Source organism: Molothrus ater, chromosome 11 (assembly GCF_012460135.2).
Source record: "Molothrus ater isolate BHLD 08-10-18 breed brown headed cowbird chromosome 11, BPBGC_Mater_1.1, whole genome shotgun sequence".
In the NCBI taxonomy this organism is placed as follows: Eukaryota; Metazoa; Chordata; class Aves; order Passeriformes; family Icteridae; genus Molothrus; species Molothrus ater.
Window position 1 is genome coordinate 18151694 of NC_050488.2, and position 144179 is coordinate 18295872.

At 43.2% G+C, this 144179-nt stretch overlaps 2 protein-coding genes and 1 long non-coding RNA gene across 3 annotated transcripts; 1 reads left to right on the plus strand and 2 right to left on the minus strand.

Moving 5' to 3' along the window:
- Positions 1-7499: 7499 nt before the first annotated feature.
- LOC118691578 (uncharacterized) lies at positions 7500-15945 on the plus strand. The gene is made up of 5 exons (XR_004981033.1): positions 7500-7764; positions 12501-12596; positions 13195-13316; positions 15467-15523; positions 15659-15945. It is a non-coding gene; the product is annotated as an uncharacterized LOC118691578 (long non-coding RNA).
- Positions 15946-16200: 255 nt separating this feature from the next.
- LOC118691577 (contactin-3-like) lies at positions 16201-119819 on the minus strand. Its single transcript, XM_036390843.2, has 21 exons — positions 119717-119819; positions 95443-95579; positions 71706-71801; positions 57981-58184; positions 56092-56194; positions 54952-55136; positions 46731-46867; positions 44660-44789; positions 43069-43219; positions 34444-34571; positions 32428-32603; positions 30627-30744; positions 28995-29153; positions 28221-28370; positions 27295-27365; positions 25779-26013; positions 25113-25228; positions 24277-24463; positions 20345-20457; positions 18615-18783; positions 16201-18087 (listed from the first exon to the last, which is right to left on the minus strand). Exons 2-21 carry the CDS (start codon positions 95498-95500, stop codon positions 17984-17986), a joined length of 2790 nt encoding a protein of 929 aa, XP_036246736.1. The 5' UTR covers positions 95501-95579; positions 119717-119819; the 3' UTR covers positions 16201-17983.
- On the minus strand, positions 41309-42076 carry LOC129046788 (elastin-like). Its single transcript, XM_054515992.1, has 2 exons — positions 41908-42076; positions 41309-41844 (listed from the first exon to the last, which is right to left on the minus strand). The coding sequence occupies exons 1-2, from the start codon at positions 42062-42064 to the stop codon at positions 41318-41320; spliced, it is 684 nt and encodes a 227-aa protein (XP_054371967.1). The 5' UTR covers positions 42065-42076; the 3' UTR covers positions 41309-41317.
- Positions 119820-144179: the final 24360 nt, after the last annotated feature.

Sequence of the window (144179 nt, forward strand, 5' to 3'; positions counted from 1 at the left end):
TCCCAGCACAGAACTAAAATTACAAAACCCCCAATCCTTATCTTTAAAGCATACCAGGGATCCTGTTCACACAGAATAAAGGATGGGGTGCCCTGTGCAGGGCTCCTGGTCCTGCCCAGCAGTGCCCTGCTCCAAGAGGGGAAGTTCCTCATCCCCCTTGTCCCTCTGGCACCAGCAGCGCCCAGGGCTGGGGAGCAGCTGCAAACACAGGGCTCCATTTTCTGCCAGGACACCTAATGAGGTGAGAGCCAGAGATCCGTGCAGGGCTGAGGAGCAGCCTTTGATGAATTAGTGATTTAGCCTGGCTCATCACACTTGTGTGCCCTCCTGGACTGTGGGAATGCACCTTCCCAGCCCCAGCCCCTGCCTTTCATCCCTGAGAGCTGAGCTTTGTTCTGGGAGGGTTCCCAGTGAAATCAATTAGGTTTTGTGCAGATCAAGGTGCACCTCAACACGGTTTCAGGTACCTGGGCCTGGCCCTGGGCCACCACAGCATCTGCTCTGGCTGTGCTGGAGCATCCCAGTCACTGCCTTGCCATGAGACATCAAAGAGGCTCCAGTGCTTGGAGCTGCCAGCTGTCAGGCCTATGATACACATCCTAAAGCACTTAAAGGGTTGTTATCACTGCAAAAATATTAACAAATCATTGGTTATTTAAAGGGAATCATTTAGGGCTCATCTGGCTAATGAGGAAGAAAAACCAGAGCTGAGCACTTGCTCTGAGTTGTAGGGAGATGTCTGAGATCAGCTGTGGTGGGAAACTATCAGGGAGCACACCTCGTTAGCTCCCTTGTGGAAAGTTCCTTATCTGCCTCTTATTAGGCTTTCATTAATTAAAGCTCCAGCATTCAGTATTTTTTGTTAGCTGTTCTCTCAGCATGAAATTCAGCTAATTCTTCTACTATTGGAAACAAAGCTCCCAGGATGAAGTTTATTCTTGCAGTGTTCTTGAAGTTATTTATTTCATAGTGCTGTCATGCATGGATGAATTTATATGATGCTCTGATGACCTTTAGAAATTCTTCTGATTAAATGCTGTTCTACTTCATTATGACATTTCTGTACTTGTAGTACCCGATTTGATGTGTACAGCTTAATAACACAACTAGACATGAATGCTAATAACTTTACAATTCATTGCATTGCTATTTTTTAATGTAGATGAATTTTAAAACAAGTTTCTCTTGCTGCGGGCTTACATGAATCATATAAATTAGAAGGTAACAAAAGAACATATTAGCATTTGTTAGCCTGGATGCACAAATTTTGTAGTAACCATTTTAATATGTACTACAACTTTTCCAGCCTCGAGTTTAATATGTACTACAACTTTTCACCCTCGATTTTTCAACCAACATCATAATTGAATTGGTTTCCTTCTTGCCTAAGGATAATGATTTTACACTGATGGAATCATTATTAGATTCTAAGGATTATACTGATGATGCCTGTTTTACATAGAGCTAAAAAAAAAAAATTAAAATTATTCAACCGTAAAACACTTTTCTACACAAAGGCTACTGTAAGTTGGAGATAAATGAATTAATTATTGTGTTTAGAGTTGTGGGTAATATCCAGCATCCATAACTGGAGCCAACTCCTTGCTGCAGCTCCGTGCAGGGGGTGTGGAGGATTTTTGAAAGCCTCATCCCAGGGCTTGCCCTTGAAGTGCTGCAGGTGGGAAGGGGCTGTGGTGGAGCTGCTGCTGGGCAAGCATGTGTTCATCCAGGCAGGAGAGGGCTCCTGCAGACCTGCAGGGCAGGCAGGAAACTCCTCATCCACAGCAACAGCCTCCAGCAGCAGCAGGAGAAGCAGAGGAGAAGTGGGAGAGGGGGAAGGAGGAGGCTTTGCTGAGGGTTTTGTTGGGAGGGAGCTGGGTGTTGGTTCTGGTGGGCTTTGGGTGAGCTCCACCTCACCTTGCTGAGGGGTAAAAGGGCTTGAATTGGTCCAGAGTGGGTGAGACCCAACTCACCTGCATCCATCATTTCTCCCTCAACATCCAAGCACTGCTTCTGGGATGGAGGGAGGGGAAAGCAAGCCAGGTTAAGCATAAATGATGAATTTCTGCTATCCTGAAACCCATCAACATTTCATGGGTAATTACACTTCAGGCTGCAGAAATAGCTGTTGAATTAATTGATTTTGCAGTTACATCCTGATGTGCTGAGTGGGTGTTGGTCTGCGTGGACGTGTCAAAATAACATCTTCAAAAGTCTCTGGGGTGAAAGACATTTACCTCTGTCTGTTGAGTAATCAGCAATTAGAATACCATATAAATATCTGAACAAGAGGAAGAAAAGCCTTTAAATGCATGAAATATTTTTTTGCAATTTTTACCTGTCAAATATAAAAGTGCCTGGAACTGAAATTCAGCAAGTAGTCCTTTTCCTCTGGCTTTTTAAAGCTGGAGGTTAATCTCAATTAAAAAATATTTTAAAATCATGGTTTTTTAAGCATCTATTTAAAATAATCATAAATCACAGGTGAGAGAGCAGCCAGCATGACTCGAAGGGACTGAGCTTCTGCATGGTTTTAAAAAGCCTTTGTGCTTCATGACTGCTGCTGGATGTCACTGCTGAGGTCAGGGAACGTGATTGCTTCCCCTCACTTCAGCTTCAGTCAGTTTTATTCACTCCAAAAACAAGAGCAAGGAGCTGCACCAGCTGTAAACTTGCACTTACTCCACTAATTGTGTACAGAGTGATCAATATAGAAATCAAATGCTATGTCTGTGCTGCATTAAAGCATTATCAAGCTCCTGTACTCCTCAGCTCCTGTGACGGGGCTCCAGGAGCAGCACAGAGCTCCTGTTGTGCCTGGTTCAATAGTTTCCCTAAGCTGAGATGTAAACTTGTCTCTAAAAGAAAAAACAAGCTGACCTACAGGTAATAGAACTGCATTGAATTCATCTTGAGCACATGTTAAATTTTCTTGACACCATTACCCTTTTCCTTAGGAAACTTCAGAGTGGTTTTGATTAATAATGAAAATAAGGAAAAACAACCTGTAAAAGCAAACCAGGAGAACTCAGTGGCCCAACTACTTTCAACCTTTTGCTCTTTGTATTCTCAGCAAAAGAAACAAAATCTCATCAAGCTTTCTTTTCAGCACTGCACAGGGCTTTAGACTATTTCCTATGCTCAGCTCTTTGGAACAACAAAACAAAATAATTAAGGTGTTTCCAGCAATGTTAAATCAAGTCGATAACAGGAGACAAGATCTCCAGATCTCAACCCAGGCTCTGCAAAGCACTTATTGAACAACCTGGGCTAAATTGTTTAACCTACTTGCTGCTGCTCCCCTGTCTTTAAAGCGAAGCCACACGAAACTTTCCCTGCCCTGGCATCCATCACTTGGGGCTGTTGGTTTTTGTGTTGGGGGATTTTGGAAACCCAGGGCCAGAAACATCACTAGAAAATCCCAGGGCTATTTCCAGCTGATTGAGGTTTTGATAGGGACCAAGGCACAGGTGGGACACCCCTGAGCCTCGGCTGGGTGTGGATCCACTCCTTTTAACTCGAGGTGTGAATCCCCTCCTGCCTGGCTGCTGGCAGCAGGGCAGCTCAGAGGGCACTGCCCCACAGCTCTGATGTCTGCTGCTTCACCAGCTTCATCAGCAGCATCAACTTTGGGGTTTTCTTGCCCCCCCAGAGCTTGAATTAATCTAAAAATTGGCCAGATTTCTGCAGATCTCTAGGGGAAGAGTAAAATCTGTTGTTGCAGTAAAGGCTCCTTATAGACATGGGGCTATGTTTCGTAAGGGCTCAGTTTGGGAGCATCTGTCATTGCTCTGTCACAGAAGGTGAAGAGTGGAGCTGCAGAGAAGCTTCCACTTGAGTTTGGGGGATTGGGCATGATCAGGGACTTGCTGAAAACTTGCTGTAATTAAAGGGCTGCTGTCAGAGGCCAAGAAGGCAGAAAAATGTTCCCTCTTCAGCTGTTGTGCCCTCTGGTGAGTTCATCCTGACTTCTTCCAACCTTTGATGGAGAATTAAATTTGGAGTGGAAAAGGGGATGCCTTGTGTTAAGAATGCTGTGGTGACTTGTGAGGGTGTCCAGGGTGCACAGGCATGGAGGAAAGGAGCTGGGTCCCTGCTCTCCCACCCAATCCCCCAGGTTATCCCAAAGGCTCTGCAGGGAGTGTGCTGTACCCCAGGGTCTGACTGACACAGACCACTAAAGAAATCCTGGCCCCCAGGCTTGGAGAAGCCCTTTCCCTTGGCACAGGTGGCCCCAGTGGGGTCTGTGTGAGGAATGCCCAAAGGCAGGAGCTGTTCCTGAGGCCTTTGGGCACAGCAGCTCCTGGGCTGTGTCTGGGGGTCAGGGCTGGCGTTGGGATGTGTGGGACTGCCAGGATCCTGCAGCTCTTGCAGAGTCCCTCTGAGGAGCTGGGGGCAATGGCCACAGTTCAGCAGTTTCTGCATCCTGGAGCTGCCTGCTGGGGCACAGAGAGCCATCAGCACCAAAACAGCCCAAAGTGGGCAGAGCTGGCACTGACTGCCCTCACGGAGTGACCACAGGACAGAGAGCTCCTGTCCCTCTCAGACCGTGCCTTGAATAATTTGGGTGCATTCTGCTGGGCTTGCGGCCTCCCTCTTTGCAGAGAATAAGATTCTGCATTTTTAGGAGAAAAGATTCGTTCTTCTGTGGTTTCCTTTCCAAACATTTCCTTTGGTGCAAGTGTGAATGTTACCAAGTGTGGCCTAGAGTGTGGGAGCTCATGTTAGGCAGAGCTGGTGCCTTTAATGTACAATGCACATAGCTGGGATGGATGCATTAATCATATTCCTATTGCCTTTGTTATGGTAATGGCAGAAACAGGCTCTTGGGGTTTTTTTTAATTAAAAAAAAAGGAAAATGGGTTAAAGTTTTTTTTTAAGATGCGTTATATTTCAGCAGCTAATGAAGAGGAAATAATGATGACTGTGCACTGTAATGTGTATTAGAGCACTAATTAGACTCTAGCAGAACTGCTTACAGATATCTTTTAAACACCTGCCTGGTAATTCTCAGCCCCACGTGCTCCTCCATTCACCAGAGCAGGCGTGGTGGGAGGACTGAGGCAACGCTGAATCACGAGGCAGAGCACACATCAGCCCCCAGCTCTGTCTTTTGTTTGCCCTGCTCCCTATACCTGTAAGAAAAGGAACAGGTGGGTGCTCACTGAAGGGCCTTTTGTGTGGGCTGGGATCTCCATTGCCCATGGCAGGGACTGGGAAAGGAGTCAGATACATTTTCTGACTTCCTTGTGACCTCCCAAAGGCTGTGTGGTGTCAGGACAGGAATTCCCGGTTCAGACTCTGCTCCTGCATGTCTGGTACTCCAGAATGTTCTGTATTGTGCCTCCAGCGTTCACTTTTCATTGATTTAGTTAGTGTGTGTTTTTGAGACCATTAGAAGCTCTAAATCTGGAAATAAGTTGCCCTTCATCTTTACAGCTGTTTTGAGTTGTCTTTTACTGCCATAAGAAGCCACAAATATTTTCACTCTGTTATCTTATTTGCTTTTACATTCCTGTCAATTATGTAAATAACTGAATTCTGAACATGAATTACAAATGTGCCCAAAATCAAACAGACATTAGAGTTCCCAACTCAACCATACCTGTGATTCAGCTTTTTTCTCCCAACTCTTCCCAAAGGAAACCTTTCCTGACTCCACGCTCAGGTGTTGGAGGATGTGGAGCTGTTGGTGCCTGAGATCTGAGCACAGCCCAAATGAGCGTGCTACAGGTGAGCAACTCTCATTCAAAGCCTTTACATTTTTTTTTTTTATCTTTGCAATGAAAATTTTCAGCAGATGCGCTAAATCCTGAGACAGTCACATGTTTAAATGGAGTATGACCACATTTTTCATGAGATAATGCATTTAAATGTAACCAGCAATATTTTCACTCATAGGTATGTCAGATATTTTTTCCTGTATTTTGAAATTTTTGGTAACTACCTGCAATTTCATAAACCTCCATTTCAGGTGGTCATTGAGAGCTACAACTGATCTCATCCCCTCTGAGGGATCAGCTCTACCTTGCAGAGGTGCTGCAGTAAAATTTGGGTAACTTAATGCAACCCCCACAGACAGGACAGAGCTGAAGAGGAGAAGAGTTCTGGGGAATTCAGCTGTCCTTGGTAGGATTGGAGTCCCAGAAGAGGAAAAGATAAAAGGACCAGGTAAGAAGTAAATGCAAGTAGCATCAGATGCCACAGGCAGGTGTGGATTTATTGAAGGCAGAGAGAGAAAAAGAGAATCTCCTTCCCTCTTCCTCCCTCTTCAGCAGAGCCTGTCCAGGCTGTGTGGCAGATGGACACATTTATTCCTGCTGCAGTGGCACTCTGGGAGGCAGACACCTGGAATTTCTGAAGGTGCTTTGGGGCTGGTGGCAGAGAAAATCCCCGAGATTTCACAGTGCCCAATATCGATTGTCCTGAAGGGATGCCCCAGGGACTGCAGACTGCCCTTGGGTGAGTGGTTTACAGGCAAAAAGTAACAAAAAAATTACTCCAGCAATAAGACAAGGGATTTATTTGCATACAGCAAGTAGCTAAAAATGCCAGAACAAAGCCCCAGCAGTTTTTGTCGTGCTCCTCACTGGGATAAGCGACGCTCTCAGCACCAGCAGCGCTTGTGGAGGCAGCAGAGCCAAGCACAACTGCATTCAAGCAGGGGAGCTGGGAGGCCAGGAGCCGAGTCTGGCAGAGCCCCAGGGGCTGCTGTGCCTTGCTGAGCAGCCTGGTGGCCCAGTGACCCAGCTGCCTGTCCCCAGTGCCCGGGCGGCTCTTGGGAGCCAGAGCCGAGCTCGCCCGCTGGGCAGGGACCTCCAGGGCTCTGAGAAAGGCAAAGTCACCTTCCAGTGATGCTGCTGGGGCTGGGGCTTCCCTTCAGCTCTGTGGGAGGGGAAGGTGAGGGGGCTTTAAAGGGCCTTTTAAATGCCACCGTGTGCAGCTGTGCTGGGAGATCTGAGGGGGTTTTGCCTCCGCTCTCACTGCCTGGGTGGATGTGAGACAAGTCTGTGCCCACCTCTCCCTCCCTTGTGGCTTCAAAAGGTGTGTCCCCTCTCCAGAGGAGATGGAACCGTGTGCCACTTCCCCAGCATGAGATAAATGGCCAGTCCAGAAGTGCTGAACTAAAAACCCTCTGGAGGGTGTGCACTGCGTTCTGGGGTCAGATCAGTCCCTGCAGGGGCCCTTCCCTACCAGCTCCCCAGTGCATTTCAGGTGAATCCAAGGATCTTGGCTTGTATTGCTGTTTAATTGCTCACCTATTCTAAGACATGAGCCATATCAGTCTAATCACAAACCCAAACAAAGCAGCAGCCACTCCAGTCCTTTATCTATTGGCAGGCAACAGCAAGCCCTCATCTCTTATCCATTCTGCATACACACAATTTCTCTGCAGCTTTCATCAGCACCAGGAATTCAACAGCTGAGACCAACATTTATCTCAGTAAATCCAGCATGTGTGTCTGCCCCTGCCCTGACTATTCAAACACGCTGCACATCAGAGCTGCTCGTTTGGAAGGCGATGACAAGGATCATCATTTTATTCTTTATCTCCCGCTCCTGGATGCCAAAGCAAGGCAGGAAACAGCATCCTGGGGAGCTCGGGGGTGTGGATGACAACCCTGCCATGCCTGGCTGTTCATCAGAGAGTCACAGGAGGATGAGGAGCAGCGGGAGGCAGAGCAGAGCATCTCCTGTGCCCGCAGACATGGTGCCAGCCCTGCCAGCCCCTCCAGAAGCCAAAGGGCAGAATTGCCATGTCAGGTAGGAAAGCTTCAGCCTGGTGAAAAATCAGCTTAATTTCTGAAGATGAGACAGGTTTGAATTGAGTTTGAATGTCTCATACTTCCCCCAGGGCTGTGTTTTTGGGAAAGAGGCTCCGTTCGGCTGCTTTCCACTCACGCGGCATTTACGTGCCTAAAAGGATTCAGCTGTCAGAGCCTGACAAGCGCTGAAAAGCTCTTGTTAAGGTCACTGGTATCAGAGAAATGTCTCTCCTACAACATCCCAGTGAAGCAGGGCCACTGGCACTGGGAGACAGGGGCTGGTGTGGAGGCCCAGTGCTGCAGACAGGACCGTGCCCTGCTGTCCCGGCACGGCGCCTACCCTGCACCCCTGCTCCAGCTAAGTGCAAAAAAACCCCAGCTCTAAACATCCCTGACCTTTAAATTCAGGCTGCAGCGAACAGATCTGCTGCTAACCAGGAGCCCAGGCTCGCTTTCATGTGCCTGAGCGTTCAGGGAATAGATGTAGCTTAACATGCAAATGCTGGGCTTCCTGCAGCACGCCGCCGCTGCTTTTCAAGCTCTCTCGTTTCGTGCTGTTGCCTCCATCCCTGCTGTGTCTGTGAAAAGAGCCTCTCTGAGGAGAAGTTTCCCACAGACACAAAACCTGACTGATGCTGTAAAAAGAACCCAACAACCAGTGACTTACAGTTTAATTTCTAAACGCAGTGTCCATCTGCAGCCTGGCAATCGGCAGCATCTCTGCTGCTGGCGTGTGGAGAAACCAGCCCCTTGCTCCCTCAGGTTTCTGGATGTGTGTTTTATGTATTTGTCCTCATGTTTAAGTGAAGAAGTCCTGAATTTGTGAGCCAGGAGTCCTGTCCTGCCGTAGGTGTGCAGGGGAAGGTTTTCCCTCTGGAGCAGTGACGCTCCAGTGCCCTTTGATCATCTGAGCATCTCTGTGTCTGAGTTCCCGTGCTCACAAAATTCAGTGTTCCACACAGAGTGGGAAATAGATATCTCTTGTCCCAGGTAACGAGCCATAAGAGAGGGAAAATGGCCTCAAGTTGTGCCAGGGGAGGTTTAGATTGGATATTAGGAAGAATTTCTTCCCTGAAAGGGTTGTTAAGCCCTGGAACAGGCTGCCCAGGGCAGTGGTGGGGTCACCAACCCTGGAGGGATTTAACAGAGGTGTACATGTGGTGCCTGGGGACGTGGTTTAGTGGTGACCTTGGCAGTGCTGGGTTAATGGTTGGACTTGATGATCTTAAAAGTCTTTTCTACCCTAAATGATTCTGTGGTTCTCTGTTCAAATGCTTTTTTTCCTTATCACCACTGAAAAACGCCCTTCAAGCCCATGTACAGCAGCTGCTGGGCAGGTGGGACTCACCAACAAATAATGTTTTCTTGGCACTTCAAATACCTTCCTTCAACCTTTCTTGAATCCTTACAGCAACACATGAGGCATTATTGACAGATGAAATAGACAAAATGTTCAATATTTCTCTAATTCTTTTTTTATTCTCTTCTAATTTCAATTTTTTTTCCCCATTCTATGCCACTACCATATAATCCAACATTTTAAGCATATGGTCCCTCATAGTGTTTGCTTAAATTTATAAGCTTGTCTGGTTATTTTGGCCACAGGAGACACCATGAATTCCATCAGCAATTGCCCTCCTTGGGAGCTCGTCCCAGCCCTGTGCTGCCCCCCCAGTAAGGGCAGTGAGTCAGGAGCAGCTTTGGGAATGCAGGACTCACATGGCTGCACCTCAGCTGGGCTGGGAATGGAGAAAAGAGCACGTGGAATATTGGAAATTAATTGAAACTTCATAGAACTGGGGTAAAAAAACCTGAGGTTTAAACCTGGTTTTCAGCAATTCAGTCTTGAAGTTGTGGCTGTATGTAAGGGAGCCCTTTAGCAGATGATCCAGGTCTGGAGATCAAACCATGGTCTCTGAAATCTGGGCTTTCATCCCAAATATGCAGCTGGGTGTTCAGGCTCCCCAGGCGTGAGGGAGGGTTCTGATCCATGAGGCTTCAAGAATTCAAGAGATATTTGGTTGAAACCCCTTGAGGAGGGGCCTGACCCTGTCCCACACTCTGTAGCACCAACTCCAGCTAAGCAGGGAAGTGGCCCCGAGCTGCAGAATCTCCTCTTGAATTCCAAGAGCAGGAGTGACTTGCTCAAGGACAAGGAGGGGCTGGGGGCAATGCCTGGCTCCCAGGGGGCTTTTCTCAGGCTGTCCATGCCCACATGGCAGCACTCTGACCCCTCAGTCACCGTTTCCATCTGAACAACCACCATGGACCACTCCTGAGCTCTGGCAGCACCCGCCCAGCACAGATGGGCTCTGCCTCTGGCAGCTCCAAGGCATCCCAGAGCTCTCATCACCTGAGGAAAGCCTTCCCCAAATGGCTCTCATTTAGAGCATGGCCTTTCTCCTTTCTTCCCAGAGGACAGCTAATTAAGTGCAGAAGGGACAGCTCTGCTCCTCCCAGGGCAGGCACAAGTGGGTGTTTGATATCAAAACATTTATGGTTTGGTTTGGTTCCAGCACATCAGAGAGGAAAGATGATGAACTCAGTAGAAGAAATATCAATAAATGTTTTGAACTCCCCATTTTGTCTGAGTTTACCAGAGCTGGCTAGAAAAGAGGTGAATTCTTGAGAAATATCTCGTGAAAAAAAAGGTCTCTAATTTTTTTTACTGCAGTGGCCAGCCCCAGTTCAATCTGTGTTATCTCTCATGAGTTCTATTAATAGTCTGCTGCCCAAATTGGTGGTTGCAGCTGAGGAGCTCAGAGGAGGTTGAAACAAAGCTCTTGTCTTGCTTCCCAAGCTCTGCCTGCTCCAATCCAATTGTTTCTGGCTGCCATTTCCCAATCAGTTGTCTGTGGTGGGAAACTTTATTCTCTTTTCCTCTTGTGCATCAAAATGGCTCCAAGAGATTCTTCTCCTCCAGGCAGGAAACCCTGGAAATCCTGGATCTTTTCAATTAGCTGCATCACAAACTGATTTCCAGCCTTGTCTCTCTTCTCTTACATGAGCTGTAAAATCCCCTTTCTCCTCCCCAGCTGAATTTAAAATGGCCAATTTTTAACCTGCTTTTTACAAGCATGTCTGCATGGTAGAAATGAGGAGTTCTGGCTTAGCTTGTGTTGTGTAAATATTTTTGTGCTTCCCAAACAAAGTTTTTCTTTCCCTTTGATCTGGTTTTCTTGTAGCCAGTTTAACCTCCAGAAAGAGTCAGGAGATTCACAGAGATTGCCACTGGCATTAGTCCTGAGAAAAACTGGAGAGAGAAAAGAGAACTCCAAATTTCTGCTGTAACCAGCTCGTTTAGAAGTGGATGCTCACCAGAGGAAAACCTTGTCTTTCAGTGTCCTTTTTAAGCAAATTTTTGCTTAAAATAGCTGGGACCAACATAAAAATAGCATTTGCTTAGTGTGATACAAGATGAAATGGTGCTTTTCCAGGGAGGTGGCTGTGCCCCAGCCTTGTGCTGTGGGCAAGATCTCAGAATTACTGGAGTTATTTCATTACTGCAGTTATTTTTATCCTTCCATACTTTTTGTGCCTAAAGTTTTCACTGATTGCTTTGGGCTGTGCTGCCAGGGGGGTGGAGCATGCCCAAAGAAACTTTTATGGCAACTTCCAACTCCTACAAGAAGGGGCTGATTCCAGTTTCACTGATTTCACAGCGTTATTTATTATTAGAGTTATTTCACAGAGTTATGATACAGAGTTATATTTCCTAATTATAAATCTAGCACCAAAGCACCAGTACTAGAGGGAGGAAAGAGAGCACGTGTAGTCTGTAGATAAAAACGTTTAATTCCACTTAAAATTGTTATTATACAGAAGATGTAACAGTAAAGATTTTGGCAGTATTTTGGGTAGAAGGACAGCAGAAGGTCTGGCTGAACTCCTGGTTCTGTGCCAGTGGCCAGGACTAACAGAATAGTTATGTGGAGAAAATGTATATAAATAAATAAATAAATAGAATTATATATATACATAATATAATATATATATAATATCTATTATATATATTATGTTTTATATACTGTATCTAATATAGTATATAATATATAATAATACATATAAAAATAAATAAATATATAAATAAATATAAATTATAAAATATAGAAATAAAAATAAAATTATGAAATATAAATATATATACATATATATTTATATATTTATATATATATTTATATATTTTTATATATTTATAAATGTATATATTCTATAAATATTTTTATATTTTTATATTTTTATATTTTTATATATTTTATATATTTTATATATTTATATATGAAATATGTATATAAATATATATTAAATATATATATTTAATATAAATATATAAATATATATTTATATATATTTAAAAAAAAATATATATAGGATTTATATAGAGCTTGCATATATGTTTTCCTGGATGTTTATCAGGCCTGCTGCTAGTACCTCCTTGAAGAAAAAGTGCATTTATTATAAAACCAACCAGCTGAAGATGTTATTGTGGTCATGGATGTGAAGGCAAGAGGAACCACAGCCCTGGGAGTGTCTGCCTGGAGCCTCCTGGTGCCACTGTGGAATCAGCTTGGCAGAGTTGCTGTGCCTCAGCCCTGCCCTGGTTCAGCAGGGCTGATTGATCAGCCCAGGGCTACAGAAATTGGGGTGAGGGATTCATTAGCCTGGGATCAGGCCCTCAGCACTGCTTGCTTGAAAATTGGTAATTAATGGTGCTTTATTTTTCACGTTTCCAAGGCAACAGAAACCCCCAGGACATTGTTTTCCAGACCATGAACTGATGCTTTTGGCTGCTCCAGAAGCTCCCCAATCTCATCTGAAGCTGCTGAAAAGGTACCAAAGCCATATTTTTTATCATGATAGTCTATTTACATCCTATACCCAAAAAGTAATGATGATCAGATGCTGCTGCTGAAATGATCTGCTCTCACTGCAGAACTCATTCAATCAGCAGAGAGCTCTGCTATTCAAATAGATAATTAGTGTTGTGACAAGGGTGACTGTAAATGCCTCAGTTTGGTGGCAATGTTAGGAAGTGTGACAAAAATTAAATTATTTGTCTGCCTTAAGCATGGCCCTCCTTGGATTGCTAATGAGGGAAATTCTTGTTGAACACATGTCCTGTTCAGACTCCTTTACAGGTGCTGGGAAAGTGATTTATTCTTTGTATCATCAGGGAGGGCTTTCCCCTGTTTTCTCTGACTCTTTTTGGTGCTTTTACCTGATGTGAGAGACCATTGCTTGTGTTCCAGCACAAAAGAGAGATCCTCCAGGGACAGCAATCCCAAGGGACACCTTTCCTGCCCATCCAGACCCCATCTTGGGAAGGAGCTGTTTTGAGTTTAAATTGTCAGGAGCTGAGTGAATGAACATCCTGAAGTTGCATCCTTTCACAGGCTCCAATGAAGGCTTTTGATTGTTCCTTTTTCAGCCCCTGCCAGTGCCTTGATGTTCTCCCCCCACAAGGGAATTAATGGCTGGGAAGGAATGGAGAGCACAGCACAAAGAGCAGGCATGGTCCAGGCCTCACAGGACTAATTATGCTCTTAAAGGGTAAGAAAATAATCCTGGGTACATTGGGAAGAAAGTGTCTCAGAAATGCTGCATGGGGTTACAGGCTTGTCTCCTGTATTTGTGCATTTGGTAAAAAAAAAATAAAAGAGCCTCATAGACACTTCCTGACCTCAAAAAGATCAGTGAGGAGTTCCAGAAAAGAAATTTAATTTCAAGTTGAGTTTATCACGTTTTCTTGACCCTTAAGGATGGAAAAAAACAAAGGAAGGATGCACATGAAGGTCCTGTGAAATTCTAATACTAAAACACTCTCTTGCACAAAGTGTGAAGTCTGAAAACAGAGTTCAGACCCAGAGCAGGCAAAGAGCAGGGTATGAATTCCAACGAGGGCACTGCAGACACTGCAGCCTGGCAGCTCAGGCTCTGCAAGAGCAGCCAGAGGAAAGCTGGGAGTGTTTCATATTGAAACACAAGCCAGAGGAAAGGGGAGTCTCTATTGAAACACCAAACTCCTGGGGGCAGCTCTGTGGTGCAGCTGAGAGCCAGGACAGGACTGGCACCCACAGCCACTGGCACGAAGGGAAAAACAGGGACTTGGATCCCAAGTTGGTGCAGGGTTATTTGAGAGGCACAGTGGGCTGTATTTCTGGCAAATACTCATGCACAGACACCCTGGAGCCCTCTGACAGTCCCCTGGCTCTGGCAGCACCTGCCAGCAGGAGAAAGTGGCAGAGCTGGCACAGGACTGACCTGGAGGGGATGCCCAGGGGTGGCAATGGGGTGTCCCACCTTCAGCCACCTCTGGAAACACTTCCAAGCCAAAGGTAAGACTCTAATACCTGCAACAGAGCTTGCTGAGCCTGCTGAGAAGGAGTTCACAGAATTCCCAGAATGACCAGGCTGGAATAGACCTTCAAGATCATCGAGTCCAACCCAGCCCCAACAGCTCCCTGAAAGGTGCCTGTGCTCAGCTGGGGCTGGGCTCTGTCTGCAGCAGCACTGACACACCCAGAGCACACAGCCTCAAGCTGTGCCAAGGGAAATACAGGTTGGATAGCAGAAAAAAGGTTTTTTACAGAAAGGGTGATGAAGTTCTGGAATGGCTGCCCAGGGAGGTGGTGCAGTCCCCATCCCTGGGTGTGTTTAACAAAGCCTGGATGTGGCACTGGGTGCCAGGGTTGAGTTGGGATATTGGGGCTGGGTTGGACTCCATGATCTGGAAGGTCTCTCCCAACCCTGTAATTCTGTGAATTCTGTGAGTTCAGCCTGGAAAATGAGACATTCTGTCCTCTTCCCTGGGCTGCTCCCTGCTCCTCAGAGCCCCAGGCTGTGAGCTGTGGGATTGTCAGGAAATCCCTTTTCCCAGAGGACAGGGCTGCTCCCAGAGCTGCTGAAGGTGCTGCCCATCCATCCCTGGCAGCTCCCAGGTTCCAAGTGCCTCTCTCCATCCATCAGCCCTGATAAAGCAGCAGGAGCTGCGCTCAGGTCTGTCTGTGCTGAACACATCCCTTTTTATTGATTTGCAGTTCACAGCATTAGCATAAAACAATCGAGGTGGTTGTTTCCCCTAAGAGAGCCAGGGCCTGTTTACAAACTCATTTTATTTTCACAATATTCCATTGTTATTTATTTCAGACAGAGCTGTCAGATGAATGCACTCCCTCATGCTGGACAGCTTGCTTTATTGCCTGTTATTAAGACATAACAGATATAACCTGACAGGCACTGCCCACATCTGCCTGCCACCACTAAAAGGCAAATTAAGTAGAAAATAGAGATCTCCAATATTTCTTTGGCCTGAAGTGATATTAGGTTTTAACTCATTTTGTATTCATAGAGGATCCTGCATGTTTGTAACATACCCCACAGTAAACTGTTCAAAGGAAAGGTTGGGTTTTAAAGAAATTCTTACTCCAAGTACCTCTGAGAAATTCAGGCTTTAGAACACAGCTCTGATGTTGGATGGGGAATTGAAAAGAATGCAATTTTAAGAACTATGACTGAAGCCTACCATTGTAGCTTATGAGATTTCAAATATTAGATGTGACAAAGTGCTGGTTATTTGGGGAAGCCCAAGTCCAGTGGAATGGCAGAACCGCTTTCCCCACCACCTGCAGTTCTCATTGTGTAAGTAATTCTAGTCACATTTTTCATTACTAATTTTCTTCCTTTTATTTTTCTCCCCCCAGGACTGAATTGCTAATTTGGGATGGTCACAGGAGCTGCTCTGAAAATGCCTGCAAGAGGTAGGATTATCCCTTACTGCCTCTCCACCTTCTCCTCCTGCACTTTCCCAATGCCAGCTTGTTTTTCATCAACCCACTGGAGAACCAAGACACTTCTATTAATGCAAATAACCCTGAGCTGCATTAACATGATAGGAGGAAGAAAGAGAGATCAGCTTAAAGGAAGATTAATCTGGACACTGGGGGAGGCAGAGCAAGGCAGGAGTGTCCACCTACAACCATCTGACAGGAAAAACCTGATTTACACACAAGAGTGGAATAATTTTTCTTCAGTAAGTACATAATTGTGATTTGTTGGGACCATTATTAACCCTTATTGCAGCATCTGGATCAGCTCCCCAGTATGCAGGTAGAACCCACACTTTAAAAGCTTAAAATAAATAGTTGTGCTGTGCCCAAGGAAAAGGTTTCAGGACCTGCCATTTAATGCTAAACAGTGATACACTGAATAAATCATTATAAAAAAACTAACTCTTCAGTGTAATTACAGTGGGGCTTTTTTCCACTTTAGGGAAGAGGAAACAGCCTGATTGGATAGATGGAGGTGGATTTCTGCCCATCCTGATGCAAAGCTAAGCAGAGGAGGAGCTCAGAAGCTTGAGCACAACCATTTTTAGATGTATTAAACCCCCAACATGTGCAAATATGTAACAGGAACAAGCAATAACACTTTGAGATATTCTATTATCCCTCAATGTAATAAATATTTTATTAGAGCCATAGAAAAGAATGCATACAGATAACCATAGGATACACACACAACTGGAAGTTCAAGGATAAATTTCAACCTTTTCAATATGAAACAAGGTACTGGGTACATATCTCATGGAGATATAGAACTAGAAATCAAGTAATAATACAATGTAAGTGCATGAAAAATGGGCAGTACAGGAACCTGGACTAGAATTTTGTGAAATAAGAGAAAGAGTCACCCTTTGTTGCATGAAATAGAACTATTTACTCACTAGGAACACCTGGATTTCCATGTCCCACCCACCCCCCTGTTTGCAAGTGTCTGAAAACAACACTGGTCAGCCACATGGAAAAGCAACTAATTTTAAACTCATTTATAGCTCTCTATGTACAGTATTTACAGCTCCTGCTTTCCTCAGCAGCACTTTGTCTCATCTGGAGCTCACCTGCCAGCTGAATGCATATCAAGGTATCTTTTTCCAAAGTGCTACCATAATTTTATTAATCCTGGTTCTCCCTTTGTACTTCTGTGTGTTGTAATAGCATTGTGAAATTTAAAAAAACCCAGTCTTTAAGAGGAGATGCTTTATGGCGTGTGAACAGGGATGCTGTGGCCTCTCTAAAAAGGTTGATTTGACTGAAGCCACAACTCTAGAAGTCAAATGGACCAGGCTGAATGTATCTTTAATTTACTGCCATGAAAGAAAGCACAGATTTCTCTTCAACAGCAAGTCTGAAGTGTTGTTGTATCATTTTTTTTTTTATATCCTACTATTGCCATGACCTTCCCAGACTCATGTGACAGCAGTGGGGTGCAGCTGAGGGCCAGAGCAGGTGGAAGAGTTCAGAACTGTAAGTCTGGACTCAGGGTGCTTGCAGCGCAGTGTGGCACAGAAATGGGCAGAATTTGGGGCTGCAGGTGTGGGAGCACCAGGTCACAAGGGAGGGAAGGAGGGAGGGGGTGGCTGTCCCTGCTCCCAAGGCCATGGTGGTGCCCTGCCCCTCGCCAGGGCTGAACACGGGCAGCAGGGCCAGCACAGCACCCTCAAGCTGGGAGAGGCTGGCTGTGAACACAGAACCTGGTTAGGGAAGGCAAGGCGGGGAGATGAGGACGTGAATTTCAGAATTTACTGAGAAGCAGCACAAAAACATCTCAAATCACAGCTGGGAGAGCGTTGCTCAGGAGCAGCAGGGGATGCCCTGCCTTTGCCCTGCTCCAGGTGGGATTTCTTTGAAGGAGCTTTCTTTTGGGATTTCTTTCCATTTAGAGCAGCTCCCACACAAAGGGCAGCAGGGAAATGATCCAAACTCCAGGGTGATGGCACTGCCTTGGGAGCAGCCATGTGGTGGTTGCTTTAAACTCCAGCTGGTAACAGCCACAGCTCTGGTTTCATCCTTTCCATGTCAAATGTCATTTTAGCAATGCAGAACAGACCCAGAACAATTCAGGGCTGCTGCAAAAATGTTGTTTCTCACTCTCCCTCATCGCCCTGACCTCACAGTGCCATCCCTCCCCCTCTCTCTTACACTGGATCTGAAGTATGTAACATGTAAACTCCTTTGGTTCAAGTATTAAGGCATTTTAGATTCCTTTTTAAAGGATTTGCTAAACTTTACATGGTATTTTTACTTCAACTTACAGTGAAATATAAAGAATTTAAAAACACATCAGGATAGGAGAAAAAACATGCATTAACCACTGCAGGTTTTTTTAAAAAAAGCACTTTAGTAACCAATTTTTTTTTTTCCCCAGCAAATGCAAATATATCAGCACAACACAGAATTAAGGGTCAAGGAAAATACTGTTGCTAAGAAGCTGGAGACACTGAAGATACTCAAGACTGATGGTCCAGAACCTCTTGCATCCATACCTGTGAACAAAGGAAAAAATGAATTCAGGATTAAATGAAAGCAGAAGTATCTGCTGTGCCCCACACTATTACTCTTCCTGGATGCTAAGCAAAAATTACTGTAATTTTTTCTTACAAGCACTAAAGATCTGCAATAATACAATAAATATTTAAAAATTACAGAGGTGCTGTTATCATGAATGGTTTTGGTGCTCTGGTTTAGCTGACAAGGCAGTGTTTGGTCAAAGGTTGGACTCAATGATCTTGGAGATCTTTTCCAGCCTTAATCATTCTGTGAGTCTGCTTTCATGGTAATAGTTTTTTATAAAAATAAAAAAGGAGAAGAAGTAAAAAAGGTACCATTTTTAATACCAATTTACCAGTTCAGCAGAACGGAGTTTGCCATGCATAAGGGCATGAAGATTTTAATTGCTTTCCTTTTATCACCTTATTACCACACAACGTCTAAACATTAATTTTAGCTTTCCCCCCCCCATCACCAAAGGAAGCACAGAGAAGCTGGGACAAAGGAAAGTGTTTGAACCTACTGGCCAGCCTGGGGATGAGGATCTGCTGGCTGCTGCTGCCGTCTCCACCCTCGGTGGTGGCTCTGACCTCGATGAGATAATCGTCCTGCAGCTGCAGCCACAGCTCGGCCGTGGTGCCCGCCGTGGTCAGCACCTCCACGCCGCCCTGGCTGCTGGTCCTGTACAGCACCTGCAACACAGCACGGCCTCAGCACGGCCCTGCCCTCCTCTGCCTCCAACCAGCAGGCTGTCAGCTTTGGCAAGTGATGGGCTGAAGGAAAAGAGCTGATTTTTGGTTAATGTTCCAGGGCGGAATTGTATTTAAGGGAAGAAGGGGATATCAATTGATGTTCTCTTTTGAATGTTGACTCAGAATGTTCAAAAACATTTTTTGGAGTGTTTTTATTCAAAAAAAGAATTAATTTTTTAATTAATTTTCAAGCATTTTTTCACCTTTTATTCCAGGTATAATTTCAAATGGCACAGCAGATGCTAATACATCCGTATTGTATTATTATAAAATAAACATACCTGTACATATAATGTCACAGACAAGTTCTATGAAAAATCCTTTCCTTAGGATTTTTCCTTCTGAGAAGCCGAGAGGCCTCAGGAACAAAATGTAAGCAATGGTTATCTGCTGCTGTGGAATGCAACAGCTGCATCTGGGATTGGGCTCATGTGGTTGTTTCTAATTAATGGCCAATCACAGCCCAGCTGGCTCAGACTCTCTGTCCAAGCCACAAAACTTTGTTATCATTCTTTCTTTTTCTATTCTTAGCTGGCCTTCTGATGAAATCCTTTCTTGAATTCTTTTAGTATAGTTTTAATATAATATATATCATAAAATAATGAATCAGCCTTCTGAAACACAGAGTCAGATCCTTGTCTCTTCCCTCATCCTCAGACCCCTGTGGACACAGTCACACATATAAAATGTATATGTACATAACATGTATAAAAAGAATACATATTATGTATTATTTTTATTACAAGCATATGAAATAATAGGACACTGGAACAAACTTTAAACATGTACTTCTTGCCAATACAACTCAGTGGGTCATCAGATCTTCAGCCTAAACCTTTTGTTCAGGATTATATCCTGTGGGATCCAGCTGTACAGAGCTTAGCAGGAGCATCCTCAGCTGTTCTTTTACACACACTTTACATGACATTTTTCAACACTTCTACATTTGTGTGCTGATCAGATTTAGAGCAGGTGCAACTGGGTAATTTCTGTCAGGGAAATGAGCATGGCCCACAGCAGGTAAGAGGAGAAATGTTTAAAAATATCAGTTTAATATATGTGATAATATATAATAAATATAATAAATACACCTGGCCAGCAATGGAAGCTACATCCATCAGGCTAAATGTTTTTGGTTTCTTTCAAAGTTTTATCCATTTAGGTAAGTGTTACACATTTAAAGGAAGAGTTATGGATGTGGTAAGTATTTAAATGTTCTCAGATCCAGGTGTGGGTGGGATCCCAGGAGCTGAGCAGTGCCAGGATGGGGAGGAAAAGGGATTGGAGGACATTATTGGTGAGACACTGTTAGAATAAAAATATTTAAAATATATATTAAAAAAATTAATATTTTAATATTTTAAATAATTTAAAATATTTAAAATCCCTAGGAAGGAGACCCCAGTGACCTGGTTTAGGGGTGGGATTGTGCATGCTCTGAGCATGCAGACAGACAATGAAATACCAGCCCTGGGCTGCCCCCAGCTCTGTCCCCACTGACCTTGTAGCCCGTGACCTCGGACTCGTTGTCCATGGCTCTGACCTCCTCCCAGCTCAGCACCACCCTGGAGTCTGTGACATTCCACACCACGTTTCCTGGGGGCTGGCTGGGTGCTTCAAACACACAACAAAAACAAGACTTTAATTCAATTGGCACTGGGGATTGATTCTCCTGCTCAGGTAATTGGCTGTCGTTGCATTTGGGATGCAAAACCAGCTCCAGTGCAGGCTCCCCTCTCGGCAGGTTATGGTTCAGAGGCGAAACTCGAAAAACAGAAGGAAGGAAAAAGCCAGAATGGCACATAAATGCTGTTTCTGAAGTTGAAGTATCTGTTGCTGGTCATTCATCCAATACAGCCAGACAGGAGCATGTGCCTTAGGACATGGGTGATTAATTACAACAAACTCTAATGATGCTAACTGACAATTTCTAGGTTTAGTACAGTACCAAGAATAAGAAAATTCTTCACAATAGATTTTCAGACAAATTGAGTCTCAGTGAATATTCAAATTTACCCAATATGTTGATTTACTTTAAGATGTTTGTTATGGAAAGCATTTGCAGGTTTTCTTTGTCTGTTGGCTCTTCCAATTCGAGTTGTGGTTCTGAACTGAGCCTGTGCCAAAAGTGGGGCTTTGGCCACAGAAATCTGCTGGGATTTCTGGTTCATTAGCAACCCAAGCCTGTTATTTGCAAAGCAGCTGCATGCTCTGGGCTCTGCCCCTTTCATGTACCTTGGAGCTGCCAAGCTTTCAGGGAAGTACAAACCTCCTCAAGTACCTCAGGTTGCTTCCCCAGAAAATAGGTCCTGCAGTGACACAAATCAATGATTAAAATCTTTTCTAAATGCGTTAAGGAAAACAATTTACTGTTGCTGTCACCTAGTGGAGGCAACTGCTGCTTAGGTGGGCTGAGCTGTGCTTTGAGACTGGAGGTTCCAGCTTTAAGCACTGAGAGTGGTTTTGAACACTTGTATCCATGTCCTTACAGGGCTTTTCCTCTTTTTCCCCCCCTCCTCTTTTCAATTCTCTCACACAGGAAGTTCCCTGCCTTCTTTCCATAAGCAGTCAGATCAAAACCCACCTGATAATACTCAAAAAACAGAAAAAAAACAAACCCTGAGACTTAAAAAAGAATTATTCCAAAGTCAACCAACCACCCCCAGCTATTTTCTTTTACTATTTGTCTTGTTCTGTGTACTGAGGAAGGTTTAACCTGATGTTCTAATAATAACCACTCCTTGTAAATGTAAGAGGAGATTGTTTCACTCCTGAGAATGAACTGTTACAGCATGTATGAATCGTTTTCACACTGAGATATTACAGCTGAATTTCAAAGGAAATGACTCATCCTTGAAATCCACAACAAAATATTAAGATGACACGTGGAGAAAAAAAAATGAAGAGTAATTATCTGTAAAAACTGTAAGCCTCTGTCTGAGGGATTCAGCTCCTTTTGCTGCAGACACCAAAATCTCCAGCAATCACCAGAGTTCAGAGCTTCACTTGTGGCAGGTCCTGCCCCATCAATCACTCAGGACCTGTCCAAGGAGCTGCAGGGATTTCTGAAAGCTGCTCTCAGGCAGAATTTCTCACAATTAAGAGCTGATGGACAGAACACTGGGTTTTATTTGAAGACTTTCGAAATATGAAATAAGCGTCAGAACTTAGGCAAGACTTGCCTAAGTCTTCCCCACCCACCTGGCAGTTTACATAGCAGTATTTAAACCTCCACTTGTTATTCTGGGCTGTAAATATGCATATTTCAAATTTTAGAGCAAAGGTATTTTAATTGTCAAAGGCTCACTTTCAATTTGGAAATACACTGCCAACAGAACTGAACTATTTGCATTCCTTGGTATGGCAACAGTTTCTGAGATTTACCTGGCAGGTCCTGTGGGGGAATGCAAATCCCTCACAGTGAAAACCACACCAATCACGAATATTCCAATTAAATTACAAACCAGGATTGATTAAAAATTACACATTTAATGAAAAATCAGTTTTTACTGCAATAGCACGGAGAATTATTTCTCTCAGCAATTCAACTAATTTATCAAAATCTGCAGACTGACATTACATGGCTTTGCTCTCCTTATTCACCAGAAAGATCCATGGATATAATGCAATTAATTTTCCTTTTTAATTATTCCAAACAGCAGCATTTTGCCAAAGGGCCTGATCCAGATGCTGCTCACACCAGTCCTCAGTCACACACCCCAAAAGCAGGGGGCACATTAAAAAAGGACTGAAAATCCCTGCTGACCAGCCTGGCACCACCTCTAGTGAGCAGCCACAAAGATGAATAATTAGAAAAAAATTCCTTTTCCTATGTCCTGTCCAGGCTGCAGGCAGTGAGTCACTTCAGATCAGCCAGTTCATGGTAATTGTGCATATAATATATTTAAACTCTGGCAAATCTGAGTTGGTTTAGTCCTCGGTGACAGACTGACACTCATTTCTGCATAGAATAATTTCTGATAAACTAGCTTATTTCATAATATTAATGCTACAACTCTGTCTGCTCGGGGGATGTTAATGATTATTGCAGGGAATTTGACCCTTCAGACAGATTTAATTGTCTGTTCTTGTGCCTCTGACAGAAACACTTCAAGACTGATGACCCTGATTCTGAGCTGTATTACAACAGAGGAGCACACTAAAAATATTTCCACTTGTAGAAAAATTAGCGCAGCCTTTGACAATCTGTTCTCCAGCTTAATTTTGCCTTTGCAGCAGCAGAGTGGCCTCTTGTGCAATTTGTTCAAGGGGAAACAGTGGACATGAAGGATTGCTTTGCATGAACTCTAGGAGGTTCATTGCATTTCAAAACCCATGCCCTAGAGAACTTATAAATATGTTATAGAACACTGAAAAATTCAACAAGTCTCTTTTTTTTTTTCCTTCTTCTAAATAACAGAGATTTTTCTTTTCAATTTCTTCTAGTCATTAGCAGTGTAACAGTGGTTCAGTGCAGAAATTACAGATCTTCCCTGGGCTCCCTTGGCACGGTTGGGTTTCACCCACCCTGCTCAAGAAGGGGTGGAAGCTCTGGGCTTGATTCACACGACTACACAGAAATTCAGGCCACTCATACTGTGATTCCCAGGAATTCCACTGCTTTCCTCTCCCCTCCAATGTCACCGTCATATTTTCTGAAAAACCCTTTTTGCCCAGGCTTCTTCTCCTGGGAAGCTGAGAAGCCTCAGAGAGAAATGAAAACAATAATTATCTGGTTTGCTTCTCCTGTGTTTTGATGCTTTGGAATGTGGCCTGGACATTGTTACCAACTGGTCATTGTTTGATTGGTTCCATGTGAATTGTTTTTACTTAATGATCCATTCCCAGTCCAGCTGTGGCTCTGGAGAGGAGTCACGAGCTTTCATTATCATTCTTGTTAAGCCTTCTGTCTGTGTCCTTCCTCTATTCTTTAGTATAATTTCAGTATAGAATTCTTTAATATACTATACTATACTATACTATAATAAATATACTATAATATAATATTTTATATAATATAATGGATAATACCATATTATATAATAAATAAAAATAGTATTTTATATACAACTATAGAAAATTATAAAATATAAATATATTAATATACACTACAAGTATATTATTTAATATATTATAAATATATTAATTACTAAAATTATGCTATTTTGTAAAATATATGTAATATATAAAATATGATATGATATAATATAATGTAATATAATATAATATAATATAATATAATATAATATAATATAATATAATATAATATAATATAATATAATATAATATAATATAATATAATAATAAATTAGCCTTCTAAGAACATGGGAGTCAGATTCAACCATTCCTCCTTCGTCCTGGGGACCCTGCACACTCAACCCTCATGTGCTTCCCCACCATTTGTGCTGTGCCCCTGCCAGCTGAGGTACTCACGTGGCTTTTTGGTGGTGGCATTGACGGTGGCGCTGAAGGGCCCTGCCCCAGCGCTGTTGTAGGCACGCACAGCTGTGTAATAATCCAGGTTGCTCCTCAACCCAGTAATTTTTATTGATGTTTCATTCCCTGCTGCTTTTACTCTGCTGGAAGATTCTTCTTTCTGGCCTTTATTCCAGTACCTGACCTAGGAGATAAAAACCAAAACCGTTTAAATCTTGCATGGAATGGGCTGTTCACCCACAGTGTTGTACTTGACTCTTTTAAGTGCTTTTTTTTTCCTCCTTTTTCTGCTGAAAAAGGTAGAAATACATTAAAGTTTCAGAAATATGTTTACTGTGCAAAAAAGAAAAAAATGCTCTTATCCATCTGCTTCTCACGCTTGCTGCTCTTTTCAGTGTGACTGCAGGAAAAAGACAATTGAAATATTAGATCTTGCTTGAACTACAGAATGACAAGAGGAAAACCACTACTTCATTAAGAAGGAAACAAGTTAAGCTCAGAAAAATGTACCTTATAAAGAAGTTTCTTTGAAAATAAATGTAATTCTGAAAAAATGTTAGCTTGGAGTTATGTCAGACATGTGACCATCAGCACAAGCAGCAAAACACAACTTCATTCTGTTTTTTAACAACGGGTTTTTATAACAAAGACAGAAAAATTATCCTTCTTCTGGCTGTAGGTGGGGCAGGAAGAGCAAGGTTTGGGGTGACTCTGTGTGGTTGTGCTGCAGCCCGCATGACCCTTCTGGCCCATGGCCCTTCACAAAGACGAGTGGATTTTATTTAATAAACAGGGTGAATTCATTGGAATATTTTTTATTCCCACAGACTCACCTCATAGCCCAGCAGCCTTCCATTGCTCATCTTCCAGGGAATGGCTGTCCAGGACACCTGGATGGCTGAGGAGGACAGGCTGGTGGCAGACACTCCTGAGGGGGCTGTGCTGGGCTCTGGGTTGGGAAATCAACACGGGAGAGGTGATTGGGAATAAACCTGGGAATAAATAAATAAATCCTCATCCTAACCCATCTCACTGCCCCGAGCTGCTGCTGGAACTGATGCCTTAAATTTTAGCTTTTATATTTTGTGTGTGTGACTCTGAACTCCACACAGAGTGTCAGCAGCTCTCTCACAGCTCAGTCCCACAGAACAATCCCTTTCCAGCCCAGAACCAAGGACACCGCTTCAGCTTCAGCCCAAAAAGTGCCAACAACAGGGAATGGAGGGGAGCAAACTGGGAGGGTGGGACTGCATCACCTGGAGCTGGAACTGGACACTGAACCCCAACATGGAAATGGACCAGAACTGATTAAAGTGTGGGAACTCGTGACCCTCATCCATCTTGGGTGTAGCCATGGCTGGGCTCTTGTACTGCTCCAAGGGTGTCCTGGGAAGGCCTTTAATGAATCCCTGCTTTATTCCTGTGACTCTGCCCATTCTCTGCTCCGGGAGCCTCTCAGCCAGAGCTGGTGGAAGGGTTTGGGCAGGCCAGGGCTGTACCTTCCTCAGCTGAGAACACCGTGGCCACGGCGCTGAAGGGCCCCTCTCCTTTGTTGTTGTAGACGCCGACCTTGACCTCGTAGGGTGAGAAGGGCAGGATGCTCTCGTTCCTGAAGACGTATCTGGGGGTGTCAGGGGACGTCACCACGGTCTGGATCCACGTCGAGGTGCCCGAGGGGCGGAAAGCCACCACGTACCCAAATCCTTCCCCGTTCTGCAGCTCCTCAGGGACGGGCTGGGACAGAACAACAGCTGTGAGCCACTGGGGAGCCTGGGCAGGAGAAACCCAGGGACAGAACAACACCTGTGAGCCACTGGGGAGCCTGGGCAGGAGGAAACTCAGGGACAGAACAACGGCTGTGAGCCACTGGGGAGCCTGGGCAGGAGAAACCCAGGGACAGAACAACGGCTGTGAGGCACTGGGGAGCCTGGGCAGGAGAAACCCAGGGACAGAACAACACCTGTGAGCCACTGGGGAGCCTGGGCAGGAGAAACCCAGGGACAGAACAACGGCTGTGAGGCACTGGGGAGGATGAGCAGGAGAAACCCAGGGACAGAACAACGGCTGTGAGGCACTGGGGAGCCTGGGCAGGAGAAACCCAGGGACAGAACAACGGCTGTGAGCCACTGGGGAGCCTGGGCAGGAGAAACCCAGGGACAGAACAACGGCTGTGAGCCACTGGGGAGCCTGGGCAGGAGGAAACTCAGGACACCCCAGGGACAGAACAACGGCTGTGAGCCACTGGGGAGGATGAGAAGGAAGGAAGTCAGGACATGATGCAGGTGCTGGCACTGCCCTCAGCATCAAACCCTCAGCCAATTAGGTCTGGGACAGAACAGCAAAATGTGTTCCCTATACCCTCTTTTAAGGTTTGCATTTCAAGAAGAGAACACTTTCAGGTATAATCTCTGGTTTTCACTCAGTATTCTGCTTCAAGATGCTCTTCAGTAAATAGAGCTTTTCTTTCATCAATCCACAGTTCATAAAAAATGAATCATTGCTTGGTCAGCTGTTAGAGAATCCAATACCACCTTCATACAGTGGCTGAAACCTTCTTCTAATGTCATTATGATCAGATAACCACACAGAGTAGTCAGTGCTAGGAACAGAATATTAACAGTTCTTTAAATCATTAAAGAAGGGATACACAGTATAAATGCAAATTGGTTAGCATGTGCATCCAGATTTAATGGTGGGAAAGCAAGAACTGCAAATCTGCACTGCAAAGCTCAATTCTTTGGCTCAGCCCTCTCACCCTGCCCTCCTGCCTCCTTTTTAGCATCAACATTTGTCTGAGAACAGAAGCAATCCCAGCCAAGCTAAATTCCCTGGGGATTTCCATCCAGCCCAGGGACACCTGAGAGTCAAAGGACAAAGGGCAGTGTGCAGGGCTCACGTCACACAGAGCACCTGCACGTCCCAGAGGAGAAGCTGTGCAGCCAGGGAAATTCAGAGAGAGCAGAAAGAAAAGAAAGGAAGAAGTTCTGTGGAGAGAACCTCTCCCCACCAACTTACATCCCACGTTATGACCAGCTCAGACCTGCTGCCTCCTCCCCCGCTGACCTCAGAGGGGGGAATTTCAGGAACTGTGGGAAGGAAATGCAGAGATGTCAGCACAGAGTAGAGGCAGGAGAACACAGCACATCACCCTCAAGCCCTGAGTTTAACCCACATTCATGCTCCTCCTGCAACCAGGGGGAATGGTTTTGGGGGAGGGAGTACTGGAGACCCCCAGCCCTGACCCACGCTGATCCTTCTTCCCTGGGCCAGGCTGGGCTTCCTCTGAGCACCTGGAGAACCTCAGCAGCTCACAGATTATTTAATTATTTATTAACCACTGCTGCTGTGCCTAGGAACTTCCAAAAACTGGAGACAAGCTTCATTTTTCCAGAGTTAACTCTTCCTGGGTTGGAAGAGATCCCCAAAGATCATCTTGTTCCAGGACACCTTCCACTGGACCATGTTGCTCAGAATTCCGCATCCTTGAACACTTCCAGGGATGTTATGCAGATAAATTAGGAAACAGCCTCATTCCAAGTGAATTTGGGTTGTAATTGATGGGTTCTTCTGAGCCACATGCTTGTTACATGGAATGGTTTCACTGATCAAACAGCAGGAATAAAAAATCCCTGTCAAAATTAACCTCTTTCCATCCATTAATACCTTCAGACTCTGCAGCACTGCCTGAACTGGCAGATTTTGCCACAGTAAATGCAGTTTAAATGGATTTAGATATTATGCTTCTGTGATGTTCAGTAATGCAACACAAACTGTCCTACAGCAAAATGGAAAAATATGAACAAACTTGTTTCAGGCTTTTGTATCCAATGGCAATTCCAAGCTTGTTTGCAAAGAGCCAAGAAGATAAAGATATGAACACTCCATTCCTCTGTTAACATTCAAGATTCTTGAATTAAAAACAAATAGAAGGACCCACTAACCTGCCTCTTCAGTTCTTACTTTTTCTGAGGGCAAACTAGGCTCTCCACCTCCTATTTTGTTAGTGGCAACTACACGAAATTCATATTCAACCCAAGGATTTAAATCCACTACTGTGCTGGTGAAGGTTCTCCCGTCGATCACGTCCGGAACTGGGGGAGAGAAAAGGAAAAGGGAGCTGAGGAACAGGAGAATGGCTCATGGGAAAAGGAAAATGGCTCAGGGGAAAAGGGAGCTGAGGAACAGGAGAATGGCTCACGGGAAAAGGAAAATGGCTCAGGGGAAAAGGGAGCTGAGGAACAGGAGAATGGCTGAAAGGAAAAGGGAGCTGAGGAACAGGAGAATGGCTGAAAGGAAAAGGAAAATGGCTCAGGGGAAAAGGGAGCTGAGGAACAGGAGAATGGCTGAAGGGAAAAGGGAGCTCAGGAACAGGAGAATGACTCGGGGGAAAATGGAGCTCAAGAAAATAGCCCAAGGGGAAAAGGGAGCTGAGGAAAAGGAGAATGGCTCAGGGGCCAGAGCCATCCCCACAGAGGCTGGTCTGGGAGCTGGGCTCACCTGTGCTGGCTGAGCTGGGCTCACCTGTGCTGGGCTCACCTGTGCTGGCTGAGCTGGGCTCACCTGTGCTGGGCTCACCTGTGCTGGGCTCACCTGTGTGGCTGAGCTGAGCTCACCTGTGCTAGCTGAGCTGGGCTCACCTGTGCTGGCTGAGCTGGGCTCACCTGTGCTGGGCTCACCTGTGCTGGCTGAGCTGGGCTCACCTGTGCTGGGCTCACCTGTGGTGGCTCTCTGCCAGCCCACGGAGAAGGGGGTCCTGGCCTGGATGGTGTAGGTGGTCACGGGGCTGTGGTTGTCTGTGCCCTCCTGCCACGAGATCTGGGCTGTGGTGTCCGTGATCTCATCCACCCTCACGTGCTCAGGGGGCCCAGGAGAGCCTGGAGTGGGGTGGAAAACCAGGCTCAGTTTGGTGAAGCCCTGGGAATCACTTCCCTTTTTCCTTTCTTCCTCAGGGAGGAGGGAAACAATTCAGACTGGAATCAGAACACTCATAATTGTGGTTTTACATTCACTAAACTCTGATAATTTCAACCTGAAATACTCTCAAGGGCAGAACTAATGCCTGGGTTTTGGCTTTTTTACCCAGAATCTTTGTTCAGCACATCCCTCTATCTTTCCAATGTCTTTTCCTTTAGTCCTAAATGTCCTCTTTAATGTACAGACAAATCTCTGTAGTCTGGAAATTTTCTACCTACAACTTCTTTACTGTTGTAGGCACTGGAACAATTTTTCAGCACATGTGACCAGCACCCCAAGCAGCAATTCAGTCAGACAAACTTCCTGCTGCCTTCTGGAAAATCCTTATTCTGGGCATTTCCTGCCCAAAAACGCTGGGTTTTGTCTCACCTGCACCAGCAAAGGGGGTTGAAATGAGTAACAGTGCATTAACAATGAGAAAACATCTGATATATTTTAAAATATATTGAGTAAGTGCTGATCACATAATGTGCTTTTCTATATCAAAGCTTTTTACCTTGCAATAAATGTAGCTGTAACATCAGCAGAGAAAGCCACAGTTCTGGCTGAACTGTGAGCACTCCAGCTCGGAATGAAAAGGAATAATCCTGCATTATAGGCTTTAAACCCTAGGAGAAAACCTCTCCTGGGCTCTGGCAGAATTGCCCATTTCACAGGAAGGATTCTGGAGTCTCCAGCACTTCAGTCTGCAGAGGCAGCACCTCCAGCTCCCTCTTGGCAGCCTGAAGGACTGGCAGCGAAAGAAGATGAGAAGTCACTATTCCAACCTCCAGCCCCTCATTTCTCTGGGAAAAATCAGGCTTCACCCGAAAGCTGAGCTGTAATTCTCCCTAGCTGCAGGTCAGAATGACATAAATTCAACTCTGAGCCATTCATCCCCCCATCCAAACCATGCACTGGAGGCTCTGTGACCTCCACCATCAGTTCTTTCTGTCGCAGACATCTTTCATGAAAAACCCTTTCTTAGGATTTTTCCTTGTGAGAAGCTGCAGTTTCAGCAACCAAAAGGAAACAATGGTTATCTGCTGCTGTGGAATGCAACAGGTAGAGCCGTGATTGGTGTCCTGTGGGTGTTTGGATTTCCTGAGCACTCATGGCAGAGCTGGCTCTTGCTCTGTCTGAGACACAGATCTTTGTTATTCATTCTTGTCTATTCTTAGCTTAGCTAGCTTCTGAAGAAACCTTTTCCTTTCTATTTCTTTTTACTATAGTCTTAATGTAACATATATCATAAAATAATAAATCAAGCCTTCTGATCATGGAGTCAACATTCTGGTCTCTTCTTCATCCTGAAAACCCTTGTGACCACGGTCACATATTTCTGTAGCCTGTAATTTAAAAGAAGGTGGAAAACGTGATGGGCTGGGCTGTACCTCTCACGATGAGGTCGGCAGCAGAGGCCACGCTGTCCACCTCTGTCTTCACCATGCACACGTACTTGCCACTGTGCTTCAGCTGGATGTTCCTGATCATCAAATCCCCTGAGGCGCTCTGGGAACACACAACATTCATTAATGCAAACACTTCTCTCCCTTCGTGGTTGGTATGTTCTTTGAAAAGGGAAAAGAAGTCCGCCAAAAATGTGGAGCTGCTCAAAAGCTGCACTGCAGGACAGCAAATTCCTGCCCATCAGCAGTTCCAGGCTTCTTGTCTGGGAGCATCTTCCCAAAAAAACATGAGGTGATGTCCCTTTTTTGGGAGAAATGAGCCCCAACACGGGGAGCTCACACTGGGAGCATCTCCTGTCTGCCATCCCCAGTAACCTCAATGCCCTTGAAAGAGAAAAATGTTTTCTGTGGCCATTTCCAGTTTGATTTCTAGACAGAATTCATGGAGTTTTTTTCTTGAACTTTTCAGTCAAGTTATGACAGACTTTTAAGGAGTTCAAATGTGTAAAAGACAAAGTTGAATTCAGTCCATCCTCCGGGTTATCGTGAGCACTTTCATTTAAAGGTCGCACATTCTAGGCTGAATTTCCCATTTTACAAGCCCAAGTTCTGCTCTTTGCTATTCACTGAGTATTTAATCTTTAGTCTTTTTTCCCTGTTGTTCTCTCTCAGATCACAGCGTGTGGTTATTTCCTGGATCATGGGAAAAGAAATAAAACCTAAATGAAACTGTAACTTCCTATCACATTTGTGCACTGTCTGTTTTCTACACCACTGAACAGAGAACTTGATATTAAACCTTTGCTAAACAGTGTCCCTTAAAAAAAAAATCTCCTCTTTGTGTCAGCTCAATTACTGCCTTAACTCAGTTCCAGTTGAATTTCCCAGGTGAAAAACGCCTCAGTCAGATTTTAATTTTTAAATTACAATTATTCTGGACAAGCAGCATTTTCTTCAAGGACAGAACCCAAATTTGTGGGTATTTTCAGCTACTTTGGCCACTGATCCATGGGCAAACAGTAGCTTGGGAGAAAGACAAAGACACGACTCTGAAGTTTATTTTAGTCTAGGAAAAAACATGAACCTTTCAAAACATTTGGTTATTTTCCTTTGTTTCAGCATTACAATGTCTCAATTCTTTACTCAACACAAGCTGAAGCCAATTCTGCCTGATTCCCTTCCATGTGTGTGCCTGGTCTGCTGTGAAAGCACAGATGGAAGTTGTTTGCAGGACAATTCAGTGCTGATTGCTTACAATAAATTAAAAGTTGAGTCAAAAGCAATCTAAAATCCATCTCCTTGATTGGAAGTGGATATTCAGGGAATGCCCAACACCAGCAGAGAATGCAAGCAAATCACGTCCTACCAGAATTTCAGCAAACTCAACTTGAGACATCTCAGCAAAGGGGAGGGGGGCTTCAAATAGAACAGTTTTACTTGAAATAAACCTCAGCAGAATGTTAACTCTGCATTTCAGTAATTTGTGCATTTCAGTAATCTGTGGGGGTTTGGGAAGAGCCTCAAGGGACTGGGGATGCAGCAGGAAGCTCCCCTGTGTTGCAGTAAAAGCAGATGGGACTCAGTTTGTGAGGGAAAAGCCAATTCTGGTGGGACTTTTTTGGGGAGGGGAGGGGAGGGGAGGGGAGGGGAGGGAAGAGAAGAGAAGAGAAGAGAAGAGAAGAGAAGAGAAGAGAAGAGAAGAGAAGAGAAGAGAAGAGAAGAGAAGAGAAGAGAAGAGAAGAGAAGAGAAGAGAAGAGAAGAGAAGAGAAGGAGTTGTGAGCTCACCCCTCCAACCTTCTCGAAGTGGGATGCGTCCCTCTGGAAGTCTGTGAGGCTCCCGTTGAAGTACCAGGTGAAGCTGATGTCCAGCAGGGGATCGTGCTGCACCTGGCAGGGCAGCACCACGCTCTCCCCCACGGTGACATCCATGTTGGAAGGGGCCAAGGTGATCCTGGTTGGCTCTGCAGGGAGCACAGACATTGGGTGTTGGGTTTTTCTGCACTGCTGAGCTTTGCCTGCCGCTGATACCCCCACATTCCTGGATGGGATCAGTGACAGACACCTCCAAAGGTGCAGCTGGACTGGGAATGCTGCCTGGAGCTTTGTGTCCTGGCATTTCCTGTCACCATCACATTTTCTGAAAAATCCTCTTTGCCCAGGATGTCTCTCCTGGGAAGCTGAGAAGCCTCAGAGAAAAAGGAAAACAATAATTATCTCATTTGTTTCCCTGTGTTTTGCTGCTTTGGAATGCAGCTGGAGATTGTTTATCCAACAGGCGGTTGTTTGATGAGTTTCATGTGAATTGTTTTAACTTAATGACCAATCACTGTCCAGCTGTGTTGGGACTCTGGAGGGAGAGTGACAAGTTTTCATTATCATCCTTTGTAGCCTTCTGTAAGTATCCTTTCTCCATTCTTTAGTATGGCTTAGCATTAATATAATACAATATAATACAATACAATATAATATAATACATTACAATATAATATAATATAAGTATATAATATATAACATCAGTATATAATATAATATACTTATATTATACTGATAATATAATAGTATTATATTCTATAATACCAGTCTTCTAAGAACATGGAGTCAGATTCATCTTTCCTCCCCACGACAGGGACCCTGAAAATATCACAATTTCCCAGCAGGAGCTGCTGGGCACTGGAAGGTGAATTTGAGCCTGCTGGGTGCAGCCAATCCACTGCACCAAGCTGAATCCATGGGCAGGAATTGCCATGGGAGGCTCTCAGCAACCCCAGTGGGTTTTGAAGCAGCAGCAGCCACGGGGCAGGTGAAGAGGGGGGAGTAAGGGAAGAACCTAATAAACCCCAGAAACTGCAGGAAATCCACTTGAGGAGGAGCACACTGGGTATTTGGGTCCATACATCACACAGAACATAAATAGTGTCTTTAAAGAACAGCTGTTTGTTATCCCAGAATCACATTAACAGAGAAAAAATTTCAGCTACTGTAAATACTGTAAAAGTAAAATTCAATTCTAGGAATTCTCTGTATATAATTTTATTATTTGTATATAAAGGGATATGAATCATTTAGGAGCACAGGCTGAAAACATGAAGCTGTTAATTCACTAAACAAAACAATTCTGTTTGGATCTATGAGATACACAGGGTATGTAATGCAGTGGGATATTAGATAATTATGAGTTTGGGAAATTTTTAGATATTAAAATGTTTGAAAAAGAATGTTATGATAGAAGACATTTTTCAGATAAACTTCACAAACTCTTGGTTCTTTTCATCCAGTATCTCAACCAGCAGCCAGGAAAGGATGACTTGGAGGAAGGATCCCTCTGAACAACAATTCTGTATAAAATTTGCTTTTCAAAGACTGTGTTTTGCTGCCCGTGGAGTCCCTGAATGCTCCCCTGCAGCTGGAGTTTCCACCACATCTTTTTCCATAAGCAAACAGCATTTAAACCTCTTTTGGGCAAAAGATTTTCCACAGGAATACAAAATTACCTCAAAGATTTTTTTTTGATTGACATGTTTTTTTCATAACAAATTAAAAACCCCCACGAACTTAAAAGCATAATTGCACTATTTAGTGTTTAGAGAAGTGAGAGGAGGGAGGGAAGTGTTCAGAACTCCCTCACATCTGAGAAATATCTTTGTCAAAGACAGAAAAAAATCCCTCAGTGTCTTTTACACTAATAAAAGAGCTGTAACAGCTATCCTTTTATCTTTATACATTAAATAAATAACTTCTCATAGCCTGTACATTCTACCGCAGCACTTGAGGCTCCTGAGGCTGCAATTCCACTTCACCCACCTGTAACTACCAGGCTGGTGGAGCCCCTGGCAGTTCCAAACTGGTTTGTGGCCAGGCAGGTGTAGGTGCCAGCATCCCCCTTGGTCACGTTGGCCACCCTCAGTCCTCCATCCTTCAGCAGCCTGATCCTGAAAAATCACGAGGAGATTTTTCAAAGTCACGGCGTTTGTAGACAAAATGCTTTCATGCTTTACTGTTGCCTCTGACATATTAAGCTCTGTCAACAATTAGGAAGAAAATGAGCTCCATGCCAGCTGAAACCTGGACAATTACCAGCCTGGGTTGTTTGAAAATGTTGTGGCCATCCACACAAAACATTTGAAAATGTTGTGGCCATCCACAACAAAACATTTGAAAATGCTGTGGCCATCCACAACAAAACATTTGAAAATGCTGTGGCCATCCACAGCAAATTTGAACTCAACCACGTATTACTTTGGACATATCCCTCTGGACATCAGTAGAACCAATTTTTTAAGAGATGTGGGCACATGTATGGGTGTGAAGGAGAGAAACCCCACATGAGCCCCATCCTTTTTAGCTGCACCAATTGAAACTGCAATAGTTTTCAGCTCTTTTGTTGTTTACCTCAGGAAATCTTGCACAGCAGCTTTGAAGTAACTGTGATTACCATGACAGCTCCATAGGGTTGTTCATGAACTTCCTTTGTGGAAGGACTTGCAGGACAGAAAATTCCCTGTACCCCACACAGTGGGGAAAGCAGGAAGGTGCTTGTGAAAGATGTGGAGAGAAGAAAACCCACAGAGGGACAGAGGAGCAGGAATGTCCCCACAGCAGAGGTGACATCCCAAACAGCAGCACTGCTGATGCACAGCTAAGGCTGATTTGATTCCTTTTTTCCCTATTTCTTGTCCTCCCATCTGTTCCATCCTGCAGGGACTTCTACCCTAAGACAACCTGCAAGCAGCAAAACAACTGAATATATATAAAAGTGTCCACAGTATTAACAAATTTGTAAAAAGACCCCTTTTCCTGATATGCCCAAGTCAAAAGAGCTTCAGAGCTTTTCTCTCACAGCCCATCAAGCCACCTGAGAGGCACCAAACTAGAGCACAGCACCTTGGCTGGATGGCGATGTGGAAATCTGGAAAGTGAGCTGCAGAATGAACAGAGCAGCAAACAAACCCTCTCCAGGCAAAGCTCTGCCTGCATTAGCTGGGTCTTGCTCCTTTTCAGGGCAAGTGCCAGCTGAAAAGGCAGCAAATGTCACCAAACCTGACACTGCCATCAAGAGCTGGGAGGGTTCTGCCTGCTCCCTTCCACCTGCTGCTTCATTCAGTACAAAAGGAGTGAATTCATCACACACCGCTGCTGTTCCTCTTATTTTCAACCCTCAGAAGGTAAAATCATGCCAGTAAATCCCCACCACTCGTTCCCAGCTGAGTTCTGTGGCTGAGTTCTGCTGGCTTGGGATCATTTTCCACAAGGCTGCAGTGAGGGGCGGCCCAGTCTCCTCCCCAGGTGACAAGTGACAAGGAATGGCCAGGGAGGCTTGGAGTGGATTTTGGGGAAAGCTTCCTCATGCAAGAGTTCAGTGATCCCACCCTGCACACTCAACTCCTCTGGCCCAAACCCACATTCCCTAAATGCAAATCCCAGCAGTGGGAGAGCTCCGGGGCTCTGGAATCCTCCTCATCCTCACAGCCTCTGACAGCAGCAGTCTGCACTCTGCCACAGCTGCGCCGCTCTGGGCAAGGAAAACGGAGTTTCTGGAATTGCAGCACAGAAATGTACACAACTTTTAAAGGCTTTTCTCTTAATCAGTTCAAATTGCCTTCTGTATTTCCCTAAAAAGGGAGTTCCAGCTCTCAGTGCTGTCTCTGAGCTACTCCTCTGGGCAGAGGTGGTGCAATAATGAAATTAGCAGATGCAAATTACAAGAGATAACAAGTCACCCTGTTAGAACAACAGACAAAAGCATTTTACTGGGGTGAGAAAGAGAGCTATAAATAGGCAGTTTAATCCATTTATAACCACACAAAGCATCCTGAGGTACCTCTGCTGCTGTGGTGGCATTTGAGGTGTTTTTTCAAGGGAGGATGTGCCTCACCAGTGACTTCCCTGGGGTTCATTAACTTGTTTTGGAAAATTCCTCAGTCATATTTGGCTGCACTTCATGTTAGAGGGAACATTTAAAATTAATTAAACCGTGCCATATGGTTTATAGGTATTGCAAAATGTGTTAAAGACATGAGTGATACATTTTATAGGTAATTAGAATGACATCAAAAAAAGGTGTTAAAATATATCAATTATGGTTACAAGCCAGTGCTGTTGCACTTTCTAACTGAGGCTTCATCTGCTTTGATGCAATTTCCAACAGAAAAAATACAAAACTAAAGAAACCCCAAGTGTTGACAAAGCCTAAGATCAAACAAAAGAAAAAGCAGGATCAGGGAATAAACCTGAAAATGTCTATTGTTTAATTAAAATGAATCACTTTTAGAGGGCTCTGAGCTACCTGCAAGCCTAGCCTGCCTAAAAGAATTAAACAGAAAGCTTATTAAAACCCTGATATAATTAAGAATAATTTTTTTTTTAGAATTATAAACAAAAAGCAAACAATACATGGGAAAAAAATCAATTAGAGAAAAATAATATAGTTGAAATAAAATCTTTACTGGTAAATTAGAAGAAGAGCAATGCTCCACTTTTTCCAATTACAAAACAGTAAATGCAGCTCAGAGCCTGTGGAAACCCCAACCCCAAAACCAGCTCTGCCCCTCCTGCTGGAACAGGAGGCAAAGCACAGCTTTCAGTTTAACTGGAGTTATTCAATATTCACACATGGTGCTGGAACACTGCCAGGAGAGACCCAGACCTGTGACACACAAGTAACAACCCAGCCTTTGGCATTCCTCTATCTTACAGGTGTTCTCCCAAAACATTTTGCTTAAGGGCAGCAATTTTCCATGGAAATTCCATTTTCCACAACCAGCACTCAGAATTCTGGCAAATGGCACAGAACCTTCAGCCCTGTAAAAGGGACCATGGGGTCCCAAATCCACCCCAATTCCAGCTGGAGATGGATTTAGGACCTGTTTGGTCATCAGATCACAGCATCACTGACAAACTCATCATCCCTCACTAATTCCTGAGCAAAACTGGGCAAAATTGATGATGGTGGAGATTCTTTTCCTCTACAGTCCAATAAAACTCCCTTAACTCACCCCCAAACCCTGACACTGAGGTCAGCAGGATGGGGAGAAGGATCAAACAACTTCAGGAGTTTGGGGTTCCTAATTTGAGAGAAATTATACCTCTTTATACACTAATAATAATAATAATAATAATAATAATAATAATAATAATACACTAATAAATACCTCTTTATACAGTAATTTAAAAATTAAACCTCTTTATGTATTGATATTTAGAGAGAAGACAGTGAGCCTCCACTGAAACTTGGTGTCATTAATGCAGCTGCTGATGACTGCAAGCCTGTTCACCCTCCCAAGGCAATTTTTTCTTACTGAGCTATCAAACACCATCAAACTCAGGAATCACTGCCTGTTTCATTTCTCAGATTATTTAGAAAAAAAAAAAAAGGACTATTTTAGATCCTTATTGATATGGTAATAAACACAAACACATTCCTTTCCAGCTCATAACACCTCAGTGCAAAGGAACAGTGGAAAAGTGGGTCAAAGCTGTCTTTTAATGTATCAATCAAATTCCAACTAAATTAAAGCAGATTAATTAACAGGCAAGTCAGCAAAATAAAATCCTGTGCAAGTGCTGGTAAGTAAATGCATTACTTTTCACATCACAGCATTTCAAACTGTAACACAAAATGAATAAAAATATTGAATTCAAATTGCAAGGAAGCTAAAACCATTAACTAATGCTTCTTAGTATAGTGCAATTTTTTTATCAGGAATTATTTCTTTCCTCCTTTAATTTGCCATCACTTGGCCACAATGAAAGCTGCTAAACCTGGAGTTTTCCTAAGGGAATTCCACTGGGAAGTCTTTCAGTGAAGTTTCTGCAGCATCCTCTCATCTTTTTCTAGTCTTGGTAAATGTAGAAACATTTAGGAAACATCTAGTGATTTTGTTTAAAGGTGAATTAGTTTTAAATGCTGCTCTGCATTTTCACAAAATCCTGGTTTTTAACCCTCTCCCAGTCAGGTATTTGAGCCAGGAGTTCAGACCCACAGCCCACAGGCAGTGACTGTCAAGCACAAACTGAAAATTAAAACTCATGTACATCCACAAAACACTAAGGAAATCCTGGAAGGGGTTGTGTCTGGACAACAGCTATTTTAGTATTTATTCTGGTTTTAGTGAGTTAAACCAGCATCAGGAGCATTTAATCTTGGTTAAGCACCTATTCCTCCTTTTCTGGAGGATAAAAAGACAACAAAAATTCATTCATCCAGAGGTGGAGGTGTCTCAGGCACTAAATTTAATTCCCATTTTCTGTCTTTCCTTCTGCATGTTATCCTATGCTTTCACTGCTCTCTGCACTCCACTGCTCTTTAATGTTTAGCTCTCTTTATTAAAGATATTCTAGGAAAAAAAAAAAAAAATCACACACTTTGCAAAATTAACAAGAAACAAGATTGCTTTCTTCAATGCTGAGCGATTTCCCAGCCCAGAGCTCATGAATCCATTTTGAATTATATTTTCTCCCCTCCACAAGACACACTATATTCAGCTCATTTAATTAAAATTTACTGAGTCATTATCCAAATCTTCTACATACTGAAAAAAGCAGCACCATTTAAAAATAAATTAAGAACATGAGCAAGAGTGCCATCAAAATGAAACTCTCTCAGGCTTTACCAAAGTATTGTGGCCAGTACCTCAATGAAATCCAAGTTCTCTGATGACAAGAAATTCAAGTATTTGTGCTTTATCTTTATTATTCAAATAGGAGTTTTCTTAAGACATATAAATTCTAGCTGTCACCAGGGTATTTTCTGAAAAATCCCTTTGCCAGGATTTTTCTCCTGAGAAGCTGAGAAGCCTCAGAAAAGAAATGTAAACAAGAATTATCTGATTGCTTGGAATGTGCTCTGGAGGCTGCTGACCAACAGGTGCCTCTTTGATTGGTTCCATGTCAATTGTTTTTAATTAATGACCAACCCCAGTCCAGCTGTGTCAGACTCTGAGTCTGTCACAGGTTTTTATTATAATTCCTTTCTAGCTTTCTGATGTATCCTTTCTCTATAGTTTAGTATAGCTTTGGAATAATATGATATGATATGATATGATATGATATGATATGATATGATATGATATGATATAATATATGTAATGTAATGTAATGTAATGTAATGTAATGTAATGTAATGTAATGTAATGTAATGTAATATAATATAATATAATATAATATAATATATCAGCCTTCTGAGAACTTGGAAAACCTCTTTTGGGCATCTCTCACCTCGTCCTGGGGACCCTCACAGCACCATGGCAACATTCCAGCCATGCTGCTGCAAATGTAATTAAAATTCAGCTCCCGTTGCCTCCCCACCTCTCCCAGGTGCTGTCCGTGCTGGACCTCCCCTGTGGCAGGAACTCATTCCTCCTGCTTGCTGCAATTAAAGAAGAGAAAGCCCTCCCCAGCAGACTTCTCCACTGGAAATGGAGTTCGGGGCTGAAAAATGTTCTGCTAATTTGAAACCCTCTCCCTGAATTGCAGGAGTTTGTAGAACTGCATGAAATTCACGGATTGCAATTATTCACAGCAGACAGTAATGAACTCCAGGGTTTTCTGCAAAGAACCTCCCTCTGCTCTTCTCCAAAGGCAAGTTTATTTTATTTAGATTAATTCAGGATTACTGCCTTGTTATTGTGCTTCCTCTGGAAGCCATTTACAGTCTGTTGTCAAAAATGCACGCTTTGGGTCATGTTTTGGAATTACCTGCACTTGGCAGAAGTAACAGCTGTAATTTATGTTCATAAACCTAAAGCAGGCAGCATCACATTCGATTCATTTTTGCAACCCGAGTGTTGATTTCTTCAGCCTGGTACTATCACCCCAAGTGAAACTAATACCATTCTGCTTTTTATGGAAATGGAACGGGGACAAAAGCTGGGAATTGCCCTAAACAGACAAAATCAGGTTTTGCACATGCTCTACAAAAGCAGTCATAAACATAGAACTGATTGAGATCCATCAAAAGGCAACAAGTTTCACACAAATGTTAGATGCCATTGTTTAATTTCATACATTAATATTGTTTAATTAAAGGCTAGAAGTAGTGCTATTTTGGAAGGGATTTTGCTGGCCTGCTTGCAGGCAGGCAGCCAGTGAGGCTGTGGCACCATGTCCAGCTCTGCAGCAACAGATGCCCCAACTTCTGCCAAATTGTCACATTTGACAACACTTAACACCAGAACTCATGAAAACTCTTGGGGCCCTTGTGAACAAAGAGCCAGGGCAGGGATGGCAGTGCCCAAAGCTTCTGGGTACAAGGAGACAGCTCCAGCCTTAGGATGGCACAAATAAAGATCTCCACTGATGTCTCTCCAGGTTTTATCTATCTGAGAGCAACTTCCGTGTTTAAAAACTGCAGAAGAAAAGCACAACATGGTGTTGTACAGGAACAGGACCAGAAGGATTTTGTCTAATTCAGAAGCAGGTTCCTGATGCCAGGCTGAGCCTCGTACAAATCAACCCCCAGTCCTAGGGGAGCAGGGGCACAGTCCTTAAATCACACCACACTCCTTCAAACCCTCCCTTATGTTTGCTCTCCTCAGTGTCATGCTGGCCTTTGGACCCTCTCTGTCCATGAATTATCCTGCCAAGCACAGTGTGACACCAGAGGAACACACAGCCAGCCTGGGTCTAACCCAGGCAGAAGGGCTGACCTGGCCCAGAGAGAGCCCCCAAAACCAAAAACTCAAAAATTCTGGCTCCTCTGAGTGTGCACAGCCTGTCCTGAGCACTGCAGTGCTGCAGCTGGGATGCCCCAAGTGCCACACTGGCTGTGCCCATGGCAAATCCCACCTGGAACCATCTCAGTCACACCTGGAACCATCTCAGTCACCCCTGGAACCATCTCCATCACACCTGGAACCATCACAGTCACCCCTGGAACCATCTCAGTCACACCTGGAACCATCTCAGTCACACCTGGAACCATCTCCATCACACCTGGAACCATCTCCATCACACCTGGAACCATCTCAGTCACACCTGGAACCATCTCAGTCACACCTGGAACCATCTCCATCGCACCTGGAACCATCTCAGTCACACCTGGAACCATCACAGTCACCCCTGGAACCATCTCCATCACACCTGGAACCATCTCCATCACACCTGGAACCATCTCAGTCACACCTGGAACCATCACAGTCACCCCTGGAACCATCTCCATCACACCTGGAACCATCTCCATCGCACCTGGAACCATCTCAGTCACACCTGGAACCATCTCAGTCACCCCTGGAACCATCACAGTCACCCCTGGAACCATCTCAGTCACACCTGGAACCATCTCCATCACACCTGGAACCATCTCCATCACACCTGGAACCATCTCAGTCACCCCTGGAACCATCTCAGTCACACCTGGAACCATCTCAGTCACCCCTGGAACCATCTCAGTCACCCCTGGAACCATCTCAGTCACACCTGGAACCATCTCCGTCACACCTGGAACCATCACAGTCACCCCTGGAACCATCTCCATCCCACCTGGAACTATCTCAGTCACACCTGGAACCATCTCCGTCACACCTGGAACCATCTCCATCCCACCTGGAACCATCTCAGTCACACCTGGAACCATCTCAGTCACCCCTGTCCTCCAAGGAGCCTCTGTGCTGCCCAGCTCCCTCCCTGGAACTCCCAGTCTGTGCAAATACTGAAATGCAGAACAGAAAGGCTGGAGATCAGCAATGCCCAGCGTGGGAGAGCCCTGCATTCTCTTTTTATACAATTTAACCAGCACACTTGTGCAGTTTCAATTTATGACTAATTCAATAATGCTTTAATGGGTATTGCTGGGGAAAAATCATTTATATGTTGTTGGAAATCAATAGCTGGGGGTGTGGGTGAATCCCAAACTGTCTCCTGAGAATTACAATCCCAAAACACATCCACTATCACCCTAACCCTCACAAATAAACACAAATAATGATGGCATCTGCTATCCCTGGCAGGACCATGGCTGCTTGGAAAGAACCTGGAAGTGCATTTTCCTTTTCTTTTCATGTTTTCATCTGCTACTCTTGACCTCCAAATTAACTTCTTTCTTTTCTCAGCTGTATCATCCCCATGGCTGTAACACACCTCAACTGCCCCTTTGCCAACATTTGCAGAGCATTCTGTTGAAGCCTTTTAGTATTTCTGTACAGGCTTTTCTGCATTCCCAGTTTTCCATCAGTACCTGGCTCTCTCTAAATCAGGCCCAACTCTACATTAAACTGAAAACAAAATCTGACCCTTGACCTTAGAGAAAGCAGCACACTTGCCCTCTCAGTGCTCTCACACCATCACAACAAAAAAACAAGCAAGAAACCCCAGGCCAGCCAGACTTCAGAGAGACTTTACAAGTGTTTGGACCTACAGCTGACAGTACTGCATAAAAGGACACACAAAAACTTCTTGTAAGATTAAAACAAATAAACCAATGTAACATGATACCTTTCATTTTCCTGCAGCTGCTCACCTCCCTTCTTCCAGGAACATTTGGCCTTAGGGAAAGCTTTGGGTTTGCACTCAAAATCAACTGTGCTGCCCATCTGAACCTGGATCAGTTTCTTCATTGGACTCTTGGAAAAGTCTGGAGCAGAGGCTAGAACAGAAGGAATGGTAGCAGTGAAATAAAGCACTTTTAATGCCGTTAATGATGCTACTAGTTAGCACTTACACGAGCGCTTCTCAGACTCCAAACATAATTAACACCATTAATTAGCTCAGACAGATCTTCTATCGGGCAATTAGGCATTTTCACCTCCTTTTCTGTACCTCATCCTGCTTCCAGAGGTCTCAGCTGTGCAGCTGAGCACCCAACAAGGCAAGCACAGACAATCAGAGCCACCAAAGCTCAAGGAACCCAGTTTCATGCTCAGCACCTGCCCAAGTGGATGCTCTGCTGAAGGGAGCAGATTTATCTGATCAATCCAATCAATATCACACCAGGAGGCTCACTGAACCTCACTGCAAGGTTCCCAGTCCCACGTGCCAATGTGTGTCAGATGACAGGAAATGACAGGGCAGCTCATTCTGGGTGAACTTTTCATAAATTAAGAGTTTTGAGAAGGCTCGTGGCCTCTCCCTGTTTAACACTGAACTTGGAAAGGAAATTCAATATTTGAGACCTTCCAAAGGCCTCAGCTGTGCAGCTGAGCACCCAACAAGGCAAGCACAGACAATCAGAGCCACCAAAGCTCAAGGAACCCAGTTTCATGCTCAGCACCTGCCCAAGTGGATGCTCTGCTGAAGGGAGCAGATTTATTTAATTAATCTCATCAATATCACACACCAGGAGGCTCACTGAACCTCAGGGAACTGGAATGCTCCCAGTTCCATGAGCTATGCCTGTCAGATGACAGGAAATGACAGGGCAGCTCATTCTGGGTGAACTTCTCATGGATTCAGAGTTTTGAGAAGGCTCGCGGCCTCTCCCTGTGCAACACTGAACTTGGAAAGGAAATCCAGTGTTTGAGGAGAGCGAGGCTGAAGGAGCCCTGGGTGCTCATGCACACCACAAAGGGAATAATAACCTGTGTCCCCAGAACTCAGCTACAGCTTAGTCTGGACTGTGCTGCAGGGGGAAATGCAGGGGTGTGTCAGTCCCAGCTGTGCTCCCCCAAACCAAAGCTGTGACTATCCCGGGCACAGGCTGGGGCTGGCTCCGTGTCCCTGCCTGTCCCTGGCTCCTCCAGGGCTGCACCCAGAGGTTTTTAACCCCAGGGTGTCCCTGAGCCCCCCACAGGAGTGAGCAGCTGATGGAGCCAGCAGCACCTCCAGAGCACACCAGGGGTTTTAATCCCATCCCCGCTCTTCCCCTCGTGAATAATTTATCCTGTTCTGCTTTAAGGAATGATTGGCCTGAAAATGCTCTGGCAGCAGATGACTCAACTCCTCAGCTCTGCGGATAAAGACATCAGGTTGACAAAAACGTTTTATTTCAGTGACAGCAGCTGAGTGAGTTAAATCTGAGGTGCAATCTGAGGGGGTGTGGAAAGGGATAATGAGGTTTGTGTTTTAGTGGAAAAAAGGAACATCTTACCTACAACCCTGAGCTCTGCACTCGAAGAGATGACACCATGCTTATTTTCAGCTATGCACTGGTATCTGCCAGAATCTGTCAGATTTAGATTTGATATTGTAAGTGCACCATTTTCAATTTGGATCCTTCCCTGAATATTAAGAAAAATATCTTTATTGATGATATATTTCCTGTGAAAAATTTAAAATAAGTAAGGAATAGAAATAGGACAGCATAAATACAATGAACAGGTTAAATGCAAAAGCATAATCACGAGAACAGTTCTAAAAGAAGTGACAGGACTGCAGCATGGTACAGCAATGGTGATCAGATATGGAGATTGATGCAGTGCATGAGGTAATTCTTCTAATTTGCCCACTTGCACTGAGGTCTGGCAATCTCAAACGCCCTTTTATTTCTCCAGAAATACTGACAGAATCCTACCAGCCCCCTCAGACAGACCAGAGTATCCAAACTGTGCAGATGGCACTGGCATTTCACACTATTTAGGAGATTTCACATGTGCCACTCGCTAATGAGCTCCCTCTAACGCTGCAGAAAAGATTCCAGCAGCCATTAAACCAAAGGCACAAACTGAAGTGCTTGGAGCCAGCTCAGCTTCTCAAGTACCTGGGACTCCTCACCTTGCTTATTTTGGGAAGCTCAATTCCAGCAGAATTGGCTGATCTGAGTGGCAGAACTGGTGACAAAGGAACCAGGGAGAAAAGACAAAACCAAAGGAGCAGCAGCCTTGGGGGAAACCAGAGACACAGAATGCACAAAGCCCCAAACTGCCTGCCCAGAAGTGTTTTCTTAGGGCTGCTTTTTGCATCTGGCCCAAGCACAGGGTGACTCCAGGACAGCTCAGCTCCTTCCCTGGCAGTCCTGAGTGCGAGGGGCTCAGACAGACAGACAGACAGACAACAAGCCCAAAGGGGAAAAAGCTGAGTGCCCATGTCCTGATCTCCTCTGCAGCACCCCAAGCTGCTGCTCTCAGGGAAGATTTGCTCCTGAGTGGAGCAAGTTTGTGAAGGAGACCCAGCAGGAGCAGAGGACACCTGAACCCTGCAGACACAGAACTCCTCCGGTCCTGCCAGGGCTGGCTCCCAAAGAGCTCCCTCCCTCCAAAAGGCTGCACAGCAACACTCCAGACTGCAGAAACAGGAGACTGAATGATCCCAAGGTATTTTTGTACTTTCTGAGGTAAAAGGAGCCCATTGCCTCAGTGACTCTGTATGACACAGCAGCAGTGCTCTTAAATCAGCCAGAGGAGGTTTTGTGCTCCCTCATTTAACCTGTCCACAAAACACCACCACTCCTTTTAGCCAGCAGGGATGTAAGAAATGCTTTCCAGTGCTCTGCTCATTTTTCAGAACCACCCAGTGAATTCACCTGAGCAGGCCCTTTCTCCCCCAAAATTCAGTGCTGAGCACAAGGCACTGGCCAAGGGTTCATATTCCTGATGCCTGGAGTTCATATTCCTGATAACCTGAAAGGGGCTGCTTTCCAAAACAGTGAGACTTAAAATCAGTAAATAAGGGGTATCAGATCCTGTTCTGCATTTCTGACCTTTCCCCTTCTAAGTTCAACCTCTCTTCCCTGTTACCAAATGCATTAATTTCAATTAATTTACTGTGGCAACTGCATTAAAGCAAATATCTACGTTATGTTGCTGTTTGTATTCCATTCTTTGCAACAAGTGGTGGTAAGCCCTTGAATCTTCAGGAGTTTTGTCAAGAAGATGGAAAGTATTTTCTTACTACCTTTAATGAAATGCCAGCTGCAAATACAGTAAAATAATTCAAGCTCTCCATCCCTTATTTACAGTTCTTTATTTATAATATTATTAAACTTCCTTCTCCAGTCATTCCTTTCATGTTTCTTTCTGTGGTTCTATTGGTTTTCAATCTGCTTTTAGCTGGAATATTTCTGTACAGCATCATTTGTCTTTGCAGCTATTGAGGCTTCATCAGGATGCTCTCAAAAAACACAAACCCTGTACCAAAACTTCTCTTGGCTGATACCAGGAAACTCTGGATGGATGGATATTGTTCATTTCACTCAGCAGCACTTTTCCCCAACAGAATGTTACCTCTATTGCCAGCTGCTCTCCATTCCTCAGCCACCTGTAGGAGGGTTTGGGCTTCCCACTGGCTCTGCAGTCCCAGTACAAGGTGTCCTCCACAGCAACTTCCACATCCTCTATGGGCTGCACCCAGTGAGGCTTTGCTGCAGGTAGAACACACAACAAACACCCCGTGAGGCTTTGCTGCAGGTAGAACACACAACAAACACCCAGTGAGGCTTTGCTGCAGGTAGAACACACAACAAACACCCAGTGAGGCTTTGCTGCAGGTAGAACACACAACAAACACCCCGTGAGGCTTTGCTGCAGGTAAAACACACAACAAACACCCTGCAGACACAAGTTACTGCTCCAGGTCACAACCAGAGGGTTCATGGGCACAGAACTCATCCATTTTCTGCACAGGCTCATCTGTGCCAACAGAGCTTCCCACTGGTTCTGCTCCGAGCCCCCTGATGAAATAAATCACTTATTATTCCTCTTATGCATTTTTATTATGAGCACTAAGCCAGAAGAAAACTGAGAGTACAGATCACTGAAGCTGGACTGGTGAAACCAATATTAAAATCACAAATGATTAAACAACATCATTCTGCAATTGAGGCAAATGTAAGAGAAAGGCATTAATGGCAAGACTGAAATTAAATAAGTGACGTGGCTAAATCATCAAATTAATGCTGAAGAGAATCCTTTAAGTCTTAAAAAAAATAATGGTATGTCAGCCTTAGAGCTAAATACCATTTAAATTGCTTTCTAATGCAAGGCAGCACTTAACTGGATGAAAACATGGATGTATGAGATTGTTTTTGAAAGTAGAAGTCCTGGCACAGAATTTGGGTAATGCAAACCAGCAGAATAAAGTCCATAAAAATCACTATTTTTTTAAGCCAGAATTTGAAGCAATAATACTAGACATCCTTCAGAATTACCCAAAATGCAGTTAAAATTGTAAAGATATTTAAAACATCATTACAGCTTTCACAGGAAGTAGAAAGCTCACTTGGCAAATAAACATCAGTGCATGAAAGACAACAGTAATTTATTTTTATTCCTTTAGTGCTGTTTCACACATCGGTTCAATACTATCTTATAATAATTTCTGAATTTTCTTTGAATTTATTTAATTTACTAGAAGGTTTATCATCTCAGCCTATCCTATTTCTCCAAGAAAAGATAAATTCTGGACATGGGCTATGGAAAAAAAAAACCAGATGAAAGAGCAGGATGAAACTTGGCTGCGAACATCTAGCTAGAATTTTCCAGAGTCAATTTGCTTCTCTTAAATCAGTAATTCAGGAAAATCTCCTACCACCCTCATGTGAGAACAGCAGGGAGAAAACAAGTCCCTGGTGATGCAGGAAAACATTGTTTACTACATGAGTTCAGGAAGGACAGATTAATTCCCATTGAACTTCTCGCTACAATGGAGCTCAGCAGCAGTTAACTCAGGCCAGGGAAATGAAAGATTTGCCCGTGGGCACAGCTGAGAGCTGGACAGCACCAGCCCAGCCAGGCCTGGATCAGGGCTGGCACTAATTCCATTTTAGAAGATTCCTCATTTCCCAGCATGGAAATTTCCTCTCAGTCCCAGGCTCTGCAATGCAGTGAAAAGACCTCAACAGGACCATGAACAGCACCAGGCTTTTATGATAATGATCTATTTGTGATTTATCTATCTCTATTTAGGGTTAACTGCTTACAGAAGAACTTCCTAAATTGTATTCACTGAGGTTTGAACTACCAATAAATACTATACAATATACTACTGTGCTATATTAGTAAAGAATATTAGTATATAGTAGTATATTGTATAGCATTTGATAAATACTATATCTATATAGTATTATATACATACATATAAATATATATATAGTATTTATCATATATAGATATAGTATATAATACTATATATATATTTATCTATAAATACTATGATAAATACTATATATATATTTATAATATATATAAATATATTATAAATACTATACTATACAATATTTGCTGACAGCGAAACCCTCTGAATATTACTTTTTTTTTCACATCCCCATGAGGATTAAAACCTTTCACCAGCTGGGGGATAATTTATTTTTTGCACCCTCTCTATCAAGGTCAGCTGCCAAAGACAGGATGACCTGATCTTTGTGTCACACGGATGCACAATTTCACTGGTATTAACTGGGGTTAAATCTCCACAGTCCATGTTACAACACTGGACATCAAGCCTGCCCTTGCTTCATTTGCCCCACATGTGTCAAGAGAATGGAAGCTCAGGGCTCCATGTAATGAGCACTTTGCACACCTGAACATTTATGCAACATTCAGCCGTGCTTGAATTACTGATGGATCCGCACATCTGGAATATTTAACATCTGCTGCCCACCTCCACTTGGAAGTAGGTTAAATAGAAACTATTTTCAAGTCAAAAGATCTTGGATTCAATTCTACCACTTAAAAAAATCATTGCCTATCTCATCTTGTTTTAGGACTGTGTGTCAGGCAGTCTCCATGGGAGGGTTTTCCAAGTTCCCACACACCACAGAAAAGCAGAAATGCACAGAGCAGCTTCTCAAGGCACAGGGTGAGAAATTCCTGCTGCTTCTCTGTGCTGATGGAGACTCCAGTGATTTCCTGGAGGAAGGCCCTTTTTTCTCTTCCAATTCCTGATGGAGGAGCAGAGCAGGAAGAAAAGCACCATTTTCAATCTGTCTTTAGAACAGAACAATTCCACCAACCAGCTCAAAATTGAAAAGGCAGCTCAAGAGGGGCAATTCCAGCTGGGAATACTCTGACTCCTGGCCAGGATAAAGGTGCTTCATGTGCAGAAAGAAAGTCAGGTATCAGCAGCTCTGACACTGCTCTGACACCCTCCCAAAACAGCAGCAGGGCTTGCCAAGCCCAGCTCTGCCCCTTTTTGTTGAGCTCTGCCTGAGGACACCTGAAGGACTCTGAATAAAGAGCTTTATTTCTCTCAAGGTTTAGCAGATTTTTCTGCCCTAAAGATCTGATTCCACCATCACTGCCACATCTGTGCTCCTGAAGGAAGACTTGCCAACAAAGCCTCATTTTCTCCTGGGATCTGTGAATTATGTGTGGGCTAACCACGCACAGTGCATCACAACACGTATTTTTATGTATTATTTCCTTCAGAGTGAGAGAATCCAACAAAAATCTGGTTTTAATTCTGTAGGGATGGAGTGAAGGGAAGGAATCTCCTGGAGCTACTGCAGAGTTATTGTGAAACCTGGATTTTCCTGAGGAGAGGAGTCACTCCTTCCTAAAGCAAGGAATAGGCAGGCAGCACATCCTTGCTGAGATTTACAAAGAAACAGACATTGTCCTGTAAGCTGAGAGGCTGGAAGTTAATTTTAAAGGAGTTCACAGTGCAGGGTATGAGGCTGTGACAGGAATCTGTATTTTGGGATGATATTAAGAATTCTTGGGAACTTGCTGTGCAATCTTCATGAAAGATTCATCTGGAGCTCCCCCAGGACGAGATGCTTGTAGGTAAAGTGATTTTCTGAAGCAGGTTAGCCGTCAGCTCCATGGCCAGTCACTTGGAAAAGCACCAGCCTGGATTTTGCTTCACTTGTTTTAGCCTAAAATATTCCTTGCAGTGCTCGTGGTCCCAGAGGCAAGGAGAGAACAAGTGTGTAACTTCATAAAAAGCATCCCAGGGAGAGGCCTCTCATCTCTTCTGGTGGTTGTGATGACCCAGCCAGTTAAGCCTGCAGGAAACAACTGTTGCTCCATTACACTCCAGGCCTTCCCTGTAGGCCAAAAGGGAAGGAAGAACCATTTTTTCAGGTTTTACAAAATCCTTTGTGATGTCCTGGGGGTTGATGTGAAGGAAGAACGACTGCAGGGATGCTTTTGGAGGAAGAAGTGTGACACTTTCCAGAAGCTGGGCTGGGATTTGTGAATTATTATTTGTGGGCTAACCGTGCACAGTGCATCACAACATGTATTTTTATGTACTCCCTCCTTCAGAGTGAGAGAATCCGACAAAAACCTGGTTTTAATTCTGCAGGAATGGAGTGAAGGGAAGGCAGAACCTGAGGGCCATGACTCCTGCAGGGAGCCAAAGCCCCTGGGGAGCTCCTCCAGAAGAGGGATTCACACAAAATGTTCCTTCTCACACTGGCACTCTGACACTTCCACTAGGAAAGCTGGGCTGGAACTCTCTGAAACACCTCTGGGGAGCTCAGCAGTTGGGCAGGGAAATCAAGAGCAGGAAGAACTTCCCAGAGCACAAGAGGGGAAGTTGTGAAGCAAATGGAGGGGGGGAAAAACCCACCCCAAAAATGTAACCTGTACTTTTCCTGTCTCAAAGTCAGGCTCTGACACTCCCACTGATGCCTGCAGCAGGGATGAACTCTTATTTCACCTCAAAACCCCAAGGATTTCAAGCACAAATCACTTTTGTTCTGCTGAAACAGCTGGGCCTGGAGAAGCAGCTGACACATCCCTGAAAATGTCCATTTTTTGGCTCCCACTGGAAAATAAGAATGCCCTCGAGCAACAGATAATTCCAAATCACTGGGAAAAGCTTTAGTATGTAAAATAAGAAAAGCTATTTTTCTGGGCAGCAAGGAAATTATATTATTAGACAGCATTAACAATTAAATTCTAGGTGATCAAACTCAGCAACTCATTGATATTATTCAGTCAATTGTAACTTTGATGTTGATGTTTTGAAGACATGCCAAGCACAAGACTGTCAGAAAAAACCTTTAAACAGAGATATTCTTCCACATACACAACTAACAGCTTCAGTTTAGTTTTTCCTGATAGATTATTTAAAAAAACCCCAAAATGTACCAGTATTTTTTAATACACCTAAAAAAAATATGTAGATTCTACTTATTCCTGGGGGATTTTGTCTTTGTTACCACAGACCAGCACTGCAGAGCAAAAGGAGAACAGCAGCAGAATTTCTTTCTCCCTGTCAAACATTTTACCTTGGTAGTGCCAAGCAGGACTGCTGGGTACATCAGCATGGGCTAATTAAGAATATATTTCCTTCAATTATACCTTAAATTAATTGCTTTACATATCTTCACCGTGCTTCATGTTTAATAGCATCCTAAAAGGCAAAACTACAATTGTTTCATCTCCTCTCATTTTTCTCTGCCATGAAACACCTCTGTGGATTCTCTTTTTTTTTCCCTGTTATCTCTTTATGGGAAGCCAAAAGCGATGACAAACGAACAGGCTAATAAAGGGAAAGCAAATTATTTAAATCTTCAGGTTCTACATTCAATCAAAGTTGGATAATCTTCTCCTATTTTTAGCACAATCTGAGCTCTCCTGAGTAGAAAACTGGCATTTAACAAGTGTTGGAACTGTAAAAAAGGACAAAAAACTGAACATTTGATGTCAGGCTTTTCTTGATAAAATCCTTCAGGAGAGAAAAGGAAGATTAATAGTCTGTGAGTATTGTAATGAACCCAGAATATCTGGTTTAGAATATCTATTTTAATTATCAACTCCAGCTATGGGTGGAGAGCTGTATTTAAAGCACATCATAATTATAATAAAACAGACTCATTTCATTTTTTCAGGAGTTACAGATGTGACAGATTTATAGGAATTCTTGGGAAAGTGACTATGGACAGGAGTGAAGTTGTTCAAGGGCTTTGTGGCTTCAAGGCTGTAATTCATTGCTGGATGAAAAAGGAAGGCTTTTAACCAAACTATTTATGAACTGGAAAACCTGATTTTCAGATTTCAAACTTTGCAGTTTCAGCTCATAAAACAAATCAGAATAGGAGTGTTTCACTTTGTACCAGAGCAATGAATGTTTCAAGCTCTGGTTTAGGACCAGCTTTATGTTACATTTCAAAGAATTCTCGAAGTTTGCAAAGAAAGAAAAACCTATTTTTCAGGCACATGAACGATTTTTATCGATATTTTTCTGCCTAAAGATTTCTTTTTCATCTTATTTTACCACAACAACTTGCAAAACATTAACCCCAATCGTCCTCATACTGATTTTTCTGGGGTCAGGCAGAAATGTGCCTTGTTCTGCCCAGAGGAAAATGAATGCTGTCACTATTGAAATAAAAAGACATTTGTACCTTTGTAATGTTTATATTTCTCTATGTTTGATAAGCAGACACGCCTTAAACTTCTAAATGTTCTAACAGCAGCCACCATTCCCTAAAAACAGCAGATTTGTGGATTTTTGACAGCATTGGCACTTTCTGGCAGATGGGTGATTTTTTACTCTATGCCTTCAGTTTATTGCATTAGTTTCCCCCAAATCCTCATCTGCTTTTAGAACAACTTCCTTAAATATTGATTTTTTCATTGTAAGGCTGAGTGGGATGTGGTTAGATTTCTTCACCAGCCAGATTTCTGGGCTTTGGCACCAGATGAGGTGGCAACCCATCAGAAGACATTATCTTCAGTTATAAAACTTCCAATTATCAAGAGAAGCTATAAATGCTCTTTTCCCAAATCCAGGCCTGTTGGAATTCTAACTGCAACAACAAAGCAAGCACCAAAATAAGAAAGATTACTTAAATCTATTTAATTCTGCAGAATGGGTTCCATGAAGCAGAACAAATGAAATGAAACAGTTGGAGTGCCATTACTGCCATTACAGCTCTCATTATTCTTCTTAAGATAAACATCCATATCAGGGATGGCCCTAACACGGGCAGCCACTCCTACTGGAATATGAGGGTTCAAATCTCTGTCCAGGTTTGCACTGAAAAGGTTCACAATGATTCCACTGTTACAGAACTGCAGCTCAGTTGCTTTTGCTCATTAGCAACATCCCTTATTTCAGCTCTGTGGCCTTTTAATGAGCAAAGAAGAATTTGGGCAGCAGGGCAGGAACCCCAGGAATGACACTGCTGGAATTACAAGGACTGATGGAACAAATCCACTCTATTTTATATCTAATTTTTCTATCTATTTTTTATCTCCTCTAATTACATCTATTACAGTGATGTATCTCACAACTGCCCCCATTTGACACTGCCATAGGAATGTTGAGGCAAAATGATGTACAAAGCCCAACTCTGGAACTCTCAAGCAAAAAATAAGGTCACTTAATCAAAACTTTTAAATTTTATTTAAAAATAAAATGCACAGTGCCAAGTTTGGCATGGCAGAGGACACTGGCAGGTGAAGCAGCTTGGATTTGCTGCCCTAAGTCAATCACAGGATTTCTCAAAAAGTCATAATTACAATCAGCGCGTGGAAAATTTGTGCTGCTTCAAGTCCCCTGCCCAACCTGCCCTAGAACATTTCCAACAACGGGGCCTTCATTCAGTGTGAAGATTAATTTGGAAGTTGGCAAGGAGAGAAATTTTCCTTCCGCCTTGTAAAATCCATTGTGCCATAAAGCAAAATCTTCAAGGACCAAAATCTACCAGCCAGCTGCTCCCCATGGAGAGGCAGTGAAGCACTTGCTCCCAGCTGCAGAGGAGCTGTGCTCTGTGCCTTTATCCAACTCAAAACCCATCTCCTTGCTCAAATATTCCTCCATGAGGGAAACATTCCAAGGCAGAGTCAGAATCACTGTTTAAATTGCCGTTGAAGTAAAGAAAATTATATTTGCTGAGATCTGGCTTTAACAAAAATTGTCAATTACCACTTTGTTGCAAATCACTCTGGCTTTACACCACCACCAGTGTGCTTTGCTGATACTCATTTCACTCTATAGCCTCAAATGCACAAGAGACTGCTTTTTTTCCAGCTATAAAATTTCATATTATTTCATTTCCTATACTGGATTATATCCTCCCATTTATTTACTCATTTTAAAATAAAATTGGCTGTTTTGAAAGCACAGGATTGAGAACACCCATCCGTAATCTTTTCACAAAGCAAGACAAAATTTGTACTTCTCATAAATAGGAGGCCTAAATGATCCCCCCAAATAAATCCAATTGACTGAAAATTGAAGGTTTCACCAATGGACCAGGAAGAAATGTTCTTAAAAAAAAAAAAAAAAAAGTCTTTCCATCAGAGAAAAAGCCAAGCACAAGCAGACTGTGCTTTACTCTCAGCAATCCTTGTGAGCTTTTAAGCCATTTCTTAGAGACCTTACCAAGAAACTGCTGCAGAAATTCTCATTTTCTGGAAGCACTTAAAATGCCATGGATTTTTCAAACCCAAATGCCCACTGCAGAAAGTGGAAATTCCAGAGTACCCCAGAGCAGTTTGTGTTTCGTGAGTAAAGAAAGGAGGGACAGACAGACCAGAAGTTTCCTACCATAGTAAGTGAGACGTCCTCTTGCAATGTTTTTGCCCCTGGAGTTTTCAGTAATGCATTCATAGAGCCCTGCATCCTCCTGCTGGAAATTAGGGATTTCAATCATGCCATTGGATTTCCTCAGCTTTATTTTACTTGGAAATGGCAGCCCGTCAGTTCTTCTCCAGTTAATCTGAGGCACGGGGCTAAAGAGAGAGTAATGAGATTTTAAACAGTTTTGCTTAAAGTCCTTGATTGTCATAATGAGATACTTAAAGCAAACTAAATTCAGCAGTGGCTTGCAGGCTGTGTTAAATGCAGTAACCACACTGTACATGACAGATGGTCAGACACTCAGGCACCTGATTTGCATTCCCTGCTGATTCCTACGCTGCATTTGTGGTCCCAAATTTGTCAGGAATAACTCTGTGAATGCCCAATAATTGCAACATTTCTTATAAATCAGCACTGGCCTCCCCAGAGGACGGGTGAGATTTACCAGTGGCTTCCACAGAGGAAGAATCCAGGCAAGTCTTTTGGAATTGCCATCCTCCAGCAGCCTTTAATTCTCTGATTTGCAAACTTTCTCTCCCCTCTGCAGGGAGCCAAAGCAACAGTGTGTGATCAAGTTATCAATCTGACATGGGCACCTGACAAACTGCCTGCAAACAAACCCCACACTGGTAAATAAATACATTTACAGAAACACAAATGCATTCTCAAGATCGTCTGTGAAAGAGGAAAGTATCAGCTGCGAGTGAAGCATCATTCAGAGGAGAAATGCATTTCAATCTTTATTTTGGCCATAAAGAAAGAACAATGTTATGAAAGCATCAAGTACATTTAAGGGGAAAATTCAGACAACATTCTCACAGGCTTCAGCACCATTTCCTTGCACAAAGAAAAGAGGCATAGCTCAAAGGTCATATGCAAAACCACAGAGAATCTTCTCAAGTAAATTTGAAATGAAATGTGAATTCCTGTGCTGCCAACATACACATCTTAATTCTAAACAAAATCAAAATAAACCACAGGAGTCTTTGCCCTCTCATTTCAGGGCAGGAGCTGTGATGACCAAAATCAGGGAAACACCAGAGCCCCACAGCTCTTGTGCAGGTGAACCCCAAGGTGCTTCAAGTTTCAGTGAAGATGAGCACTTACTTTCCCAGTGCAAAGCACTCCAGCTTCACAGTGGAGCCTTTGGCTGCTGCCAGGGTCTCAGGGAACTGAACTTCGATTTTAGGCTCGTATTCCCCCATCACACCTGTGTGAGACAATTGCGAAGGTCAAATTTTCAAGGTGATTTTTCGAAGGGTTTTCTTTCCCTCTCTTGCAATTCAAGATTATTTCTCTGACTATCTGCTTATAAAGGGAAGCACAGTGATATCAGGGACAGAGTTAGGATGCAACAGAGTTTATCTTAGGAGAAAGTTTGGACTGTGGGAATTGAAAAAATAGAAACTTGCACAGACACTGAAGGGTTTGATCTGCAGCGCTGGGAGATGCTTGGATTGATGCAAAAATAAAATACACAGACATTAAGCAGAAAAATAATATAGTTAGGCTTCTATAGTTGTAGGTGAGACTTAAAGTGAGAAACTGAACTGATAAAATGGTGAAGGGTTTATAATCTAAGGGTGGGGTTGTATGGAATAAACTGAGAGTTTAGAAGTTATGAAAGAAGCATATGTGTAATAGTAGCCCATTGGATAAAAGTACCCACAGTGCAGCAGAAGTAAAGGTGATAGATCAGAAAAGCAAAACAAACCCTATGGCAACTGCTTATTGGTTTAGAAAGTTCTGTATTGCCTTGTAACAAAGAACTTTTGACTACTTTGAGCTATGGCTGAGTTCTTGCTCCTCTAAAACCTCTCAGCCTCTGAGACTGATGTTTATCTGAGCAATAAATCATTCTTAGCCCCACAGTGGTCCCATCCCTTCATGACAAAGGTGACAATGACAGGACAACACAGGAGAATTGATGCTGCAAGAGCCAAGAACTCTGGGAAGTGAGTGATGCCGGGATGCTCCCAGGCTCCAGGTGGTTCCCTGTTGCCCTGTTCTTTTAAAATTCTTCCAAGCCTTCTGATGTTCACATTTTTGTAATGGAGTGTAAATAATGATTGTTTTGCATTCCTTTCTGGAGGAGGACAAAACTCATGGACTGTCCCTACAGGACACGAAACAACACAAGCACACACCGCTATTCTCACGGTGAAGAAAAGGGAAGTTTATTTTCTGACTCCAACATTTATAGATTTCCAAAAGTGACAGTGGATTGGAGGGTGACAGTGCCACCTCTCCAATGACACTGGACAAACCAACAGTCCATCAAATTTCTCCTTCTCCATAAAAGAATGCAAAACAATGAGTTATTTACAGAAAGTGTGTGAGAAAGTTCATTACAAGAATGTAAACATCAGAAGGCTTAGAAAAACTTAAAAAAATCAGGGTGACAATGGATGACTGGTTTGACCAGTGTGGTTGGAGAGGTGGCAATTTCATCCTCCAACCCACGGTCACTTTTGGATCTCTATAAATATGGAGGTCCAGAAATAAATGCCCTTTTTTGCCTCGGACATCTGCTCATTCCACGTTGTAGCCATGATATTTTCTGAAAAATCCTTTCCTTAGGATTTTTCCTCCTGAGAAGCTGAGAGGCCTCAGAACAAAATGCAGACAATGGTTATCTGCTGCTGTGGAATGCAACAGGGGCATCTGGGATTGGTCTCATGTGGTTGTTTCTAATTAATGGCCAATCACACTCAGCTGGCTCGGATGGAGAGTCCGAGCCACAAGCTTTTGTTATCATTCCTTCCTTTTCTATTCTTAGCCAGCCTTCTGAGGAAATCCTTTCTCCTATTCTTTTTAGTATAGTTTTAATATAATATATATCATAAAATAACAAATCAAGCCTTCTGAAACACGGAGTCAGATCCTCATCCCATCCCTCACGCTGGGACCCCTGTGAGCACAGTCACGCCGCGTGTCCCTGGCACCGCGTGTCCCTGGCACCGCGTGTCTCTGGCACCGCGTGTCCCGTTCCGTACCGTCCGTGCGCAGCACCAGCGGCGTGGGGGAGCCCAGCACGGGGCTCCTGCTGGCCCTGCTGGTCACCACACAGCTGTAGTTGCCCACGTCCGAGGGCTCCACCTTGGCTATGTACAGGTGTCCTGTCTCCTGGGACACGAAGCGCCGGCTGTCCTCCTGCACGAACGAGGGGTACTCGTTGAAGATCCAGGCAAACGACAGGTCTGGGTGGGGAAAAACGACACAAACAGAGGTCTTTGGTAGGATTTTTCCACTTTTTTTTTTTTTTCCCTTCAAAGAGCACTTCATTGCTGTATTTGACAGCACTGATGTGGCATTCACATTCTCTGAAAAATCCCTTCGCGCAGGGGTTTTCTTCTGGGAAGCTGAGAAGCCTCAGAGAAAAAGGAAAACAATTCTTATCTCATTTGCTTCTCCTGGGTTTCGCTTCTTTGGAATGTGTTTGGAGACTGTTTACCCACAGGTGATTGTTTCACTGGATTCTGGTGTGAATTATTTTGACTCTTTGGCCAATCAGGGCCAAGCTGTGTTGGAAATAGCCATGAGTTTCCATTATTATCCTTTTAGCATTCAGTCAGTATCCTTTCTGTATTCTTTAGTTTAATTTAGTACAGTATTCTTTAATATATTCTATTATCATAAAATAATCAATTAGCTTTCTGAGAACATGGAGTCAGATTCATCATTCCTTCCTGCCACAGGGATCCCTGCAAATACAACACACTGCATTATTTACAGTACTGTACTGTGTAACAAAGAGCCAACGACTGAGAAAAAGACATTTTAAAAGTACCAGACTACTTTATTGCTGTATTTGACAGCAATGCATTATTTACAGTACTGTACTGTGTAACAAAGAGCCAATGACTGAGAAAAATACATTTTAAAAAGTACCAGAAACTAGCAAAACCCCCATTTTTTTTTCACCATCTCCTTCAGCATAAGAAAAAAAAAAGGCAAAAGAAATCCAGAATATTAGCAGGTCTGTTTAAATCTCCTTCTTTTCTCTCTCTTTTTTTTTTTGAAATTTAATATGCACGGAAATAGGAGCAGACAGCAAAAACGAGAGCAAACTTTGCTAAAATGGAAAGATTATTCATTCAGTAGCTACTTAACTGCTCAGCCAGATGATTAGCAGGTAGAAACAGGACAGCAGTATCCACGTGATAAGGATGTCAGAAGAAGCCTGAATTCCCAGTAGGGCTCATCACACAGCAAAACTATTTTTTTCCATACAAAAATCCATAAAAACTCCATTAAAAACATTTCTGTGCGATGTGGCGAAGTAGCCCTCCCTACCACTCATTATGATTATTTGAAAGGGAAAAAAACAAACCCACACCTCGAAAGAGAAACGAAGAGATTTGGCAAAAAATCCACTGAATTTGTTTTGTTTCCTGAGCATCGCTCTGAGCCTTGTGTGGCCAATTTTAATTGGCAAAAGCCCCTTCCTGCGCCAGGCCACGTGTTTGTCTCATTCATTTCCTACAGGATCAAAGGAAAATAAATTTTTAATGGTGTTCTAGGCAAGGAATAATTTCTTTCACCCACGTGGCACTTATACAAAGATTACAGCTTCTGGAAGTGCTAATTAGCAATGATTACAGCTTGATTGACCTCTCTTGTGTTGCAGTGTCTGCAGCATTGGCACTGCCCCCACGAAATGGAGATCAGCCCTTCCTGCACAGCTTTAATTTGAGGGTGCACAAATTTGGGTGCACCATGAAATGAAAAGGTGACACAGCCTGAGCCCTCAACCCCTCCCCAGGCTGCCAAAGCCAACAGGACGATTTAACACAAGGTAAGACTGTGCAGGTGAAAAAAAACCACTCAATAAATGAAATTATTAAGGTATTTATAGGCTGCCTAATGCAAAAAAGGCATCAAATGAAATGGCTGATCATTAACCTGCATTTAATTTTCTTCTGTCAATATTTAAACCTCTTCCATTATGATAATTTCGCAGCAGTGACCTGTGCCAACCATTAAGAGGCTCAGGAGTTAAACTTCTGTCACATTTAGAAATATTAGAAATAAATATAAATAAATTAATAAATAATAAATAAATAGGACAAATAAATAAATAAGTGTTAGATATAAATAAATAAATATTAAAAATATTTTTTTTGCCAAAACCAGAACCATAAGGAGGAAAAGACCTGCAAGAGCATCACCCCTGTGGACCTGCAGCATCTCCTCAGGATCACCAGTGGTTTTCACCACAATTCCTTCCTCCAGAACTCAGAGGTGCAATTAATTTAAGGAAAGGAAGGCAGTAAGGATTTGTCAGGAAACAATGGGGGAATTAGTGCAGTGGGAAGCATTAAATTATTTCAATAATAAAGAAAAGAAGAGAGCACACCTGAGGAGTTTGAAGGGCGCTACGTGGTCTGAGGGAGAAAGGAATGTGGGGTCTTTCTAAATGGGAAAGGCAGAAAATAGAGGAGAATCCTTTCTGCAGAAGAGGCGGGTGGACACAATGATCTCAGGGCTGAGGGAGGGACTGCACACCAAGTTAGGGACCAAAAAAACCCAATTTTCTCCTCCACACCAAACTCAGACACCCACAAGGCAGCTGTGGGTGACACCAGCCTTTACTGCTTCTGGTATTTATTGAACCACCTGTGCTTCCTTGCTCAAAATATTATTGCATGATTAAAAATAAGAGAAAATAAAAAGAAAAAAAGATGTCCAGAACAGCATGGAGATCTGGAGATGCAGCAGGAAAGGAAGCAGCTTCATTTCATTGCTAGGCTATTGGGTTAAGTCAAGAATAAACCCACTGAAATCAGTCACTGGGATTATGGCAGCCATGCAAAGTGGATTCCAGTTTAATTGGGTCCTTCAACCCATGAATAAACACCCCTGGAAACCTAATTCCCCATTCAACACTTATTTTCACTGACTCCCTTAAAAAAGGCTGGGGTATTTCTAGCCCTGTGCCTCACCACCTCGTTTTATATTTATTGTCCTTTACAAAATTGCACTTTTATTTTCCAAAATAAAAAAAAAAAAAGAAGAAAAAAAATCATATTAAACAAGTTGTGGTGTGATTTATTATGTTTACACCATTTGCCTGTTGCTGATCTTAGGGCACCTCCAGGGACACAAACTCACTCCCTTTCTGTCAATTACAAGTTTTCAGTTGATTTTCTGTTATAAATGGAAGTAATATGTCTCTCCTGGGCTTCCTCTGAGTTCTAAGCCTTTGCTTTCCAATGCATTTTTTCCTTATTTGGCGACCATACATGGATAAGGTATTGGAAATTACAGTTATTACTCAATTTTTATTTGTTTACTACGTCTTGGTTGGCGGCTTCTCTTTATTTTGCATTATTTGATTATTATTTACTGTGCAGTTTCCAACACACTCAGCATGTTCACACTGTTCCAGGACTTTTGTGTACCTAAGTGCTCAATTAAAAAAATGCTTATAAAATTACCTGTCACTTTTAAACCTGAATTCTTTATGAAATTCAACAATTAAATCACCATGGCCTTTAGGGTCATTTCCTGCTATTTATGAACCTTAAAAAACCCCAAATTACTGTTGCTAAAGGAACATAATGGGGTAAAACCCACACATTTATTGGTTTTTAACTAAGTTCAAAGTCAAGGCTTAAGTTTATGCACATCCTTTTGAAAATATGGCTTTAAATAATATTTAAAGAATTTTAGAAATACAGAAATTAAAGAAATTACACATTTCTTTTAAGTGAGACTGAATCACTTCACTGGGAGGTCATTTACAGAACCCGGGTGATTTTCCTTCTTGTAAACAGAATTTAAGTGACAACAGCAGTGGTGGAAATCCCAAACTGTAATTAAATTCAGGAAGTTGGAAAAGCAGAAGTTTAAGGGGAAAAAAAGGCATGCAGATTATGATCAAAAGGAGAAGAACAATTCACAAAGTTAATTTTATCCACTATTTGCATAAATAATGCCAGCTCTTGCTCCTTCTCTTCTGGGCCATCACTTTACACCTGCTTAATATCCACCTGCCAGCCCCATAATTCACACCTAAATGAGACTTCTAAAATAGCCACCAGAAAGTGAACAATGTTCATCTGAAACAGATTTAAAATGTTCCAAACTGACTGGATTCTAATTAGCCAAGTGGGTGTTTCCAGAAATGAAACTGGTAAGAAATGAAAGTTCTTGATTTTGGGGAGCATGGAGCTGATGGAACAATACTTCAAGATTAAAAAAAAAAAAAAACAAACCAAAAATCCAGAAACACAAAGAAACAGAAAAAAACAACCACCAAAACATAAAGAGGTTTCATGTCAATCATTAATGCCCAAATCCCAATTATTTCATGCACTTCTCCAGCTCTGATTTTACAATGCTCTGCAGCAGAAACACCAGGAGAAGCTGAAATATCCTGGAATTTTGTGTCTCCAAATGGCTTTTTGCCTATCCCACAGGAAGGCACGTGGCTCCTGGAAAACTGCTTCCAAGAAAGTAATCAGACAGAATTTAGCAATGACAGAAACCGCAATTAAAAACATGGAAATCTACAGCAAACAGCTATTTGGAATGATCTACCTTAGGTGAAAAGTGATGGAAAAAGTAACACTGATTTTGAGAGCATAATAACAGACTCCCTAATTAAGGCAGAAACCAATTAGTTCATCATTTGGCCCAATTTCAGCTGCAAGTGTGATGAAATGGCAGAAAAGGGAGTTTGTGGATGAGCATCCCTCACTCAGAGCTCTGAGAGCTCACACTGAGCATTCAGGCTGGGTTTTGTGGGACAATCACCCTCAAAAATGTCCATTTCTCACCCTGCTGCATCCCTGGCTGTCTGCACAGGAACCTCTTGGAGAGTGAAAACAAATTACCTAAAAGCAGGAAATTAATTAATGAGGTCAAATTGCATTAAGGTCCCAGAGGATGCTCTGGGTGCAAACTGTCCCCACTCCCCTCCCTGCAGGCAAATCCTTGGATTTCACTGCTGTGGCACTGGCATAATGGAATGCCAGTGCTCCCAGGGGTATAACTGGTTTTATTTTACATAAATTAACTCAGGCTTCTCCTCAATACTTTTCCTTTCTCGCTTGGGCCAATCTTCCTGCACTCAGTTCAGCACCCCATCCTCCCCTGGCCAGCTCCCACCTTCCCTGTGCCACACAAACCAAGTAACATCTCCCTCATTTCTCCTGGCAAACGTTAAAAATTGCTTTCCAAATAAAAATCTCCTGCTCTGGAGGTGTAGGACAAGGTGTTTGTGTGCCCCCAAAAACACGTGTGAACTGGAGCTTGAACTGTCACAAGGTGCCTCTGTCAGAAATGGCAGCATCTTGGCAATGAAAAACCAGTTTAGAGTATTATTTGAGATAAATTGTAGATAATTTCAAGGGTTTGGGGTATATTCCTGCACACATTCAATGCTCAAAAATTTAAAACTATCCCAGGTGTGTGCAGCTGGGAAAAACAAACCAAACCAAGGCTCAGGCTGCATTTCCAGGGGGGATCCTGGGCTGCTGGCATTCAAGTAGTTCCATCACTGATAATGAAACAGTCTTTAGCTGCAGTCACACTTCAGAGAACAAATGGGGCTGGTATTTATTTTCTGTTCATGATCTCTATATAAAAATCATGACAATTACAAAGCCTCTATAGCAGGGCTTGACCTGTGGCCTCCAGGAGTGATGTGAGGCAGTGAGATCTGCCTAAAATAGGGGCAGTGATTTCCCAACCACTGGGATTTCACCTGAACTCTGCAGAAAAACTCTTTTGGCTGAATTCTTCTTTATACCAAATGTAAATGTGTGATGCATGTCCAGCTACCAAAAGTGAAAAATGTATCCCAGAAATTAATTTTATTCCAGAGTATAATGGCAAAACTCTGATTCGAAACTAATGCATAACATTAATTGTTTTGGCATAAAAGTTGAATTATTTCATAGTTAAAATATACCAGATCAATTTTCAGCCTGCTGTGCAGGTAATCAGGCATGCAACTTGTGTGTATGGAACAGCCCAGCACAATGAGAGCAGTGAGACACAAACACACACAATATCTTGCAGTTCCAATCTACTCATTAAATGAGAATATTGACTATTCTGAATAAATGAGAATATTGTTTCAGCTGAAGCTGCAAGGTTCCTTCTTCAGGCTAAAACCTGATTTTCATTCTTAAACAAAACAGGCTAAGAGTTCACTTGTTATTTTGATTTTGGAAGGAGTTTTAGTCTTAAAAGCAGATGCAATTCTTCAAAAACAATGAATTGTACTTTTTTTCTGCTGTCCCCCAGCCTAGAGCACAGCCACAAAGAGGTGGCTGCACACAAGGATGTGTCTGTCACCTGTGCTCAGCTGCCACAGGGATGTCACACAGCCACTGAAGGTGGCTAAAGCCCTGGACGATTCCTGGAGCTTTTCTAAATCATCCCAAGCAGCATCACAAGCGGGGCTCACCACTGTAATTAAAGCACCAACATTTCCCAGCTCATCCTTGGGAAACAGATGCTCCAGACTGGCGGCTGATTTCTTCATTAACACCAGCCCCCTCCTGGTCAGTCCCACCCCAAAGATTCCTGTCACCATCACACTTCCTGAAAAATCCCTTCGCCAGGATTTCTTCTCCTGGGAAGCTGAGAAACCTCAGAGAAAAAGGAAAACAATAATTATCTCATTTGCTTCTCCTGTGTTTTGCTGCTTTGGAATGCAGCTGGAGATTGTTCACCAACTGGTCATTGTTTGATGGGTTTCATGTGAATTGTTTTCACTTAATGACCAATCACTGTCCAGCTGTGTTGGGACTCTGGAAGGAGTAACGAGTTTTCATTATCATTCTTTGTAGCCTTCTGTCTGGATCCTTTTTCTATTCTTTAGTATAGTTTAGTATAGCATTCATAATATAATATAGTATAGTATCATCTAGTATAGTATAGTATAATACAGTATAATACAATATCATATCCTATAATAATAAATTAGCCTTCTGAGAACATGGAGTCAGATTCATCTTTCCTCCCCACAACTTCTATCTGTATCCTTTTTCTATTCTTTAGTATAGTTTGGTATAGCATATAATATAATATAATATAATATAATATAATATAATATAATATAATATAATATAATATAATATAATATAATATAATATAATATAATATAATATAATTAATGTCATCATATCATATCTCATACAATATATCCTATAATATAATAAATTAGCCTTCCAAGAACATGGAGTCAGATTCTCATTTCCTCCTCCATCTGGGGAACCCCGTAACTCCACAGATTCCCTTGGGAAGGGCTGAGCACGTGGCCCTGCTGGCCAGGGTCCATTATCCAGGCGCCTGCCCATGGCTTTGCATCCCCAAGGGCTCCTCAGCTGGCACTGAAACACCCCTGGGTGCTCCCAGGGCAGCCCAGATGTGAATGAGAGCCTGACAGAACAGCTCTGCTGCTCTGGGCTCCCAGAGCTGAATAAAAATCCCAAATTTGCTTCCCCTGGAGCTGTGCAGGGGCTGGACTGGCTCCTGCTCATCACATTTCTGCACTAATTGCTCCAGACTGGCTGTGTCATTGCAGGAGCCCTGGCTCTGAGCACGCTGCTCCCACTCTGCAGGCAGGCAGAGAAGTAAGAAAGTGCTTTAGGAAGCAATATGTAAATACATCCCCATTAGCCACATCCATTCCAAGTGACAAACTGTTCTTTTAATCACCTCCCTAGAACTTTACATTTAATTGCCGAGAGCATTTCCAGAACTCTGTTGTGCTTTTTCAATGGCTGGAAGTATTTTAAAATTGCTTCCTGCCTGTAATAATTTTGAGGATAAAAAAGGCGATCGTTTAGTTTATTGCTGAACTAAAATAAATCTGATTTCTTGTGAATGTTAAATATTAGGGACATAAACCAAGGGAAACTAATGGAAATAACCCAGGAGTCAATTTTCAAAGTAAAGCACCAATATTTATATGTGGAAGCAGTGCTTGGTGACACTTTCATTTGGTACTCTTGCACTCTTTTAGGAGAAGGCACTTGATAAAACCCTTGTGGAAAACAAAAATTCCTTTCAGCACTCTTGTTCTGAGCACTGGGACTGCAGCCACCTCCCTCCTGCCTGCTCCTAATCAATTTTCCTGTTTGCAAAGAAAAACCCAAATATTTTACTAGAGGAGATAATAAAGAGCTGGAGGAGAAACACCCCACAGCCACAATTTAGGGACAAAAATAAACTTGGTGGAGAGCCAAATGCAGTTATTGCCTCCAGTTTTCTCCCTTTTCCCCCTAGGCATAACTGAGATACCTGGGACTGGGTAAGTAAAAAGGTTCAACCTGAATTTTTTTCTTGCAATTTGGTTCTTCCTAATCAACTTCTCCCTTTTTCTTTCCATCCCTCCATTCGTCCAAGAGATATCCTACAAATGAACGTGGAGTTCAAGAGTTCTGTAAGATTTTGGGGTAAGAAACTGCTAAAAGCTTCCAGGGTTGTTTATCCACCTCTCTGTCAGCTTAAAAACATGCACTATAAAGGAAATTAAGATGATGCACAAAAAATAAATAAATAAATAATAATTATAATATTATAATATTTATAATAATAATAAATCTATAAAAGGATATATTAATAAATTTATAATTTATAAATAAGATGTACTAATTTCAGCCTGGATTACCTCTCTGTCAGCTTAAAAACATGCACTATAAAGCAACTGAAGATGGTGCACAAATATACAAAAATATATACTAAATATATATAATAATTATATATATTATTCATAATAATAATAAAATATCTATTAAAAGATACATTAATTTATAATTTGTAAATAAGATGTACCAATTTCAGCCTGGATTACCTCAGCCTGGAAAACAGGTTTATCGAAAGAAAAAAGTGCTTCAGAATGACTACATTTGACAGCAGAGTGTCTCTGCAGCACTGGTTTTGTACTGGTGGTGAAAATAATGCTCTGGCAGATAGAAATCACTGGAAGATCCAGCTGTGAACATGTATTATTTCCCCTCATATGGACAAACATAAGTGTCTCTCAGGTACCATTTGATTTCAAACTGTCAGCTGAAATTTGTGCAGATGATGATGATGACACCAGCAGGACTATTGAAAAATATGTTTTTAAATAAAAATGCCATTTCTCCTTGGCAGATTGAAACAGCACAGGAACACTGTGGAGCCATTTCTAAGGCCAGTGCTGTTACAATATTCAAGGTACCACTCTCCTCAAAATGCATTTTTTGTGCCAGAACCTTTCCAAGAGTGATTTATTCCTGATGCCAGACGTGTGTCATCCACAGCCTGCAATGACAGCAGGAAGAAAAGGTGAAAAACAGGATGGGGAAAGGGGAGTTTAGATGGGATATTAGGAATTGTTCCCTGGAGGGTGGGCAGGCCTGGCACAGGTGCCCAAAGCAGCTGTGGCTGCCCTGGATCCCTGGCAGTGCCCAAGGCCAGGCTGGACATTGGGCTGGGAGCACCTGGGACAGTGGGAGGTGTCCCTGCCATGGCAGGGGTGGAATCAGATCTTTAAGGTCTCTTCCAACCCAAACACTGCTGTGCAGTGGGGTGCTGCTCACAGGGGTCCCCAGGGCCAGGGAAGAGATGAGAATCTTGACTCCATGTTTCAGAAGGCTGATTTGTTATTTTATTATATATATTAAAAGAAGATGATATACTAAAACTATACTAAAGAATAGAAGAAAGGATTTCATCAGAAGCCCAGCAAGGAAAGGAAAGGAACGACAATAAAATCTTGTGACTGCTCACAGCCTCAACACAGGTGGCTGTCATTGGTCATCAAGTACAAACAATTTCACATGCTGGGTAAAGAATTCTCCAAATCACATTCCAAAGCAGCAAAACATGGAGAAGCTGAGGCTTCTCAGCTTCTCAGGAGAAAAGATCCTAAGGAAAGGATTTTTCATAAAATATGGCTGTGACAGTGCAGTAGGACAGAAATCCTGTTCTGGAGTTGCACCTGTTTAACGTCACTTTGCTTTAAAGGAATAAAACATTTCCAAAGCCAAATATTTACAATTAATTCAACTTAAAGTTCCCTGAAAGAACAGCACGTTGCCATTCAAGAGTTGCAGAAGAGAAGCAATCAGAGCATCCAAGTATTTCTGGCATCTGAGACTCTTCCCATGCCATGTTATTCATGAAGCAGAGCCCTGCTGGAACTTGCAGGTTTCCAAATGGCAATACAAGAGGCACGAGCAAAAATTTGCAAGTCTAAACACTCATTTGGAACAGACATGACATTATTCAGTGAAGGATTTGTCATAGCAAACACTGAGCAATGAACTGGGATCTATTTTTCCATGATCTAATATTATTTCCTATCAGCATGTCACAACTCTGACACAATATGCTGTGAGCTGAATTGATCCCTGCCCTTCAAATCCTGGATTTTTTATGGATTAAACCCACATTTATCAGGGAGTTCCACGAAGAGGGAGGACAAATCCTTGCTGCTTTATCCATGTAGGAACATCCCTGCCATACTGCATGAAGCAGGAACACAGAGCACACAAGGCTCGTTAGGAATAAAGCAGAATTTCCTTGCAATTTCCAAGCAACAGTTCCACAAAATTCTTGTTATTTATTTAATTTCTTGGGTTTTGGTTTTTGAAATAAATTTATTTATTTATTGGGTTATGATCACATTTCCCATGGGAATAATGCAGCAGGAAGTGCACCAATGTAGAATTAATGTCGAGTTTTTCCAGGCAAACTAAAATTTGTTGAAATGTTCAAATAACTATCAAGTAAATCTTCACTTCTACCATTAAAAATCATCTTTTTCTCTGTGTATAAAGCAGCTTTAAACCACCCCAGACAACACAAAAGGACCATGCCTCATTGCCTGCTCCTCTCTCAAAGAGCAGAAACACCTCATAAATCCAAAATCAATGTCAGCTGAGGAAAACTGACTGTACTAAACAAATATAAATCACAATGTACAGGAACAGAAATAACAGCTGAAGAGGAGCTACACAATAATCACAATACAGTTCAGTAGTAACAGGAGGTAAAACCCTACAGGAACTCAGATTTGCTTTACTGAGGGCTTTGTCACTCGTTAGATACCAATTTTGGAACTAAATCAGTAGCAGAGAAAAATCATTTTTAGATCTCCATATGTCTAGCTTTTCCCATTCTTGGCAGAATGAGCAAAAATTAGCATCAGATGAATGTTTTTTAACCAGCTGCACATTAACTGCGTCCAACATTAGTTTGGGATATTGAGATGTTTGTTGGATTGACAGCCCTTTAAAACCATTAAAGACATCACAGTAACACAGTAAAAAGTCAAAATAGCTGTAGAGATTTCAGTGGAATTTAAAGGTTGCAACAACTGGAAAAGTAGCAGGAGAGCTACATAAATCCATTTTTGACATTATTTTACCTTTGGAGCATGTGGGTGAGATGAGTTACTGATTTTTGGTGGCAAAAAATGGTATTTTAACAGTTTCCCTGCAACAGAATTCAAAGATCCAGAAGTATGGCCATGCAGAACGATGACAGATGACCATCTTAATTATCCAAACATCACTGCTTAATTATGAGACAACTTAGGGTATTTAACATAAAACCAGCCTGGACCAGAAAAATATTTGTGGGAAAAAGTCTTCACACTCAAATCCAGTCATTTACCCCATCTTCCACTCAGTAAATCCCACACAAGACTGCTAAAAAAGGGAATTTTTGTTTAATTTTCAGAAAGGGGAAACACAGTAACTTAAAAGAAAGTGATTTGTGGTTCGTAAATGGAGTTTCATTGTTGGTTTAATGCTGGGTGTCCACAGCCCAGAGGAGCTGGAACTGCACACTCAAAAGGACAAAACTACTGCTCACTGCAGGAATAATTTGCTCCCTGTTGAAAAGGGACATTCATATGACTTATGTAAATATCTGTGCCTAAGATAAGCCAGGAAAAAAATATGATAAATTGCAGAAGGGAAGCAATTTTCTTTTTCCATACTATGAGCTGGCATTTCTTTGGGGATGAGCACTGGTTTCTATTGTAACTGGGATGCTGTACATGGAGGAATAATCACTATTTAATCAAGTCTCTTCTTGCAAACTCTTTACAGAGAATGCAAGAAATAAGTGCAATTAAGTTAGCAAGATCTTAGAAACTGCACAACACACCAGAAAACAAAAGCTGAGTATTTTGGGGGCTACAGGGTGGAGAGGAAACAAGTTGGTGGAGCACGTTTTTAGAATTAGTATTGTCTGGAATTATTTGATAGCTCAGCGCAATAAATACAGGCTCCAAGTAAAAAAAACGAGTCAGATCACTGATCTGGAAAGGGCTGAACATCCCTCAGGCCAGGTCAGCTGGTCCTAAACCATCCCTGCTCTTCCTAACAAACCACTTCTGCTTCCTGGCTGGATGTTTTATCCCGGGTTTCCTGCCCTGCACCCCACCCTGCAGGGGTGTTTTGTGTCACCTTGCTCCAGCTTTATGTCAGTGCAGAAAGGGTTTTTTTCCACCTTGCTCCACGTCTCCTGAAAACTTTAGCAGTTAATCCTCCAACTCTCAGACAGATTCAAAGATCTGAAATAATTCTGGTACCAGTTCTCGACGCCATTTGGTAACCCTGGGAGAGCTCAGCTCTGTTTTTGCATGAACACCACAATTAGTGTGGGGGTGTCAATCATCTCCCATCTGCTGACTGCAGGAGGAATTCTCACCTCTCCCAACCACTGTTCTCAGCACCACCAGCACGTCTGGCATCACCTCCTGTTCCACACCTCAAACTTAAACCTTGCCAGAGCCAGGCAGCGTTGCCTCAGCTTGGCCATCACCTCTGGGTGTAAACCCACACACAGGACACAGCTGTAGGAACAGCTGGGGCAGTTCAGCCCTTGGGCTGCGTCTAGAAGGAAAATTTAATCATTCTAATTCTTACAGATAGCTGGGAGAATGACCCATTTCCTCAGCTGCTGAAAGACAAAGCTGCTGCAAGGCTATAAAGATGATTTAAGAGTATGTATCAGTTTAGAGGGGAAAAAATTCTGCAAGCTCAGACAGTTGTAAAATTGCCACTTTATGGCTGTGTCTGCTTGGACTCTGCCAAATTTATGAGGCCACAACACCTATATTATTGAATATAATGTCTAGCTTTTATTACCTTGTCTTTGCAATCAGATCCAATGTTTAACATCACAGCCCTTCAATAATGACACACCGTATCAATTAAAAACAATAAAACCAGTTCCTCTCAGATATTACCTGAGGCTCAATAGCAATTAGTCAAAGACTGAAGATGCAGAATGAGGGAAGAAATGTACTTACAACTTTTGGTCCACCAAGAATCCATATATCCACTTTTCTCACCCCCTGAGTGCAGAAGTGGTTTAAATTACACAGCATCATTCCATCCCACCACAGAATGTCTTGATTGCAAGAACACAGGCACTGTTCAAGACAACCTGCAATTCTCTGCTCATGGGGAAAACCGGATTCATTGAGGCTCAGCAATTGTGAAATTGGGCAGAATGCAACTCTAGAAGATACTCCATTAATTACAAGAAATCCCATAAAAAACAGACACATTAAGTGCACAGAAATTACTAGGAACGAGATAAAAGTAAATCCTGCTAAATACTTCCCTCTCCCCTCCTTTGTTTTTGGTTTCTCTCTCTCTGCTGTTACTCAGAACTCAAGATTTGGTTATAATTCTGATTTTTAGCATTTCGGGGATGCTGCCCAGCCCCACCACCCCGAGGGTCCCCCTTACCTCCAGCCCGGGGCGGGGTCCCACAGAGCAGCACGACGCCCTGGCCTTCGCGCACCGACACCGCGCTCCTCATCCTCGTCCTGGAGCTCTCCACATCTGCCAGGGAACAGCAGCGAGCAGCACGTCAGGGAACACCAACAGACAGGGCAGTGACACTCCCAAATCCTGGCGTTCTCCAATCCTGGCACTCCCAAACCATTCCCAAATCCTGACCTCCCGTCTCTCGGTCTGCAGCTGGACCCAGCAGATCAATGCAGCCCCTGCAGAGGCAAAGGCTGCCTGGCACGAGAGGGGATGACAGAATTAGGGCTGAAGGGCCTAATCTGCAGCGAGATAATTCAACAGATCCTGTGGCTAATTGTGCTCTTATGCCTGACTTTGATAATCAAAAGGGAGCCAATGACTTAAAAATAAATTCTTAATCTACTCTTTCTTCAGAAGTGAAGGCTATGATGAACAGCATCAAGCTCCCATGTCCAATGCAAAATAACAGTAATAACAGCTGTTCAGAAAACGGATATGGATCCTTCCCAAGAGCAAGGAACCTCCTGGACCATATTCCTGCAGGAGAATCCCCTGGAGCATCACTAAGCCAGAGCTTTGTACCTCAGTGTGCTGACCCAGTGCTCTGCTCTGGCTGGCCTCGGGTCCCTGGGATTATTTTAAGCTGTGTAAGGATCACAGGACACCCTGAGGTGGAAGGGGTTATTGAGTCCATCTTCTGGTCTTGCAAAGGACACTCCAAAAATCACACACAGCATTGTCCAGCACTTTCTGGGGGGAAGCAAACGCTTCAGTTTCCATAAATGTAAATATTTTATCATACATTTATATTGGCTTTCCCTCTAACTGGTGAGTCAGGACCCAAGAAATTTGGGCCTCATTATACCCTTAAACTAAGCTAAATACAACATGTAATGCAAACCAAGACCAAAGTCCTACAGTAACAAAGATTTTTCCATAAATAAGCCATACATTTTTCCATAACAGAGGACAATTAAAAAAAAATATTTGCTTATAACCTTGTAGAGGATGCTAAATGAACACAGTCTTTAAATAAGGCTGTCTTTATAACCAAGCATAATAGGAGCAGCAAGTTGACCAACAGCAGCTATTTCCCCAAAATACAGCATTTTTATTACTGCAAAGCAACAGCTGTTACATTGAGAACACTGAATAAGAGAGACCAGAATTTCAATTCTTCCTTTAAAAAACGCTGCAGTAAGAGAGTGTTGTACAGTCCTTTCTTAGTCCACATAAAGTTCACAGGAATGTTTCTGAGGCTGTTTTCAGCTTTCCACGTGAATTCCCACACAGGTACCCTCAGAATAAACTCAGATCCTTTTGCTGGATGTGAATGGAGAAGTCACATAAAACCCCAGCAAAAGTGATTTCACCCAGGGATCAAACCAGCACAGCCTTAAATTATTGTTTCAGGCCTTTCCAGCACTTTGCTCTTTCTCCCTTGACATTACACATTCATCAGCTGCCCCAACACCATTCCTCAGAGCCACAGAAAGAAAAGCCAGGAGCTGACAGCACCTCAGAGAACACACACTGTTCTGCTCCAGGATGAATCACACCCAAAGAATTAATATTTTACATTAAAATATTAATTAATATTTTATTATAGTACAATTATTATAATAATTATTCTATTATATCATTATTATATTATAATGATTATTATAAAAATATTAATTGATATTAATTAATATTTTGCCCCCTTACATCACAACCATCAGAAGTCATAAATCATAAATAATACGATTTCCATAACTGAAATGGGTTTTTAAGCCCATGTGCTCATTTATTGCAACTACAGACCCTCAGAGCCTTTCTTGTCTTTGAGTTGTCAAACAAATGGCAGGATGGGATTGGGTTGGGAGCACCTTGGGAAGGGATGTGGGATATCCTGGAGGATTGGAGGATGTGAATATCCTGGAGGATTGGGATGGCAATCAGCCCAGAGGTACCCAGACAGGACCCACCACAGCCCTGCAGTTTGAGCTGCTGCAATGCTGTAAAAAATCGGAATTGTTTATCACTGATTGCAGGTGAAGACTGTTGTCACAGAAAAACAGTTTTTGGGGAAACAAGAAGCAATGCATATCCATCCAAAAATGGAGAATATGAACCATGCTAAATAAAAGAATCATTTCCCAAAAATTAGCAGGAAGTTCCCCATCCCCTTCCAGAGCAACTCCACCACCAGACTCGTCACACAGCTGCCCAAATACCAGCACTTAACTTCTCTATAAACTTCTGTCTTCTCTTGTCTGGCACAGCTTTGATAATGAGAAATCAGCATGCAGAACAGGAGCAGGGCTCTTTATTAGCATGACACAGTGAAGTCCCCATCTCTGACCTTGGAGAGCGCTGGCTGCTCCTGAACACAATCCTGGGCTGATTTTCTGGTGTTCCTGCATCAGATTCAGTGGACTGAAGGTGAAATCCAGGCATGTTTGGAAGTGTATCAAGAGTGATTGTTTATCCTTGAGCTTCTTTGTAAGGTTTTTGTTTGATTTTTAATAAAGCCACTATGCCAAGCACAATAACACCAGGGAGGAGAGCTGTGTCTTCTAACAAAACTTATTATTGCATGAACTCATTGGGAAGGGACATCAAGTCCTCAGGGTAAATAAAATCCCTTGAAAGGTGGACTAATAATGGCAAAGCTTGTTTACTTTTACAGATTGAACTGTATCCCTCTGAAATCAGAGGCTCTCATCCTGCTGAAATAGCTGTCTTGATAGATAAAATATAACTGGAAACAAAGACCAGAGATAAGGAGAGAAGATGGTTTTGAGGAGGGGTGAGTCAGAACAGGATTCACCTTTCAGCACCCATGGGATGACAATATCCCACTGATCAGCGAAAGAAAAGGCCAGAAACACACAAAGTGTTTCTGCATTTTATCTGCTGGACTAAGACTGGTTTATCCATCAGCAGATCTTGAAAACTCTCTCAAACTGGCCACCAAACTGAAGTGCTTTCATTAGTTTCTCTTGCCTTATTCTTTTCACTTCTTCCTTGCATTTATTACACCTCACTTCTAATCTGCTTTCATCTGAAAAGCAACTATTCATGGAAAAAAATGAACAATTTATTACTTAACCCTGCCAGGCAAAGGCTCTAATCTTGCCACTGAAAATATTTTGGTAAAAATGTTACAAAAATCCTGACTACAAGGGGAAAAAATCCAACATAAAAACCAAGCGAAAACTGTAATTTGCAAATTAAATATTTTATTGCCTGTTTATAGTTTGCCATATAGAAGGAAGTTTAAAATTAGCAACTGAGGCTTTCTGACTCCTGAAACAGCATTTTCTTCTCCTTTCCCTGCTAACACATGTATTTGCCTCATTGCTTCAGTACCAAGTCCATAAAGTTGTATTAACTGAAATATACACACCACTGCAATAAAATGGAGAAAAAAAACCACACTTCAGCTTTGCTGCAAAGTCTTTGATTCTGCCCAAAGTGCGAACAACAAAACGAGTTCCTACCCATACAAAAAGGATGTGAAAACTGCATATTCCACTGGGTTCCCTCCTTTTAAGGAGTTTATTAAGTTTATTAAGCCAAGTTTTCAGTCTCAAGCATTGAGACTTCAAGTGGTTGAGAAAGATTCCAAAATGTGGAGTGACAGTGATGTATCCAACCTGCAACAGCTGCATCGGAACGCTCCTGTGACACTCAGGACAATTAAAAGATAAAATAAAAATTTGTGGATTCATGATGGGAAAACACAACCTGGAGCATCTCTGTAAGCTAAATGAGACAGAACAGTGCCATTTTAATAAAAGAATAAATCAGAACCCATCTCAGAGCCTGCTGACCACATTCACTGTGAGCACCTCCCAGAGGTTTCTGTTTTGTGATCTCACGCAATTGAGGAGGGAAAGGCCGAGATCACACCAAAGAGCACAGCCAGGCTTTGGAGAGACACAGAACACTGTGCTGTGGAAAATCCAGAGCATTGCTGCTGACAAAGCTGCTCCACACACACACACAGCTGCTGGCGAGTGGCAATGCTGAGTTATGTGGTGTTTTGTCAAGAATCCTGTGTGATATTTCACCCCCAGACACCCGTTCTGTGCGCAGGAACTTTGTAAGATTTGCAGGCACTGCTAGAACTTCCACCAAATCCTGTTTATTTTTTTAACTAATACACAGAACACTTACTTTTTTTAAGTGAATACACAGAATTCACTGTGAGAGGAGCAGGATTCAGTTTTCCAACTGTTTTTTTTTTTTAATTCAGGTTTCCAGCTCCAAGTCCAGCACCACCCAAGCATCTCATCACACTTGTATCAATTGCTTTTTATTGTCAACACATATATGGTAGTAATTCTACCATGTTTTGAAAACTGCAGAACAAGGATTCAAGCTCTACCAACATAATTGTGCCTTAATAGCCATGAAAATATTTACTGTATTGCTGCATCAGACCCACTGCTACTCAAAGGAGCAGAACTTGTTAAATGTACTTTAGGTATAATTCTGTATTGGATGTTCAAGTGCCTAAATGAGTCAGACAAGCAAATCTAAGCTGTTTTCTTGAGTGGGTAATTCTGAAGTGGGGACTCTGTTTGATGTCAGCCCATAATGAAGCACTAATTCACAGCCCACTCGCCCTGGTAAAAGTCACATTATTAAAAAGAACGGAAATTCCACTCTCTCAGCTCTTGAGGGCAAATAACAGCCTCAGCACGTTGTAATAGCTATGTTGGTAATGAGAACTGCTGGAGAAAACAGAGGAACACCAATTTGTTTCTTTAAAAAGAAAAAACAAACACAAGCAACAACAAAACCCAGCAACCTTCACCACCGTCCCTGAAAACTCACCTGTGTGCATGAACAAAACTTGTTCCCCATCCCCCTAAACCCCAAAACTGGCTGTACCCAGGCACTGCTGTGATCATGAACTTGGTTATTTCCTTAGAGAGACACCCAAAACTAAATGTACACTTTGCATAATTGATTTCCACCAGGATATTTGGGATAGCCAGCCCGTTAACCCCAACAGGAATCACCACACCAGGGCTGAAGTGAGCCAGTGAAAAACCTTCTGCTGCCCTGCCAGGGCCTGGATGGAGCCTGGCAGAATCACACTGAGCTAGGAGCGAGGGATGAGACCAAAAATTATCTCTGTAATCAATTTCTGCTGGGCAGAACGAGAGGACAAAGATGTTCACAGTGCAGAGTGAACATCACTCGTCAGATTTGTCACTTGAGGAGAGATTCAGAAGCACCTCCAGGGTTTCACTCGGTCAGGCTGGTGCTACAGGGAAATCACAAAATTCCACACCAACCTCTAAAAAATCCCTTTCTTCTGTGCCACGTGGCTGAACTTGCAGTTTATGCCCTGAAAGCTCCGGACAGAGCAAGCAGAACAACCTCCCACCCTTCAAGGCTCATTTTACACCCAAAATGCTTCTCAGACAACTTCTGAATTTGGAATATTGTCCACATCTCTGCTGAGGTCAGACCCACCAGCAGAGCCCATGTGAGTGTCCACAGAACACCACAGAAACCCACTGAGTTTGAAATACAGAAATCCATAGAAATATTGCCAATAAAATGCAGCAGACCTCAGTGCAGAACAGACCCTGCAGGTTGTTTCCATCCCACGAAATGCTGAATATCTCACACGTGAACAGCACCAAAAAACCCCTACAAATCTTTGAAACCCTTCCCCTGAATCAACTTGAGGTGAAGGAAAAGATGAAACAGGAGACATTTAAATGCTTTTACGCCAATTAAAGGAGAATAATTCAAAAGTCTGTGCTGTATAAACACAAGCAGGAAAAGCTAAAAAATAAATTGGCACAGATGTATCAGTGTGGTGAACAGGAGATGCCAGCATGGGAAGAGGCAGAAGAATTTGCAATAATGAGGGGAAAGATGGACAGAAAGGGATGAGGTGATTTGTGGGCTCTGTGGAACTGAAGGAAAGGGCCAGAGACAGCAGAGATTAAAAAAAAGGCAGTAAAAGAATATTAGTAGCATAAAAGTTGAGTCAACATCTGACAAGCAAGGAGTATTTTTTTAAAACATGTTTTGCACTGGCAAAAATGCACTGAAAGAACTGGAAAAAAAAAACCCAACCAAGCCCCAACAGCATTACCAGGGAAATTCATGTTTTGAAAGAAAAATGTTCTCCAATAGCTATTTCCAAAAATATGCCTTTCATAAATTCGTATTATCTGGGAATTACCACTCAACTCCAGGCAAACACAGCACTGAACACAGCAATTCAAGCAATTTGAGAAATATCTCAGGAGGCAAGGATGTTTGCTCAAGGAAATTATCCTACAGTCGACTTCTCAGATGCAACACAGATTTTTTTTTCCCCCTCTAACACTTTCCAAAACAAGCCCTAAGAACATCCTGGCAGTCTACTGAGCACCAGGCCTCATCAGCACAAAGCAGGTTTAGTGCTGAAGAACACCAGGCTATTCACATTTTAATAGTTAAACAGATGGCTAAAGCCCTGCCAGATCTAGCTGTAATTATCTGAAGGTTTGTTTATTTATTAAATATGCAGCAATGTTCCCAAAAAGCCTTTCCTCAATAAATAAATCAATGAAAACCATCCTACAACAGCTCAGTTTTAAAGCACTGGGAACATGCTGATGACAGTGGGATTTATTTTTTTTTTCCTGTCACTGACTTCAGTCCTTCATGTTTCCAGAGATGGCACCTCCCACACAGAGAAATGCACAGATTCTGCCCCAAGTATTAAAAAAATATCATCAGGAAGGATTCCTGGCTAAGCAGGATCTGTCTCCAAGGTATGGAGCACCTGGCACAGATCCCAGCTTTGACACCTGGGCCAGCCCAGATGCGGCAGTGACAAAGCACAGACCCAGCAGATGGAGAAGTGTCCTGCCCACAGATGTCCACACCTCCAAACCACCAACCCGAGTCAGCAGAAAAATCCAATGGTCACAGCCATGCCAGACAGCTGTGGGCTCATCCAAAGGTGGGGCTGAGCAAAATAATGTGAAATATTTTGTTGTACGTGCAATGAAACACACCATCTCCTCATCCATCAACAGTGGAATGATATTATTTCATTTATACTATATCAAAATTATTATGTAATATTTTAAACATATGATATTATTATATTATTACTATTAATATATAACAGTGGAATAATTATTATTTCCAAACAGTGGAATAATAAGCCAAGAATAAGACATCCAACCTTAACCCACACCTCACCCTGCCAGAATCACCTGTGCCATTTTCTGTTCCAAAAGCAGCTGGGGTTTATTTCCAGGTCCAGCTGCTGTTCAGGATTTTTAACTGGACATGTTAAACACTGGACATTAACACGTGTTAATGGACATTAACACGTGTTAATGGACTTTTATTTTTCGTATTTATTTTAATAATTCTCCTCTTTACTGCTTCTCAACCTCAGGTGTGTTATGCCTCAACTCTTTAATAAAAGGAATACAAGGGAAGCTGGAGAAGGTGACCATTTCTACATAACTGAATTCAATAACCCACTCGAAGTGAACTGCAGAGAGGATAAGGTGCAAGGATTGATTCACACCGTAACAAAAATAATATTTACAGAGGAATTCAGGAGAAATTTAAACTTTTAATTCTATTACTGAAGATGAAAAAGAGGCAGAAATAAAAGTAATATGTTTTCAGAGTACATTTGCCTGGCTCATGCAGAGGAAGAAGTTATTTCACTTATTAACTATTCACATCACAATTTGAAGGAAGGGTGGGCGAATTTCCATGTCTGACAAATAAAGCACCTCAGACTCAGTATCCTGAACACAGCATTTGGGACTGACATTAATTGCTCCCGTGCAGTTCAAAGCCACCATTTCTGCATCAGGGACAGAATGTGCTCTTCCCTGGACTCTTCTCCAGCCCCAGCAGGACCTGGGTGAGCACCAAGATGTCACCACAGCACTGAACAGGTTCTGCAAAATTGCTGCAAACATTTCTGCCTGTGAATCTCCGGGGTTACTTGCTGGGATTAGACTACATTAACAGGCTCAGAAGGACAGCAGAGATAAGAAAAATGATCTATTTCTATCCCAGCACCATACAGCAACACTGAGGTTGTAGCTTAATGGATGTTCAGGAGCACATCAAAGCAAACCAGAAGAGATTTTGTTCGCTTCCTTCACAGTTGCAAAAACGTGGCTAAAGCAGACAGGCTGGAGTTATTTCCTTACAGACTGCAGGGAACAGGAATGCAGGGAAAGGCATTTCTTACCCTGATGTCATTTGCAGCTGACAAGCAAAACAGGTATTTTCTGTGGCAGATAAGGCAGAAAAATTGAAAGAAGCCCCACATTGCTGTGGTGTGGACAGTAGAGATGTTTAAAACAATACTAATTTGCCAGGTTCACAAAAAAATGCAAAAATTAAAATTAGAACTTTATCTCCAGGAGACAGACCATGGAAGAGTCCATGAGGCAAAATCATTTCTCCAGTGCTGAAGGTGAAAGCCAAATGATTAAGTTTCCCACCGAAGTCACATCTCCAACCTGTGCACAAGCATGAGCTGTTAATTAATTATTTAATGAAAAGCAGAAGAAAACCACTGCATAACCTAATTCAGTATTGTGCAAACTTATTACTCTCTAGTCCCTAATAAAATTAAAAGAACACACTGAGGCTGAAAAACTCAATTACTTGGAGGTCGAAAATGCCAGAATTAAGGTTGCCTAAGACCACAAAGGTTGGCAGAGGCACAGAGCAGCAGCAGCCCCACCAGTGAGATTCCAGCACTGGCTCACACCAGTGGCACAGACACATTTCTGAAAAATCCTTCTGCCAGGATTTTCTCCTGAGAAGCCTCAGAAACGAAATATAACCAATGGTTATCTGCTGCTGTGGAATGCAACAGGGGCATCTGGGATTGGGCTCATGTGGTTGTTTCTAATTAATGGCCAATCACAGCCCAGCTGTGTCGGACTCGCTGGTCAGTCACAAGATTTTATTATTTATTCCTTTGTATTCCCTTTAAGCCTTCTGGTGAAATCCTTTCTTCTATTCTTTAGCATAGTTTTAATATATCATGTTCTTTTCCTATACTATATATCATAAAATAATAAATCAGCCTTCTGAAAGCACGAGTCAAGATTCTCATCCCTTCCCTCGTTCTGGGACCCCAGTGAACACAACCACACACCAGGGCTTCCTGCTATTAAAGCAGCCACCTTCCTGCCTTACCTGGAAACCTCTGAAGTGCTGCTGAGTGTGTTTAATTAGTTTTCAAGAGCCTGAGTGCTCAGTGGAAGGTGTGAGGCTATGGTGCACCCAGGCTCTCAGCTCTGCCTCCGTGCTCCTGGGGGGACGCCTGGGGGAACCAGAGGAGCAGTGGCCACTTGTGGCTGCTCCAACACACAGAGCTGGACCTGTGGTTGCTGTTGTGCTGCTGTGGAGCTGTGTAAACATCTTCCTCACACCTGTACTTGCCCTCAGCAGCTCCCAGCAGGCAGCACAGGCTCCGTGCTGCGGGGCGAAGGGATTTGGGAGCAGCTCCAGGGGATGCCCGCAGTGGCTCTTTGCAGGATGCTCCCACCACAAGGTCAAAGCACTTGATCCTGGTGGCACTTCTGAGGCAGGACAGACCCAAAGGCTGCAGCCAGGCAAACCCAAGTCAGAATGACAAGCCCAGGTCAGTTACTGCAGAGTGGGGAAGGGCTCACACCAGGGTCACGCAGTAAAACCCTGCTGTGATACCTGTGAGACCAACACAGAGCTCTGGATAACCTCTGGCACAGCTGATCTTCTCCACTCTAAGCACTGTAAGCATCACCCTTCATCCCACTGCTCCTGCCAGTGACAAGCCCAGGCTGACCAGCCCAAGCAGGGTGACAAATTCCACCTGCTTGTCATCAAGCCCAAATTCCCCTTGCTCTGCCACACATCCGCTTGTGCCCCACTCTAAAAATCACAGCAGCCTTTTCAGGACGTGTGCTAGAGCTTCAGCCTGGTTACAAAAGCTCTCTTTCAATATTAATCATTGCTCTGACCCAGATGCAGCAGAGGCACACTGAAAACCCAATCAGTGTAATCTCCAGGCAGATAACAAATGCCAGGTTTTGCTTTATGAACGATAATCGTTACACAATTAAACAAAGGGGTAAAGAGATGACAAAAGTGCATCTGGCTCAGGCTGAACTGGGAGCTGCAGTGTCTGGAGCAAGAAGAGCAGGAGACCCTTGCAAGCGTGACTTGGAATAAATGAAATTCATTACACGAAGCTTTTGTGGTGAGAGTGCAGCACCTGGAGCTCCTGGGTCACCTTGTGCAGAGAGAGATCGATGGCACCCAGGGCGTGTGGCACACCAGGAGCTCCCCGTGCCAGGCTCTCAGCCCTCTGCCAGCCTCTCCAGACTCTGGGATGGGACAAACCAATCCCACCCTGGCCACACAGGCAGGAAACACCACAGTCTGCAAGGATGTTCAGGCCCCACAGCTTTAGATACAAAGCTCAGACCTGCAATCACAAGATAAGCTGGTTTTTTTTCTTTTCCTCCCCGCTCATTCATTATAAGGCAATAAGGTTTCTTGAAGAAATAAGACAGTAATTCCACGCAATGCTCATCAGGAAAGATAGGAGAGAAATAAGGGATGGACAAGATGCAATTGGCTTAAAGAGGTGCTAAAGCTGCTTTTAAATGGAAGCAAAAAAGAGATACAGAAAAAGATGAAAGAGTAAGTTAGAGCAGCATGTGTTATTAAGAGCTGAAGTTATGAAATACTAAGGAGAAAAATGCTACGTTTTGCTAACTAAAGCAGCATAAAAATTCTTCTGAAAAGAATCTGAAATAAAATCAGGAAGAGAGATGTAGTAAGAAATCAGAGGTTCAAAACCAGCTGAATGCAAAGGAGTGTTAACAACTGATAAGAAAATGCAAAATACCTCTGTTAATATCAGATTATTAAGAATCAAAAGCATCATATCCCACACTCATACACTCATCTGATACTCAGGGAAGCCTCTGGCAAATCACACACAAGAGTTCAGCCAGCAGAGGAGAGGCTGTGGCAGGGCACACCCAGCCCCTGCACCCAACAAATCACGGCCTCGTTTGATTTTTTAACTTAATTAGTGGTAAAACAGCAGTGTGTGCAGCAGAGTCAATCAATGCCATTCCATTCATTCAAAGTCAGCAGCTGTGACAATGACAGTAAGTTCATCCAGGGAACCTGCACTCAGGGACAGGATTCCTGCTGGGGCTGGCTCCTTCTCCTCTCCTCATTCCCAAAATCAGGAATCCCTGTGACCACAGCACTGCCACTGCAGACATTCCCTGCAGGCTGGGGTTTTCTGCAGTGGTGCCACTTGTAAATGACAAATGGCTGTGGACAAAACACTGCTGCAACTTCAGGCTGAAGTGATTCCCACACATCATTAATATTTCAGCCTGGCTTAGCTTGCTTTGGGTAAAGAGGTTTTGACTCAGTTACTTCCATTTCAGGAAAACATCTGTACAACATTTTTGTAAAAAGCTGTAGAAATAAAAAGTGCTAGGAAAACAAGTGAAGGCACTTGAAACACAAGTGGTAAAGAGATTCTACCCAGCTGGTGAGTTCATCTTCCCAGTCTGCAACACCCCCCAACAGCCAGTCCAAACAGATTATCCAGGAACTCTACTTTTTTGCTCTTCTTGCAGCAAGAGAGCAAAAAGAAAAGGCAGGGATCATCTGAGCACATTAACCTCCCTGGAAGAGAAGGGAACGAGACAAGATCTTCAGAGAATTGCATTCTGTCTGCCTCCAAAGTAATGGCATTACACTTGAATGAAAGCAAAATTATGTGGAAGACTGTTAGTTTACTGAGGGGTCAAAGAGATGACAGCTGTGGCAGGAGGAGGCAAACCTTTAATATGCCATGATGGACCAATGTGCACATCCTTCAGTGGATGAATAAATGTGGCTGAACAGGATTACACCTGAGCAAGCAACAGCAGAGATTAATAAATTCAGCATCAGACCATTCAACAACAGAGGCTGCAGGAGTGGGAAAAGAAAAAACAACTCCTGAGAAATAGCTGAGTTCTGCTTCTCCATTTAGAGACACAAATACAATCCCAGTGATGCTGAGGAGAGTTTAATAGATTGAGACATGCAAGTAAGGAGAAAACCCCCAAAAGACAGGGAGACCCCAGATCTTTTTGCTGGTTTTTGAGCAGAATTGTTCCGTGGCAGATGCTCCATGTGCAGCCTGATCCCCAGCCCAAGCCACACTGCTCCTTGCAGGGTGATGTAATCCTCAGAAATATATCCTAAACTACAATTGAATAAAAAGTCATGGGCTGAAAAAATACAGTTCCATAAAAAAAGAGAGAAGATGTCTCGCTGCACAGGGCTGAGAGAAGCAATAACAGGAAAATAAAATCAGGTACTGCATCTCTTCTCATAAGTACAGAGTATTTCCTTGGTTATTAAATGAGACTCCCAGCCTGGGCTCTCTGTAACTGCTCAGTGCCACAGTGGATGAAAAACAAGACATAAATACATAATCAATACCAGAACAGAGACACAAGCAATGCAGTGTAATAGGAGCAGCTCTCTAACTTGCACTGCTTCGGTTTTAAGATGCCTACTTGGCTTTGTAATGAACATCAGAAAGCAAAATACACAAGCTGGCAGCAAACTGGAGCTCTGAAAAAGTATCTTTAAAGTAAGGTGATACCCAGTGAAGGCACTGAAATTGTTATTTGCAATCTGTCCACATTCATTGGGCTGCAGCCAGGGGTTAATTCAGCCAAACTTTGCTGTGTATTTCTTATAAATTCACTGAATGTCAAAGTAATTCTGTAGATCACAAGACACTGTGCTTGTTATAGATGACAGCATCATTTAGGCTGGGAAAGATCTCCAAGAGTCTTGAGTCCCCAGCACTGCCAAGTCCCACTAAACCACAGCCCTAAATCCCCCTCTGCACATCTTCCAAGTGACCTCAAAAGCAAAGGACATCTGCTCTATCTTATTGAAGGTGTTCTTTAAATAATGTAGTGTTGTCTAAAACCATGCCAGGGCACTCCACATCTCAAAATAAAAAAAAAAAAGAAAAAAAAGAAAAACAAACCCTACATCTACTACATGATGAAGTCAAATTCTCTCAGCCACCCAGCCAAGCCTTCCCTTATTTCAGCTCCTCATCCAAACCCTTTTAGCAGCACCCTTTTTTTTCTGCATCACAGCCTGGTGCTGTCAAACACGTTCCAAATTGATATTCTAAATCTTTATTTCAGTTTGAAGAGGCTCCAGATCCAATAGCTTTATGAGCCACGAAGGGTGGGGTAGGGCACACAGCACAGTCGTGTTTCTGTTGACTGGAACAATTTTCATGTTTGATTTTTTTTTTCTAACTTGCAAAAAGTACAGTTGAAAGATCAAAGCATTCAGCTCCTACTGAACGTTCCTATTAACTTCAATGGGCTTTAGATCAGGCCCTTAATGGGGTACTAATGTAATGTAAACACTTGTAAGTATTATCTTAATATTATCAGGAGCATGTTAAATGGGCTAACAAGACCCCATTAGGGTAATTCTGACAAACAAATCAAGGGCTGAAATACTTTCCTTAGCAAGGACTTGCTTTGATTTTTTAGTGAATATAAGCTCTGTTTTCCCAAATAATCCATATTTCAGAGTTTTAAAAACAGCCCTGCAATGCAAAAATCCTAAGGAACATCACTACTTTTCTTAAACAAGAAACCAAGCACACACATAAAAGAATTAAGATAATTTTGATTTAAAGCTTTACCAGGTGAGGGGAGCTGTGCAAGAAATGCCAAAATTTTTTGTCATTTATAAACGTTTTTTACAGAAATGAAGCCAGCATTTCAAAAGGCTCCTGTTAAAAAGATCTCAGAATTTAGGCATAAGGTCTAAAAAATCTAAAATCACGTTGGTGTCCAACGTCTCCCTTGCACTTCAGACACATATTAAGCAAGTCCAATCAAGGGAAGTATTTAATAGGAGGAAAGCATGTAGGGAGACAAAGCAACAGCTGCATTTTCCAGCTTCACTGAATGCCTGAAGCCAAGCAGCAGCTGCCCCTGGCTGAGGGTGTGCAGCCTTTGGGGTGAGCAGGGTTGGTGCTGGGATCTGGAGCCTCATCCCTGGCACTCGGAGCGTTCAAGCACCAGGATTGTCCCAGTGCTGCAGCAACAGGGAGAAGAGCTGGACACAAAGCTGGGGTCCTGCCCAAAACTCAACTCTGACCGTGTTCACAGGGGTCTGAGCATGAGGGAAGGGACGAGGATCTGACTCCATGGTTCAGAAGGCTTGATTGGTTATTTTATGGTATATATTACATTAAAACTATGCTAAAAGAATAGAAGAAAAGGCTTCATCAGAAGGCTGGCTAAGAATAGAATAGCAAAGAATGATAACAAAGGCTTGTGGCTCAGGCCTTGTGTCCGAGCCAGCTGGGCTGTGATTGGCCATTAATTAGAAACAACCACATGAGCCCAATCCCAGATGCACCTGTTGCATTCCACAGCAGCAGATAATCAATGTTTGCATTTTGTTCCTGAGGCCTCTCAGCTTCTCAGGGGGAAAAAATCCTAAGGAAAGGATTTTCCATAAAAATGTCTGTGACACAACCTTCTCCTAAGAGACTCCATGTGGAGCAAAACCATGGCCAGGCCAGGTTTACCTTTGCACTTTTCCCAAGTTACAGAAGCCACAGTGCTACATTAAGTCTGTATTTCAGGCTGGCCTAAACTGTTGGAGTCAAGCTCACCCAACATCCTAAAACAGCACTAAAGTTTTAGCCTTCATGAAAAAACTACATGGGAAAATGATGTAATAAATAGCTTTGGGAGGAAAAAAGTGGTTTTTAAGCTTGCTATTTTTTGCTCCAAAATATTCTTTCCCTTATTTTCTGTGCCAGAAAGTCTCTGCTCTCTCCTTGCCACACTCCTCTCCTTCACAAGCTATTCATGCACAAGCTTTGAAAGATAGTAAGAGACAAACAGATTTACATCAAAAAAATAAAGAGAGATAAGGTTGCTATGGGAATAAGAAGACAAAAACTGTTACTTAATCCAACATAAAAAGGATGAGAACTGGAGAGAACTCAGATGGAATTGAAACTGTCACCCCAACCAATGAGGTTATGATCTGAAACAACTGCTTTTTCTCCCTCATTTCCTCTATGCTTTTATGTAATTTCATTTTCTCGTCAGAATCTCTTAACAGAATACAATATTTCACGTTAAGATTCAAAAAACTTTAAAAAATGAATTAGAAGTAATATTTCCCAATATGTTGCTCACCACTGTCACTCACTAGGCAAATTCTTGCAAAAGCTGAAATATATCCCCTCTGCAGCAATGCTATGGATGCAGATGTGAAATTGGAGATGAATCTTTAGATTTTATATATAAATTATGCATAAAAAAATGGAGTCAGCCATGTAGTTGTCTCACTTTTAACTACAATCTGTGGTCTGCAATAAAGTTTTACAAAGACTAGCAAGCAAATTCAGATTTAGGGTTTTTCTACAGCTGCAATCAAAGGCAATTCTTATAAACTCTGAAGGCAGAAAGAACTGTCACACACCCCCCTGCCCAAAAAGCCAAGGCACCATTACTGTCAGCAGTTTATCTCAGAAAACACTCTCTTATCAGTGCTTGCTGGAATCATCTCCCAGCCAGCACAAAACATCGTGGCAAGGAATGAATCTGTCCTATTTTCAAGTTGTTGATACAGGATAAATGTCTCCTCTCATTTTGAAGAGCGTAGGGAAAATGTCTTTCCTTCCATTCCACACCCCCAGAGCTGCCCTGACTCAATAAATCCAGAGCCGTGAGATCTCCCTACACAGCAAACCTTAAAAATAAGAAATGGGATGAAACCTTAAAATGCCCAATTCATGAAGTCTCTGCAAGGGGATGATCTCTGGCAACAGAAAGCCTGGAAATAATCGGGAATAATCAAGCTAAAAACTTCTCCTGGACATGCAGCAGAGCTTTGGAAGAGGAACTCTTTCTGCATTTTATCTCTCCCAAGCTATGCCCATCATCTCCAGTATCCAAATTTGCCAGTCAGGTGTTTACCAAGAGTGAGATCTTTATGTGCCGCCCCTGAGCTACAGGAGAATCCTTAACTGAATCAAACATCCAGCTACCTGAGGATTTTCTTTACTGCTTTCAGACTTACAAATAACTGCAGGAGGATAAAATACACGCTAATTACCCTTGACTATGCAAATGAAGCTATTTTTAATTCAGGTTTAAACCGTTTTTAAGTTCTCATTGCACAACAGCTGCCAAAGACAAGGGAATGCCACGCTTCTCTCTGCAGTCCTTGCTGAATGCAAAGCACCTCAAGTTGCCCCAAATTATTTTGCAAAGCAGGTGCAAGGTGTGATTTTGCAGCTCACAGCCTGTGAGGGTGGAGTGGCAGCACTGGAGATGCAAAATGTTCTGATTATTTCCAACGGGATCCTGATACACTCTGCCCTGTCTGCTGAATAGTAGTCATGCTCACTCCTCACACGGTACTTTTGAACAAAGTGACACTTCAGAGATAGGAACAAACCCTGATGTTATTTAGGATAATGTGGCAAGTCCCAACCTTGGAACTCTTCACCCAGACCCCTGGGACCACACAAAAACTTCCAAAGCGTCACTGGGCTTTTTCCTGGCAATTTAAATGGAAACTTGAGTCACCTGCACAAACTCACAGCCATCACAACCCAAACCCAGGTCTCCTCAAAACTCCTTTATTGCGCTATTATTCCATGTTTCTGTGTCCCTGCCTGTGAAAGGAGGTGGAACTGGGTGTTCTTTAAGGTCTCTTCCAACCCAAACCATTCTGCCATTCTCATTTTACACCACAGTTGGCTTCAGAATGGAATTCCTTAATTTACATCACTGCTCAAAGTCACTCTGTATCTCCCCCTCTCCAATAAGGTTTTCTGGCCCCACCTACTGAGTAAAATACTACAAATCCTTGTAGTGGCTGCTTCAAAAAAAAAGTGGTTTCTACATTCAAATGCTCCCGAACATCTGACCCCCAACTATGCAGAAATTAAAGACAGCCAAGCACAAACACATTCACCTACACTTCATCATCTGCTTTCTATTCCAGGGCAGCAAAACTTGCCTGGAAAAAGTTCAGCTTCCCTGCCCAAAGGCCTGGCTTTGAAATGCCTTTGATTTTCTTGAAAGACCCCTAAAAAGCCACCAAGAAAGTCGTAACTCCATGTTCCATCCAAGGAGGGGAAAGGCATCATACTCTGCTAGTCAACTGTATTTTAATATTCTGTTTATAGTTATGGAAATTTGGCTCGTTTTAGCATCAATAAGTTCTGATTGTGCTAATCAGACAGGAATATAAATGAGCTTTTATTCGCTTAGGTTTTCAAACACGTTTAGTAAATATGGTTGAGGTTAAGCTTTAGACTCTACAATGTTGGGTTATTTTGTTACTGAAAAAACAGTGTGTAAATTGTGTTTTAATCCCTGATAAATACTGATCCCTGAAATCTCACTGCTGATATGTACATCCTGTATTGGAGGAGTTAAAGGCTACTATTAACACATTTGTTATTACACAAAAAACTGAGAGGTTAATTATGGCACAAATAAAGCTTTTGTCCAAGGCACTGGCAGCCACATATTTAAAATCACCAAAAATTAAAAACCTAAAGCATTCATTTTGAACATCATCATTAAGAACAACAAGAAAAATCAGAACAGTTTCTACTGAAGAGCTTTTTTAAATACAAACTGAATTATTCTCAGTTCTGCTGTTTTGCTGAACATCTGCCAAATTATTCTGCTTTAGATTTCAACCCAGTGTACCTCCCCTGTTTTTCAACTGTCAGTCTCTCTCTTTAATCTGTTTTTTTTTTTAACTCCATGGTGTCCTGAGCTTCCCAAGTTAAGGGGTGGAAAGGATGGAAGCAAAGAAGTCTTCCAACAACTTTCAGGACCTCACTTCTGTGTTATTCCACACTAAAACTTAAAATAACACCCATGGAGAGTCTCCTGTGCTGTCCTTGTCACAAGGCAGGCAAGCTGGGAATCTTCAAAAGTCACTTTTTCCAAGGTGTCTGGGAAAAAAAGGCTGAAGTCACACAGCAAATAATTAGCCATAAACAAAATACCAGGCTATGATCTATTTACCAAAAACTGCAGTAAACAGAAGTCCTAAAGCATTGGGATTTACCACAATTCCCGTTAAATCAATATTTATTTGTGAACTGGAGTAAGTATTCCAGTAGGGATTACTATCCAATGTGCCCAAGCTCCATAACCTTTTACAATAAATATATTGGAATTATTTGCTCTATTGTACTGCACTTCAAACTGCAGTAGGCAGAAGAACTGCAGAAGTACAAATGTGAAGCCTTCGTGCTCAGTAATATTTGCAGTAACAGACTTTTACTGCAGGATAAAATGCTTGGAAATTCCTTCTTGGTAATTTATGTGAAAATCAGAATTGCCACTAGCCAAAATTCTCCCATTCAAATGTCATCAAATCTGCAATGAGCTTAATTAATGAAGATAAAGGCAGAATTTGCCTCGTTAAAATGAGGCATTGATTGCGTGAAGGTGAGGATTCAGCTTTAAGGTTAGACAGTATCTGCAGCACCAGGGAGCTGCTCCTCAAGAGGAGGCTTCCCTCAGCTGGCAAGACAAAGCAGAGACCAAGGAGACTCTTCAAAAGCTATTAAAGGTCTCTTCCAAAAAGAATTTGGATATAAGAGCATTTCCTGCACTTGTGGAATTCAATGCTGTAACTGGTGAGAGCACACCCAGCATGGAAACCCAGACTCCTGGAACTCCATGAACTTGGAGAAAGGCTGGGACGCCAACAAAGGTCTTTCCGTGGGCTTTGGGCTTGAATTCATATCCAGCTCCAAGTTTATATTTAGCTGACCAGAAAACACAGATCCTCATGAAGGAGACCTTTTTCACCTCACCTAATTCCAAGTGAATGGATTGAATGTGGTCAGCCCATCCATGAGTGCCCAAGGCTGCTACAGGAGGAATAAAGGAGCTGCAGAGGAAGGTGAGATTTACCCTGGGCCACAGCAAGAGGTGAAGGCTCTGCAAGAATCAAAAACTGCAGGAAGTTACACCTGGAATTAATTCATGACTTCAGCCCAGCTTAGTTTGGCACTTTCACTGTTCGTGTTTTTGTGTTGTTCTGCATATTTTACTCATCTTTGAAGTTGCTCTTCAGAGTAATTTAAAAATAATAATGCTAAAGTTTGTGTTTTGGAATTTTGAACAAGGCAGACATGTTGAATATATACATACACATATTAATATATATAATTTATTTTTTTAATGCTCATTAATCACCTTTTTGCTCCCCAAACACTTCAGAAAAAAAGCAGAACTCTCAAGGCCAGTTTCTCATTTTGTAACTAACTGAACCCAAACTTTCTGGCAGTGCAATGAACGCTGGGAGTGCTGCACAAACCATCCCAGCTAAACAATTCTGACAGTCACCACTGGCATAGCTGCACTTGAACATGATGGCTGGGCATGTATAATGCACAAAAAGGAGATTACTATTAATATGCAAAAGCATTATGCATCAAAAGCCAGGCTGGCTCTGGCTGAAGGCTGTAACTCTTAATGAAAACTGAATTTGAACAAGAGTAGTAAATGATGTTATTTATTTTTTTTTGTCCTTACAAATGGACTTTTACCCATAAAGAAACTCCCCACCAAAGACTAAATGTGAAGGGGATATTTCTGCTCTCCTTGTGGCATGATTTAATCCCAACATCCGAGCAGTAAGAACAAAGAAGGTTTGTTTTCATGCTCTTTGGAAAATAAAGAAAGAATCATGATTTCCAATTTCATAAGTCTCCTAAACTTGATACTCAAAAAGAGAACTGTGAATCTGATACATGACATTGCTGTGCCTGAGGGCTTAACAGTTTATTTCTGTATTAGACTGAAACAACAAAATGAAAAAATGAAAATGAAAGCAATAAAAATACCTGAATTGACATAAAGAAATACACAGAATATGATCTAGTTTTTAACTCAAATGGACTGCTGTATAAGGAATTAGAAGAAAAATCTCCCTATTGGCAAATTTTAGTATAAAGTGACAGAAGAGGAACCAGGCTTCAATATCCAAATAACTTCTATATATTACAGTAGAGCATTGGCTGGGGTTTTTTTTGTGGCTTTGTGGTTTTGGTTGGTTGTAGTTTTGTTTTTTGTTTTTGGTTTTTTTTTTTGCCAAGGCTTGCAATGGCTGGAGGAAAAGATTTAATAATTATTTTTGGTTTTCTCTATTTAAATAAAGTGCAGCAAAGCCAGTGTTAGGACACAGAGTTTGTGATGGCAAGGAGTCAGAATTTCAGGAGAGAAAGTTAATCCAAGTGGCGTCTCCAGTCTCACCCTGGACACGGCGTTTGAAATGTGCCCCCTTCATCTCCTGAAGGAGAAAAATGGTGTGCACTTACACACAGAGTCCTCCTTGTTTCATTTCTCTGAGCTCTCTCTTTATTCACAGCTTTCCTTCCCCATCAGCCACCCTTCAGAAGTTGTTTTTCTGTTAAATCTCGGAAGATTTAGGAACATCCATTTCTGGGGAGGAGAGCAGCTGGTTTCAGCAGAGAGAACGGTGAGGCAGTGAAGAAAGCAGAGCCTGTGCTCTCTGCAGGGCTGGAGCAGCCCAAGCACTGCCCTTGGCGCCTTCTCCTGCTCTCCAGGAGCAGGAAAATGAAGCCAAAATGCACAAAAGTGGCCAGAAAATGCAGCTGCCTCACAAACTGCACGGAGGTTTTCACACACACACGTGGTGGGGGCTCACAAATGCATCAAATTGCTCATCAAATTCCTCCTCACATATTCCAGGCAGGAATTGTACCCCAGTTCCCCAAAGACCAAGTGCAATCAGCACATCCAGTAGGGGTAAAAGCCCTACAAGAATCACAAGTTGCAAGAAGTTACACCTGGAATTAATTCATTACTTAGCACAGCTCAGTTTGCTACTTTCATTGTTGATGTTGTTCTGCATATTTTACTAGTTTTTATCTTTGAAGTTGGTCTTCAGAGTAATTTAAAGATAATAATGCTAAAGTGTGTGTTTTGAAATGCCTCTTCTAACAAGGCAGACATTTGGAAACCCCACATATATATATATATATATATATATGTATATATATATATATATATATGTGTGTATATATATATATATGTATATATATATATATATATATATATATATATATATATATATATATATATATATTTAATACTCAGTAATCACCTTTTTGCTCCCCAAGGTAAATGGACAAAAAAAAAAACCAACAAAAAACCATGGGATCATTAGTCATACAGATATAATCATACTTCAATAAACAAAAACCCAAGGGCCACTGGTTTTTTTTTTTCCATTAGATCCTCTCACATTCTCTCCTCTTTGATGAACTATGAAGATTCACAACAGATAAAGGAAAAGCAATTCAATATAGGACACTGCAATAAGGGACCTAGTTTGAAATACATTATCTGCAAAGACAGACAGTGTCAGGGTTCATAAGCCAAGATCAGCATCATCTCCTTTTCTGCAGCTGTGATGTTATTTCATAACACTGAACTGCACACAGCTCTTTCAAGAACTGTCTTTTTGCTTATAGGCAAAGCACAAGAAAAATGGTTTTCTATGGGCAGGCAGAATACCTGCTGATCTGTCTTAGTAAGAGGTTAAAACAAAATTCTCCAAATTGTTTGACAACTTATTTCCACATTCACAGAGTGCTCTTACTAAAACCTGTTTTGGAATCAATTCAGCTCCAGGATTCCCAAGTGGATTTTAGCAGCCTGCTGCTCCAAAGGTCCACTGAAGAGATTGATGCAACTGAAGCCAACAGGTCATGTGAGCATGAACACAAGCCCAAATAACAGGTTTTTATGTCAGGATTGAGCCCTTCTGCAGAGTTTTGAGGGAGACGGGTCAGGCAGCTGGAAATGCTCAGTTCCTTGAACTGCATCTGGCTCAACTCCTGTCTCTGCAGGTGCTGACAGGGACTCCCCAGTTACACCAATCCAGCATTACATCTGGGATGTGCATCCTTGATGGTGCTCCAGGCTCCCAAACATGCCAGCTGGCTTTTGGAAACAGGAAAATCAGCTTTTCACTTGATTTCTTGCTGGCTCTCCAATTTACCAACTCCCCATGGCCACTAAACTGACATTTGGCAATGTCACCTGAAATAGGTGCAGAGAAGGGCTGGGAGGAGGAACACTGCTTTACCAATGTCACTTCCCCTTCTTTAAAGTTCCTGACTAAGCCAAAAACAAATCCTGGCCCTCTGAGCCTCCATGAGAAGCTAAACCCATCTACCCTGGAGCTGTGTGCAGGACTCCAACCCTGCTGAGCACACACAAGGGATGGAAGGGGATGGAAGGAGAGGCTGGCAGAGCACAGGATCAGGAGGAGATCCCAGCCTGGGACTGCCCAGGGCAGCCACAGCATTTCCCTCCTGCAATGGAGCTCTTGGAAAGCAAACCCATCTATCCACAGCAGATTCTGGGGATAAACCACTCGATTTCCATGCTCCACCAAGTGCAGGCACTGCCCTGCTCCCAGAGCTGTGCTGCCCATCCTGCAGAGGATGCACAGGGGGCACCTGGGCACTGCCCTGCTCCTGGCAGGCCTGGCAAAGCCAGGGGCACACAATTCACCAGAGCCAAGCCCTGAGGACAGGGCAGGAGCTGCTCCTCTCCCCTCACACCCCTGGCACCACAGGGGAGGCTGGAGCAGGAGAAGCTGAGAAAAAGATCATCACAGTGAGCCCTGTGCTGCTGGGAGTGAGCACTGAGCTCCAGAGGGGAAAGGAAAATGACTCTGCAGGGCTGGTATGAGAGCAGAGAGGAGAGCTCAGCAGCACAGAGGAGAGGAGAGCTCAGCAGCCCAGAGGAGAGCTCAGCAGCACAGAGGAGAGGAGAGCTCAGCAGCACAGAGGAGAGGAGAGCTCAGCAGCCCAGAGGAGAGGAGAGCTCAGCAGCCCAGAGCAGAGAGGAGAGCTCAGCAGCCCAGAGCAGAGAGGAGAGCTCAGCAGGCCAGAGGAGAGCTCAGCAGCCCAGAGCAGAGAGGAGAGCTCAGCAGCCCAGAGCAGAGAGGAGAGCTCAGCAGCAGAGAAGAGAGGAGAGCTCAGGAGCCCAGAGCAGAGAGGAGAGCTCAGGAGCCCAGAGCAGAGAGGAGAGCTCAGCAGCAGAGGAGAGAGGAGAGCTCAGCAGCCCAGAGGAGAGGAGAGCTCAGCAGCAGCACAGCTCCAAACTCCCAGAGTTGCCTGGCACAGCAAGAAAAGCCAATCTCTGCACCAATCCAGCAGTTCAGCAACAACCCAGGGCTGCTCCTCAGGAATATAAACCCCATCCTAAAGCAGGGTTTTGGGAAAAGCTGCAGCAATCAGCCTCAGCAAGAATCTGCAGTGTCCAGCTGAAGACTACCACACATTGCAGCTCTTCCATCAGCACACCTACCAACAGCATCCTTAATGTATTCCAGTATCTTCTGCCTGCTTGGGAAGCACATCCCTACGTGGCAAAGGCTCTTTTCATTCACTCCCTTTTAATATTTTCCATTAACATGTCTATTGCATGCTCAGTTCCTAAACCTCTACATAACTGGTGCATTTCAAAGCCTCTGGGTTCTCCTCCACAAGTGCAGCCGAAACCTTCGAATCTGGGAACTCATGCACAGTTCTAAAAGAGAAATTAGAGATTGTTGTTACCTGCAAGGCAGCCAACAAATGACACCAGGAACAGCTGCTCCCACAGCAGCAGCAGCATCTTCAGTCTCCTGGATTCAGTAATTCTGGCTGTCTCACAGGAACTGTGTGTTTGAGACTTTCAGGTGGCAAGGTTTAACCTGTTAAAAGAACAGACATAAAATTGAATCCCTTGATGGTCCTTGGGAATTGGCTTCCTTGATAATGCACTTTTAAATAAATACAAAGTTGAAATATCCTTTAATGTTCCTTTTTTTTCCAGGTCTTAATCCCCCAACAGAAGGGCGCATCCATATTTCACATTTTTTCATGTACATGAGGTGCTGGAAGTTTTATTCTCCAGCAGGAGCAGAGCTGACAGCAAAGTTGATTCTGCAGTTCCCCCCAAGCTCCAGCACTGATTTATTTGTGAGATACAGTGGATCTAAAGGAAGGGAGTAGATGAGGTGCAAACACAGACAGTTCAGCAGCTGAACACACCTGGGAGGAGCAGCTTGTGCTGCACTTGCCTTGTGCCAGCCAGGCTGGCAGCAACACAAACCTGTGACTGATTTAATTAAAGCCATGTCCAACCCATCCTTTTTTTGATGTACTGGAGTGTGAGGTGCTCACTGGTGGCTTTTTTAGATTTAATTCCTCTTTGGGCTTCTGCACCAGGTGCAATGAACCAATTTACTGCAATTTCTACCTCTGTCACTGGCCAGATGATAAACCCTGTGCCCAGCCTTACCAACCTATAACATTATTTCACTTGTATTTTTTTTCCTAGAGTAGCTTTACAGTAATTTTTCTTTAGATGCAGGACAACTCTGGCCTATGTATTTTCTGGATGTCACTTCCACAGCATCCTTTTTCTTCAGAGGAAGGGCAGACAGGCAGGACACAGCCCAGACTCAATGATTCCTTCTGGAATTACCCTACAGATCACTGCATGGCCATATTAAGGTCAAGAAAGCAACTACTAACTCTGAGGAGCCAAATCTGAGCTGTCTGAACTTGATGTTTCCATGTGAACTACCTTTTTCTTTTTTTTTTTTAACATTAGAATGAAGGGTTTGATACTGCTGTAGAACAAGTGTTTGAATTTGTAGCTAAGCTCCCCAGAAAAAGAATTCAAACAGAGGGTCTGCTCTCTGATCCATCCCCAGCTTGTGATTAGCTAGGAGAATTTTCTCTCCTCCAAAGCACATCACCCTTTGCCACAAGGTATTGTATTTGTGTGCACCCCTGTGGCAGGGAGGAATGATGAATCTGACTCCGTGTTCTCAGCAGGCTAATTGATTATTTTATGATACTATGTTATATTAAAGAATACTACACTAAACTATACTAAAGAATACAGAAAGGATACTTACTGAATGCTAAAAAGATAATAATGAAAACTCATGGCTCTTTCCAGAGACCCTGACACAGCTTGGCCCCAATTGGCCATTGAGTCAAAACAACTCACACCAGAACCCAATGGAACAATCACCTGTGGGTAAACAATCTCCAAACACATTCCAAAGCAGCAAAACCCAGGAGAAGCAAATCAGACAATTATTGTTTTCCTTTTTCTCTGAGGCCTCTCAGCTTCCCAGGAGAAAATCCTGGGCAAAGGGATTTTTCCAGACAATGAGAAGGCCACAACAAGGGGAGTATTTTTTCCTCATCCTGCCATCCCTGGCTCCTGTGGGATTCACACAGAGCTGGCAGTGGCATCCTCCATCCAGTGCTCAAGTTCTTGCTTTCTCATTTTCCCCATGTGCTTCTAAACCAGGAAATAAGCCAATCCAGGCCCTCACATCTCTGTCAAATACCAGGTGTTGATCCCCCAGCAAAGCTGGCACAGAGGAAGGCTCACAGCAGGGATGCAGCAATTCCCAGGCGCCTCAAATGGGAATATCCCACCCCAGGGCACCTCCTGGGTACAATTTTAGGAGCCCCACCCAGGTTCTAACAGCACTCAGATGGAAAAACGCTGGTGATACACAACTGAAATGTTACTGGCTTCCAAAAGGAGTGATGGGAGTACAGTAAATTCTGTTCATTTTGCATGGTAAAAACCTCAGAACAGTGTTTTGGCAAAAAGTTAGCTCTTCACAGAATATCCTGAGTTGGAAGGGACCCACAAAGATCCTAAATCCAACTCTTAGCCCTGCACAGGACACACCCTGTGCCTCAGAGCATTGTGAAAACCTCTCTTTCAGCCAAGTAAGAAGTGAGGTCACGAAGAAACCTGTTCTGTAGCAGATCTGCAATTCAAGGTTTTACTTTTCTCCTTTTCTGTTTGGTTTTTGGTTTTGTTTTTTTTTTTCTTTCCTTGGCAAAGCAAACCCACAAGAAAAATCCCAACCTAACAGAATCAAAACAACACAAAACCCCACGAAAAAGGGCAAACTGAAACAACAAAAAATCAACCAAACAACATAAAAAAACTTCTTGTTGAAGCTGTAAACTTGGATTGGCCATTCCTCAACCTGTGCTTCCAAGGGGCACCCACAGAGCCTTCCCAAGGGAATGTTACCCATGGGTAACATTTATGACCATCCCAGCCCCTGGGACCCAGGAATTCCACAGCTGCCCAGAGCAGAGAGAGGGGACGAGGGGAAGCATCAATATTAAAGTAGGTCACTCTTGTGTGTCAGCTTTCTTGCAGTCTTGCAAGGGAAAAGAAATGGAGAAGCTAAATTAATTTGGTTTTGTTCTCCAAGCGCTCTGGGCAAAGCAGAACGTGATAGATCCATTTCAGGCCAGGAAAAAACTGCTTTGGTAGAAGTTAAAAAAAAATTGAAAAATTGATAGCTTTGTATGTGGGTATAAAATCATAAAAATACATTTCAACCTCTGGCTGCATTATATTTTAATAAATTTTAATATCTAAGAAGAGAATAGTAGCTAACAGCCAACACTGTAAGACTTAAATTGCTTTAAACACTTCATTTTCCCCGTGTTCTGTGAGGTTTTGCTAATCTAGGATCTATTCCTGAATACCACTGCTTCATTTTAAAAGCACCACAACTTAGGAGTGCTCAAATTTCCAGCTCTAAGTCACATAAATGCATCAATAATATCTGTTCTTTGCAAAGATGCAAACCCGGATGTGCTCCCAAAGTATGAATCTATTCAAGTTCCTCCTCAGCTCCTTGCTCTCCTCTCAAGAAGAGGAGCCCAAAGAAGTTTTTTACTCTGCAGAGGGGAACATGGAGGGCTGCAAAGCAGAGCTGCCCCTGGCCAAGTCAATGGGATCAGGCTGTTTACAGAGCCTTGGTCAATGCCTGGCACTGGAGAAAGATTCTGCCTTGGACATTGCTCCAAAAAGGGAAAAAGAAAAAAAAAAATCAAATTCTGAGCACCACAGCAGCTCAGCCTCACTGTAACCTTTTATTTCTTACCCCGATGATCTAAAAATGAAGATGTTAAAATCCCCAAATGTTGTATTAGAAAGGCTGCGGTGAGCTGCTTTTGGTAATGTACATATTCCAATTATTTCTGACATGGAAACAGCCTGCATCAAAGAAACCCACTGCCAATGAAGGGATCCAAAACCCAAGGACAGCATTGAGCATCTCTGTCACCTTCACAGCTCCTCCACAGCCCCAGCTGCTCCTCAGGTTCAGCCCCTTGCCTCTGGATTTTGTGTTCAAAATGTCCCATTTTAATACTGCATTAAAATTTAATTTGTAAAATATCCGTATTAAAATGTCAATATTAATAAAGTATCAATTATTATAAAATTTCTCTTAATATTAAGAGTCATTTTCTGTCCCCCTTTACAGAAGCAGAGGGGGCAGATCCACATCATTATCTGGGGGGTTTTGGAAATAGGATTTAAACCAGCTCCTCCAAAATTCAGCACTTTGTATGTAAAGGCCAGGAAGAATAAAGACAAAAAGCACCTGATGTGGTTGGAAAAGACTGTAAGGAAACAAAGTAATAGCCACATAATATGCAAAAGGAAATAGAACTTTATTTTTAAATCAGAAAGCTTCCTATTATTAGGCAGTGCTCTGTCCTCAGAAGCCCAAGTTATTTCAAGGCAATAAAAAAGCAAAGCTGGGAAGTGGTGAGAAAAGCACCAGGAAAAATTAACAGATTACCTTTCTTTATGATTAATTCTTCAGCTTTCAGAGAAAAGTCAATTCTCATGAGTTGCTCCGACCATTTTCTTGATGGAAACAATCAGTTATCCAGAAAAAAACTAAAACCCAAACAAAACTACCAGCCAAACAGATTAAGTAGGATAGGAGCACACACATATAAAAAAAATCAGCTTGTTTTTTTTGCTTTAAAATTAACCTTCCAGACCTTTGAACTTTCAGATCATATAACATGGCAAGTGATGCCCAAGAATGTCTGAAAGAAATAAAAAGTTTGGGAAAGGTTCAAGAGTCAGTAATTTTACTCAGTGACCTTAATTTTTACTATACAGAGTCAAACATAAAAAAGAAGTAGTTCCCTAAAGGGGGAATTTTTATTTCTATATATATATAGAACTGGAACTTGTCAGAGCTGGCTGGCAAGTTCATTTTAAACTTGGAGTTTGAGCAGGAGGAATTTGTAGAGTCATCGAGTCTAAATGAATCAGAAATTCCTGGAACTCAGGAGAGCTGTGGAGACCCAGAACTTATTATTATTATTTTTCTGTATTGATCACAAAGCTCAGCACAGAAAATCAAGTGATGTCCTGACACTAGAGGTCAGCAGACCTTTGCTAAGGCAGGGAATTACTAAAATCTCATAAAATCATGGAATTATTTGGGTTGGAAAGGACCTTAAAGATCATCCCATTCCCACCTTGCCATGGCAGGGACACCTCCCACTGCTCCCAGCCCCAGTGTCCAGCCTGGCCTGGACATTCCAGGGATCCAGGGGCAGCCACAGCTGTGCCAGGGCCTCATCTGGGTAAAATATGAGATTTATCCTCCAGTTAACGCTGAAGTCATCTCCACAGCATAGCGTGAAAAGATGAGGTGCTGAACACTCCACAAGAAGCTCAAGCAGCCCATTTTATTTATTTTTCAGGGAGGGGAGTGCTATCCATTTCTGATTATCCTCAGAATGAAATCAGCAGTTGTAGAAGTGACCCAATCCACCAGGCTTCCATGAGGAAACAGCTGAGCTGGAATTTCCTCATCACTGAGTCCAACCTCTGCCTCCCACTGTCCCTATCCAAGCCTGAAGGCACCAGTGCCACGATGAAAATATTCCAGTTTTGCATGGGAACTCCACATTTACCTCGCCACGGTCAATTAAAAAATAATTAGAAAAATGCTACAGTCACAGGCTTTTGAAAACCCAAAGGAAAGAGAAGTGAACCCCTGTGGTAGTTCTCCATTTGGACCTGACTTACCAAGGTGATCTTAACACCAGGGAATCCCAGATTTTGCTTCAATGCCAACACAGCCCAGCTCACTTGGATCTGTGTTGAGATGAATCCAACTCAAAAGTGCTAAAGGTACCTGCAAATACCCAGGCAAGGCTGGACTGTCCAGTGGCACAGCTGACCAGCAATTATTTACAAAAATCAAACTGGTATCTGTCATCTGCTGCACTGAAGCAGAGATGGTATCAGTTTCAGAGTGTAGCAGGGATTTTTGCCAGTTGAAGGAAAGAGTTAATTCAATTTGACACCATCCACCAGGCAGATCTAGAGAGTAAGAGATCAGAGTAAATGCATGGGAGAGATTGGAAAGGCCTTGGAAAACAGAACACAGAGGCAATATTGGCCAGCACAGAGGCAGCAGCTTCTGAAAGGAACACAAATGCATCCACTACACCTGCAAGGCTGTAAATAAAAAAGGATTGACCAGTTAAAAGCCACAGCAGCAAGACAAAGAACAGAGTTACAGAACCTGCTGAGCAATGCTGTGCCCTGCTCCTGAGATAAATTTAAGTAAGTTAAGTAAGTTAGGTACGTTTAAAATGGTGCTCCAAGGAGAAATGGGATTGCTCCAGCTCCTGTGGGGTCTCATTAGATCCCAGTTGCAGGGCAGCAGCACTCATTAGGGAGCTGCTGGCCAGGGAGCCCCTGGCTCTTCCTCAGCCTCCTGTCCCTGCAGGGGCACTGGCAGCAGCCAAACCCCCCTGGCCAAGCTGCAAGCACGGAATCAGCCAGGAACATCCACAGAATCTTCTCCATTCCTGAGCAGGGTTAAAGCTCTCTCCAGTGTGCCATTAGCAGAGGCCTAGTTAAAAGCATCATTTTATACAAAATTAATTTACAACAGCTTAATGTGGAAGAAGCAGCAACTGTTCTGTGGAGAGTTTTATTACAGCTTCTCCTGTCTGGCTGCATTTATGGGCTCTGAGGCACGGTCCCCTGCCTCCCCAGCCCATCCATCCTCTGCACTTGATCCAAAGCTCCCTGGAACCCAGCTCACACAGGTGGTTCTGCTCTGCAGAACGCCCTCCCTGGCCCTGGAACTCATTCCAGTCCCTCCTTCTCCCAGTGCAGCAAAGAACATTTGTAGTGATTGAACGGCCACTCTGCCCACAGCCAGTGCCACAGAACATTTCTGCTTTTTAGCTCTGATTCCTCACGACAGCCCAGCCCCTGCACACAGCAGCAGGGTTTGCTCAGCTCCCTCCTGCAGCTCTGCCATCCCACTAATCACTAAAACACCTTTAGCTCAGCTCAGCCTTTACACAGGGAGCTAATCCACCTCAACAAAAGCAGCACGGTAGCAAGAAAAAAAAAAAAAAAATTAAGGAGTGCTATTTATCTTAAAGTCCTCAGGAATCCTGCTCTGTTTTAAGCCCATCAGCCTCTTCACATCCTGCCAGAGGTTTTTGCTCTGCAGCACCTGTGGAGACAGCTCAGCTCCATCAATCCTGGCACACCCATGGGAACACCTCACCCAAGAACCAGCTCTGCATTCTCCCCAAAGTTTTCTGGGAAATGTTCACTGGACTCTCTTTAAACTCTTGCCATTTTATCAGTGATGAGATGCAATTTTAAATTAGTAAGTCTGAAGCAACAGCAACTCAAAACCCAGCAAACACTGAAGACCAATTCCCACCACAGTGACCAAATCTCACGCCATGTATGTCACAGACGTATTTTATGAAAACTCCTTTTGACAGGATTTCTCCTCCTGAGAAGCCAAAGAAGAAAAGAAAAACAATAATTATCTGCTGCTGTGGGATGCAACTTTGATTGGTCCAAGTGAGTTGTTTCTACTTGATGGCCAATCACAGGAGCAGCTGTGTTGGGATTCTGCTCAGTCACAAGATTTTATTATCATTCCTTTCAAGCCTTCTGATGAAATCCTTCCTTCTATTCCTTAGTATAGTTATAATATATCATTTTCTTTTAATATAATATATATCATAAAATACCAAATCAGCCTTCTGAAACATGGAGTCCAGATTCTCATCTCTTCCCTCGTCCTGGGACCCCTGTGAACACCCCCACAGATGAGGACTTCATGGAAACTGTTTTTGGTGTTGGTGCAGTGAAGGTGTCCAGTGCTAGAGCAGATTAATTTTTCATGCAGCTATGAAATTAAATCAGAATTATATTGCCCTCTTCTGCATTACTTAGCGAGACATCCACACATTGAACTGCTGTGGAAATCTGCTTTATCTCATCTGCACACAGACTTTGTGTTTAACACCAAACTCACTCCCAGGCTCCAACCAAAACCTTCCTTCAGTGCCAAAATTGTACTTCCCAAATATATAGCAGAGAAGGATGTTAAAAACCAAATACTTGCAGGAAGAATTCTTTACCTGTGGCAACCCAGAATTTTGCATATTTAGCACAAAGAAGAGCTTGAGACTCTGTACAAGTGTTAATAAAATTGAAAACTAGATAATCATATTCACCACTCAGTGCCAAAAGCCAACTTCAGCTGCTACTTGAAATATTTCCATTTATTACTCAGTAATTCAGTAATTGTTAAATGCCTTCCCAACCAGTGACAGCACAAACTTGTGCATTTAAACCCATGCTGATGAACACAAAAATGTAAAAACTGCAATGCACCCTTGATGACATGACCTGTGCTCTGCCCATTAATTCTTCCTTTCTTAGAGTAACAATATTTTAAACTAATAATCAAGACTAAAAGTATTTTTTTCCCAGAAGAGTGACCTGTCAAAAAATCAAGTATTTCCTGTTATTTTCAGGCCCCTGTTGTTGTAATTTTTGTGCCTGAGGCTTTTCCCCTGCGACCTACCAATTCCAGACACCCTTTTGATAACATTTATGGGTCAACACCTTCAACCAGGCATCCCAAGGCAGGTACTGCCAGAGGTCAGGAATTCTGTGAACCCACATGACAGCATGTCACAAATCACTTCAAAATAATGTAGGGCTGGAGAATGATGATAAACAAATCAGAGCTGTTGGAATTTTTAAAAAAATCAGCTGTGAAGTTGGGTGACCTCTGGCTTGTGCAGCTGCAGTGGGGGAAAAGGTGAGACCTGATTTTTATTTCCGTAAGAGGAATGACTCCCATGTCTGCATTTGTGTTCCAAACTCTCCAGCGCTGCCAGGAGCACAGGAGCCTTGGGGTGGAGGAGAATTCAACGCTGGGTCAATTCTTAGTGCCTGAAAAGAAGGGTGACCATTGGAATCAGAATGGTTTGGGTTGGAAGGGACCTTGGAGATCATCACATTTCACCTCCTGCCATGGCAGGGACACCTCCCACTGTCCCAGGTGCTCCCAGCCCCAGTGTCCAGCCTGGCCTTGGGCACTGCCAGGGATCCAGGGGCAGCCACAGCTGTGCCAGGGCCTGCCCACCCTCACAGCCAAGAATCCCTTCCTAATATCCTATATAAACCTACCCTTGTTCAGTTTGAAGCCATTCCCTGTGTCCCATCACTCCATCCCCTGTCAATTGTCTCTCTCCAGGTTTCCTGGGGCTCCTTCAGGCCCTGCAGGGCCACCCTGAGCTCGGCCCAAAGCTTCTCCTGTGCAGGTGAACAATCCCAGCTGTGCCAGCCTTTCCTCCCAGCAGAGCTGCTCCATCCCTGGCATCATCCTGGAGCCTCCTCTGGGCTCTCTGAGCAGCTCCAGCTCCTCCCTGGGCTGGGCCAGGGCTGGGGCAGCTCTGCAGGTGGGAAATCACCTGGCAGGGGCAGGACCCCCCTTTCCTGCTGGCACCAGCCCAGGGTACCTTCATGCCCCATTCCTCATTCCTCAGTCTGGAGCTTTGACCAGCACACTGAGAGCTGTCCCTGGTGAGGCACAAAAATCAGCATTTCTGTGCAAGCACCTTCCTGCCATCCACTACAAATCACAGCTTCAAAAGCCTCTTTCATCCTGCACTGCTGCCCCAATAAAAACTCCTCACTTTCCCCTGCATACATAATTCCCCTTTGATATTCCTTGGCCAGAACAAAGTTGATCTGTGCCTCCCTGGTGTCCAGCTGGAATTAACACCCACATCCCACATGGATCCCCAGGAATGCTGATCCATGCTGGCTGCCCAGGTTCCAAGGGTCACCTGCAGCAATTTGTCAACAGTTCCCTCCTCATCAAAAATTTACAGGCTGCTGAATTTCCAATGATGCTACAGCAAATGGTAAAACCGTCTTCCTCAAATATTTTTTTTATAACAGAATGTGCTGTTCTCCTTCATATCTCTACTCAAAAATCACAGGGTAGGACAAGATCCTACACCTGAGCAAATAAATCCCAGAAGTGAAATTCAAGCAGATCCTGAACTGAGGCATCCAGGGAGCAAAGTGACAACAGGCCAGCAAGCACTCCAATAAACAGAACAAAAAATCTGACACAAACATGAAGCCTGTCCTCAATTCCCTCCTAACAAAAAGACTGAAGACAAATTAAAAATGAGACAACAAAAACCAACCATAGACAGCCCATTAAATGCCACAAAACAGCAAAACAGATACTCCACCTAAAAAGTGCTGACAATATTACTCTGCAACTTAAAAGAATGTACAATTCAACACAAAGATACTCTCAACATCCAAACGTACCAAAATTGACATCAGGGCAGTGTTTAACTTCTCCTAAGAGGTTACTTTGATTTTCATAGCTCCCTATTGCTGCTCTTGGTGCTAAAAATCCTCATCAAAATGAGCCCTGAGCCTGCCTGGTCCCTCTCACTACAGGAGAGGCTCAAAGTCCATCAGAGCAGGCACAAACAGCATTTCCAAGCCACTGACCTCCCCTTACACTGACAACTAAAACTGCAACACGTGAGGAAATCATTCTGTGCTGAATACCTCTAGAGCTGGCAAATTAAACAGTCAGACACTTTGGGATTGAAAAACTCCAGAGACTTTTTAGGGCAAACAGTAAAATGTGTAGCTACCTACACACACACACATATCTATTTACAGAGAGATATAGGTGTATATATAAATGTATCAGTTTAATAACGTGCACTAAAAAGAGAATGGCAGAAAAGCCTCTTCCTTCTCACCCTCTTTCCTCCTCCTAAGTCTCATTAATGCTCAAGTGCCAACAAGAAAATTTATTCCATTTAAATGGCATTTCTGTCCTATAGCCACCCCAATACAGGAAGAGATCCTCCCAAGAGATTCCCCCATCACATCTTTAAAACACCCAATCCACCCTTAAAACATGACCTGTGCACTGCATTAGCCAGGAATTTTCCAGAAAATGCAGGACAGTCACTTCTTTTTCCCCAAGAGAAATGAAAAAGAATTCCTAAGGGATGTAAAGATGAGAACCTGCACCTCTCCCACCCAAATGCCACCATGGCATTGGGGCTTCCCACAAAGCCCTGGCCTCAACCTGGCTTTTAAATGGAAAATGCCTCCCAGAGAGCAGATTTTAAACTCTTAAATAATGAATTTTAATGCAGACTTTTCTGGCCAATTTACTCAGAGCAACACAGGACAGCTTTTCCTACTGCCCTGCAGATGATGCCTGACGGCTGGGTTGGTTTTATTTGGGGTTTTTAACATTAGGAAGTCTAATCCATCAAAAACTCAAACAAATAAATGTATTGCATGACACAAAGGCAGATGATTGCCCTTTAAATTGATCCTACACAGGGTATGAATTTGATATTTTATTATTATATTACACATTTCTTTTTTCCTGACCAATATCAGTGAAACTCCCCAGACCAAAGCTGGCATAAAGTTGATGCTCCACCATCACATCTGTTTACAGCCCAAGATGCAACAGGTAAGGAGATGTTTTGTCTCTGCTCAATCACAAAAGAATAATTAATTCCCAAGAAGTAATAAAGCAAGAGAAGAAAATGAGATAGATGCTTTGAGCAGGGAAGCAAACAAGAGGAATAAAGGAAAAAAAAATGTGAAATTTCCATTTCATATACAGCTTTGCCAGCTTCCTCTTATTCTTTTCAAATATATATATCTACAGAGAGAGAGTGGGAATGGAGGAGCATGATAGAAATATTCACCAATTTCAGCAAGGAACTGAGCTTTGGGAGATATGGCCACAGGTACCCTTAATCTATCCTGTCTGTGATTATCTCCCTCCAAGTCACATGCAGGAAAATAATCCCCTGCAGCACAGAGCATTGATGTGAAAGGAGAGAAAAGCTCAAAGTCACAGCTGAATGGTTAAAGCTGAACCCATTTCTGCACTTTTTCCCCCCCCTTCTACTTCTTATTTGAGACCAAGGCAGCTTAATCTGCATTGATGTCTATGAAGTTTCACTTGAAAAGTTCTTCAGTCTGAGAGAGTTTCCTCTCTCTTATGAATAGGAATAAAATGCTCAAATATTTTTGTGAAAATGTTTCTTTTCTTTTTTACAGAGAAAACTAGGAGACATTGCCTGAGAACTTGAATACTGCATTTCAGCCAAATTTCAAACCAGCAGCACAGATATTAATCAAAAAGTGAGATTGTAAGAGAAAAACCACCCAACCAGGAGGCAGAACAAAACCCACAGGAGACCATGAGAACCCCACTAGAGATGTTCAGGGGATGAGTGTGGCTGATTTGTGTGCTCTCACACAGGAGAGCAAGAGAATCCAACCATTCATGGTTATTATTAATAACACAGAATAAGGGGTTTTCAGTTATTATTTTCATTTTAACAAACACTTTGCCAGCTCCCCCCACTCCCCACTTCCTCTGTTTTGCTGTCCACATCTCTGCTCCCCTTCATTAAACCATTTAATTCCAGCATTAGTTTAGATACACATTTGCTTCATTAACTCACTGCTGGAGGAGGCCAGCACCCTGAGATGGAAAGGAAAGGGAATTTCATCTCAGTTTTGTACAATCTAGATGTGGGAATTCATAAAATCAGAAGGTTTTAGATATCTGGATGTTACAGTTATTATTTGGGGATCTTTGTTCCTTGTATCTTCAGGAAAATGAGCCTCAGCAGAAGACTGTAATTTGGAAAAAGCAGAAATCAGAGGTTAAATTCCACTAAGTTTTCTTCCACTGACACTAAAAGATGAATGTTACAGCCCATCCCAAGATTAATGCATGCAAATGTGGCTTATCCACCAAAAGCAGCAAAGAAAACCTAAAGCTTTTTAGCCAAACAGCTCTGGAACACCTCTTTTATCTTTCCCATGTAATGAGGCCTCACTTTCAGGGAGAAAAATAAAACACCAAGCAAGTATTTAAATTACTTAACAAGATCTCTTTAAATATCAGTACAAGGTTAGATGTGATAAAGACTCCACTGGCTTTGCTGGGCAAGTTTGACAGCTTTGGTTTAAAAAAAAAACACCAAAAACCCAAACAAAACTGGAAGGAGCAGAGAGCTACACTGAGATAACGTTCAGTGGTGATGAACCTAAGAGTATCTAAAGAGCTGAAAAAATCAATTTCTTGACTTAGGAACTAAATTCAAATTAGGAAATCTCTGTCTGACAAAGGTCTGAAAAACATGGAAGGAAAAGAAGATGGGGAGAGAGGTTAATTGGTTTGTAAAGTATTGAAAATACCAAGCTACAAAATGCCCTGGCATTCTGCCCTGGCAGGAAAACAAATCTGCAGAAGGGTGATGCAGAGAGACCCCATGCAGGGGGATGGAGAAACAAGCAGAAATTTAAATTCTGAGGTTCAGGAGCTTTATTTCATAATGATGATGAGGCTCATTATGGCACCAAAGTGAGACTGAGGTACAGCTCCAGGAAAGTTACACTGGGAGCTTTGCTAACCAAAAAGCTCCACTTCCCAAATACCACTTTCCTTCAGAGGGTAACCATTCCTTTGCACCATGTCTAACAGGAAAGCAGCAGCAAGCCCCAGGCCTGAGGAGATGCTGTTTTTCTTTCAGATCTCCAAGGTTCACTTCATGTCTTAATGCACTTGGTGTTGCTCTCACCATTAATCGTGTACCTCAGACCAAGAGAAAGTGCTTTTCCAGAAATGACCTCAAACTAGATTCATAATTCTTTAAAAACCAATAAAGCCACTGAACCAGAGAGCTCAGCCCTTCTGCGCTGGGCTACAGGCACACAAAGCTGCTTTATTCCCTTCAGCAAGATCCACTAGCACCTTGATTTAAAGCACAGACTGGAAACTGTTTATATGGTTTAACAGCAGTCCTGTGGGTTGAGCCAGCAGAGGAAGGAAGAGGCCAGAAGACACCAGAGGTCCTTTAGAAACACACTAGAGATGTGCTACATAAATTCAATCCACCACTAAATCCATATTTTTCTGTGCTAAAGCACAGTCCCACCTAATACTCCATCCTAAACCTCAGATCTAGGGGCAGCAGCATCCCTGAATTCTTTCCAGATGGTCCCAGAGAACTCCAGATCTTCTACATTTCATTTTTCTGGAGCTACCATCATCAGGAGGAAAGATCCTCTCTGAAGAATGGGTAATTATGGGTGTCACATACACTGGATGGGTTCTCATCTTGCTCACAGGGAGAAGTGGTTCTAAGATGAATATGGAATTTGAGGAGTCACATCTTTTTCACATGGCCTGAAAGAGGCTGCAGCTGCTAAAATATTTGGGGCACCTCTGCATCCTTCACTGTACAGGAGAGAAGGTGAAAATCAGAGCCTTGAGGAACACATTGTGCCTGGCTTGAAGTGGTGCATTAACAAAGTATAAACTCATCAATGAAAAAAGCTTGCACAAGAGTACTTGAAGCTGTGCCTGCAATGCATGTTTTTAACTCATAAAAAAGAATTTTAATTCTACAAAGGCTTTTGGAGCCTTTAGCTTTTTTTTCTTTTTTTTTTTTTTTGACTAAGCAGACCATTAAATTCACCTAACCACAATGAATCAGAGAAGCAGGATTTTTCAAAGCCTAATATTAAAGGAGACTTTCAAGACTTCTTTCACTTTCCTATAATATTAATTGGATCTCCATATATTGGACTTCATGGAGAGGAAGAACACAACCATAAAGCTTTGCCAATTGATGATAAAGCCTTGCTGGGATTTTGTTTCTAGAAGTACCAACCCTTTTAATCAGGAAAAAGTCTCAGGTACATAAAACAAAGGCCTGGATTCTTTAGAAATCCTCCACATAACGCAAAGAGAACTCGTGGAATTTATCAAAATAACGCATCCCTCAGGAGGCTTGGCAAGGAACCAGATAAATAACAAATAATAAATAACAATTATGCCCAGAACTGCAGTTTCTTGCATCTGGAGAGAGGCACAGGTGCCCAGAGAAGCTGTGGCTGTCCCTGGATCCCTGAAGCGTCCAAGGCCAGGGTGGACAGGCTTGGAGCACCCTGGGGCAGTGGAAGGTGTCCCATGGATTGGAAGGAAATGATCTTTAAGTTCCCTTACAATCCAAACCATTCTGGGATTCTCTGTAAGTTCACTGTGAGTTAAACTTTACAAAAGGAAAGAGTAAATGGCTTTTCCATCAGTGCACCATTAACATTTATTTTGTGACAGTAAGAAAACCACATCAGCTCTCTGCTGCCATCCCTGCTTGTTTCTCAACCCCTTTTGCACAGGTGCCATTTAACCAGTTCAAATCACTTTGCATAGGAATAAATCAATCTGAGAATGGAATGTCCATTACCATCTTTAATTAGGCTTATTGGACAAGCTGCTGAGCCTTTTGGAAAAGAAAAATGTGGATCTTTACCAATCTAGAATTAAAAGAAATTTGCATTAGAATTGCAGGCACTTAACTGTCTGCAGTGCTTATTCTGGGGTATAATGCACCTCAAATTTTCCTGAAAATACAGAGGAGCTGCTGATTCCCCTCTCCCTGCTGCAGGGAGCCACGGGCTGGCAGAAGATGGCCCTTGTTACAATATTGTAAAGGGGCATCAGGACACAGGAGACTTTTTTCTTCTGCTTGTTTTGCTAGGTTGACTGCAGGGGAGAAAAAAAAAGTCATTTTTATGTCCAGGGTGTCGCTGCACACTCCAAATAAAAATTCCAAGCCTGGTTCTCTTAAAAACGTCTCTCTGGACTATTTTCTGCTGGACAGAGAACATCCTTGGACACTAGAAGTAAGTATGCCTATGTCATTAGGGATTTATTAGTTTATTAATTAGTTTAAATAAATTTTCAGGCTGGAAACACCTACTGTGACAATGCCCAAGGTTCTCAAAAAGGCAGTAGGTAGCAGGTGAGGAATTAAAAGGATTCAATGACCCAGATCAGAAGTGATGCCTATTCTGCATGAAGTAATGAAGAGCCCATCTCAGAGGAGAACAGACTGGAGAAAACTCCAGATTTAATCCCAAACCACAGCACAGTTTTCCATCAGTTTCACACATTTTACTGTTGTGTTTTCATTCTGTACCCACAGCCACACAACGATCTGGGAGCTTTTTGTTCTTGCAGGAGGAGATAACTGAGCAGGTTATCAAAATCTGCACCATCATCAGGATGCTCAGATGCTGGGGGAAGAGAGGACTGTGCTAAAACAGCTGCACAGGAGAAGCACAAGGTGCTGGAGCTTTGCAACTTCCTTAAGCTGCTTAGCTCCAGATAAGGAGCTTTTGCAACTTTCTTAACCCTGGAGAACATCCAGCGAGTGATGGCAAACAGTGCTCAGGTTAAATTACACTTGGGACAGACACTTCACGAGCCATCCTACCCTCTGACCAAGGAAAAAGCAAAAAACCCAAGTCCCTTCCCAAGAAAAATCTGTCCAGGAAGAGCCAGGCATGGTTTAGGGAAGGAGATGAGTTCCGTGTTTGCTTTCCTTGATGTTTCCCTTGCGTGACTTGGGGAATGGCACAGTAAACCCCACACCAGCTTCTGAGCCAGAGATTATTTCACATTTCTCACTGAAGGATTACAGATTTTTACACCTGACTATGAAGAAGCTGCTTTGTGGTGGTACTTTTGAAAGTAGAAGAGCTTTAGAAAGGAGTTTAAACTCTGCAGCCATTCCAGTCACCAAACACAACTACTGAGGGCTGGTCAGACTCTTCATCTGGAAACAAACCCAGAAATATACCTGGAAATAAACCTATCAACCCACACTGGGCCTCATCAAGGGTATTTATGGGACAGGACAGGGACAAGGTCAAAGCCCTAAGGACTTACAACAGGCTTGATTAAGTTCCATCCAAGCTGGGAATTGAATGAGCAACAAACAGGAGAGAGATGCTCCTGTTGAAGGAAGCCTGAAAAAAAGATGGGAAAAGTCCTTTCTTTCAGCTCAGGGCCTTCTGGAGAGGCACCAAGTGCCACCACCACCACTTCCAGGGGTGTCACTGCCCAGGCCAGGGCTCAGCAAACACCCCAGGGGCTGGCAGCGCTCCCCTCTGCAGCGGGAGCTCCCAGGCTGTGCCTCTCAAGAGGATGGGCAATTTCCTCAAGGTCCAGGTTATTTCAGCTGCTTTGTAAGAGGACACAACTGCAGAGTAACTTTCCAGTCTCCAAGTGCACCTGGTGACACACTGCAACTTTCTTATCTCAGGATTTTAGTGTGTGTGAAGCACAGCTCTGTGGCAGGGAAGAACCTGCTACAGAAAAGAAGTGCCAAGAAAAATCCACAATCTCTTATTCCAGGAGCAGAGGGCATGAAACTTGACTTATCCTTCATTTAACAGTTGCAGAAGAACAGCACTGTTAGATGTAACACCTCTTCTGTTTGCATTTTAAGCTTATGGAGGAAAAGAGATGCTCAAGGAGACTATAAACTACAGCTTTTAAAGCATTAGAAACACTGCTCTTCACCAGGGCCATAGCAATTGTTATTTTCTTCAGCAACACAATAGCAAAAATAGTCCATGTGAGATTCAAAATCAAATAGCTACGAAAATTATAGTGAGAAATTGAAAAACTGCAAGATCTATATAATCAGATTAGGCTCAACAACTAAAAGGAAAACTACCACATGGATGCAACCCCTCCAAGAACTGCATTTGATTCTACAAACAGTTTGCCAGTTCTCTGTAAGGCTTCACTGCTTTTTCCACTGTAATCTCAACAGGATTTTCAGGCCAGGAAAGATGTGACAATCAATGGGAGGAATAGTGCTGTGTGAGAATGCAGCCCCTCAAAAATGGGGGGGAAGAGGAAAAGAGCTCTGGTTTACATTAATTTAGCCCCTTCTAGGAGGAAAGCTAACTCTTGCTCAGTCAAGAGGAGAACAGAAGTCAATGCCCAAAATGGGACAGGGTTACACATGAGCAGCTGCTGCCCCTCACCTTTTCTAGAAGGATAAAAACCCATTCCAGTGCATTTCCCCCGCAGGCAGGCAGGAATGGCACAGAGCTCCTGGGGTCTGTGAATGCAGCCCTGGGCTAACACAGGTCCAGGGAAACTGGAATTCAACTCCAACACACAAAACTCAAGTTTTCAGCATCAATTTAGCCAGCCAACTTCTACCTTTTTTAATAGGAAGACATTAGGGCAGGTAAATCAAGGTAACCTTCCTTCTCTTAGGATCAATGATGAGATGTTGAGTCTAAAACAACAAAACATTTTCTGTGGGGTGGAAAGCTCAGCCAGTGAATCTTTATCCAAAGGAGGTGCACACTGCTAAAAACCTGCTCTTAAATGCTCAAGTGATGCACTTGAAGGACTGCAAACCACAGAAACCTGGGGTCTTCTACTGATCCTAACAGTGCAAAGGAAAGCACCTGTGTCAGGATAGATGCTAATGGTTCTTCATCCTGTTTCTTTAGAGCATTTGTTTTTAAAAAGTGAAAAAAGGTCATTTATTATTTAATTGTCCTGCTTGAGCACACAAACTTCAGAGGCAAAGAGGTGCTGGTGTTCAGGCAGTGACCTGGCAGAAATGTTCCCAATTACACCCTGCCTTATCAATTACCCTGGCAGAGCAAACATGCATATACAGCCTTTTCTTTTTATTGTCATTTACAAGCGACACCAACACACTGGGCTGAGATGTTAAATTACCCAGGGTGCTGCAGAGAGCTCTCCTCCCACTCTGCTTTGCCCACACAACAACCTGCACCCCACTCGCAGCAGCAGGCACCAAAAATTTCATATTAAACAAAGAAAAAGTCATCATAGGAACGCTGATATTTTAGTCAGGAGATTTTGATATGAAAACTGCACCACCCAGGACCACACCAAGGGCTATTACCTGTTCCAGCATCCCATAAAAATCAAGTATCTCCTCCACTCTGGCAAAATCAGACCCTGTTTTCATGGCTTTACAATCCAGCTCTCCTCAAGCAGAAGGACAGAGGGACAGGTGGGACAGACACAGCCAGGTGACTGCACCGAGCTTTAAGAATGCAGGATAAAAATCAAAATATTTTGCAATATCCAGGGGAACAAACAGTAGTGTCTGCAGCTAAATTTGCTGGTTTCTCCCTGTAAAATACTCCACAGTAATATGTCATTAGAACAGTGTTTTTCATCTTGCACATTTCACCAGGAATGCTAAGAGATGCCAACTTCAACAAATGGAATGTCTTCAAATGCAGAGATGCGTGATCCTTCTGCAAATGAACTATGAAAATCTGTATGCTTGCAAGCTAAACAGAATTTATCATTTACTGATCCACCCTGGATTGGATTAGACAGGAATTGCTCCTTATGTAGTCAAGCACTGCAGTACACTGGAAATTACTGTCCTGACCTCAGCACAAGCAAAAGGGATGCTGGACATGCTTCACATTAAGCCAGACTGTGGAAAACCAGTTGATTTTCCCCACTAGTTTACTCCAACGAGAGGTTTACAGCTACAAACAGCTGTAATTTATTATATTTTACATTTCACAAAAGGCCTGAACATGTTGAGCAGTAATACTCTTCAGAATTGTCAAGGCCTATTGAAGTGAAATACACTTCCCACATCAGGAACATGGCACTGTGATTTCAGCAGGGCTAGAAAAGCAGTAGGATTTTTTTTTTATTTTTTTCAAACAGGAATAGTGAGAGTTTTTAGAATAGTTAATACCAGGGTAGCTCATTACCACTTGTAAAGTTGGTGGAACAGGAATCTGGATTTAACCATAATGTTTCAACAAGGCTCAAACCACTTTTTCAAAGCTACAGTAAATTCAAGATTTCTCACTTCTCTGTTAAAATTAACTGTACAAGTGGGTTCTCCTCAACCACAGATCTCAAAACCAAGGGAACAGGACAGAAATAGATCTGTAGGAATGGTAGGAGAACTGCCCTTACCTGGTGCCTCTTGCAGTGCTGTGTGTCCATCAGCCCTCAGAGAGAAGCTCTGGACTCCACAGCTTCCTTGATGCGCCACACAAAGGGCTTATTAGGGTTAAAAACTGCTTTATTTACTTCTTTCTTCATTTAAACCCAGTGTAGAGGGACCAATCTGGAACTGCTGAAGCAGTTTAGCCATTCTGGACTCGTTCTGCAAATAAGCTGGGCTCAGGAAAGCAGAGACAGCTCTCACACACCTGCTGAGGGCCTGCAGGAGCCCTGCTCCATCCTGGAATTGCAGAATAAATATCAGGGGGCACAAGGGTCCCTGGGTCTCAGGGAGGTTGGTGGCACTGTTTTTAAGTCAGATTTCCCTTGCACAAGGAGTTTTTTTCAGCTCCTTCCTGCTCACCCCTCCTTGCCATCACAGGCAGCGCTTCCCCCTCACGCTGCAGCTCAGAAATGCATTATTTGTATTTGCCAGAAACCAAGAACTGGCTGACCAAAATAAAAAAAGAAACAAAAAACAGACAAGTCTGGTTATCCCTGCTTTTCTGCTATCACCACTCACTCCCAAGCCTTTTGCACCCCACAGCTCATTTTCTGGGAGCCTCCAGACCTGCAGTCCAGATTTTAAGCGTTTCATGATTCAGTCAAACACAGATAAAGTTCCTCCTGTGTGCAAGCAGGATTAAGAAAACACTAAAATACATCTCCAGGTTTCAAATCCTGGCTGTTCCCATTAAATGGGTTTCTCCAGAAGAGAAGGAGCTGCAGGTGGGATTGTCCAGGGCTGACCACAACTTCAGCAGCTCCCACTGCTGCCTCCCCCAGCTGGAAGTGCAACACCTCTGCCAGTTAATTAATTATTCTTGACATTAATTAATAGAGAAAATTTTCAAGAGAAAAATGCCTGGATGTTGTAATTTTGGAAAAACGTCTACATTAGCTATGCCAAATGAAATTATTACTTATTTTAAATAATATTATACTTTATTACACTTTAAAAGTGAAATTTTAGGGGTATAAAACTGACTGCTGTTTAAAAATAAAGCCAATGCTATAAACACTATGACCTGCATTTCATCTGACCAAATTTCAACATGCAGATTTTTACTTTTCACTAATAAAATACCACCTAACTCCATTATTTCACCAGCTGCCCATCACCTTCACTCAATCAAGAATCCATAAGATTTCTGAACTCCTGCCACTTGCCCTCAGTCTGTATTAAATCTTTTCTTTGTATTAGACAGCACACTAAAAAAAATAAATCAATATAAATAAATTTCAGTTGGCTGTAGTCAAAGCTCAAAGGTTTTTTCCCTCCTTCCCACTCTTGTTACCCCAGCAGTGCTCTCCTGGGTACACTTCTGTTTAAAAGGCCATCAGCTCTGATCTGGTTTTCATCTGTCTCCGTGGACCAAGAACTGTGTGGCTTTTTGAGCTCTGAATCAGCTTATACAAACCTGCAGCCTTGACCTAATCCTTTCCTGTTTAGGCACATTACAAGGTATCACTGATAATTGTTTAATTTTTTCCTGCAATTCATTTTCCTACATCACATCCCGCAAAATGTGGACCATCAAATCTCCACTGAAAAGTTTGGGCTACAATTCTAAACAGCTTCACTAAATCAAAGGTGGAGATGTTGGCACAGGAGGGAACTACAGCTCTTCCAATTTAAGTTTTCTGCATTCCAGTTGTTTTTCAATGGGCTAATCACGGACTGAATTATCCCTGGTTTGGCTGAGAGAGGGAAACTTCAGCTTTAGAGCTGCAAAACCAACCAACCAACCAACAATACCTGAAACAAGAACTGCTGTCACTGCAGATGTATTTTAAAGGCAGCAGCAACAAAGCACCAAGGCAAGTCCATTTCCAGAGCCAGTTCCTGTGGCACGTTCAGTTCTGAAGAACCAAAACATTAAATTCCTAAGCTTCTCCAAACAAAAGTCAGAGTATCCTGCCATTTAACCCATCTTGACATCACCCATGCACAACAGGAGCTTAAGCCAGGCTTGCATTACAAAGGTCCCTTGAAAAAAGTCATTTTTCATCACTTGTATCTCCAACAGTGTTCAACTTCCATGTGTGCATGCATCCCAGGGGACTCTAATCCACTGTTCCCTGCTTTCCCAACGTGAACTGGTAGATTATGGATCTGGCAGCACAGCAAGACAGACCTAGCTCCAAGCTGAGCACCAAGAAGGATAAAAAATTACTTTGTATATGAACAAACTTCCTATTTTCCTTGATTTTCTAGTAAACCAAGACCAGGCTTAGAATTCTTTCTCAAGTCATCCAAAGTCAGGAGGGATGCTCACCTCCAGCCCCAGTCACTCCTCATCACTGATCCCTTCCCTGTCCCTGCAGGTTTGCTGGCTCCTCAGACTCCTCACACCACTGTGAATACACAAAAAAATCTTGCTTGCAGACTGCAGTTAATCTGTGTCTCCTGGTATCAAAGTAAATCCTGATGATTTCCATACATATAAAACCACTGGCTTATGTCACTTGTAAGACTCAGCCTCTTCCAGGAAGAGCAGTAAAAAGATTGAATCTATTTGCAGAAGCCTCCCGTTGCTGTATCACAACAACATTAAAATGTTCTTGTGGTATTGCAATGGGAAAATTCCCACAAGAACATAAACATAAACAACATCAAAGACAGCAAAGCTAGCTCAGAAACAAAAACAAACAACCAAAACCACCGCCCCTGCACAAGTGGTTGGAAGCATTTGTGGGTGGAAACTTCAGAAGCATTATAGAAAAGTGACAAGAAAATATGGCACTGCTCCTTAGCTACGGTGACGTGATCTTCAGGGATTTAAAGAACAAGTAGTTTGGGTAGGTCCATATTTCATATCCATATTTCATTTCATTTTCAAAGCTCAAAGCTTTGCAAGGTGTGCAGCCAGCTGGGTGCATGCTCGGATTTCTGAGCAAGACCCAAACTTAGGTGACCAACGTTGGAGCTGAGTGAGCCACAGGAGTCACCACCAGAGCTTGTCACAAATCCCCCAAAATCCAGTGGTTTAACTGTCTTAACAGAGAAGAAAACCAAGCTGCAGACCAGCTAGACAGCCCCTACCTGTTCTATTCATGGAGGTGACATCCACAAAACCCACTCTGGAAAAACCCCAGAGCCACTGGCAGCTCGCAGATGCTGCGCTCCCAGCAAGCAGCACCTCCCACTGCTTTATTCCAGCAAACAGCCCAGCTTCCAGCAGTGCTTCCATCCATCCCCTGCCGTGCAAGGGAGTGAGAGGCAGAAGCAGAAGGAGCAGGGATCTTTGGAGCCCTGGAAGAGCCAGCGGGGCAGGACAGAGCTCACAGCACCTTTAGCGGCAGCCCCAGCACCAAGTCGGCAGCGTTTGGCAAGAGTTCAGCACCTTCACCAATCATTCCCCTCAAATGCTTTCACAAATGCATTTGCCAGATTACTGTGGGAAGTCTCTTGCATGATAAACAACTTTTTGGAACAATTCCACGTGGGTAGTAACACACTTTCAGTGCCTACAAGTTCAGTATTTCCATTCCTGATTTTAGTATTTCGTTCATAATTTCCCATATACATTTAAAAAACGCATCACTGAACAAGCCTGGCATGCAGCTTAAGCCGGAGTTCGAGTTTCTCTTGCAAAATACAGCAGTCAATACTTTGGAGAGTTTCTTGCTCTTCATTAAGGTCTTGGTTTTGATTTTTGCACTCAATAGAAATACTGGAATTCTTCCCCCCCCCGTGTAAAAAATCAATATTGATTCTGTTCGTGTGTCAGTGGCACCAATAAGGTTAACCTAACTAACCAGTTCCCACCCAAGGCTATCCCTGGATCATTCCCCATCAGGAACGGGCTGATCTCCCTCCGACGCATCCAACAAAATGGTGCTTGGATTTGGGTTAACCACAGCCAGGCACCACGCTGAACTGCCAACAAGGTGACACACCGCGATGCTGGGGACACCAGCAGCTCGCACCCAGCCAGGTATGAGCCATGAAGTTGCAAGGGAAGGCAGATGAGCGGCCAGAGAAGGAGCAGCAGAGCCGGGGAGCGCTGCAGGGGCTGCCGCGGGGAGCGGAGGCAGCGGCTGTGCCGAGCCACGGCTGAAACTTGGGGCCGGCTCGGTCTGCCCTGCCCGGCTGACGGCAAAGTTCCGCCGTGGCCACGACTCGGTCAAACCCGAACGGCCGCGGGGGACGTGCAGAAAGAGAGAAATTCTCATTCGAGAGGGAAAGGAAAGAGCTTCTCAACAAGCGTTCACTGGCGCGGTGTGCGGGGGCTGTTTCAGACCAACGCCGCCACCAGAGCTGGGGGCGAGCTCCCGTCCGCGCCTTCTCGCATTTGAGACAATTAGCTCTTAATTAAAAGCAAAGCCAGAGTCTCCCAGCTTTAGAACTTGGGCAACTCCAGATTCAGAACAATTTTACATGGGAAAAAGCCCAAACCCCGTGCAAACGCTCAGACCGCCGGCAGCCGCACGCTCCGACGCCGCCGGACCCGGAGCGCATCCCCAGCCCCGGGGGAGCCGCGGGCGCCTGGCGGAGCCCTGGCCCCGGGACAGATGGACTGGGGGGAACAGCAGCTCCCTGCAGGTGGGCGAGGAGCCTGGCAAATGCCACCAGCCAGGATCACCCAGGCGGGCAGCGGCACGTACCGAGCGCCCGTGCCTGGCGCTGCATCCCCCGAGCCCGGCAGGGACGCGCCCGGAGCGGTGTCGGTGTCCCCGGTGCCGCTCCCCCGCTCCATCCCCCCCGAGGGATGCGGGGCGCTCTGCGCTCCCCTCACCGCTGCCCAACTTTGTTCCCCGAAGTTGCCCACCTGCAGCCGAGCCGTTCCGGCCGCCGCAGCGCCGCCGTTCCCCGCGGAGCCAGCGCCGTAATCCTGCGGCTCCCGCGGCTCCCGGCGCCTCTTCTGAGCGGCGCTGGCCGCGCTCCCGGCGGCGGGGCGGGCCCGGCGCGATCTCCCGCCCACCGCTCCTCACGGCTCCTCAACTCACCGCCCCGGGGCCGTACAGCCCAGCCCGGTACAGCCCAGCACGGCACAGCCCCTCCGGACACAGCCGGGCCCGCCGGCGCCGGGGATGCTCCGCTGGCGGCGGCCGCGGTTCCCCCGGGGCTCCGCTGGACGCACCCGCTCAGGGGGGATGCGCTGCCGGGGAGAGTTGAGGCGTTATGGCTTAAATGAAAACTGCATCTCGTTTCTGGGATGGAAGCCCAGGGAAAGAGTCAGGTTCACGTAGGTCGCTGTGCAGGAGCCGGATGGAGGTTTTATTGGATCTGGCTCTGGCTGATCGCAGCATTAGAGCTGTGTGGTGTAATTAAGGCTGAGCAGAATTCCTTTAAGTTCCTTTTTTTTTTTTTTTCCCTTAGCAGGTAGTATTAAAATTTCCTGAAATCGTATTATCTTTCAGCATCCCAAAGCATAGTGAATTGTGTGTTATAATAAAGTGTACATTAGCTCCCTGTGCCTCAGTTGAAGTCAAATTTTCCCAGAGATTACTTTGTCTTCAGAGCCACAGTGGAGTGTTGACATAAAAGAGTCAATCATAGCACCATAGAATGGTTTGGGTGGAAAGGGACCTTAAATCCCCTCCAGTGCCACCCCTGCCATGGCAGGGACACCTCCCACTGTCCCAGGTGCTCCAGCCCCAATGTCCAGCCTGGCCTTGGGCACTGCCAGGGATCCACGGGCAGCCACAGCTGCTCTGGGCACCTGTGCCAGGGCCTGCCCACCCTGCCAGGGAACAATTCCTTCCCAATATCCCATCCATCCCTGCCCTCTGGCAGTTTGAAGCCATTCCCTGTATCCCATCACTCCATCCCCTGTCAATTGTCTCTCTCCATCTTTCCTGCAGCTCCTTCAGGCCCTGCAAGGCCACCCTGAGCTCGGCCCAAAGCTTCTCCTGTGCAGGTGAACAATCCCAGCTGTGCCAGCCTTTCCTCCCAGCAGAGCTGCTCCATCCCTGGCATCATCCTGGAGCCTCCTCTGGGCTCTCTGAGCAGCTCCAGCTCCTCCCTGTGCTGGGATCTTCCCAGAAGGGAGAAAGGACCTAATGGCTGTTGTTTTGTGCACAGAAGAATTCTGGACAGGGTGGTGATGCTTTGCTCTCATGGCATAAGGAGGAAGGATGTGAGGAAAACAATTTGCTTCTTCAGCAAATAAAATTTAAGTCACTGCCCCCTCCATTTCCCTTCCTGTCCAGTTGTGTCATGAATTATTGAAATGTGCTGGCTGAGAAACAATGACATCTCCTCTGGGGAAAGTAGAGACTTGACACAGCATCTGTTGACCCAGACTTGGTGCAGGAGCCCTGACCTGAAGAGATGTCCTTACTTCTCCATGCATGTGCAGGTTTATAATTAAGAAATGTCCAGCAGTGTAGCCACTTCTGTAATGAAATGTGGCACTGGTCTGAGAAAGGGATGTCAAAAAATAAATTATCTCAGGAAAACAAGATACATTTTTAATTGGCAGAGTGTGATCAAATAGGACTCGTAGAGATGACAGAATTTCAGGGATTTAATGAGCTACCCTGAGCTGAGCTCAGAGGTTTGTAGCAGCGAGGTCGAGCTCAGCCCTGGCATGGAGCAGGAGGGAGCTCCCAGCCTGTTTGGGCTGCTGCAGCACAGTCTGATCTCTCCACCACATCTCTGAAGCTCCACTTTGGGCTTTTGCCTGGAAGATAATCCTAACTTCCAGTTATTATTGCACTAATCCTTAGCTAGGACTGGGCTCAAGCTTTAGTTCCCCACTCAGGTAGAGAGTGCTGTGAGCTGCTCTGTGGGGCAGTGGCTGAGCCTGGGGCAGGAGCCAACCCCAAATGCAGATTTGGCTCCCTCAGAGCTGTGCTGCTCACATGCTCACAGCACCCCAGTCTTATGAGAGCTGACAAGGTCGGGGACCTGTGGCACAGCTCTCCTCATGGAAATAGCAGCTTTAGCTGTGAAGGCCAGCGTGAGAAGGATAGCCTGTATTTTTATGCTTGACCAGCCACAGAGGCTGTTCAAATTTTAAAAATGCATCCTGCAGTTTGCCTTGCCTGGTGTCCTTTGTCACCTCCAGCCCAGCCCCATTTTGGACTCCTTTGGCCAACTAATATATTTTTTTCAATTTCAGTTAAGTCAAAGACTTCAAATTCCTATCATAGGTATCAAGTTCAGCCGCATAAAAGATACTTTTATTTTAAGTTTGTCAGAGAGGCACTTTATGAGATTGTGAGGTTGAAAAGATGACTCTAATCTTTAAGATGACAAGTTAAAAAGGACAAAACCCACTCTTCCCCTCACTTATTTTCCAGCAACCCAGGCATGCAGAAATAGTGGGGTTGTAAGTGCTTTTCCTGTATTCATTTCAGAAAACACAGCAAAGGTGCAGTATCACCATATACTTACTGAAGGGAAGCAATTTGCAGACAGTGAATTCTCTCAGGTTACCTGGAATGTTTTCACACAGCCCCTGAGCTTGTGCTGCCCTTCTGCCATCTGGGCTTCTGAACCCACTGCAATATTCACCTTCAATAATAACAACTGAATTACCAGTCTCATGCTCCTTCCAGCTAATGATTTTTTTTCATTTCCACTTGTCATTCAGACATCACTGTCGATAGCTCTCTGAAGTTACATGTGAAGAACAGCCATGCTTCTACTCTAGTGTTGTCTAATTAAGGCTTCCTAAGAAACAAAGTGGGGAAAAAACCCTGCACAGGTGTAAGCAGGTACATGAAGATCATATTTAAACTTCCCAATTAATCATTTGTTTTGAAGACCTGGCATAACCCTGTCCATCCTGATGGCAGCTGTGGATCTAAAATATCAACTGAGCTCTTGCTCCTATTAACTCCACCCTCTGACTGTCCTCTGCTTTAGTTGTTGTGTCCTTTTCCCAGCAGTTTTTCCATGTTCATCTTTTCACCACATGGATTTCCCACATAACTTTTGTGTCCTGCTTTGACAAACCTTCTTTTTTCAAATTTGAGATGGAAATTTAGCCACCAGTAAGAAGCAGACTCAGATACACCCGTAAATTCCTCCAGAAGAAAAAACAAAATAGTGTTTTTCTCCAACTGCTTTAGCTTTTGAAGGGTTTCTCTTACCACTGGCAGAAATACCAAGGAACTCACTAGTTTAAGCAGAACTTGGTTTGTACAACATCTCTAGGACATTGCCAAAGTGGGATTTTGCCAAGGGGCTCAATGAAAGACCATTAGTCTGGCCTTACCACTGACAATAACCACCAGTTTCAATTAACTGGAACAGCCTAGAAAGTAGAATATTAAAAATGCATTTAAAACCTGTTGAAAATTTAGTTTTCAGTCTTCTAGGTATAAAAGTTAGAGCAGCCCACCTCTTCCAAGCACACTTTCAGAAATTATATGTCAATGGCAAAAATATATGGACAAAATATAGGATCCTTTGGATGCAGTTAAATGGGTAGAAAATCAACTCTTTCCAGTAATACTTATGGATTCTTGTTTAAATAGAACTGCTTAATGTCAATTTAATCTTCCTAATTTTTAAGTGACACTTCCCTCCTTAAGCTGACACTGATACCAACTAATCTGAGGCCTTGATGTGCAGGCACAGTTAAGGGATTGTGCATTTCTTTCAAGATTGAGGTCAGCTGTAACAACTGGTTTTTGGGGTTTTTTTGGAATATCTGTGTCACAGGCCCAGGGGAGATTCCTTGGTGTGGTGGTGCCACAGGACAAGCTGAATTCACTCCCTGGCCTGGTCCATGGTCACCAACGCTGACCCAACATCAGCCGTGCTCCTCGTGCCCATGGCCAGCTGGATTTTGGACAATTCTGCTCTCCACAGGCCTGGGAGGTGTTATCTTAAAATAACTCTGTTCTCAGGAGCAGCCAGCACAGCTCTGGTCCAATTTCACTGAATTCAATGGCAACACTTCTTTTTGGCATCGGACCCAATTGATTAAATCACCAAGCATGTTAAAATTCCCATTTCAGTGCCTCCATGAGCTGCTGCTCGTGCTAATAAATGGAGTGCAACTGGTGTTGGGAGCAGCAGGAGGGAAGGGCCGGAAGGGGAGGATTAATGAGTGGCTCTGGCTGTATGAAGGAAATTAATTCTGTGGCTGGATTAAAGAGCAGCACTGGAAGCCTCACTTTGCCCTGACAGAATCTGCATTTCAGGGTTTACACCTCTGTAATCACCCCAGTGGTGTTCTGTGGATGCAAATGTCCTTAATGCAGGCAGGACCTGCAGCAGGCCACAGTGACTATTCCAAAAGCCATCAAAGAAAGTGGATTATGTGCAATTGTGCTGGAGAGCATCTCACAGAAAGAAAATGGTAATAGGAAGGTTAAGTGCCCAGCAAGTGCAAACTGATATACAAGATCTTGAAATCGCAGAGAAAGAAAATTAAAATGGGGAAATGATTTCACATATAGGTAGATGGAGGCATAAAAGCAATCTGTGAACTCTGTGAGGGAGAGCAATGAGAGTGGTGCTGTCAGATGTGCAGCCTCTTGCCCATTAGAAAGAAGTGATTGAAGACTAATTCCAATAAACGGGCAATTTTAGTTTTGTCATTATTTCAGGCTTGGTTTTTTGACTCTGCTTTTGTGTGTCGTTGAAATATTTGTGTATTAATAGCTACTGATTTTAATAGCATTACAGTAATTTGAACATCTGCAGCTACCAGGCATTAAAATACCATCACTCCCCTGTATTTCAAGTTATTTTTGCAGTACTTCTGTCTGATTTTGTCACAGCCATTAAAATGCAAGGGATCAGTTCTTATCATTACCCATTAACTGGCAACCTTGAGCTGAAGTGTTCAGCAGGAGCCAGCCTGATGCCTGGAGGCCTGGCCAGCAATTCCGTGGAAGGCAAAGACATTTTATGGCTGTCCTGGAAGCTGAGTGATGGGCTGTGTAACTTTCCTAATCAAATCCAATTAAACACAAAATCATATTCCCACCACCCCTGCCATCCTTTGTTCCAACAAATTGCCTGATGTACTATTCAAGTTTGCTAAATATGGAGCATTTTATTAATGAGGGGTTTTAATTCCACCAAAAGCTCAGCTTAGTTTATTAAAGAAATGAGATATTTTGTTTAGAGTGCTGAGGAGCTCTCACAGGGCAGGAGGCTCTCACTGAGGAGAAATGACTCCTCTCCTTGGCTCAAACTGACTTTTGAGGAGGGGAACCCACAGAGGGTAAATGAATCAAAAAAACGACTCTGAATTTGCTGCTCAGAGGATGAAGACAGAAACAAAAGCACAGGAAGGCATTGCCAGTGAAACGTGGTAGGAAATACTTGCCCAGCAATGAAATACTCCTGAAAAGTGCTCTGAAATGTGATCGCTGGCACTGTGAGGAGAGGAGGAAACAGCAGCTCCTCTTTCTTCTCTTCTCAGCCTCACAGGGATTTTTCCCTCTACTCCAAAGAGCTTAAGTCATATTTTTAAAGTGATTTCTGTAACGGGACAATATTTGCTTGCAAATGTGATGCAGGATTTTAGTCTTTCCCAAAGCTTTCCCTCCTAGCTGGGCAATTCATGGCAGCCAAACACCAGGAACTGCCTTCATCCCTTCAGCCATTTCTTACACAGCACCTTCCATGCAGCCAAGGAGTAATTCTGTAGAACTTGAAAATCATCTGACACTTTAAATGTTAATATAATAAAGTAAGTTCAGGCTTCAGCATTATGCAGTTTCATTCATGAGTTAGCTCAGGCATCCCAAACTTGTCTGAGGGAAAGAGAAGGTAAATGCATTTCATCCTTTGCCAGCAGGATCAGATGCAGCCAGATAAAACAAGGAGCATAAATAACAGTGACCTGGAAAGGAACAAAATGAAAACCAGCCTACCTGAGAGATAAATAAGGCAAAAAAGGGCCCCAGGAGCTTGGATTTGGTGAAGTATTTCAGCCACTATTTACATTTGTCTCCATGAAAACACACGCCTTAATGCCTGCCCAGGTTAAGAATACTTCCCTAAATCAAATATTAATAATTTTGAGATCTACAAATACCCTGATGGGAAAAGTCTGCATCAGTAATGAATACAAATGACCCTGTGCAAATGTCTTTGAGCAGGAAAAATAAGGAAAACAGCATGGCAGTGACCTCCAGCCAGAATGTTCCTGCAGCTCAGAGTGAGGGCACTTGTGAACACAAGCAGACTTTAAAACACTTGGTGAATGTTAAAATAAAAGGAAGATTCTAAGAGAATTCAAGTTTATAATATATTATTTTCCCAGTTCCTGCTGTTGATGTTTCTTGTGCCCCTCTCCCAAGCACCAATTCCATCCGTGGCTGGCAATTTTCCACGTTCCTCAATAATTCTGTCAAACTTCCCTTGACAGCAGAGTGCTGGCTGGCTGGAAGATAACATCTCTAATTTCAGCATTAGAATCAATCCAATATCAGGCTTTCTACTCACTGAAACCCAGCTCAGAGCTGGCTCCAAAAATTTAGAGATGTTGGCCAGAGAGTGGAAGAAAACAAGTTACTGTTTTTTTCTGTGTTTTATTAAACTTTGTCCCACTGGATGCTCTTGCTGTTAATTAATTTTTCCTTTACAATTCCAGGTAAGCTATTAATCTATTGACTTGAGGATTTTTCAAAGCCTTTCCAGAAATAAACTCTGGGATGAAAGGATCCTAAGCTGTGCATGAAAAGTAGAACTGCTGTTTTGTCATTTTCAAGCCCATGGTTTATCCCAAGTCTCTCTAATTCCCTTTACATGGATGTCAGGTGGAATAATACAATGAAAAATTACCCCAAGATGTTGTTTCCCATTGCAGAGGTGATTTGTACAGAAAGTTTACCAAGTTTTTATATAAAATTTGATTAAAAAGTCACAAACATTCCAACTCCTGTTATTTAAAAGCAGCAAATTAATGGGGTTTGGGTTTAAATTAATACTGGTTTTTATTCTATTGATGCAATTCCATCTCATTATCTTTCATTCCCTTAATCCCATTGCCCAAAAATTTGCTTTCTGATAGTGAACTCGACAGAAACACTCAAACACTTGCAGTTGTGGAATGCAAAAATCATTTAAATAATTTTCTTTTTGCTATTAGCAGTTCCCGGACAATACAGGAAAATGCCACAAAATTTTCATTATTGGAAATGGATGGGGTTTTTTTCCTATGAATTTTTAAATCGCCTCTATTATGTCCCACTGTGTGTGAAATAAATGTGATTTAAACAGTTGTGCCCTCTACTGGCATAAAGAAAGTCATGAAAAAAAGAGAAAGAAATCCCTTGTTTCCAGATGTTGTACCAAAACACAGTGCTCAAATCGACTTTTTGTTGTTCCTTGGGGTTTTTTTATATTATGTTTTAGTCACATTTGAAGACTGGATTATTTTCATCATTAAATCTTAGCACATTAAATGCTTACAGATATTATTTTTAAAATTAAAAAAATCTGTTTATGCTGTTGAGAGATTATGAAAGGGCTTTGCCATAGAAGAATATGATGGTGGGGAGGTTGTGTTTACACAGTTAAAATAACTTCATTTTTATGAGACTTTTAAGAGCTGTGCTGTCAGAGAGCATGAGAACAAAGCTGTGTGACAAAGTCCTTCATGAAGTTCAGAGCAGCTTTGGAGCATTCATTTTAAAGAAAATCTGGAGCATTCATTTTAAAGCTTTTGATGCATATTGTGAATTTGAATATAGAATTTCATGTGATAGAGAAAAATCAAACTTCACCCTCTGCTGAAACCCTTCTAATCAACCCTTCACCTCCCATTTAAAAGAAAACTTGATTTTCTGTCCTATCCACCACTGCTGCAGTTGTCAGCTGGCATTAAAATGGAATAATGAAGGAACAAAACCATCCCCTTTGGTGAGGAACTCGCATGCTGCAACTTCCCAGCATGGGCAGGATTAGTCAGGGATGCTAATTGCAATCCTAATTGACAGATTTATGCCATAATATGGAAGCCATTCAGCACAGTGGCAATAATGTTCATATCTAAAGGAGCTGTGGGGAGCAGCCCCACACTGGGAGCCAGCTCCACACTTTTATCCAGCCTGTAGGAACACATCAGATCCCTCATTTTTCACTGTCTGTAAAATGTAGTTACAGACTGCAGATTAAATGGATACCAGACCACACGGATCTGAGAAGAAAAAAAAATAATTACATCCCAGAAAACTTAATAGTCAGCAGATGAAGGGGCCAGTGTACTCTTGCCCCTTTCTTTGGCTCCAGCGTTGTCCCTCTGCAGTGGAAAGAGTTTGTTTACCAGCAGAATCCAAATCATTAATCACAGAATTAAGTTATAATGTCCCCTCTAAGTGGCTTTATTCATAAGGACCTGTGTCTGGGGATGAGGTGGGTACAAATAGCACGGGGTCAGCCTTCAGAAGTCTCAGGCTGCTATTAAGGGCTTCATTGCCAGAGAAAATGAGACTGCCCAAATGAGCTGTAATCACACAGGAAAGCAGAGGATGCACTTGTGCTTACAGCACAGTTCTTTCTGCCAACTTCTCCGTGCTGAACTGTGGCACAGTAGGAGCAAATATTAGTGTCTCAGGTATCACTGTTGCTTTGAACTGCTGTGTGTCTCAAACATATTTAGCTTTATGGCAGGACCTTTTTCAGGACAAAAAAATAATCCCTTAATATTCTAAGTTAGGAATCTACTGATTGTCTTTGGTGAATCAGTGGAAAGCAAAATATTTTTATGTATCACAGGACTATCCAATTGTATTGCCATGATCATTTCTACCCCTGAGCATGGTGAGCAAACTCTCCACCTTCAGGCTGCTGCTGCAGACAAGTTCATTCCTTGCTCCTGCAAACAGCTCCATGGGGCAGTTTGGGTTTCACTAAGTGGACTCCAGCTTATTAATTGGTCACAACAATTAGCCAGAGTGCCCAGGGCTTGATGGCCCTTGGTTACATGTGGTTCAATCAGGATCTCATGGATATTCATTCCACGTTATCCAAACACCAGGGCTGCTGCCCCATTCCTCTGCCCAGCTCCTCATCTCTGGCGCAATCCCAGCCCTCTGTGAAGTGAGAGTGGAAAGACTTTCTCTTCCTTTCACATTTTGTTGAAATCAGGCATTTTCTGTGGCCATAACTCCCATGGTGGGAATGCAGGTAAAGGACATCTGAGAGGGAAGTGGTAAAGTGGGCTAGCCCTGAGAGGGAGAGAGGGATTGAGCTGGATCTTTCCCTGAAATTCCCTGGTGTAATAAATGAACCACAGTGCTTTACACTTCTGACTTCACCACAGGAGCACCCAGACTCAGAGAGAACAGACCCACCTGAAAAGGGACTTTTCTATTTCCCTGATATCATACCTGTGATTTGAGCTCGCCCTGTGGTGAAGCTGAAGCAGCTCCAGTCCCACTCCCATGGTCAGCGCTGGGCTGTGACTGCTGCTGGGACAAACCCCTCAAGGCAGCTCAGGTAAGCCCAAACCTACAAGCAGAGAGAGATCCCACATTCTGTGCCCACCCAGACCTCAGTGATGACTGGAAAGCAGTGCTGTGATTACCTGAGCTTCGAGGGGCAACACCTGGGGATGGCAAATTCTGGGATCTGTCACAGCATCTTTGGGCACAGTGTCACCTGTGACTGGTAAAACTTGATCTCTAAGGACTTAATTCAGCTGCTCACCTCTCTGCAGCTTGCTTTCTCTTTGTCTGGCCCTTGGTTTATGATTCTTTCCCTTTCTGCTGCTGCGATTTTGCTGTTCTGGGAACTTTGCAGAAGAGAAAAACAAACAGATCAGTGTTTGATGTTGCACTTTCTGTTTAGAAGTTTGTTTTCCTTTCTTCCTCCATTGCATCAATATTAACATGTTGATTCATAAGCCAAATAAATAAAGGCTATAAATACATTCTTTCTGTTTTGCTTTGTAAATTGTGAAAGCTCAAAGTTACAGTTCCCACAGCAACTGCACAATGTGCACATACATTAAAGGCAGGGATATTGCTACCCAAGGCAGCAATCAAATATGCATGAGGGACTTATTTACACGTGAGGACCCTGCAAGTTTGAAATCCCAGAATCAAGAAGCACCTTGGATCTATCCCTGATGCTCTGTTGGGAAGAAAAATCCAAACATGTCGGTCCTTGTGGGCACAGGGGAACTCGAACTTGCCCTGTGCAGAAGTGCTTATGGATAATGGGATGGTGGTGCCTTTACCAGAGCTAAAGATGCTGTGGATGAAGTAATTACTGTAATTAGCTGAAATCCACAGCCAGAAGGTGTCATAACAACCAAAGCATTACGAACAGAAATCATTGTTCACAGTCCTGACGATCCTTAAATGCTGTGCAAGAATTTCTCCCAGTTTGATTGAACAGGAGTGAAGAGTGCTCTGTGTGTTGGAGAAGTCCATGCTATCCAAATGCTGTATCTTTTGCCATCCATGAGTTGATTTAATCCTGGTTTTTGGTTTTCCACCAACTACTGCTCAATCAAAATTTATTTTTAAGTCATGAATTCAGCATTTAAGCCCCTTGCCCAGCACTGGGATCCCAGTTTGCAGCTGATGTTCTTCTCTGGGCCTTGCCATTTTAAACCCCGGTTTTCCAACAGTGCAGGCAGTGCTGCCATTGCACCCCAAGGCAGGAATTTGGGCATCTCCCTCAGCAAATGCAGTGCTGCTTGGTAATCCAACATGTGCCTCCTGCTAATGAGCAGCAGCCCAGAGAGCCCAGTTCTCTGAGAGGTGCCCTGAGAGGAGCGAGAGTTCAGATTTCAAAATGTAACAGTATAGATTATCTTTTTTTCCATGGTCTATTATCACAAATAGTAGAGGCTGTAGGCATCAGATTTCAGTGATAAAAAGAGAAGCAGGGTCTCATCAAGTGACTGAATTCTTGGTGCCATTAATCTCTTACAATCCAATAATTAAAAGGAACTGGAGGATCCCAGAATTTGAAGGGAAGGGCCATTAGCATGTTTAACTATAAGCAGCTGGATATTTTCTAGGCAAAAATGGGTGAGTGTTGATGAGTTTTTAGGCCTCTGCAGCCCATCTCAGCTGCTCTGGCAGCTCTCCTCCAGAACACAAACCAGAGAGAGGATTGATGACCCAGAGCAGAGCACTGTCCTCAAGTGTCACCTTGAACCTGCTCATGCAGACAGGACTCTGCATTATCATCCATATCCCTTGAATTCAGCACCAGCATGTGCCATGTTCTGGGAGGATACAGGGGCCTGGTGTCTGTTTCTGTAGAGAATGCATCAGATTTGTTTTGACAGAAATAAGAGTGATTAGCATAAATTTACCTTACCACAGGGACGGCATTTGAAAGCAGTTGTATCAAAGCACCATCACTTCTGTGGAGCAAGTTTGTGCTGCACTGTGAAAGATGCCTTTTAAAATGCTTTTATTTCTCTGAAAAGCAGCAGGATTTTCCAGGCAGATAATTTTTCAAAAATGTTCCAGGATTTCTTATGGATATTAATTTCTGTTTAAGCCTCTCCAAACTTTGGCAGGAAGACAAGTTTCATTTTTCTCTAACAATTCCTTTAGTTCTGCAGATGTTGTGGCCAGATTGGCAATAAATTTTGCTGGAACAGTTAACTCAACTTAGGGAAAGGTGCTGTTATTTAATATTCTGTTTCTGTCTCACCTTTTGAACCTTAATTTATAGGTGGTGTCTTTTATAGCTACCATTCCATATAAGTCTGCAAAACTTATTAGATTATTATGTTCACTGCCAACGAGAATCTGATTGGTTTTCTAAATAAATATCTTCAGAAGCATGAGCATTAAACATGGTATAAAGGGGAAAGTCCATTTTATGTCCCATTTCCAAATGGATACACGTGTTTTGATGACACCTCTCTAATTTCCTCCAGTCTGTTTCTGTCTCCCCTTTATTGGCCTGATTAAAAGCCTACTGGAATGAGTGGGAAATCAAACCTCTCATTGACTTAAGTGGCTTTGAAGCAATTTTCAAATAGTTGCTTCACATTCGTTCCTTATTACACTTGAGAGAAGTTCTCTTTTCTTCCATTCTCCATTTTGCCCTGCCTAAAGATCAGGAATCTATCTTTGCTCTTTCATAACCCCAGACATCTGCACTAGTAACCATCCATGAAGTGCAACCGTTCACTCTCAGCTCAGAAAAAGACCTGACTGCCAAACATGTTTGATATTCCTGTGAAATGGAGTGTGGCCTTCACCCTGGGCAGCAGCCCAGCTCTGCAGGGTCACTTTTGGCTCTTTTGGGAGCACTGCACAGGAATTGCCTTTTTTTACCTCCTCCCACTACTCAGCAGAAAATCTAATCAGAGATTTTGGTCCTGTGTTCCACTGACTGTCAGGGGTTTGTGTGCGACTTCTCAAAGCAGTCAAGGAAACCAAACCTGCTCCCAGTCAGTCCCAGTTCCCTGTACTGGGCTCTGCACTCTAACTGGGAATTGTTCAGGAGCCCCACAGATCCCCAGAGCTCTGCCCTGGCTGTGCTGTTCCTGCCTGGCCCTGCAGGAACATTTCCTTGGCATTTCCCCTCGGCTGGTGCCCAGCTGATGGAGTGATGGTATTTAAGCTGCCAGTTTTGGCAACTGTTTTCTGTAATTCAAAGACAGGCTCTGAGTTTGGGGTTACAGGTGTTTGACCAACAGCAATTCAAGATGACAGGAGATGACTGGAATTTTGCCATAATGCCCATGACATGTGACATTTTCAAACAGACAGCAGAACCTCAGTGGCTGGGTTTGCTGCATCACCTGGACTTGCCATCAGCTTAGGGAATTTTGTTTTGCTCCAGTACCTTGGGAAGTACAGAATCTATTCCAAACACAGAGAACAGGCAAAGCAATCCCTTTGCATCCCACACCAATCTCTGCTGGCTGAGGAAATCCCTGGGAATTTTCCTGTCATGTGGAGGATGCAGAGTGAGGATCATGCTGAAGGTTACACACACCCAGGTGTTACAGCCTGGCTGGCAACCCTATGAGACTGTCCCTGCCTTGCTCCTTGCTTTCCTGGGTGGGTACTTCATTTTATCAGCTGAGGAGCGTTTTCTCCCTTCCCTTCCCTTCCCTTCCCTTCCCTTCCCTTCCCTTCCCTTCCCTTCCCTTCCCTTCCCTTCCCTTCCCTTCCCTTCCCTTCCCTTCCCTTCCCTTCCCTTCCCTTCCCTTCCCTTCCCTTCCCTTCCCTTCCCTTCCCTTCCCTTCCCTTCCCTTCCCTTCCCTTCCCTTCCCCTCAGCCCTGGGCCAGCTCTGTGATCCCCAGGTGCTCTGCACATGACTCTTCCATGACACACTGGCCATTACAGTCCAGCTTTATCTATTCTGAGCATCTCTTTTTGCTGCAGCTCTGCTCCTTCCTGCCAGGCTGTTGGACATCCCAGGTGACTGTACAGCTCCAGGGCACAGTGGTCAGTTGAAATTCAACCCAATTTTGCCTGAAGGTCAGGTGTATCCAATGCTCAGTATATTAAGTTTGTGAGCATTCTTGGGAAGAATATGGTTAGGAGTGAATTTGGAGGTTTATATTCAGAGTTACCAGCAAAAGCTGACTCAAGGAGAAACAGCATACACCAATAAGTGTAAACAAACTCTAGCCCTTGGAAATGAGGGGAAAAAAGAGCCTCAGTGCTGCTGCATCCCCAGCAAACCTGACTTCTGAGGCTCAAAAAACAGCAGCTTCTCACCTGAAATGTTCTTTTGTTCTTGCAAGGATTTAGGGAAGCTTCCATGCAGATTCTGCACTGGAGACACTGTTCATCCTTGCAAATTTTGTATAGTCCTTTTAAAAAAGCCAAGAGATGAACAGGGCAAGGTTTCTTCCGTGGGCAGATCACTTTCTGTTGCACTGCAGTGAAATGGTTGGCACTCAGTTGGAGCTAAATTAATAAACTTCTTTCTGATGGCTCGAAGTTACAGCTGCTGTATCGTGGAGCAGGCAGATAATTGGAGTGGTCAGAGTTGTATCTGCAGTGCTGGGAAATTGATGTAATAATTCTGGACCAGCAATAGTCTAAATAGAGAAGAAAGCATAAGCATATGTATAGTATATCTTCTAGAATTCTGCCAAGACCTCTAGTGAATTGGATTTGGAGTTAATAAACTGTTAAATAAAACGCCCATGACAAGAAAAAAAAAATTTCATTAACTAGGTCTATTGACAGCTTCCCTGATAAGGTAAACAACAGTCTATAATCATTAACAGCTCGTGCAGAGATCTGCATGGCTTTGCTGATACGAGTTCTAATAGAGCCATTGAGAAGGAATTACAAACACAGGCAGAAAGGACAGCGTTCTCATGTGTCACTTTTTATGGTGTTGATTTGTATTTTGATTCCTTTCACAGTGAAGGTTGCTTAGAGTTATAGCTGTCTGAGGGTCAACAAATTTCACAAGGAGCTGGTCCCCTCCATCGGCCTGAAACAATCCCAGAACCTTGAGCTCTGAAATTCATGACACCCACATGGAAGAGTATCATTTGCTGTGATTTATTCTGGCAGGTACATTATTGGGTGCATGTTTACCAGGACAGATGGTCGTGCACAAGGAGCTCCAAATCACACTTTTGGAAACTTTTCTCAGTGTGGTGTATCAGGAGCAGAGAAGAGCAGAGCCTTTAGTGGGGTGAGGTATCACCAGCCAACATGAATCCATCACTGCTGGCTGTCCCAGCAGAACATGCCCAACACCCTCTGCCAAACCTGCCAGGCTCTCCACTGGGTTCCTAAAGGCCTTAACAACATAATAAGTGTGAGTGCACAGAGAGCAGAAATACCAAATATTAATGTGGTGTCACTGCAGCCTCTTCTCTTGCACTGCTTTGCCCTGTGAGACTGCTGTGTAACCTGGCAGCAACACAACCCAGTGCCCTATATTTCCTCTCAATGAAACATTGAGGGAAGCAGGGGAGCAGCAGCAGAGTGTGAGGTTGTTGGCCTGTCTCCAGTACCATTGTTAACAATTATGGCATGACTGTCAAACCTGATTATCAGCTTTTAGGGATCTCTGTGGGACCCTGTAAGCACAGCTGCTTGGCTTTTCCCTCAAACACTGCTCTTGGATGGCAAGAGAAGAGGGAATGGGCTTGGCCTTTAGGAGGAATCACTGGGTGCTTGCAGGAAGCCATGGCAATCAGGATTTTTGGGATCCTCTCTACCTGTGCTTATGTGGAGGTTTGAGAAGTTCATCCCCAAGAGCTTGGTTGTTCTTCAGAGGCCTCAGAGAGATATTTTGGCAAGTGGCCATAGCAGCAAGTCAAGGAAGGATGCTGCCCCAACTGAAACGTCTAAATTGGAAAGGAGAAGGTATGGAAAAGGGGGAGAGGGTTGGAAAAGGGCAGTGCAGTGTTATGGTGACCTGCATTCCATGTTTGCACCTGTAAGCCAGGACCTCCCTTCTGCACTCACCAAACTGAATCCCCCATCCCATCCATCACTTCCCATTGGCCAACTCTCACAGTGCGCCAGCTGGTTCCTCTCAGGTGAAAATAAACTGGAAAATGTCCCTACAGGAGCGAACCCAATGCACACCTTCAGGAAATTCATCCCAGGGGAGGAGACCAGCCCTGTTCTGCAGTTAAAAGCCCCAGGGATGGTAGAACCAAGACCAGCTGCCCACAGCAGTGGATCTGCCCCATTAACTGGTGGTGACAGGGCCCCTCAGTACCTGTGTGCTTGGCATGGCACAAGGCAGACCACTGTGGTGAAAGAATAAGAAACCAGTGATCCTGGTCTTAAATGGTGAAGGGAAATCACCCATTATCTGTTGTTTTACCTAGTGAGGGATTTTTTGTCACATTTTACCCAAAGGAAGCTCTGACAGGAGGTTCCAAAGGCTGCAAGGAAGGAGCATCTCAGGTACCTGCTGGGTGGGGAAGCGAATGTCTGCAGACATCCCTGGAAGATGGAGAAACATTATGCCATGCAGGTGTAAACTCTGCTTATTTGCTTTGCATCACCATCCCTAATCTGCCACAGGAGATGGAGGCTGGGGTTTTGAGCTGAGATATTCAGCGGGCTTCTGTCTCACCTCCTAATGGCATGAAAAATAACAGACATTACATTTCAAATGCTATTTCTTCAAGTCTGGAACATCCCTCTCCTGCTGGCCTTATCAAAACTCCCATTGTAATTGGCAAGTTTTCATTTCAGTGGGAATCTTGGGGGGGGATATTGGGGGGAGGTCATTGATTTCTCACAACCGATTCAATCTTTTTATATGCCTGACTGCCCTAAATCACTACAAGCAGGAAACTATTTTCAAAATTTCTCAAGAGCCCTGAATGTATTGATTGAGTCTAACTTTGACTTCAGACATTAAATTCTCTCTTTTCCTTGAGAAAAACAACCCCTAACCTTCTATAAGGCCACTTGGTTTTAGTTGTCTCTCTGTTCTTGCTCCATTTATTTATGCTTCTCTCAATGGCAGTCACATTAAGCCTTTGACAGTTTGTTCAAAATTTCCTTATTATCGTTTTCCCATTTTCCAATGAAAGTTAATTTTATTCGAATTTTCTCCCATTGTGTTGGTTCAATTACTAGCCCCAAACAAACAGTTGTTGTATTTTGTGCTTAATAGCAGCATATTGCCTGTGTAGTCATGTTTATAATTATTTCTCCTAAATTCCACTATCTCCAATTAAACTGCAAGAACTTTGAAACTTAGAAGTTGGTTAATGGGGAAAAAACCCTTCACTGTTGGATAAATCTTTTTACTAATATCCTTCCTTGACTTTATAAATATACCCTGAGATTTAATGCAGTTAGCACGAAGATTAGTGATAACGTTTTACCTCATTTCCCCCAATCTATTACAGTGTGCAGCTCAATTAGAATTTTTAGAGGTGGTCCATCATGTTAAGGGCTTCCAGTTTGGGTTTTAAGTCATGCAAGAGCTCAGCACGCAGTGGGATCGTTGTGTCTGACCAACATGTGAAGACAGCAACCATCACTTTATAAGGAGTTCAGAGTTGTACACTGAGTCAGTACAGGATTTGGAAAAAAGACAAAAGCTGAAATCCCAAGGCATCACTGACACTCCAGGACAGTCCTGTGTGTAACATCCCTGCTCGTCGTGGCCTGGCTGCCATTAAGGCCTCGGTGGCATTTGAGTTGTGTCTCCCTGTGACAGCTGCTCCCTCCTCAGCTCAGGGGTGTCACTCCTGCTCCTGGGCACGGCTGACAGCTCATGATCAGAGCTGGGGATGCAATAAAGCTGTCCTGTGGATAATGGCACCAAGGGCAGCTGAAATCCGGGCAGCAATGACGGCGTCGGCCTGCCAGGCCCTCAGCGCAGGGATCTGCGATGGAGATTTCTCACCGTGCTTTGCTCCAGCTTTGATAGGCCTCGAGCTCACACAGGAAAATTAAAGCTGTGAGATGTGATCTATCACATCTAAAATTAGACATGTGACAGCAACTTTTAAAGGACAGGTGTTTTAAACAACTCTGTGGAACTCAGACGTTGAGCAGAAGAAGGAAAAGGAAGAAGCAGAGCAATGATTTAGCTTTCTTCCTTTCCCCTGCATAATCACATTGGATTTTTGATTTTATTTTTGGATGAACGTCATCTGAGCAATGAGATTTTTATACTGCCTGTGTTTTGGGTTCAGGTTCCTTTTTGTGTGTTTGATTTGTTTGTTTTAAATAGAGTTATTAGGCTGGGAGGTTTTATCAGGAAGGAAGCAAACGATGAGGACTGCAGGATTGGTATTGTCCAGGGACTCTTGTCCAGGCTGGAAAGGGACATCTCACAAGGGCATGAAGTGATAGAACAAGTAGAAATGGCTTTAAGCTGAAGGTGGGAAGGTTTAGGTGGGATATTAGGAAGAAATTCCTCCCTGGCAGGGTGGGCAGGCCCTGGCACAGGTGCCCAGAGCAGCTGGGGCTGCCCCATGATCCCTGGCAGTGCCCAAGGCCAGGCTGGAGCACCTGGGACAGTGGGAGGTGTCCCTGCCCTGGTTGCACATTGCATACTTTGCCATTAGATAATGAGGGCTGGAGAGGCCAGGGCATATTTTATGGCATTGGGTAAATCTAAAACACTTCCAGCTCCTCCATACAGAAGCAAATTTTGGAGAACATTCCTCCAGTCTGCCAATCTGTGCATCCAGCTGTAGGCAGTGTTCAGGTGTAATCCCAAAGGCTTGCATCTGCCTTTACATGCAAATAAAGAAAGAAATTAGTACACACTGCAGTCTCCAGTGCTTGGATTATGGTTAGGCTTTAAATGCACACAGAAATCTTTGCAAAAACCTGGTCCCAGTGGGAAGCAGTCCTTGGGAGCACTGATACACAGTGACAGAACATCACTGAAAGGAACTGCAGCCTCAAATCGTTCTGATAACTTTGATGCAGCAACATAAAGTCTGTAAGAAACTGCACTTCATAAAAACAGGCACTTCCACACACCCAAACTGTAATTCCCTATGAAAGTTAATCTTTTCTATTACTCTTATTCCATTTGTAAATGGAATGCTGCTTTGAATTATGGCCTGGTGCAGCACTCCTTTTATGCTTCAGTAGTCATGGCTTTGGTATTTCAGGTATTTATTGTAGAATCTTGTCTACTCCCATTCATCAAACACCTGCACACCAGTCCTGCCCAAGGAGAGCTCAGATCCACAGCAAACTTGCTGTGGGGATATTGCAAGTCAGCGTTTTTGGTGCCTCCCTGCAATACATTAATTACAAAACAAATAATCAACAAGCACTTAAGCAGGTGTTCCAGCCAGCAGCATTTTTTATGTGCTTAAATCATAAAATCAGAGAGTCATTCAGGTTGGAAAAGACCTTTAAGGTCATCAAGTCCAACCATCAACCCAGCACCACCATTAAACCATGTCCTCAAGTGCCAAATGTAAGTTCTCTTTGTGCTGTAAGCTGAACCCTGACACAGCCATAAAATCCACTACACAAAATTGAATTTTGCCTTACATATATGATAACATTGATACTACTTTTTTCGAGCTGTCATCTGCATGAAAATACAGCTTCCTTTTCATGCAGAGAGCTCTTTATTCCATGGGTGCTGTGGAGAATCTTGAAAAGACTCCTGCGAGCTGCCAGCCTCTGGTAGCAAATCGATGTAATCTGCATTACAATACTTGCATCATGACTTTGAAGAGGGACCGAACTTGGCTGGCTGGCTGCATCCAGAATCACTTCAAAGATCCCATTTCTGACATTCAGGGATGTCTCTGGCTTTGTTCCAATTCATTGCCTTGTAAACTGAATTCAGAGGCAGCCGGAGAAGCAGCCCCTCCATTCACACCCGTGGAACGTGCAGCAGCACAGACCCTGTCCTTGGGCTGGGCTGACAACCCAAGGATTTTGGCTTTGTGGGGAGGCAGGCAGGGTGACAGCAGCACCACTTCTTGTGTCCCATGTGTGCCCCAAGGCTTGCAGACCTCACAGGAAGAGCTCTGCAGGAGTGGCTGGGAAAGAATCCAATTTATCCCCCTTTTTTAGAGGCTGGTGATGAACTGTTCACTGTAGCAACAGAAGATAATGCTGTCACATCTTACAGATATTGATATCCGCCCTCAAACCCTGGAAAAAGGTATAAATGTACTTTCATGCACATTCTGTAGTTCACATCATCTGAACACCCAGAAAATGATGTCTGCACTGCTCCACTGAGAGCAAACCACAGAAATCACAGAATATCTTGGGTGGGAAGGGACACAGCAACTCAGCGAAGTCCAGGCTCTGCAGAGAACGCCCCAAGGACCACACCCTGTTCCCAAGAGCATTGTCCAGGCACAAAAGCTGTAAGAAAAAGCACTTTCTCCTCTGAGTTACAGCAAGCTGACCAAATCATCATCATCATCATCATCATCATCATCATCATCATCATCATCATCATCCCTGCCCTGTAAGCAAGCTGTAAAACCCCAGAGCTCTCACACCTTCCCCCAAAAATCTCCATCACACCCGAAGTTCCCCAAACCCCAGCCCCTCCCCAGCTCTCCTGCCATCATTTTGCATTGCTGAGGTGCTGCTCACACACCTCTCTCTCACCCAGCTCCTGTACCACAGACTGGACATCCCAGCAAGGGATTTCTCCACTTTCTGCTGCTGGAGGATCTTCCTGAGGGGAATTCCTGTTTTGAAGCTGCCAGGCTTGAGTGCCACAGGAACAAAGGCAATGAGACAGCAACAATCAGAAAGAATCAAACGTGTACAAGCCATTCTTCCCTGGAAAACCCTTTTTTCTAGGAAACCTCCTTCTGAGAGCTTCAGATTTCTCCTGGCAACGCTTTATTGATTCTGTGTGAATAGATCCTTTCCTTCAAGCATTTATTATCTTAATATCTCAGCAGCTTCTCGAGATGACACGTGGAAAGCAGAGCCATTAGCCAAATTCTGCAATGGAGATTTCAAAGTGCAGGGAAATGTGGCATCAGCCACACTTTTGAAAGGGTTGATATTTCTGCTGGCAGTTTATAGAAAGGATTTCACCTGAATTAATATGGTTAGGAAGTATTTGAGTGGAATAAAACGTGGTAAAGGAAGCTGTCCCTGCAAAACAAAATAAACCTGCAGATTTCTTTGGTAAACTAATCCTGGCCTTTCTAGCACAGACCAGCTAGAGCTTTCATGACGACAATGGGATAGAATATTTTTTTATGAACTCTTTACATATATTAAAGTGGATTTACTGAGGCTGAAAACCTTCTGTTGTCTCTTGGTGGACAAGTCAAATGTATTAAAATGGTAATTCTTTCCCATATTTTTAATCCTCTCAACATGTTTCCCTCACACATAGAGTATGAACCAAAGATAGCAGGATTTAGCAGAACATTTGCAAATTTTATTTTGGCAGATTGCGTAACGCAGGTTCAAGGTAATGGAATAAATTACAGATCCCTGAAGGAAAGGGAACATTGTCATTTCTGAAACTCAGCTGTAATAATTGGGCATCCCAATTATGTATAATCCTGTATGAATTAGTAACTACAATGGTTCCACTGAATAGGTCACAACCACTGCAAAGAAGCAGAATTCTGCTGGCACTAATTTATCACTGCTTTTAATGAACCCACTGTGAATAAATCTGGTCCATTATTTATGGGGTTACCTACCTGCCCGTACATTTCTTTTAATCACAATTTTCAAATTACTCTGCCCTACCAACTTTTCCTCTCCCTCTCTTATGTGGCAAGCTTTTCCATAAGGCAAAATGATTAATTCATATTTTCTTGATGTTTAGATTTACCAGCCCCACTTTATGGGGTCTTTCTGTCTGAAACAACAAACCAGCACATTTTGTGCAGCACAGTAAAATTGATATGGATGAAGGACAATACCTGTTCCTAAAGCACTATAAATTTTTTATTAGTCAATGAAAGAATACAGAGTAGCAAACTTTCACTTTTCAATGCAAAGTCTTTGGGAAGCCCCTTCCTCTCAAATAATTGATATTTTCTTTGGTCTGGATCTATATGAACCTGCCTGAAATGATACCACACTCAAAAAGTGATCTCAGAACTAGATGAGCCAATATGAGGCTGGATGGTTTAAAACCTAAATTTTGCCTCCTGAATAGCATTTCTAATTTGCAGATTTACTCATTGCAATGTTCAGCCTTGTTGTAGAGGTAATTTTCCCCTGATTTTAATGGCACAGAGCATCCTGCCTTCATTAGGAAACATCAGGCATATTCCTAGTAGGAAGGGCAAGAAAGTAAATATTTTTCATTGCATTATCAAACTAAAGCTAAATTAGATAAGGATGTCCTTGCCAACAGCACAGTTTAGCAACTTTTGCTAAATGTAAGAACCCAAGGTGCTGGCCCACGGGACTCCCAGGGCTCAGGCTGCTGCTGGAAGCCCAAATTCTCTGTCTCCCATGGTAGATGCTGCAGAGTGCAGCCCTGAGGTGCTTTCTGTGCCTTGGCACAGGGATACTGCCACTGACACAAGAAAATGCTTGTTAAGAGCTTTTCCTCCAACTCCTTCTCATATGGTGGCCCTCCCCTGCCTTCTGCACCTCCGTGGGTTCAACTGGTGCTGCTGAATTTATGAGGAACAAAACGCCCTAAGCTGTTCCATTCATGTTTTATTCATGTTCCAACCTCTCATCTTATTTACCTGGTGTGCTGCCTGCCAGAAGTAGTTTTTGGCAGGCAGCAGATAATTTATTTTGTGGACATCTGCTCCAAATGTTTTGTGAATAATTAGAGAAGTCTGTAGGGTCTATTCAGTGGGATTGAGCTCTGACAACATCAAGGGATTTCTGATCCTCTGCTCCTCCTCTTCATAAAATAAAGATTTTAATTTTTTTCTGTATGTAAAAAGAACGTTTCCTCAGTAATTGAGGTTTTTTGTGGACCTGTTGGGCTCCAGTCACCTCAGTGACATATTTCATTGCCTCCACTCTGGTGGTGAAAGACAGAATAACTTGAGGAGCAGCTTCATAAAAAAGGAGAGGGGAGGACAAGAGCTCCTGTGTGAAGATCATGCCACACTTTAATAAAAAAAAAATGCAAAGTTTTAAGTAAGGGATGAATCTGTCTTATCAGATTCATTTAGTGAACAAAAGAAGCCAATAAAAGTGAAGTTTCTCAAAGTTCATTTGTTCTTGCCTATCAGTGCAGCTGTTCATGATCATCAGGTTAGGGCTGGCCAGAAGCATCTGGTGTAATTTAGGTATTTGAGCCATTTTTGCTCCCATCCAAATGCAGCTTTGAGCTCCTTCTTCTTCCTTCCTCCCTTCATGCTTCTTTCAATTCTCCACATTTTATTTTTCTTTTTATCTTTAAATGTGTGGGGTTTTTTTTTCCTTATATATTTACTTGCTTATTTTTACAAATGCTGTAAAAGTGAGAAATAAATATGTGGCCTGGAGAGTGTCATCTGAATATCACTGGGTATCTTGCTTTTGGAGATATTGCACATCTTCAATGTTTATGCTGTTAATATTTAAGAACTAAGATTTATTGCAAGGCAATAGCTATCATAAAGAAGAGAACACTGGAAATGGCATGGCTGTGATTATTTATATATGGGATCCTCTTTTTGGACTGCATTTCTACATTTCTTAGCTGACTAAATGAGGTTCATGGGTTTCTCTCCTTGGTTAATGCGTGAAAAAAATTCCCAAAAAGCAGCTTCAACCCCAGGGAATTGCACACACCAGGAGCTTTCAGCACTACAGCCCTGGTGGTGCTGGGCAGTGTCCACTAACACAGATTTCCAGCAGATTTTAAGCATAAGTGAGACTTAGAGAGGATGGATTACACCCTTATTAAAGGGAATAGACCCTGGAAATCTCTGGCTTTAACCAAAGGATATGTGGCTGTTTCTCTCTGCAGCTCATGGACACACCAGGAGGGTGCCCGTGTTCATCCTGATGGGCACAGCCATGGGTGCAGCTCTCGGGTGCCCAGATGCACCCAAGGGAGCTGTATTTGTTTTGTGGGTAATTATCTCCAGTTTATAAAGGACTCCAGGCAGAGTGGAGCATCCATCGAGGGGCTCAGAGAAATTCTTGTGAGCATTGTTGGCTCAGAATAATTACAGAAGAGCAGAGTAGACAAGAGGGTTTCCAGGGAGGGTTTTTCCCATTCCCAGTGGGCATTGCAGGCATGCCAGTCAAAGGAAACTGGAATAATAAGACACCATTACTAAGGATTTACTGTAATGTCAAAAGAACTTTAATTAAAGTTGGCTCCAGGATTCCGTCTCTGTAATTGTGCATCGGAGCTTTTCAGCCACTGCTCATCAGCAATATATTCAGCAAGAAATATACCTTGTATCTCACTTTCCTCCTTCATGCCATGAATTATCTGGAGCTGGTGGAAAGCTTCAGCTTTGGCTTGACTGCCTTATGGAAAGTTCAGGATGAAAGGGAAGAATATATCTTTTTTTTTCCCCTGCCCAGCTGCATTCAGGGACCTTTCCTCAGGGCTGTCTGGGACCTTTCAGCTCTGCAGCAAAGTTCACATTCCTGTTAGGAGAATTCTCCTGGAATATTAAACTGCAGGGGTGGAGACAAGCCAGCAGCAAGCAATGTGGTCAGCAGCTCATCCCTCCAGGGTGAGTGTGCACCTCTGAAGCAGTGAAGAGCTTTTCCTGGCATCGGGCAGCAGCATTTCATAAGCTGTGCCTGCCAAGGTGGCAGGGGACCAAGCTCAGCTCAATGCACAAGGTTCCTTCCAGGGCTGTGTTTTTCAAGGGATTTGATGCCAAGAACAAAAATAAATAAATCTCAGCCATTTCCTGGGGTGGAATTGGCAGAGCTCTGGTCACCGTGTGAAGGCAGAGGTGACATCCCTGGCTGAGGAAGAGGAGCAGCTGCTGCTGAGGCAGTCAAGGAGCCACTTGAACTGCCCATGGCACTGGAAC

Bases quoted from the DNA above. Each gene is read 5' to 3' on its own strand.
- LOC129046788 (XM_054515992.1), bottom strand. From the start codon at position 42,064: ATGGTTCCAGGTGTGACTGAGATGGTTCCAGGGGTGACTGAGATGGTT. The intron at 41,845-41,907 runs GTGTGACTGAGA...AGATGGTTCCAG, and splicing joins TGTGATGGAGATGGTTCCAG to GTGTGACTGAGATGGTTCCA.
- LOC118691577 (XM_036390843.2), bottom strand. From the start codon at position 95,500: ATGCTGCTGCTGCTGTGGGAGCAGCTGTTCCTGGTGTCATTTGTTGGC. The intron at 58,185-71,705 runs GTAAGGGGGACC...TTCCCCACCCAG, and splicing joins GACCCCGCCCCGGGCTGGAG to ACCTGTCGTTTGCCTGGATC. The intron at 24,464-25,112 runs GTGAGTCTGTGG...TTTATCTCCTAG, and splicing joins GAAGGCTGCTGGGCTATGAG to GTCAGGTACTGGAATAAAGG.